The sequence below is a fragment of the Pholcus phalangioides genome, unplaced genomic scaffold (genome assembly GCF_987345545.1).
Source record: "Pholcus phalangioides strain wild (caught in Gottingen) unplaced genomic scaffold, Ppha-v1.0 ptg000024l_1, whole genome shotgun sequence".
Classification (NCBI taxonomy): domain Eukaryota; kingdom Metazoa; phylum Arthropoda; class Arachnida; order Araneae; family Pholcidae; genus Pholcus; species Pholcus phalangioides.
Window position 1 is genome coordinate 16,643,743 of NW_028301616.1, and position 119,121 is coordinate 16,762,863.

At 37.9% G+C, this 119,121-nt stretch overlaps 7 protein-coding genes across 11 annotated transcripts in view; 5 read left to right on the forward strand and 2 right to left on the reverse strand.

Annotated features, from left to right (window-relative positions):
• The window catches only part of LOC149068857 (alcohol dehydrogenase class-3-like), a 17,959-nt gene extending 15,998 nt beyond the window's left edge, over positions 1–1,961 (forward strand). For all 3 annotated transcript variants that reach the window (XM_089250789.1, XM_089250790.1, XM_089250788.1), the window contains exon 11: positions 1,794–1,961. In XM_089250789.1, coding sequence (XP_089106915.1) covers positions 1,794–1,833 — 40 coding nt within the window. In that variant the 3' untranslated portion in view covers positions 1,834–1,961. The remainder of the gene's footprint in view (positions 1–1,793) is intronic.
• An 8,364-nt stretch (positions 1,962–10,325) lies between these two features.
• LOC149068858 (alcohol dehydrogenase class-3-like) lies at positions 10,326–22,710 on the forward strand. Its single transcript, XM_089250447.1, has 11 exons — positions 10,326–10,381; positions 11,482–11,532; positions 12,353–12,454; positions 12,613–12,754; positions 14,873–14,961; positions 17,885–18,007; positions 18,100–18,316; positions 19,743–19,873; positions 20,765–20,900; positions 22,213–22,351; positions 22,585–22,710. The coding sequence occupies exons 2-11, from the start codon at positions 11,515–11,517 to the stop codon at positions 22,622–22,624; spliced, it is 1,137 nt and encodes a 378-aa protein (XP_089106573.1). The 5' UTR covers positions 10,326–10,381; positions 11,482–11,514; the 3' UTR covers positions 22,625–22,710.
• A 14,659-nt stretch (positions 22,711–37,369) lies between these two features.
• On the forward strand, positions 37,370–46,405 carry LOC149068859 (alcohol dehydrogenase class-3-like). Its single transcript, XM_089251227.1, has 7 exons — positions 37,370–37,511; positions 38,026–38,114; positions 39,212–39,328; positions 39,642–39,858; positions 40,891–41,024; positions 43,117–43,252; positions 46,272–46,405. The coding sequence occupies exons 1-7, from the start codon at positions 37,370–37,372 to the stop codon at positions 46,403–46,405; spliced, it is 969 nt and encodes a 322-aa protein (XP_089107353.1).
• Positions 46,406–52,773: 6,368 nt separating this feature from the next.
• Positions 52,774–84,539, reverse strand: Rtel1 (Regulator of telomere elongation helicase 1). Its single transcript, XM_089250838.1, has 20 exons — positions 84,307–84,539; positions 83,060–83,270; positions 82,197–82,281; positions 76,832–77,056; positions 76,075–76,294; positions 75,680–75,877; positions 73,643–73,861; positions 71,065–71,183; positions 70,767–70,973; positions 67,931–68,213; positions 62,569–62,703; positions 61,342–61,457; positions 60,776–60,896; positions 59,245–59,357; positions 58,668–58,726; positions 57,496–57,626; positions 56,772–56,918; positions 55,757–55,904; positions 54,591–54,704; positions 52,774–53,031 (listed from the first exon to the last, which is right to left on the reverse strand). Exons 1-19 carry the CDS (start codon positions 84,406–84,408, stop codon positions 54,628–54,630), a joined length of 2,916 nt encoding a protein of 971 aa, XP_089106964.1. The 5' UTR covers positions 84,409–84,539; the 3' UTR covers positions 52,774–53,031; positions 54,591–54,627.
• A 235-nt stretch (positions 84,540–84,774) lies between these two features.
• LOC149068861 (syntaxin-binding protein 2-like) lies at positions 84,775–88,087 on the forward strand. Its single transcript, XM_089251228.1, has 4 exons — positions 84,775–84,877; positions 85,918–86,049; positions 87,532–87,608; positions 88,031–88,087. Exons 1-4 carry the CDS (start codon positions 84,850–84,852, stop codon positions 88,085–88,087), a joined length of 294 nt encoding a protein of 97 aa, XP_089107354.1. The 5' UTR covers positions 84,775–84,849.
• Positions 87,532–107,881, forward strand: LOC149068862 (protein ROP-like). Of its 3 annotated transcripts, none has more exons than XM_089250868.1 (12): positions 87,532–87,608; positions 88,461–88,564; positions 89,282–89,427; positions 90,960–91,044; positions 91,891–92,135; positions 92,750–92,954; positions 95,345–95,483; positions 98,628–98,734; positions 101,276–101,380; positions 104,171–104,262; positions 105,742–105,881; positions 106,891–107,455. In XM_089250868.1, the coding sequence occupies exons 2-12, from the start codon at positions 88,484–88,486 to the stop codon at positions 106,962–106,964; spliced, it is 1,419 nt and encodes a 472-aa protein (XP_089106994.1). In that variant the 5' UTR covers positions 87,532–87,608; positions 88,461–88,483; the 3' UTR covers positions 106,965–107,455. The 3 variants fall into 3 exon arrangements, 2 of the variants coding, with proteins under 2 accessions (XP_089106994.1, XP_089106993.1); XM_089250867.1 differs by lacking the exon at positions 87,532–87,608 and adding an exon at positions 88,078–88,147 and having other exon boundaries at positions 106,891–107,881; XR_016195128.1 differs by lacking the exons at positions 87,532–87,608; positions 104,171–104,262 and adding an exon at positions 88,078–88,147 and having other exon boundaries at positions 106,891–107,006.
• Positions 107,864–116,435, reverse strand: Su(P) (prostaglandin E synthase Su(P)). Its single transcript, XM_089250869.1, has 6 exons — positions 116,087–116,435; positions 113,169–113,381; positions 111,629–111,831; positions 109,932–110,144; positions 109,599–109,713; positions 107,864–108,055 (listed from the first exon to the last, which is right to left on the reverse strand). The coding sequence occupies exons 1-6, from the start codon at positions 116,384–116,386 to the stop codon at positions 107,894–107,896; spliced, it is 1,206 nt and encodes a 401-aa protein (XP_089106995.1). The 5' UTR covers positions 116,387–116,435; the 3' UTR covers positions 107,864–107,893.
• Positions 116,436–119,121: the final 2,686 nt, after the last annotated feature.

A 119,121-nucleotide genomic window follows, 5' to 3' on the forward strand; every position in this document is an offset into this window, starting at 1 on the left:
ACACCGCCAAACTGAAAGGGCAATTCAGGCATACGATAACAATTCAAAATCACACAGGAACGTAGGTGCGCAAATGCCACCCGGAGCTACAGGGAGTTGTTGCCTCACACACTTTTAAAACTACAGTTGAATCCCGTTTTAACGAATACCGATATAGCGAAAATCCCGTTTTAGCGAACACTTTTCTAACCCCCCTCCCCGCAGATTAGTTTACATAGGCACAATGCAAAAACCTGGAATTCCTTTATAACGAGATTTCGTTATAACGAAGTGATTTCTCCGGTCTGTTGGAGTTCGTTATAACGGGATTCGACTGTATTCCGAACTCAGCAAGCATGAAGTTGCGCAGTTCTTACAACATAAATACGTTAGGGGGGTGAGGTTCACGCATACACTCAGAACGCACATTCCGATATGTACCAATTCATTATAAATTCCACAGAGGAATGTGTACGAGGTGCATGTACGATCAAATAGTAGTAGTAGCAAGCATACAGTCCATAGCGACTCCGGATGACGATTGCGCACCAATGTTCCTATGTGATTTTGGATTGTTATCGTATGCCTGAATTCTCCTTTCAGTTTGGTGATGTTTTTCTGTCATATCCTGTATATGACAATCACCCTGTATATGTAAATAAAAGAACTTAATTTTTATAACTTAAGCTAATTAAGCAACTTGAAAGAACTTATGCCACCGTTACCCTTGTACGTGGGTAACTTTAGCCCACTTCACGTACAAGCGTTTCGCAAAAAAACTTGAATTATCTCTATTTAAAGAATCGGCGATAAATATGGCAACCTTGTCCTAACCTAACCGCACGCTAGAAAAATGAAGAAGGGGAAAGAAGAAATTATAAAAGGAAAAAGTATAATAGATGAGTTTTTTTAAGAGTCCTCTTTTCACCCTCGCAATACGTGTTCTCTTTCGCTCTTACAGGCATATAGTAGAAAGATACATTATATATGTGTAGAAAAAAAAATTTCCCGTAGGTAATAGGGTTGCTGTGAAGCTTCACGATGGTGAAGGGAGAGAGGAAAGAAAACACAGAGAACTTATTTGAATTTATTCTACTGGTAGTAAAAATAACAATACAGCCGGCTTCGCTTTAATCGAATAACGGATAAAGGGAGGATACCCCGCTTAAACGGATAAAATTCTCCGGCATCGAAATTTCTCCCATAGAGTCTATGTTAAAGTTCTCCACTTGATATAATAAATTTCAACGACTTTTCCCCGCTTAAGCGAATACTACGCTTCACACTTTAACTGATAATGCACATCAACCACTATACACATATAGAGAGTATAAAATGAGCAGTATAAAATATATAGCATTCATCTATATATACATAAAATTGATTTTGTGTGTGTGTGTGTGTGTGCGCGCGCGCGTATGTTCTTTATACAAATCCACAATTTTAGATCGATCGTCGTCAAATTTTGCATATTTATACCAAACAGGGCCCGGATTGACCGATAGGCTACTTTAAAAGTTTGTCAGAGCTGAGAAAATGCCCGAAATGGGCGAAAAACTGTCGGGCAACAATGGTTTTGGGGCCTCAACAATCACTTTCGGAACGTTTACTTTGGTTACCGTGGTTCCCTAGCAATGCGTCTCAGACGTGTATATGCCTTTACAATGGTTTGTCACTTCTTAATGCTGCCAGTGTTATGTACAATATATTATTCCTTTATAATGGTTTGTCACTTTCCCAGCAATTTAAGAACCCGGGCAGCGCCGGGTATTATAACTAGTATATATATAATATTATAAATTTTTATTTTACAGGATCAGGACCATCATCGACTTTGACATGCATAAGGTGTGAACCAACCTGTACGAGAGGAAGAAATACCAGAATAATATTGAACAGCGCGTGTGGAACATTGATGTTGAGGGAAATTATAAGAATCGGGAAAATGTTTGTTACTTTCTCAATTAAATCCATGATGCCGATTCCTCTAAATCGTATTCACTTACATTGATAATCTACATACAGGGTATCCCATAAATTCGTAAGTAGTTTAAAAATTCATAGAAATCGGAGGAATCGGTATATTTGAATGCAGTTTGCATGCTCACGAGAGAAGATTTTTTTTTTTTTCTGTACAAAAATAGTTTAAATTTTTGCCGATAGAAGCGCTGCATGAAAGGAAATCACTGGAAATATGTGAATCAGGAACGTGAAGTGCACACGATTAACAGCAGATTTCGAAATTTTCCTATTACTGGCACTTGCGCAAGGTTTTTCATTGTGATGGTGGCATTGGTGGATAAAAAAGGTGGACACACCACTTTATAAACTTTAAGGATCGGATTTTTATGTCCCTAAAGATTAGGGGTGACCATACTTCCCGTATTTCCCGGGACAATCCCGGTTTCTTAATGTCTGGCTGTCCCGACTTTTTTGCAAAAATGCCCCGGTTGTTCGCGTATTTTCAATGAAGCCAACTTGACGTATTTCGAAGCCTAATGTCCCGTATTTTTCTCGAGCAAATATGGTCAGCCTAATAAAGATGAAACGTCGTTGCTGATAAGTAAATTCGGGTTTTTTTTAGCCTATCAGCAACGACGTTCCATCTTTAGAGCATAAAAATCCGGGCCCTCGTGAAGTTGATTTACCTCAACCACTAAGCTTTTATTAATGTTTCAGACACAGAAGATATTGAAGAAAGGTTCAGGTCCAGAATTATGTGATTCGATTTTTGTGCAGCACCATCTATCGATAAAAATTTGAACTAGATATTTTGTTTTTCTGTACCCAAATTCGTGAGAATAATGTTTTCGCAAACCGTCTTCAAATATACCAGTTCTTCGAATTTTTTATGACTTTTTCAACTGTTTATGAATTTATGGGGCACCCTGTATGTAAAATTGATTTCCTGTGTGTTTGCGTATGCGCGTGTTCGTTCTATCCATACAAATATGCAGTTTTAGAGATCGACCGTCGCCAAATTCTATACATATGTACCAAACGTATATCGTTACTGGTCTGGGAATGTGCCGCTTATACTTCATTATTACAGAATTAGATTTTAAGTCGCGGACCGCACACCTCAGATGACTCCGAAGGGCCACATTTGGCCACTGGGCCATAGGTTCAGCAATTGAACAAGGATGCTCAACCTTCAGGAGAGTGCGGGCCACTTCATTGATTCGATACCGTGTCACGGGCCACTTACGTGATCTGGAAATGTGTCACGGGCCACTCAAGTGATTTGTAAATATGTCGCGGGTCACTTTAGTAGAGAGACTTTTTGCAGCAATTGGAGAGAGAGAGGGGGGGGTCTGTAAATGTGCTGCGGTTCACTAAGATCATCTTAAAGTGTATCGCGGGCCTCTTGAGTGATGTGGAACTGTACTACGGGCCGTTTGAGTGATGTGTAAATGTGCTGCGAGTCCCAAATGATCTTCCAATGGGCCCGCAGACAGTGCTTATCAAGTGCTTTCCTGTGGGGGAACTGTACCATGGGTCACTTAAGCGATCTGTAAATGTGCATCAGTTCCATTGAGTGATCTGTTAATGTGCCGCAGGTCACTTGCGTGATCTATAAATGTGCGGCCGGTCAATTAGGTGATCTGGAAATGTGTTGCTGGTCACCTTAGGTGATCTGGCAGTGCGCCACGGGCCGCTTAAACGCTCTGTAAATGTAGCGTGGGTCACTTAAGTGATACGCTAATGTACCGCAGGTAACTTGAGTGATCTCCACACATGTGTCACGGATCACTTAAGTTATCTGTAAATTTGTCTTGGGTCACTAAAATGAGCTGGAAATGTGTTGAGCGTCGCTTAGGTGGCCTGGAAGTTTGTCACGGGATCACTTGAGTGAAGTGGAACTTTACCACGGCCCGCTTAAGGGCTCTGTAAATGTATCGTGGATCACTTAAGTGGCCTGTTAATGTGCCGTGGATCACTTAAGTGGCCTGTTAATGTGCCGTGGATCACTTAAGTGACCTGGAAACGGGTCTCGGGCCGCTCAAGTGATCTGGAGATGCGTAATGGGGTCACTCAAGTGATCTGAGAATGAGCCGTTTAATTAATTTTTACATAATTAGGTTTGAGGGCGCGGGCCTCATCGGATGACTCCAAGGGACGGATTCGGGCCACGGGTATGTATGCAAGCAAGAGAGAAGATTCGTGTCTCGAATCGCATTTCTCAATTACGAACAAAACATCATCCAGTTGCTTTCAATTTCAACTGCCGAGAAAATTCCCATCCGGAAATAAAAACTCATTAATAATTTCGATACGAACGATACGAAATGTATCGTAATCGATATCAGATCAATCTTAATTTTCTCGTTAACGTTGAAGAACCAACATACGACGTCGACGGGACAGGACCACCAGCAGCAGCGCGAAAAGATCGTAAACGCCGGGTGGTACAGGCATCGGTCTCTAAGCAGACAAATACACACTCGCCATTAACCAAATTGCCGGAATCGATAACATTGGATGCGTCTGGAAGAAAAACTTCGAAGAAAACTGTGTGTGTGTGTGTGTGTGTGTATGTCTTATATACATACACGTGTATATTTCTGCCTGGCGTATATTACAGTGTCTATCGCAGGGAAATTGATAAGTGGGTGGATCGCGTGTCTGTCTGGCGAACAATTTCCGCAGCAGGTGTGTGGGTGTGCATGTACGACATCATTGATAATAGCAAGGAAAAGCGAAAAGCGGGGGGGGGGGGAGAACAATATATACACGCACGTAATAAACATATAAGTAAAATCATTACTCTTCGATATATACAGTATATATGACATGAATGTCTGCACGCATTCCCCGCAGGAGTTGCAACCCGGCCCAAATGCAAAGGGAACCCTGTGCTTGATGATACGCGGGGTTGTCCCAGAACGCAACGACCGAATTGAAGAATGGGGGGGGGGGAGTGATAGTACGCGTCACAAGGCAAAAGAGTTTTTTGCGATGGGAATCTAGAGTCGCAAATGACTTTTTTAGTCAGTGCGTATTAGCAATAAATCTCAACCACTGGTGCCAAAAAGGGAGGAGGAGAGGGGAAGGGAGAGTCCTCCCTGGCGAGGACTCGAGGAAACTTATTGAATTACCGTTAGGGCACGGTGAGATTTGGTGTTATAACTTATGAAACACACTGTTCCAGAGAAAATGATCCCAGGGGTGCGGGGTTCCGTGAAATCTAAATAGTACAGAAACTGCAGCCGAGAAAAATATATAAAAGTCGCTACAAAGAAAAAGAGGTCCTATAAAGCAGTCGTTTTTCCATCTTTTGTGGCTTCAAGAGCCCCCCCCCCCCCCCCCCGGAAATGCGTAGGAGACCTCAGAGTCCTTAGTTAGAGGCATGCATTAAGTTAACCCTAGAAAAATGCATTTAAGATGTGCGTTGTCGTCAAAAGGTGCAGGAAGATTACTTGCTCTTAGGGGCCATTCATGCAGATTTTCAGCCGTTTTTTGACACCCCCCCCCTTTGTCAGCAAAATTTCGTCAGTGGCTTAGAATATTTCATATCTTCAAAAAGGGATGGTTGATCACGTAAGCAACCTTCAAACCCCCCCCCCCCCTTGTCATCAAAAGTCAGCAAATGCGAAGCCCCCTCCCCACCTTGATGCTGACGTAATACTTGAATGACCCCTTAGAAACGTGTAGGTATGTGTTGCGTACGCCTAGAAATGCTCTTCAAGCAACACCACCTACAGAACAAGGCCTCCGCACGAAGCCCGTCACGTCACTGAAGAAGGCCATTTCACCTATTGCCATTGGATATAGCAGGCCGACGCATGCGATATCTTTACCCCTTTTTTGCAGTATATCCAATGGCAATAGGAGAAATGGCCTTCTTCATTGACGTCACAAGCTTCCGGCGGAGGCCTTGTTCTATAGGTGGTGTTACCTCAAGGCGGGCGCGCTCGCTGTGTAGGTGGTGTGGTGTGTAGGAAGCTTGTTTCTTTCTTTTTTCTTTCAAAATGAGCACGACTCGGGTCTATCGAAACGGGCAATTCACTACCGATTGAGTTGTGCCGGAAGTGTCAGTGTGCGTACTCAACAGTCTGAGCGCGTATCTGAGTGTTAGTGTAGGAAGCGTACTTAATCTTAGAAACGCGTAGGCGTACATACTCTTCGTGGGAGGCTTCCATTTCTCTGGAAATGCGTAGAAATTTGGCGTATCACCATAAATGCGTAGGAGACTTATGTAACCCTCTCGTATATATTGTGGCAGAGTTAATGTGGCGCACACACTTTATATTCATAATAACTGTTGTGTCCCGTATTTTCGTCGTCGTTTTTTCGACGAAATTTAGCCAGCTCATGTAAAACAAACCGACCATGCTTTAAAGAACACCCATTTGTTATATTCTTTAACCCTTTGAGCGCTGCAGCAAAATTCGCTATACCACCCCCCCCCCCTTTCAAAATGCCATGGCACTTTTTTTTTAAGACGTAGGCTTTCTTCCGATATTCAGGAGGTAGTAACTCGCGATGGGAAGGGGTTGCCCACCATCTTCTAATTCTTCTAACACCGTAAGAGGCGTGCACATTCTCTGCGAAATGTATAAGAAGCTTACCTTTAGCTGGAGATTCGTGAGATTATATTTGAAATGAGTACGAGCCCCTGTGTTCTTAGCCAAGGCCGTCTCAATATCATCATGGGGGCCATCGCGCGAAGTGATTTTTGTTTTAGGGCCTCCCACTTGGGTTAGAAATCCTTTACCAATTTGCATGTTTTTACTGTCGAAGTTTTCAATCAGATCTCATATTCGCGAGCCTCCCCACCTGCGCTTGAGGCTACCGTGCCGTGTCCGAGGTGTTAAGACGGTACAGTGTACGGCTAGAAACACGTATCAAAGAATGACACATGAGGGAGGTCAAACAAAGTCAATCCACAATAATAAGGACATGTCAGCAAGAGATAAACATGACTTTATCACTCCCCGATATAGAAATTTTACACGAGGAATTGGAAAAAAAAAAAATAGAAATTTCATATCGATATCAATTCACTGTCAAAGATAACTATTGTGTTTTCAAAGATAATTTTTCTTAGGCCGGGATTACACTATAAAATTTTGATAAAAGATCTTTTATAAAACTGAAGAAATTCAACCAATAAGCGCATCGGTTGCATTCGAGAAAATTCAACCGTTGATCTTATTGGTTGAATTTCTCGTGTTTTATCAGAGAGCTTTTACAAAACTTTTATAGTGTAATCCCGGCCTCACACAGTCTTCGAACACGCACTTTATCTCTCTGTTCCACGTACTACTGAATAATTTCCGTTGCGACTAAGATGGCAGCTGCCACGTGCTCACTTGATATCAATTTAAATACATGAGCCACTAAGAAAGAGCTAATGATAGATTTTGATAATTAAGCGGCATTGACAAGAGATATCTCGAATCCTTAAAAGCTTAGCGTTGACAAGCCCTGATAATTTAAGTTGATTTCCCAATAGAACACTTTCCCCCCCACAAAGATGTTGGCAGTTTCGAGTCTCTGAAGGTAACCTGGAAATGTGCCACTGGCTGCATACGTGATTTGATCATCTTTCGTGGGCCACTTGAGTGAGTAGTTTGGTTATTTGTCGCGGGGCCACATCTGGTGACTCCGAGGGAACATTTGGCCCACGGGGCCAAATATGGGTTGAACATATATGACTTAGAACACTGGTTCTTAACCTATGGGTCACGACCGCGGGGCTTCCAAGATGAGTGGTTCAATCACTGACGTCGTAGAATCACTGACTACTTACAGTCAGTGATTCTTGAGCTATGGGTCCAAATTCGATTCGCGGGGCCTTCCGAGATGAGTCGTACAAACCTACGTGCAGGCAGGGATTCGTGAGCTACGGGTCACGACCCAAACCTCTGATTCGCAGAGGCTTTATAGATGGGTCGTATGAATCGACTAACAATCAGGGACTATTGATCTATGGTCACGACTGCAACTCGATTCAAGGCGGGCCTCGGAGATAGGTTGTATAAACCCACTTTACAGCCATCGATTCTTAAACTATGGGTCACGACCAAAACCCTGATTCAGAGAAGCTACAAACCAACTAACAAACAGGGGCTCTTGAGCATATGGGTCACGACCCAAACTTGATCCGCAGCGATTTTCCAGATGAGTCGTACGAATCCACTCACAGTCATGTCAGGATTGCACTTATCGCGTCACGGGTTTCACTAATTCTTAAGAGCAAACAGTCGCACGGGTAACGAAGCTGATCTTGTTGATTTTGGGTCTCGGCTGAAAAAGGTTAAGAACCCCCTGCCTTAGAAGAAACTAGAAGAAGGACATATATACTTAGACGCCTTATATACACTGAAGAGCCAAAAAAACTTGTTCACCTGCCTAATATCGTGTAGGGCACCCGCGAGCCCGCAGAAGTGCTGCAACACGACATGGCATGGACTCGACTAATGTCTGAAGTAGTGCTGGAGGTAATTGACACCATGAATCCTGCAGGGCTGTCCATAAATCCGTAGGAGTAAGAGGGGGTGGAGATCTCTTCTGAACAGCACGTTGCAAGACATCCCAGATATATTCAATAATGTTCATGTCTGGGGATTTAGGTGGCCAGCGGAAGTGTCTAAAGTCAGAAGAGTGTTCCTGGAGCCACTTTGTAGCAATTCTGGACGTGTGGGGTGTCGCATTGTCCTGCTGAAATTGTCCAAGTCCGTCGGAATGCACAATGGACATGAATGGGTGCAGGTGATCAGACAGGATGCTTACGTACCTGTCAGAGTCGTATCTAGACGTATCAGGGGTCCCATATCACGCCAACTGCACACGCCCCATACCATCACAGAGCCTCCACCAGCTTGAACAGGCCCCTGTTGACATGTAGGGTCCATGGATTGATGAGGTTGTCTCCATACCCGTACACGTCCATCAGCTCGAAGCAATTGGAACCGAGACTCGTCAGACCAGGCAACGTGTTTCCAGTCCTCAACAGTCCAATGTCGGTGTTGTCGGGCCCAGGCGAAGCGTAAAGCTTTGTGTCGTGCAGTCATCAAGGTACACGAGTGGGCCTTCGGCTCCGAAAGCCCATATCGATGATGTTTCGCACGCTGACACTTGTTGATGACCCAGCATTGAAATCTGCAGCAATTTGCGGAAGGGTTGCATGTCTGTCACGTTTAATGATTCTCGTCAGTCCTGTTCTTGAATGATCTTTTTCCGGCCGCAGCGATGTCGTAGATTTAATTTTTTACAGGATTCCCGATATTCACGGTACACTCGGGAAATGGTCGTAAGTGAAAATCCAAATTTCATCGCTACCCCGGAGATTCCCATCTCTCGTGCGCCGACTATAACACCACGTTCAAACTCACTTAAATCTCGATAACCTGCCATTGTAGCAGCAGTAACCGGTCTAACAACCATGCCAGACACTTGTTATGTTATGTAGGCGTTGCCGACCGCAGCGCTGTACTCTGATTGGTTCCATATCACTTTATTTGCATACGCATGCCTTACCAGTTTTTTTGGCTCTTCAGTTTATATCCCGTACCTAAATGATATCGTCACATAACCCACTGAGTACGCGCAGGGCTGCAACTGGGGAGGGGGGAGCAGGCGGGTCTCGTGCCCCGCTAGACCCGAGGGGGGCGCAAATTTTATTCTGAAACCTCTCCTTCAACACTAAACGCCGTCAAACGGGTGTCAAAATGCGCACTTGCCCCGGATGACCGACCATCTAGTTGCGGCCTGAGTACGCGTATCCGTACTTCCTTGGCCCCGAGCACGCGTATCGCAGGACGGGATCCACCGTTTTAGATGAAAAGTAGCTCAGTGGCTCAGTCAAGGAAAAAAAAAAGACTTCCGTCAGTGAAAACATGACAGAAATTACGATCCTTCCTTTTTCCCGAAAAAACTGGTTTTCCTCGTCAGAAATAATAAGGATAAGTACGAACTAAATTGAGGGGAAATTTATATTTTGTACACATATATATTATCTGCCTGGACGTGGCAGCGTATGAAAATATGCAATGCAATTCAGCAATTATAGCGAATAATTATCTCAAGAATGATTGTCCCCACAAGTCACGAGATGGGTGAACACTTGAGTCGCTCCGAGATAACGAAGATTGTGTGTGTCCTTGGCAGTTATTATCTTATTTTTTTCTTTTCATTTGGAATAAGACTTCTTGAAGCACTTCTAAACACTCTCTCGCTGATATTAGACCTTTTTTTTTTATGTATATATTATGTGTAGATAAAATACCTTGGTTTGACCTCTCTAATCAAACCATTGAAACTGATCGAAATCATTTGAAACTGATATCGAATATACATAAAAATTCATTTCCTCCGAAGATTCGCGGACATCAGTGCGTCGGATTGCGCTTGAAGGACGTTCTCGATTCGTACTCGGCAGGAAATAATTCAAAAGGTATAATTGCGAGATTTTTCTTTAGTTTGTGGATTTCATGTGATATTTTTAATAGTTTGTATAAATGTTGCTGCCAAATTTTTCGTTAAATATTGACCCCGGCAGGTTCGCGGAGTGGCCAGTGATCCCTGGACGAAGTTCGATAACAAAAAAAGACATGATCCGGGATCGTCGTCGAGTTGGCGTATATTTTCGTGATAGCTATGTCTTCGTTAGTTATGGCACCCCATCAAACGGAATCACGATGCGGTGATAATTGTTTTTTCCAAAATTGTCTTTAATAATTATTTTTATAGTTTTTTTCTGTCAAAAATTTAACTTTTTTTTCTTCTCTCGTCACGTGGAGCTAATCCAACACAGCTGCTATATATATATATATAGGCATGTACCACATGTTGGCGATTAAAGGAAACTTATTTGGCTCCTACCGGGCAGTCTTGTATCAGCACATCGATCAGCACACGGCTTTGACCAGGGATCTCGGCCACTTCGCGAAATGGCCTCCCACAGTACTAATTTCCGAAATGATTCGGACGTTGGCAAAGACATTGCAAACGGGTGATAATTGAAAGGTTATTGTAAGTTAAAAGGAAATAAAATGTATCACACGGGGGAAAAAACGGGACATTTCTAGAACTGTCAGGACAGCAAAAATAAGGGAAAGTGTGAGGATGTCCCGTAAAACATAGTAGTGACATATAGTGACCCTGCATAGGACTGAAAATTATGTTCGTAAGGGGAACGGGGGGGTTATCAACTAACACAGAGTGAGTATTCTACATTTATAACGTATTCCACGTTCTTAAGAATTAGCTATTATTGCCCGTAGTTATGGGAAGTTCCATTGCATTGCAGAATACAGAACTGCATTACAGTGATTACAGAAAATTATTCTCAATATCCTCCATTGAATTGACCCCGAGATTTTTTTTTCTCACCGGGCCCCGCGTCTGGTAAGGGTGGCTCCGGGAGTATGTCCTTCTCCAGAGCGTCGAGTTCTTATCAAAGTCATTTTCTTAAGTCACAAGATGGCAGCAAGATGTAGGATGGTTGTTCCAGTTTTCTCAAACGTGTATAACTATATTCTGTTTTCTTTTCAGCTCTTCTTTGGACAAAGATAAGCCTGTACCAAAATGGCAACTGCGGGAAAAGTGAGTTTCATTGTATTTCATAATTTTTTTCATAGTAATTACCATAATCATTATATTTCTTCTCTTCGTTATATTCAACTTCGATAAATGACAGTTTTTGTCGGCAAACGTTATATCCCATGATATTCCCAGGGGTTTCACGTTGTTTTACCTCAATATAACGAGTACTTAATCACAACAAACACAAAAAAATCCATCAATACACATCCAATATATTGCTCATTTTTCCCATTCAAACTTTGAATGTAGATGGCAGCATTTGTTGAATGAACACATAACACTTACTTCCTTGAATAATAACACGCATACACATAGGGCAGCGTTTCTTGAACTTTTTCCACTACGTCTCTATAGAATAGTCTAGAAAAGAATCACATTTCAAACCACTGAATGAGCACATAACTACAGACGAATCCCCCCTTTTAACGAATACCGTTATAGTGAAATCTCGTTGTAACTCTTTTGATCCTTAAATAAGTTTGCGTAGGATCAATATATTTCGAATTCCGCTATTACGAAATGAAAACTCCTTTATAACGAATTGAAGAACAAGTTTCTGAAAATAACGGGCTCTTGGAGTTCGCTATAACGGAATTCGACTGTGTATATAAGAACTCCTGACGAATGCCCTTGGCATAGGTTTGCGACACCCCTAGAAGCCACGACGCACACTTTGAGAACCACTGTTTTAGAGTTGCAAGTTGTCCTAGCTGAAGATACCCGAAAGTGATGGCTTATACTGAGAGAACCGCATGTGCTTGCTTGCATAATTATAAATGGGCTCTCTTCATGATCTTCACTATTTGCCATCTTGTTCCAGGTTGTGACATGCAGAGCGGCCGTGGCCTGGGAGCCAAATAAACCTTTCTCAATAGAGACCGTCGAAGTGGCTGTTCCCAAAGAAGGTGAAGTCAGAATTAAGGTAAGCATACGCAGAAGCGAATTCGACTTCGTGTGAGCAAAGCTTTTGAATGACTTTTCTATGGAATGAAGGTTTTTGTTTCTGTTTAAATACTATGTAAAATTACAAAATTTTCTTGAAGACTGATCACTGTCTTGAATTTCCCTGACGAATTGCAGATGAGATCGACTGGTGTCTGTCACTCTGATCTCCATTTCCTGAAACACATCGACAGTACGTATCCTTTCCCAGCCGTTCTTGGACACGAAGGAGCTGGAACGGTCGAAAGCGTCGGCAAGGGAGTCACAAATGTTAAGCCGGGTGAGTTTGATCATTCTTTTAATATGCCGTGATTTTAGAAACCTCGGTCGGTATCACCATTTATGGATAACGGAACTGGTAATTTACGTACCAGTGTTAATCTCTTAATGATTATGGAGGAGCTCCGTGACCTGGAGCTCGTCCAAACAATCATTCCAGCTCTCACTGTTTTCTCATCATCGCAAAGCCTTATTGTAACCTCAATGAATGGAAGTTGTATTTTTCTTCCCCGTTTAGTGATTCTCTCCCCCACATATAATCTATCTTTCCATTGTATACAGGGTGATTCATAAAAGATGGGAAAAACTTTGAGAGATCGTAGTATATACACATCAATACAAACAATTGTCATCAGAGAATGCATGGTCTAACATGAAACGTGCTATGTTACGTTCGAGCGCGGTTGCATGCTGGAATAACTTCACAGGGCTGGGGTCCGCGCCTTTTATTCGCTGTGACGCAGATTTGCATACGGTTTCTTCTTCCCCTGGTTGTATTTGCATGCATGGTGTTCTTTCCCCCCGATGAATTACAACAGGAATGCCGTTTTGACGTTTGCGGAGAGGCCGTTTCATGTTAGACCATGTGCATTCTTTGGTGATAATTGTTTGTATTGGTGTGTAATCACCTCTTAAAGTTTTTCCCCCCATCTTTTCTGAATCACCCTGTATTTACGAGAGAGAGAACAAATTAAGGGAGGGCGAGGCGGAAGAGAAACTTTTTTCCTACTACTTCCCCTCCCCCTTTCATTTCTAATATGCGAACAAGGAAACCAGTTTTTAAGCAATTATCGCCTATACTTCAAATAAAGATCGTCAGAATTTGTGGCGAAAAGCCTGTACATGAAGGGGTTGGCACAGGAAAGGGCAGAATCGGTGAGTATCACGTTTTGTGTAACAACGGTTACAATAGTAATAACATTTTTATTGGCTAGTTGCCTACTCGAATTAAAACCTCCGAATTTATCTCTTCACCAGCAGAAACGTCGTCTGTGTTTCACTTTTGGCGGAAATCGACTATTGGCATGATCTGGTTATTCCTCTCGGTGCTAAGGGACAATAATCATTTCGCGGATTGTTGTGCTACGGTAATCAGGGGCAATGTAAATTCGATTATCATTCTGCTCTTGGTGATAAGGGACAATTGTAATTTTGCGGCTTAGTCGGTGGTCGTTGATGAGGGATAATCGGGATTTTGCGGATTATTCTGCTCATCGTGGTAAAAGGAAAATAAATTATAGCGGATTATTCTGCTCTGTATGATGAGAAAGGGGGAGGGACAGTCATATAGTTTAGCGGATTGTTCTGCAACGGCGATCAAGGTCAATCATCAATTTGCAGATTATTCTGCTCTTTGTGATAAGGAGCATTAAAAATTCACGGATTATATTTTACTCTTGGTGATAAAAGAGATAATAAATAATCGTGGATGTAATTAATGTGTCTGTTCTTAATAGTAAAAAACGGACACAATAATCATTATTCTGTTCTTGATGATAAGGGACAATAATTTTGCGGAATACTCTGCAACGGTGATGAGGAGCAATACAAATTCATGAGTTATTCTTCTTCTGATGATAAGAGACAGTATTCATTCCACAGATTATTCCACAATATTGATATGGAGAAATCGTCATTTCGTGGATTTATTCTGCAGTGGTGATGAGGAACAGTCAAAATTCGCAGATTATTCTACTTTTGGTGATAAAAGGAACAAAAAAGTGCATTATGATGCTGTTGATGGTGAGAGAGAGGTGGAGGGGGGTGTCAATCATCGTTTAGTGGGTTGTTCTGCAACGGCGATTAAGGACAATTATCATTTTGCGGATTATTCTACAATGGTGATCAGGGACAATAAAAATCCGTGTGGATTATTCTTCTCTTCTTCTTAAAGAACAATAAATATTCGCGGAGCTTTGGTGACAGAAAAAAATGAATAAATGAATAAAAACTTCTAGATTATTGTGTTCATGCTCTCTAATGAGGGTGGAGAACCATTAATTTTTCACTGATTATCATGGAATGGTGACGAAGGACAAATTCACAGATTATTCCTATTCACTGATCAGATTTGCCATGTTCTATAAAATTTGGTAATTTTTTTTTCAAATTTCTTCAGGTGATACAGTCGTTCTTTTGTTCGAGTCGTATTGCGGGGAATGCGATACTTGCAAAAATCCGAAGACGAACATGTGCATGAAACAACCGGTGAGTGCAAAAAATTGACTACTAATACATATGGAAAAACACCGCTGATAAGCGTAGCACCGAGTGTACAATATATCCAATAAAATCGGTAGTTTAAAAATTCACAAAAATGAAAGAAATAGGTATTTTGAATGTGGTTTGCGAAAAAGCTATTCTCACGTAAGTTGTTTTTTGTACAGAAAAAAAAAAATTTCAAAAATTTTTTGTCGATAGATGGCCAAGGAAACCAGTCCGGCAGGAGTGATTGAAACTGAACTTTTCTTCTTCCTCTTCTGCGTTCGCAAACCTTCAGCCGACGATTCATGACTCAGGTTAAAACAACCACAAACCGATTTCAACATCGCAATGCAAACCTTATGAAGCGCCAAAAACAGGAAAATTGAAAAATGAGCAATTAATCGTGCACCCTGTATAACTCTGATTTGCATATTTCCAGTGATTTTGCTTCCAGGCAGTGCCGTCTATCGACGAAAATTTAAGCTATTTTCTCCCTATACTATGAAAATCCTCCTTCGTGAGAACAACTTTTTATGCAAACTCCATTCAAATATACCAATTCATTCAATTCCCATGAATTTTGAAACTGTTTGCGAATTTATGGGACAGCCACTACTTAAATGCCACGAAACTAATTTGCTATCTAAGCAGGTCGTGCTCTGCCCGCTGTAACGGTTGCACCTCCAGGAAAATTTTCTATTTTTTTTTTTTTTTAAGCCATCCTGAGCAGGCCGTGACCTGTTCAAAACACGGCAAAGACTCTTTAAATACCTGAACGCGAAATTATGTCATTACTTGAGGTGTGCGTGCGTGTATCATTATTTCAACAGAATAGAAGGTTCTTGTATTCATGAGCGCGATGAATGTCAAAAGAGAGGAAAATTTTATTGGTAGGGTGGAGCAGGCCCGTAGCCATAAATTTCGTTCGGGTGGGGGGGACCTAAGTGATATAACAATAGGTTTGGCCATCTTTTTTCGGTCATTTTCTCACATTTCGGGACGGGGGGGGGAGGGGGAGCAGATCCTTAAGTCCGCCCCACCGTCGCCACAGTGGTTGTCGGCTGGAGTTGGTTTTCTGTGATTCCCAACTTCAAGGCGCGAATGCGAGCCGATCTCCCCTTTAAAAAGTCTCTCTACAGAAAGCAACAGACCTACAAACAGTACAAATGTAATTCAATCATAGCACATCACTCACTACACTTCTGAAATATAGATAGCAGCACTGAAAAATCAAACACAACACTACATACGCACTCAAAGACTGTTAGGTACACATACACAGTTACACTTCCGGCACAACTCACTAGGTAGTGAATCGCCCATAGATGGTGATAGACCCGAGTTGTGTTCGGTTTGAAAGAAACACCCCTCCCCCCCCCCCCCCGCTACGGCCTTGGGATGGTGGAAAGCTGAACGGGCTTAGTCCAAGGCAGCAAAGTGGGAGTGGGAGGGTGATTATTTAGATTAGATTAGAATAGGACAGCGTTAGAAAAATTTGCATAGCCCTCAAGCGGAAAAATCAAAAATCCTTTCTCTTTGTCAGAATCAAAAAGCCCTTGATGGTTTCATAGTGATTCTAAACATCTGATACATCAAGTACTCCTCTGGAAATGCGTGGGGGGCTTCGCTTGCACCCAGATATGCGTAGCAGGCTTGTGAAGGCCACATATGTCTAAGAGGTATGCGTACTTTCAACGGCCTATTTATAGGAAGGGGCTAAGTGGTCTATAGCCCAGTGTGGGAAATTTGAGAAATGAGTGGCATGAAAATTAGAGTAGAATGGCAAAAGGGTAAACTAGAGAGTGTGCAAGCATGTACGCTACCAAAAGAGTGACCTAGAGAGCGAAGCACCAGGCTGGTGATTGACCAAAACAGTGACCTGGAGATTTTGCAATCATGTGAGTAACCAAAGCAGTGTGTATGCGAGTGTCCAAAAGTGTGGCCTAGAGAGAAAAGGGGACCAAGTCGGTGAGGGACAAAAAAGAATGACCAAGTGCTTGTGAAAACGTATGAGCGATTAGAAGAGTGATTCAGAAACAGTGGTGTATCTACGGAAGCGGGATTAAGCAGACTGGAGAGTGACCAGGTCGGCGAACAACCAAAATAGTGATCCAGAGAGCGAGGCACCAGGTCAAGTGTCAGAAGAAAAGCCTCCAAGTCAAAGAGAGTGCAAAAACATGCGAGTGACCAAAATAACGACTTGGAGACCGAGACGTATGTATTTACGAGGTAGGAAGCTAAGCGGGCTATAACCCTGGGCAGCAAGTTCGGTGGAGCGCCAAATAATTTGAGGAATGAGTACTGAAAAAACAGTTACACTAAACTGGGAGAAAGGCTGCAGAGTTTGAATAGCCCACAGGGCCACAAAACTATAAATCCGCATCTGCGTACTTATATAAATGCGTAAAAAGCTTGCTTACCCAACACCACGTATAAAAGAAGGCCGCACGAAGCTCGTGACGTCACTGAAGGCCATCTCACCTATAGTCATTAGATATACTAGGGAAAAAGAGTAAACATGGCGCATGCGTCGACCTGCTATATCCAATTGGTGTAGGTGAGATTATAGCCACTAGAATAAGGGCTCCTTATCAAGTCGCCTAAGGAGAGATAGCCTTTTTCAGTGACGTCACGAGCTTCGTGTGGAGGCCTTCAGGTAGTGTTGGCTTACCCAAAGAAATGAATGAGAGGAGTGTGCGTACCCCTTAGATATGCGCGACCCAATGACATGAGCAGGAACACCTACTTTGTGTATTTCATACTGTAGGCAACGTAACGCCAACTGGTATGTTGAGTTTTGACGATCCCTACTTCCCAAGCACAGTGACGGGTTGCCACTTTTTAGCTCACAATACAACATTTCGATACACACACTTACATTAATTCATTATTTTCAACCAACATTTTTTCCCTCTTTTCATTGCAGCGTAATCACTTCCAACCAGACGGAACATCGCGGATCTCGTGCAAGTGTAAACCTTTGAGTCAGATGAGCGCCATAAGCACTTTCAGTGAGTACACGGTGGTTCCTCACATTAATGTCACTAAGGTAAGCATGAAGAGTATTTTGTATTCTGGAATTCACCCATTGACTGATGCAATATCATCGCCGAAATAAACACGAAAATCTGCCATAAACAGGTCAATCCAGCAGCACCTGCGAATAGGCTGTGCCTCGCCGGCTGTTGCATTCCTACAGGTTATGGAGCGGCGGACAAGTGTGCCCAAGTAGAACCCGGCAGCAGTTGCGTCATTTGGGGTTTGGGTGGAGTCGGCATGAACGTCGTCATGGGCTGCCGGGACAGGAAAGCTTCCAAGGTCATCGGCGTTGACTTCAATCCAAGGAAATTTCCATTAGGTAACTATTAGCCTCCTAATTTTCGTCAGCTGAATAATCAATCTTAAAGAGGCCTGGTTATAGATGGGGATGAATCACGACCTCTCTCGCAGAAATGCCTCACGAGGAAATTGTCCGAAAGGGGTCATTCAAGTATTACGTCAGAATCGATAGGTGGTTTCGGGTATGCTGTCTTTTGATGACGGGGGGGGGGGGTGTTGAATGATGCTTACGTTATCAACCACCCTTAATGAAGATATGAAATATTCTCAATAGCATCTTACTCGGTGCACACCAAAAAACGAGTAAGACCTTTCGCTAGTTTGTGGGCACCTGAACTACCATTACACCCATTGATAAGTACCCCTGCAGAGCTGCTTTAGTGATCTCTAAATGTTCCGCGGATCTTTCAAGTGATCTGGAGATGTGTCCGAGACGCTTAAGTGCTCTAGGACTGGGTCACGCATCACTCAAGTGATCCGTAATCATGCCGCGGATCACTTAAGTAATCTCGGAATGCACCGCGGATAACTTCAGTGATGTCGAACCGCGCTGGGTGCCGCTTAAGTGCTCTAAAACTGTGCCACATGTCACTCAAGGGATCTCTAAACGTGCCACGGATCGCTTAAGTGTTCTGGAACTGTATTTACGGGTCACTCAAGTTATCTAGATGATGGGGGGCGTGTGTGTTCGTGTGTCCCCCCGAGTACGTCTCTGATCCCACCACTACTCGAAGAGGCAGCGGGCACAGATGATGACGACATTTTGCTGACAAAGTGGGGGTAGGGGGAGTAAAAAAAATGGCTAAAATTTTGCTGACGTAATACTTGAACGGCCCCAAAGTGTGACGTATTCAAAAAGTTTCGAAAAAATTGCCACTGATAACAGTCATTCGAATATGCACAAAAACATAATTTTAAAAAATCCGGCGGAAATATTATGAGTCGCTCAAAAAAAAACATTCAAATATTAATATTTTGAACGCCAAATAGAGGCCAAGAATGAATTTAAAAGTCTCGCAACCTTAAATTCTGAATGACGTCATTCAAACAACACGTGTGATCACTTAGTATTCAACAGAAAAGAAAAATGAGAGCTATGTATGTGTGAGAAAGTGTAGTTTTTTATGAGATATTGTCAAGAAGCGCTAGAGGTGATGAGTAGCCAATTTTTGTCATTTTAAATAATTTTTTGCGACTTTAATATGTTATTGCACTCCACCACTATTTTCCTTTTTTTTATGTGTGTCTGTGTGAGACGAATGTACTTAAATTTTTTCATAATTTTTTTTGGAGCGACACCTTGTGACCTTTCCCTTGTCGGAAAACTGAGTCAAAGATTTCGTTGATTTAGCACATGATTCAACATTTTTCCAGCTCATATTTGCACCGTTTCTGTACTTACATTGAATTTAAGTAACATGCTCCAAAAATGTTTGACGTTTCAGCCAAAGAATTGGGTTGCACGGACGTCATAAATCCAAAAGATCTGTCCAAGCCATTGAAAGACGTTTTATCCGAGATGACTGGTGGCGGACCCGATTACTGCTTCGTATCCGTGGGATCGATACCGGCTATGGTAAGGATAATTTTATGTTCATAAATCTGAGCTGGGACCGTAGGCGGAGATTGACTTGGAAGTCTGGGGGGGGGGGGCAAGGTCATTATTGCTGGGGGGGGGGCGTGATGATGATGACGTCAATTCATATATACATATACATTAAATCAGTCGACTCCACCTTTGACGCTGGGGGCAATGCCCCCACGCTCGTATCTCCGCCCATGGCTGGGACGAACTTGAGATCGTCGAGTATTAGGTCCTCCTTACACAGAGACAGCAAATATCGACCTCGAGTTACCCTGGAGAATAAAAGACCGGTCACTCGAACGACTCCAGATTCCCGTTTTCTCACACACACAATGCTACTGAAAATGTTTCAAAACCCAAGAGACTAAGCAAAAATTACACAGATTTCAATTCCTTACGATCACAAGAAATGCGTGCTACAGATGTCTTGTTGTGGCTATGCTATTACTGTATTAGCACAGTGGTGGTAATATTTCGGTAGTATAGCCATCATAAAAGAGATTAAGAGCAAAACTCGACGTTTCAGTCCACGCGAGTGACGAGCATCTCCAGGAATCAATGATCGAGTCATTGCCTCTTGACGTTGTACAAGATGGCTTATTAATACTGGCTACTTTAACATGTCTTACGGCCGTATTCACCAACACAGTTTAAACTGCGATCGCAAGTTAAAGGATTGAATATCAAAACGGATTGGTTAAACTGAGGATTTTAACCAATCCGTTTCGATCGCCAATCCAGTAGTGGACAATCCTCATTAGCGGACAAAATTTTTGGTCCCATGGGTGTCTGTTATCGAGTAGTTCTTCTATATATACACACCGTTATCTTCATATATTTATATCCCTTAATTTTCATTGCTGAGATCCATTATACTTGCAGGAAGAAGCCTTCGATTGCAGTCACCCCATGTGGGGCGAACTCATCGTCATTGGGTTATCAGACATAGGAGCCCAAATGAAAGTCGGAGTATGGGAACTGCTGTTCGGCAGGAAAGTCAAAGGAACTTTTTACGGATGTAAGATATACTTTCACTCTTAAATAATGAATAATTACAGGATGCACAACCTCCATCCCGTCGAGGGGGTTTCATCTGGACCACGAAAAGTGTTCCGGTAGAAAAATATCAATACACACACCACCATAAATGCCTAGGCTCTGACCATATTTCCTTATGATAAAAACACGAGGAGAAATCGGGATTCATATGGGATATCGCCAATTATCGCAAAAAAAAAAAATTGTCGTAAGCAAGTAAAGCTGTCAATTGCAGCCAAAAAAAGTTGCCAAAGGCAAGTAAAGTAACCATCTAGCGCCAAAATTGATGAAAAATTAATCATGGCGGGAAGTAATGGGGCTACTGCAAGTCGCAATGGGTAAAAAGGTAATTTAAAAAAAAGTATATATGTTTGACAGAGATGTGACATGAATATTTGTATTTATGTGGGACTATAATTTATTAATTATGATAGTCATAATTATAATAACATAATTCATAAGTCGTGAAAACAATCTAAATTCTTGATTTCAAAAATTCAAGTAAGCCTTGTTGGAAATAAGGGAACATTTTTTTTAATTAAAAACTTTGGACGGACAAATTCACGGGAATGCCCGTAAAATATGAGTCATGTGGTCATCCCTTATACAGGGTGATTCAGAAAAGATGGGAAACACTTTAAGAGGTGATAGTACACACCAATACAAACAATTGTCAACAAAGAATGCATGGTCTAACATGAAACGCAAACGCGCTACCGCGTTTCGAAGCGGCCGCTCCGGAAACGTTAAAACGGTATTCCTGCTGAAATTTATCGGGAGAAAAAGAACACCGTGCATGCAAATGTAACCTGGGGAAGAAGGAACCCTATGCAAATCTGTGTCACAGTGAATAAAAGGCGCGGACGCCAGCCCTGCGAAGTTATTCCAGCGTGCAACCGTTCTAACAGTTGTAACGTACGGGATAACTTCACAACTCTGGCGTCCGCGCCTTTTATTCACTGTGACGAAGATTTGCATTGGGTTCCTTCTTCTTCCCCAGTTTACATTTGCATGCACGGTGTTCTTTTTTGAAAATTGCTTGTATTAGTGTGTACTATCACCTCTTAAAGTTTTTCCCATCTTTTCTGAATCACCCTATATACACAAGTTTCTGGCAGCGTATCTGTCCCGCGGACTAAAAAGGTTGTGCATCCTGGGTCCCACCTTCCTGCTCTATCTGAGAAAGGCTATCGCAAATTCTAAGGACTTGAACGACAGAACTTTGCGAAACAATCATCAGCCATGAATTAACAATGACGATTGACGGAACATGCTTTCTTATTATTATGCAGCTTACAAAGCGGGACTGGAAATACCGAAGCTGGTGGATAAAGTGGTCAGTGGACAGATCGCCCTGAACAAGCTCATCTCTCACGTCCTACCCCTGGACCAAATCAATCACGGCTTCGACATGCTCACGACCGGAGATTCGTAAGTATACGAGTACGAACGTAGTTTCACGCTGGTTTCCGATCACGCAAGTCGGCACCGTTGCTGATCGGTTAAAAAAAACCTGCAATCCGTAACGGAGAATCGGAAATCAGCGTGCATTATGTTCGTGCCTTATCACATAAAATACGGCGCTGGCGCGTTTCAATTTCAACAAATGAACTGGCATGTTAATGAATATTTAAAAAAAAAAATTTTTTTTCCTTTCATTTCAGAATAAGGACTGTAATTGATTTTGACTTGAAGCTAACTTGAAGTGGGACTGACTGAAGAACTCGACGTGACTAAAATATACGGTTATTATGTATTAGATCAAATAAACACATGTTTTTTCAGTTCTAGTCATGAAAAATATTTTTATTAGTTAGTTTGGGGTCGGTTATTCTGCTGTCACGTTATTAAATGAAAATTCCGAGTGTTTTTTGGTGTACAGTAGAATTTTTCACTGACTGTCCCGCTGGCCACATTTGGCCCTCAGTGCTTATATACAGTACTAGGAGCTTAGTATTAGAAATGTTTGAAATTTTTAAAAAGTTTATACCCACTACATAGTATCACCTCATTCAATAGACATTCACAAATTTAAGCTATAATTTTGTTTGAAGCCTTCTTATTTGTCACGACAAGATAGAAAAGAAAAGTTCAACAAATTTCCATCAGGGAGCGTTTTCGTTGTCATCATCGTGTAGCGCATGCCCGATTTAGTATTCCTAGAGACACTTCTTCCATCGCTTTGCCTTCATCCATTCAAAAGTTATGACCTCTTATACAGTAACAAATGCGCAGCCTCTTACAATCATTTTCAACCTGTAAGAAGCATTTTGGGATGCCCCGCAACAAAAAAGAATGAATATTTAAAAGAAATTAAGAATATTGGAAGATTAACATATTCTTGAATAACTCCTGAAATACGGAAGATAGAATCATCAGAGTAATATAGTGGTATATCAATACGAGTACGCTCCGAATGATAAGGAAGGTTTGAGCGTCATCTAGTTGAAAACTTAGGAACTTTTTATGCTATTTTAAGATGTAAGCTAGACCAAAAATTCCACAATTATATCGTAGAATGGCATTCAGGAAATGGCAAATATGCTTGATTATGAAAAATGTGTGCAACGACATTGAAAAATTGGTGTACCTAAAAGCCCCGTTCACATGTGCGAGATTGAGGGTCGCTTTGGTGATAATTACCGGCATGATACAACTTTTTTCCCCTCGTAGGGAAAAAAACCGCGAAAACTACTATAAGCTCCTTCGTCAGCCATCTTGAATCAATCACTTCCGTTCAACCCACGTAACCAGTGACGACTTCCGGAAAGAAGAGGAGGATTACCGGCATAAACTAAACGTCATGTGAATGGTTTGTAGTGAAAATCCCCGTTACCGGGAACTTCCCGGGAGGTTTTATTGCACATGTGAACGGGGCTAAAGTGATCATTACTTGGTTTGATTATTTTTGTCGCACCAGGGACATTTTCTGCACAAAAGGGCTAATTAGACCGGGACCTACAATTTATTGCCAATTCCGAACAGCAGCCTTTTTTTTTATACTCACCGAGAAGTTGGTGCGCTAATAATTCGGTGTGGGACTCCCTGAGGTAGCAATCTTTTTCTGTGGTCATGCCACCGTTTTTGTTGTACCCCCCGTCAGAAAATTTCTGACAAGGACGAACCGGGTATCAAACTCGCGACATCTCTAAACATCCTTTGGTATTTTAAGCGAGTATCTTATCGACCTGGGCTACCGCGCCCTCGTTACTTGGTAATTTGCTGCTTATCCAAGAGCTACTCAGCCTTTGTAAGTTGTTGAATATAAGTTTTTCGTAAGAATGTAAGTCCTTGTAAGTTTCATTTAAGTAAAAATGTATCATGTTGAAGGTCTGGCTGCTCTGTGTGGAGAGAGACATTCATGGAAATCGACAACCATACGAAGAAAATTAGTCTGTCCCTAAAAATCTGGGACATTCCAACGAATGGACAATAAATCGCTCTACTTCCAACTTATCACCCTGGATCAACACCTATCCAGGGCCGGAGTTCGGCGAGCTTCTTTTTTTCTGCATGTTCTATGCAGGGCTGTCTCAACATCATGGGTGCCGGGTAAAGTTATGTTCTGTGATCGCATACGCAGCTGGAGAGAAGTAACATTACATAATCTTATATACTCTCGCGGAGATTATGGTACCAATTCTCATCATATAGGCCTTCTATGGGCATGAGATCCCCGAATCATGCCGAGGATCGGTCCATGCTTTCATATGGCTCTGGTTTTATGGGCAGTTCTGCTGAATTCTGAAAGTAGTCAAATTCCCCCCCCCCCCCATGTTTTACTCGAAAGCGTTTTTTCTTCACGACCGAATCTTACTGCAGCTCTCTGTGGGCTCCTCTTAACCTTTTGTCATGGCTTTTTTTTCGCCTGATCTTCACCCGTGCCCTCCGCCCTTTCCCTATAATACCAAATTATCGCAAGGCGGCTATACGGCCCCAGGTTGAGAGTCACTGGTCTAGATGACGAATACCCACGTATAAGTTAATTAGGACGCACAAACATCACGAAACAACCTCTGGATAATTAATCAAGATAAGCAAAACGCATGATGATGAACAGTAATTTTCCCACACTTGTAAATTTACAGAAAAACACAAAAACTCCAGCGAGCACGATTCCCAGAAAGTTAGGGTTTGGTCATCGGTGATCATCGATTTTCCACTCATTTCAGTCCTTGGAAAAAGTAGATAAATGAAAAACTCGGTTCTCTCTGAGAATTTTCTCTCTATCAGAGTTAATAGAAAAACGTTCCGCGTTATGACCTATATATTTTTCGATGTAATGATATCAGAAGCGAGAATATTTCAATGTCCCTTGAGAGCAATAGTCCCATTTTACTAACTTTTCACAAAAAAATCATCAAGGAAGCGTCAGCTTCTCGTGTGACATTTGTCGGCGATTTAATGTTGGTCATTAATGTCTGTAAAGTTGAGTTCATACAGTTTCGAGTCAAGTTTGCACATTTATTGCGATTATTTTAGATTTGTGCCATCGAGAGAGATAATGGTTTTTTTTATTATTAGAACAGGTTTCAGGATTTGAACAAAATATAGATAAATAAAATAAGGGAAGGCCATATGTTAGATCGCCATACACGTAAACTTCTAATTGAAGAATTAATTAAGGAATAAAATAAACATTTGATAAAATGGAATTCAATGATGATGTTTTCGATTTATTAAACGCTGTAATTTCTTATACATAAACATTGAACAGCAGTTTACACGTTTTAGACTTTCAAAGACATGCATGAAAGACATCATTTTGTACAAAAATGAGCGAAGTTTGAGTCTTTGTCTTTTTGAAATATATAATTATGGACCATAGGCGCATCTTTCTCCGTCCCACGGGCTAGTCTAGCCCATCAGAGAATTTTATTTCTGCCCTGTAAAGTAATTTTTAAAATACATTATTGGGTTGAAATCAGCACCTCCTGGAGATAGAAGGCCTCTGCACTCTGTTTGTGACGTCAGTAAGTAATCCATTTTCCCTCAGAATGTTCAGGGAAAAAAATTCCCTGCTCGAGCCAGTATCATCGTTGCGAGGAAAAGAAGTGATCGAGCTCAGAATTGGCGATTTTTATGCCCCACATCCGATCGCTATGAGGTATTTGTGAGCCAATCAGGAAGATTCTACGCCAAAATAAGAAGAACCGAAATAGGATGCTGTGTTTCAAAATGTGGCAAAAATGCTAGGTAGTCTGAATGACGTTTATGGCAAACAGTGCAGAGGCCTTATATCTCTAGGAGGTGCTGTTGGAATACGATATGGTTGAATGTTACACTGTGTGTACAAATGCACGAGATTGAATAATGCAGAGTGGATACTCTATCGACCGACCAATAATTGCCCACGTGAGTCCCCTTCTGGAAAATCTGATATGGGAAAAAAATTTCAGGTTTTTTTTTTATTTAACCAATAATTATGGAGTTATAATGATCTAAATTGATTACGGCACTTCATAATCCTGCCGAATTCACCGAACGGGCACCAAACGTATAACTTGAAGTGTTTGAAGCTGGTGTAACTCTATTAACTTTACGCACTTTTCAAATTTTTACGCGATATTGTTATACATAAAAATAAAAATATTTTCACTTTGATCAAGTTGCACAACGTCTGTGTTCATTTGATTTGCCCCGTTTAAATTAATAAAGTATCTCTAACAATTTTGAGATGAGATTTTTTCCCCCAGTTCTAATTCAAAACATTTTGAAGATTCACGTGTTGCATCACAGCGTTTGATTGTAATTCTGAAAAACGCAATTAACTTGATTAACGCAATAAGCTTGTTGAATGAAATCTATCACAGTTACAAATTGTCATGAATGCAGTCTAATAATCACAATTCAAAAATTTTGCCGCATTTTATTTACGTTATGAGTATGTGTATGAAGTGTATGAAAACAATATTCACACAAAACCACACATTTAGAATAAATAGATATCTTTCATTCTTAAAATTGAGAGCTAACGGGTGGGAGGGACGTGATTTTTCGGGAAAAAATTAAACAAAATATAAGAGTATCTCAAAGGGGTGGAAAAGTCAGTATTGCTTAGGGTGGCGAGGGCTTGAAATCCGTCTGCTAAAAGGAGCCCCGAGAATATATATGGACCCTGAACTTATAAATACGTCCCAGAATGAAAATCCATCTGAAAAAATAACCAAGTTTTGCACTAATCATGTAGGCTGGAATAAATTCGTGTGAAAATATTTCTCACGATTATATATTATTATATATATTTATTAACTTCAGCGAGAAAAAAGTAACCTACCCTTCAACTTTCCTCGTACTAGCAGAGCGAGCGGCGATTTTACTTGCTAACGTTGTTACACAGCAGGGCTGCAACTAGGGAGGGGGGTGCAGGTGGGTCTGGTGTCCCGGGCACCGGACTAGAGAAGACGCAAATTTCACTCTTTAACATCTCCTTCAACTATATGAGGGGGCGCCAAAATGCGCGCTTGTCCCGGCTGACCATGCATCTAGTTGCGGCCCTGTTACACAGAGCGAGTTTAGTAGCAGCGAGTAGCTAGTAAACTCGCCCAATGTAATTGAGCCTTTATTGATTCTTACCGAGTTTGATGGCAGGAACCCGGACACAAAACTCTCCGAAAACAATTCTCTTCGAGTTCAGTTTAAGGAACGCGACGATGGAGTTTATTAAAAAGCTGTAGTAAGTTGTGTCATTTCTAAGACTCTCGTTATTTATTGCACACACACATTCGGTCCACAATTAGACAAGACAACGGCGATCATCGGTCAGTAAGTTTTCTCCCAATACCTTCGAATATAACTTTTTCTTATCTTTTTTAGTTTTCATATGCAAAGTGTCCTGTAAGTGTGCTAATGCGGTCTCAATATCATCAGCCAACCGTCATAGAGGTGTGATTCAAATTTGAAAAAAATGCTTCATAAGTTACCCTGCATCAGGAAAACAAATATTTTCTAGATTTTATGCCGAGTCGAACTCGGAAAGAAAAGTCACCTGGTCTCCGCCGGGACTTGAAACCGGGCCCTCTTGCATTCCGGGCAAAAATGCAATCCATCCTCACGCCACAGTGCGTGAAATAAGGAAGACAGGGTCGTGATTTTGTCAATATACCTCTGTGTCACCCTGCTCTTCTCATGATGTTCAATAAACGAGATAAACAAAAAAAAACCCCATGATTTCGGTTATTCGCGAATTTCCCGTATTCGCGGGCACCCCCGGAACGTAATCTCCGCGAATACGGGGGGGGGGGGGGGAACTATACTCTAACAGGGCTTAGATTATACCTATATATGCTTATACCTATTGGTTTATTGCCGGCTGATCGAATGCCTTCTTAGCTCATCCGAGAAAGATTGAAAAATTATGCGTCAAGTAGCATTTCTAAAGTTGATCAATTTAGTCTTGTTATGGCTTTAAAATGCATTTTAATGAAGAAGAAATTCCGTTATTTATGAATTCTTAGACAGAGGATCCATGGCCGGGATCCTAGGACTACGGAGATTGATTACTACTTCATCGGCTTTGGCCAGAGGTTTCTCGTCGATTTTTGCTCCTCGTCCTTCGCCGAAACAAAATGGTATCTTCCAAAGGAGTCTTCTTCGGCATCGACCGCAACAAGTAAAGTCATTTTCATCTCTTATTGCTTGGTCGTGTGGGTTCTTTTAAAGCAAGGGCCGCACTCATGTCCAGCCTGGTCCAATGTCCCTTGGCGAATACAGTGATACCTCGGCTAACGAAGACGATTCATTCCGGCATCACGTTCGTTAGCAGAAATCTTCGTCAGGTAATGACAAAAAAGTTTTAAAGGTAATATTTTAAAACACCGAGGAACGCTATTAAAATACAAAAACTGACTAAAGACTAAGATGAACAGCTTCGAAATTGGATACATGAGAATTTACAGGAAGATGAGATACTGGTGAGAGAAGATCCCTTAATTTTACGCTATATAGGTGCGCAACTAACACCAGCTTTAGTGGACTAAAGCTGGTGTTGACACAACCTACTACTGAGAGAGTGATTGGGTGACATTGAGCGAGTGGCGTATAAAGTGAGTGAGTGGCCTAGTGAGTGAGTGACAGAGGGAGCAACCCCGTGAGTGAGTGATAGAATGAGCTACCTTGTGCTTGATTGAGTGACCTTGTGAGTGAGTTAGCGAGAGCGAGCTCTAGTGACAAGCCGGTTTTATTCATTCACTCACTCGTTCACTTATTCTCACACGATCATTTATTCACTAATCTATTCCCTATCTTCACAACATCCAGTCTTCCGTATATCTTGTATTAACAAGTGAAGAGCGACATTCATGTCATATTTATTCACTCGTTCATTCACTCACTGAATCGCTCATTCCTCGCGTATTCACTCACTCACTCATTCACTCGCGTATAATATATAATATTCACTCACTCCCTCGGTTATTCACTCGAACTGATGTCGGTGAATTTTCCCAACGATGAATTTTCTATTAGTTGAATTGTTGGTCGGTGAATTTTCCGGACACTATTTACCTCAAATGTTTGGCTCTCTCTCTCCCCCCCCCCCCATCCTGCTGGAATGAAGCACCAGCAGCATAGGCTTTTTAGACACTGGCCCAGCCCGGCTCAATTTTCCTTGGAAGATATTTTGCTTCCAGAACGCTCTCAGTCATAGGCGTACGCAGAATTTTCTCAAGGGGGGGGGGGGGGTTACGTTTTTTCCTGAGAAATAATGCTATAATCTCGGCCTTGAGGGAGGGGGGTTAGAACCCCAACCCACTCCCCCCCCCCCCTTTTGCGTACTCCAATGCTCTCAGTACGTTCATGGGTGTTGTGACTGTTGGCTTTTTCAACCAATGTGTGGTCAAAAAAGATTGGAAGATCGGAAAGAGAGGTGGCCTCCTTTTGACTTGGGGTGGGAGCTGGAAGGTCTTGTTGATTCTTTTCAACCAGCCTTGCAATACTTTTCAGCATCCAGCATTTGACGATCATTGCAGCCACATTATTTGCCCATGGGCAATCTTGGGACGCATTGGGCCAGGCTCGACACGAGTGTGGTCTTAGCTTAGGTAGAATGCATAGAAAGATTATGCATACGTTGGACAGTCAAAAAATTGAGTAATATACCAGCTGAAAATCCCCTGCGTGAAGTAAATGCAGTGCGGTCATTGTTTATGCCAGTGTTTACCATCTTTTTTTATGTCGCGGAGCCCCCCCCCCTTCCGCCTCTTTCATTTCTAAATATCGAAGACGGATGTCAACACCAGTACTACTACTATTATATAGCTTCTTCTCTTTTTTTTTTCTTTTTCTTTCAAACCGAGCACTGCCTAGGCTCTATCGGTTTTAGCCAATTTTAGCCATTGCCCCTGTGAAGGGGCGGGACCGTGTCGGAGAACACTTTATTATACAGGGTGGGCAAAAAGTCCGTTGAAACTTTAAAAATGAATAAAAACCTGAAAAATAACCGAAATATAAAACGGTTTGCAGGGTTAGCATTGCTAGGTCACGGGAATTTTTTGAAGAAAGGAAAAAAATAACTCAAAAGACGGCCGATGGGTCGCGCTGATACGAGTGACTTCGGTGGAAATATGCAAATGAGACGGTTATAAGAACTTGCGCTCCTAATCCACAATCAGTTCACCATTGCCATGTATACATCCGGACCTGTTCTGCCGTTGCTGGATTTGTGACTCGCCTGCAATGTGTTATACCCTGTGGTGGTGGTGGTCATATGGAACACATACTGCTGTAATAAACGATTTGGAGGCATTCAGTTCGTTATTTGCGTATCTTTTCTTTGACTTGTGTACGTCAGCGTCACCTATCGGCTGTTCCCCCACCCCCGGCTTAAAAAAATTCCCGTGACCTAGCTATGCTAACCCTGCAAACCGTTTTTCATTTCGTTTATTTTTCCGGTTTTTATGAATTTTTAAAGTTTTTTACGGACTTTTTGCCACCCTGTACATAATCAAATGATTTTCATAAATTTATATATATATATAATGCTTAAAACATCTAGCATAAATTGAGAAAACACAAAAGAGGGGGAAAAGTACAAAAAAGCCATACATATATACACATAGAAATAGAATTTACCATCGAGAGGGAAGCAAATTTGACAAGGGACGAGACAGCGCTGCAGCCAGGGACGTCTTAAGAGCATCGTGGGCCCCCGGGCCAAGTGGCATTTGTGAGTCCCTACCTTAAGAATTCTAAAAAATTTCAACCGGATCTCATTTTCGTGAGGCCCCTCTTCTCTCGGGGACCTCCGGGATGTGCCCGGGTGGGCCCCATGCGTTAAGACAGCACTGGCTGCAACGACTAATTCCTAAACTGAAGCATCATTCACTCAAGAGGCCCCTCGTCCTCAGACACCTCAACATATGAAAGAACCAATCATCTGATTCGCGAGGTTCTTCGGGGGGCTTATCGTGATAGTGCTTGGTTTTGACTGTTATGGTCGACGGGTCCCTTCGTACCACGGATTTGGATTCGCTTCCGTAAATTCCACCAAGTTTGTGGTTTTCATTATTAGAGTTTGCCTTTCTGGTATCTGTCTCCTCCAATTGTCAATATTTCTAATTGCTGGAGCATGTTGGTGGTATGGTGCAGTTGCTGGACATTTTGGTGTTGTCCACACGGGTAAAAGGCTTATATCCCGGGAAGGACAGAGCCTGGGTCGCGTTTGGTCTGACGGACATTTTGGTGTCGTAATGCAACTCGTTTCCGATTTCTCCGCACCTACGGTCAAGGCTTTTGAGGATTTCAAAGCGGTGGAGGTGCTCTGGAAAAGCACCATGTCCCTGTAAAGTAACATTATGACCTCTCTTTTCCAGTTCGGGCTTTTTGCCCTCACCGTTTTAGCTATATGCGATGAACTTTCCTACCCGATGCTTCTTCATTATCCCATTCATTTTGCCATTCGAGCAAAAGGTTTTTCCAGGTGGCTGCCTTAGCTGATGGTTGCGGTAGGAGTATTGCTGTTTCTTTGTTCCCCGTTTTAGTTGCTTGTTTGGCCAGCCTATCGGCCTGCTCATTGCCCCCATAGGCCAGCTTGTGCTCTAACCCGATAGCTGTATTTTATGATCACCCTGTAAATTATTATTACAGTCGAATCCCGTTTTAACGAATACCGTTATACCGAAAATCTCGTTTTAACGAACACTTTTCTAATCCTCCAAATAAGTTTACATAGGAACAATGCTAGGTAACCTGGAATTCCTTGATAACGAAATTTCGTTTTAGCGAAGTGATTCCTCCGGTCTCTTGGCGTTCGTTATAACGGGGTTCGACTGTATTGTCATTTTCTTTTCTCGCGTAAGAAATTTCATTTAATTTCCACAGGCCGCGTGCGAAAAAATGATTTCAACTCTCTCTGGAGAGGTAAGTACGAGTCTATAGACACTTTTTACCTAGTTTGCCGTTCAAGTATTACGTCAGCAGATTGTTAACCATTTTTGATCCCCTCTCTTCTGTCGGCAAAACTCGGAAAAACTCTGACACCCCCCCCCCTCCCGTCAACAAAATTTCGTCAGCTCTGCCCCCCCCCCCCACCTCTTAAGTCATATTGGGATCAGAGACGTACGCGAATGGGGGGGGGGCATGGGGGAGGGCTCATTTCCATTTCATTCCCCCAGACGATAAAAAATTTATTTTTTATGCAAAAAATATTTAAAAAACTAAAATTTCCGAAGAAAATACCTTCACATGTAATTATAACCAATTTCTGTGTTAATTTAATGCTATTTGAAGGCTAAGAACTCAAAATTTCTTTTTAAGAAATTCATTGCTACCAACCCTCTAAGTCATTGTTTCCCAAACTTCTTGTTCCATCGCCCCCCACTTCAAAAATTTTCTCTTCTCATCGCCCCCAACTCAAGCCAACCCGTAGGATCCTATACAAAACCCAAAACTTCTACCGCCCCCAACTGGGTGCACTTACAGATCGCTTAAGTGATCCGTGGCACAATTCCAAAGCATTTAAGCAGCCCGTGGCTTATTCACAGATCACTTAATTGACCCGCGGTATAGTTCCAGAACACTTGAACGGTCTGTGGCACATTTAGAGAGAGATCCCTGGAGTGGCATACGGCACAGGTTTAGAGCACTTAAGCGGCCCCCATTGCAGTTCTACATCACTCGAGTGCACATTCCCAGATTACTTAAGTGATCCGCGGCATAATTACGGATCACTTGAGTGACGCGCGGCACAGATCCAGAGCACTTAAGCGTCCCGGACACATTTCCAGCTCACTTGAATGATCCGCGGAACATTTAGAGATCACTAAAGCTTAGGGGGACTTATGAACAGGTAGAATTTTAGTTCAGGTGCCCACAAACTGGCGAAAGGTTTTCTCGTTTTTGGAGTACCGAATAAGATGCCATTAAGAAAATTTTGTGTAAAGGGTGGGGTTGATGACGCAAGTGTCATTCAAACGCAGTGCATTTCTACATCACTCAAGTTACCCGCGGGACATTCCCAGATTGTTGAAGTGATCAACGGCATAGTTACAGATCATTTGAGTGACGCACGACACAGCACTTTAAGCGACCCGGACACATTTCCAGCTCACTCGAAGGATCAGCGGAACATTTAGAGATCACTGAAGTGGTTCTATAGAACAGAGGTTCTCAACCTTCGTAAGCCCGAGGTCCGGTTGAGTATTTTTTTCCGAGTGGAAAACCCGGTCTTCCTTAAAACACGACTAATGGGAAATAAATCACTAAGAATTAAAAAATGAATCACTCACACGGCCCGGTATCAGACCGCGGCCCGGCGGTTCAGAAACACTGCTATAGAGGACTCATCAATAGGAAGAATGTTAGTTGAAATGCCCGAAAAAACAAGCGAAAGGTTTTTCCCGTTTTTGGCGCACCGTGAAAGATGCCATTAAGAATACAGTCGAATCCCGTTACAACGAACTCCAAGAGACCGGAGCAATCACTTCGTTACAACGAAAAATTTCGTTATAAATGAATTCCCATTTGCATTGTTTCTATATAAACTTATTTGGGGGAATTGGAAACGTGTTCGTTAAAACGAGATTTTCGCTATAACGGTATCCGTTAAAACGGGATTCGACTGTATTTCATATTTTTTATAAAGGGCGGCTGATGACGTAAGCATCATTCAACCCATTCAACCCCGGGGCCCCCCCAACCCCCGTCATCAAAACCCGAAACCCCCTATCGATGCTGACGTAATACTTGAATCACTCCATACTTGATATTTCCGCTAAACAGAACGCACAGGAATCAAATCCATTACATAGTATCCAAACGAAATTTACTTGATTAAAAATTCCACGCGTAGGAAAGAGACGGGAATTCGATTATCTGAATGCTAACCTCGTGAATATAAAACGAATCCCGCCAGGGAAAATGTGATTACTCATTTTATTTTATTACATTCAGACCATAAAGTGTCGTGCGGCCATCGCGTGGGGCCCCAAGGAACCGTTGACCATCGAAACTGTGGAAGTAGCGCCACCAGAAGAAAATGAAGTTCGTGTCAAAGTAAGGTTTTTCCCCTCTTTCTCTTTTTTTTTATATTTTCGGTAACTTTGGTAACGGTCAAACCACCCTTTTTTCTCGTCTGGACTGGACATTCTTCTCACCGATAAGACACGTCGTTGAACTTGAGGGGGAAAACGTGATCTGAATCGCAGGTGAATCTCCCCGGAGATGTGAATATTTTAATTAATATACATTGACTGCTGTAACAAGCGTCTAGACCAGAGGAATTCCGAAATTTTTTTCCCGAATTCTCACAATAACCTTGGGAATGATTAGAATTTCGAGCACCTTATGCAGTGGTTCACAAATTTTTTTGGCGCTCGTGGCTCACTTCGCTCCTATTCGTGGTTTATCTGCGGCCAGAGGCGCATTTATGGTTTTTGCTGCCCGTGGTATGCACGAATTTTCTCGCCATTTTCCCAATTCTCTTGACCACTCTTTCCTCGAATTCGCCACCCTGTGCTATAACCCGCTTAGCCTCCCCTTTCCCCCACTCTCACAAGTACACCTGTGTTAAACTCACTCTTTTAGTCACTCATATCTTTGCACACTGTTTTCATCACACACATACTTTCACACGCTCTAGGTCACTCGCATATTTTCATACGCTCTAGGTCACTCGCATATTTTCACACGCTCTAGGTCAACTCACTGACCTAGTCCCTAGCGCCACTCCTTTGGTCATTCACATGCTTGCTCACGCTCCAAGTCACTCTTTTGCTCACTCACGTGCTTACAAATTCTCTAGGTTATATGTGCTCAATCCAGATCCTACGGGCCAATTGTGGCCCTCAGTGTTATCTGATGTGGCCCGCGACCTCAATCTTAATTTTGTAAAAACTAAGCGGCACATTATCAGATTACTTGAGTGACCTGTGGTGCATTTACAGATCACTCTCGTGACCTGGGGCGCTGTACCAGATCACTTAAGTGGCCCGCGACACAGTTCCAGACTTAAGGAGCACGCGGAATATTTATAGTTCACCTAAGTGATCCGCGGCACATTTACACATCACTTAGGTGACCTGGGATAGTATAACAAATCACTCAAGCGGCACGCGGTACACTCACTCTTACTTCAATTAAGTTATTCGCGATGCCTTTCAGATCACTTAAGTGGTCCGCGGCACAATTTCAAATACCTCAAGTGCTCGCGACACACTTAAAGATCACTCAAGTGACTCGCAGCATATTTAAAGATTTCTTGAGCAGCCCGTTGCACATTTCCAAATCACATAAGTGATCCACGGCACATTGACGCATCACTTAAGTGATCTGGGGCACTGTACCAGATCACTCAAGTGGGCCGCACTCTCCAAAAGGTCAAACAGCTTTGCTTTACGTCACTCTCTGTCCTATAGTCCCTTGCTGTCTGGGAAGAGGTGAGTTATACGAGGTGAGTTATACGTATATTGAGGGTTATAAAAATTTCACCGCTCTTCTCTCTCATTCTACTAGTTTTCTTGGCGGCTCATTCCTCAAATTTGTCGCCCTGAGCGATAGCCCGCTGAGCCCCCCCCCCCCTCCCTTTTAAAAACGTCAATGTCTGTGGCTCCCCAGAATAGTTTAGTAAATACCGTGTGCATTCTTAAAAGAACCACTTCAAAACATAAATAGGCACGCACGCAGCTCTATATTTCCACCTGGCTGCAACGCCGTTAGGAGCCGCGACGCACACTCTGGGATGAACTGCCTTATTATGGTAACCCTATCCAGACCAGTAGGTACCTAAAAATGCCGCGATACCCTCGTTGGGAATCGTTTTCCCTGATCACTAATATGAATATATCCTCGGAATATTTCGCTGAAACCAATTCGGTAACTTACATTTAGTATTCATTTCATTTATTTCCAGTGCTCCCGTATTTTACGGAACATTCCACATTCCCGTAATTATGGACATCCGGGCTAGAGTGACGATATATGACCCATATCTCCAGATATTCCCATAATTACCTATCCTGACTTTTTCATAGAAACGACCTTTACTTTCAACGACGCTTACTCGAATAATTATTTTCCAAAATCAAAGACTAAAATTATTTTCTTAACTTTATAAATTATATTGTGATAATTATGACTATAAACATGACTATTCATTCAACATATTTGTCATGTTTTAAATGGGATTTTTTTTTTTTTTCTAACATTTTCTCCCAAAAAATTCGAATTTTGCGTACACCAATGCACCTGTTTCTGGCCTGCGAGCTGTAGCAATATCGCATATCTGGCCCGCGGAACGAAAAGGTTGTGTACCCCTGCATTTAAGGGTTATTAACTACACTAGAACCTCTCGATAACGGACACCCCACTGGGACCAAAACTTTTGTCGCTAATGGGGTTACGGGCATGATACACAGCAGGACCACGTTTATATACGACGTTTCACTTCGGTCCCAATTGATTCCTAATGTTAAAATGTTTATGTGTGTTACTGTGAAAGTGATACACCGGTGGTTATGCATAATTACCATTTACATCTCGATATGAAAAAACCTCAATTAAATTTCACTACATTTACCACTTTTTTACCGGCGATTATGCATAATTCCCAAATAAAGGTGGAAAGTCTGATAAATATGGAAGAATTTATGTAACCTTTCTTCTAAGTAATTTTAATTTATTAAATTTATTAACAATTTAATTTATCAAATTTATTGATTCACTTCATTTTCCTCGAGTGGCTGTGGAGCCTCTGGGAAGTGCACATGAAGCCCCAAGGGCTCCGCGGTTCACCGGTTGAAAATCGCTACACCACTGTATATCGACAATTGGATGTAAGAAACCCTTAAATACTGACCTGGGAATAGGACAGAGAGGAATTCCGTAAACCCGTGAAAAGCCGCCTAAAAGCCAATTGTTCGAGATTTTTTTTATAAATGTTCACTGATACGTTACGACGCTGGTCTTCACCGAAAATCAACGTAATTAATTAACTAGGGTCATATTACCTCACAGATGACTTCATCGGGCATATGCCACACGGACGTCCATTTCCTTCAGGGATGCGATCCGCATTACCCCTTCCCGTGTGTCCTCGGACATGAAGGAGCTGGTGTCGTCGAGAGTGCCGGTAAAAAGGTCAAGGACTTGTTTCCGGGTACGAATTTTCATTTTCTTCGTGAAATTAATTACCCTAAAACGTGGACGCCATCAGTGTAAACAACACTTTCCGGCATGCACCGATTCGTTAGAAATTTTCTGAGGACTGTTTGCGAGCAATAATACAACTCATACAGGCTATTATTGTTATTATTACATCGTACGTGCGGCCCGTACACATTCACATTCCTCTGCGGAATTTCTAACGAACCGGTTACGTGTAGGAACGTGTTGTGAGTGTATTCGTGGCGCTAACGCATTTATGTTGTGTTCTTGCTAATGCTCTGACATCTGTATTCCATATTTTGAAAATGGCAAATGCTTGAGTTTTCGTGTTATGTATGCCGTTCAACAGTAGCAGATCTGTTTTTTGAATCAAGTATAGTCAGTTGTGCATTAATTCCATACAGTGATTATTCTTAAAGTAAATATCAGAAGAGAAGAAACACACGCACCTTGTACTTTTCAGGTCAATTAAATAACATGGGTTAATTGAACACTTCTTTGACCAGGTGATCTCGTTGTGCCGTTGTTTCAAGGTAACTGCGGTGAATGCGATTACTGCAAGAGTCCGAAAACGAACCTTTGCCGACGGGAATTGGTAAGAGATATGGAGCCGTTCAAGAGAGTATTACGTCAGCAAAACTCTGGCCCTCCTCCCCCTCACATTCAGCAAAATTTCGTCAGCTCTGCTCCCACTCTCCTAACGCATATTGTGATTAGAGGCCTACGCGGGAGAAGGGCAAACACCTTCTAAATCTGCTTTAGAAATGTGTTGGCATAGAAGACTCGTGCCCCCCCCCCCTTCACCAGAAAACAAAAAAAAAAATTTTATGAAAAATGTTTTTAAGAAAAATTAAAATTTCAGAAGAAAACCTTTTATATGTTATTGTAATTAATTTCTGTTAATTTCAATGCTATTTGAAGGCTAAGAACTGAACTTTTTTTTCTAAGAAATTCATTGCTACCCACCCATATATGCTAAACCTTCGTGGTTATCTGATGTGGCCCGACACCACAAATCTAATTTTGTAAAAACGAACTAAGCGGCACATTTACAGATCGCTTAAGTGACCCGTGGCACTATTTTATTTCAGAGTATTTAAGCAGCCCGTGGCTCATTCACAAATCACTCAAGCGGTCCGTGATACATTTAGAAATCCCTTGAGTGACACGTGGCTCAGTTTTAGAGCACTTAAGCGGCCCCAGTGCAGTTCTACATCACTCAAGTTACCCACGGCACATTACCAGATTACTTGTGATCCGCGGCATAATTATGGAGCACTTGAGCGGCCCGGACGTCTTTTCCAGGTCACTTGAAGGATCCACGAAATATTTAGAGATCACTAACGTGGCTCTATAGAGGACTTATCAATAGGGAGAATGCTAGTTCAGTTGCCCGCAAACTAGCGGAAGGTTTTTCTCCTTTTTTTGGTGCACCGAGTAAGATGTCATTAAGAATGTTTCATATTTTTTTATAAAAGGTGGTTGATGACGTATATAAGCATCATTTAAACCCCCTCCCCATTGAAATCAAAAGTCAGGGAACCCGAAACCCACCCCCTTCCCCCATCGATGCTGACGTAATACTTGAATGACCCCCTATGACTGTTCCAAAGCTAATTATCGTTACAGTGTGTCGAAAACGTGTCTCAGCCGATTCAATAATCACAATTTTAGTGATTGGTTCACTTCCAGGAAAATGGTCATCAGAGACACCGCAGAATAACTTGCAACGACGAAAACCTCACGCAGTTTCTCGGCGTCAGCACGTTCAGCGAGTACACCGTCGTGCCGGATTACAAAATCGTTAAGGTATAAACGGATTTCATTACATTTCTCCACAGTATGCTCTGTACAGTGGTCATAAAATAACTCTGCCTATATACGAGCCCCTAGCGGCCGCAAAAATTAACGAATGTAAATGAAGTTCCAGATATAAGGTTGCTTAAGTCATCAACCACCCCTTTTTGAAGATATGAAAAATTCTAAGCTGCTGACGAAATTTTGCTGACGGGTGGGGGTGGGGTAAACCAAATCCCTTGGTTTATGTACAGATGCTTGAAAGAAATATTGTTTCGGGATGAGGAAAAAAAACTGATATAACACTGTTTTCTTTCCTGCCAAGATCGATCCGAGAGTTTACGCCAGTCGAATATGCCTACTTGGCTGCTGCATACCAACAGGATATGGAGCGGCAGTGCAATGCGCCAAAGTGGAACCAGGCTCGAACTGCGCGATTTGGGGCCTAGGTGGAGTCGGTCTGAACGTGGTTATGGGATGCAGGGACAGCAAGGCGAAGACGATCATAGGCATCGACACGAATCCTAGGAAACTTCCGACCGGCAAGTGCTCGTCATCTCAAACAGTATACGTATTTAGAAAATATATTCGTATCATACCCCCTACATCTCGCAGAAGGACTCTAGTCTGGGATATTCGGCAAGACCCAGGGCCAGACTTTTCAAGGGCTCCTCAACAGTGGATTTATAGCTGTAAAAAACAAATGAGAATCGTCCCTTTTCCCCTAGGGGATGGGATATGATTCTTATAGTCAATGAATGTTATTAATCAGGGCACCACTTCATTTTCCATCTAGGAATGAATTAAATTTCTCTGAGATTCAGAGGAAACTCCTCTTCCTGTAAACTCTATGAAGCACTAAGGGCCCCCAACTGCGATGGAGCACTTTTTTCCGGGTAAGCTAATTCAGCCTGGCCCAACGGTCAATCGCAAATATTTCCTTCCAATATTTGTCCTTCCCCCCACCCCACTGCTGCAATGAAGCACCAGCGGAATGGGCTGGCTACACACTGGCCCAGCTTGGCTCAATGTTCCATGGCGAATATTTCCTCCCATAAACCTCTTCATGTTGCGACTGTTGGCGTTCTTCTACCAATGTATGGCTAAACGAATTGGAAGATCGAGAAAGGTGGCTCTTTTGAATTGGGGTTGGTCGTTCTTTCTTCGACCGCCTTCCAACATATACCTTCCAGCCTCCAACATATGACTACCATTGTCAATAGTAGAGCAGCCACACTAATCGCCAATGACTAACCCTAGAATGTATTGGCCCTAGCTATAGATAAAAGTTAGGACACATTATCTCTATAGTAGTCTTTGGCTTTATTGCTACAATGTTGAAGGCGGATGATGGCAAACGCCAACAGGGTAATTCACCATTATCGCTCAAGGGGCATTCAAATATACTTTCATGGTCCCATACTAACCTCTGAAAAGTATAGTGGACACGTTATAGCACTACGTGCTATTTTCCTCAGAGTCAACTGATGAAAACCTGAAAATGAATGGCGGAACTGTACCTTCTGTTTATATAATCAGTATAATTAATAACAAATTCCTTCACTTCTCACCAGCTTTAGAATTCGGATGTACCGATGTCGTGAATCCTAAGATCCTCGAGATAGATTTAATGAAGCACCTAAATGACCTAAGCCAAGGAGCCGGCATCGACTACTGCTTCGTTTCGGTCGGAGACATAGAAGCCATGGTAGGAACCAATATACAGGGTGAACGTGACACGTTCTGCCAAACGAAAGAGGGGGGGGGGGTGATAGATGAGCCCAAGTGGAACATGAAACACCCTACCAACACTATCTCGGACTGTTTTCGAGTTACGGTGGATAATCGATTATGGAGAAAGAAACGTCGTCTGAATAAATCGAAATTTGTGAAGTTTCTGAGAGACTTACACGCAGATTAAGCACATATTTCGAGAGAAGATAAAAAGGTCTATAAGGTGACACCATTTTCATCGAAATATCTAGATTTAATGGCGAGCTACAAGCGATATAAGATTGGCGAAGTTCAAAACTGTATTGTCACTAAAATTTTTAATCATCTATTCCGCAAACACCCTTATAGCTGCAATTATTACCAAAAAATTACCCTTTGCACCAGCTTTCGAGAGTCTAAATGAACCATATTGGTGTTCTGGTGATTCAAGAGAAATTTTTTCAAAAGCCTATTTTTCACAATACATCACTGAAATCGTTTGTCGGATTAGATATCCGACGAATATTCGGAATTGGCGGGTACAGATTTTGGCGACAATTCGATTTTGCAGAAAAATCCTATGAAGTGACATTGCCTCTATCTACAGGATACCTGTATTTAATGGCGAGCTTCAAGCGCTGAGAGATTGGTGAAATGAAAAATCGAATTGTCGCCAAAACCTACTAAAATTACTTCGACGAACGCAGATTTCAGCGATGTATTGTAATTTCTCCTGAACCACATCACCGATATGGTTAATTGTAGGGTCTTTCAAAAGCTGGTGCAATGGAAAAGTTTTTGGCAAATTTGACCGATTTCAGCTAAAAGGGATCCTATAAGGTGACACCATTTTCATCAAAATATCTTTATGTAATTGGCGATTAGAAATTTTGGAGACAATTCGATTTTAAACTTCGCCAACCTTTCAGCGTTTGTAGTTCGCCATCAAATCCAGATATCTAAATGAAATTGCATTGTTTTCACATCATAAAATGTTTTCTGCTCTTTCCAAGAATGTGCATAGTTTGAATGTAGGTCTCAGAAACCTCACAAATTTGGTTTCTTTTCAGACTACGCAATTTTTTTTTTATACAATCGATTATCCACCATAACTCGAAAACAGTTCGAGATAGGGCCGGTAGGTGTTTAATGTTCCACTTGGGCTCGTCTATCCCCTCCCTCTTGCGTTTGGCAGAACATGTCACGTTCATCCTGTATACTGAATATTTTGAATCATATGCTTTTGTGCAGTTGAATAACATTAATTATGCCTCTATCTAGAGCCACGATATGTAATTCTTATACAACAGTATATACAAGGTGCGTTCAAAAATTCGATGAATGATCTCGGAAAATAAATGAAACACAAGATACAAACAAAATACCTTTATTGGCCTTCAAAGTAATCTCCATTAGCTACAATACACCTTTGACAACGATTGTAAAGCTGATGAAAACTTTCAGCAAAAGCTTTCTTTGGAATCGCCCGAAGCAACGATGTTACTTTTCCTTGGATGTCCGGTACGTCTATAAAGTGTAGGTCTTTCATACTTAGGTCTTTTCTGAGCCGGAGGGAACAAAAAGAAGTCTCAGGGGGCCTTGCCAATCCCCAATTCATCCGCTATCATTATTAAAGTCAAACGCAGGTCATCCGCAAGTATCTGTCGCACTAGTTCGATGATCTGTGATGTTCCGCTTAATGGTTGACCCGAATGTAGCATCATAAAGTTTCCTTTCGGGCACGGGAGCTTTTGAACCACTCATAAACACATATTTTACTCACGCGGCTTCTGTTCCGTACACTTTCATCCGCATTTGATATCTTAATCACAGTCTTCCACATTTTGTAGTAAAACTTTGTTTACACGTCGTTCCATTGCGCTGTGCTTAGTGCTTCTGACACTAGGGGACGATTCTTTACATGCCTCTCAAAGGGAATGCGTGGACGCACGTTTCTAACCCACCTTGTTCTTTAAATATTGGACCATTCACCGAACTTTTTGAGCACACCTTGTATATTTATTGATGAAATTACGAATACGGGTATATGTATATGACGATTTATAAGGGATGATTTAACTCTGTAGGAAGAGGCTTTCAGCTGCAGTCATCCAGCCTGGGGTCAAACTATCATCATTGGCCTGACAGATATCAGAGATAAAATGAAGGTTGGAATCTACGATCTCTTGTATGGTCGGCAACTCAAAGGGACTTTCTGTGGATGTACGTATGGCTATTATCTGCACGTAAGCATATCCAATTACAGTAAAACTTCGATCGATTAACCGTCACCGTCCGGACCAGGGCGGTGACGGATAACCGAATAACAGAAATCTCTTAATACATATGTACAATGACGATTTTACTGCAGGCTTGGAACAAAAATGGAAAATAAAATCCTTTAAAAGTGAATAATACATACAAATTGTATTTATTTTTACAAAACGATCAATATAAACTTACTTACGTATAAACTTAATTACGTATTACTTACGTAAACTTAATACGTATAAGGTCAGCCCAGGCAGTGGAAACATTGAAAATAGCGTCCTTTATGTGTTGTATCTCTGCAAAATTCTTTGACAGTCATGGCATCATCAGATGAAAAGAAAGTAAGCCTTCGATAAAAGCTTTTCTGTAACTTCGCTTCATAATTTCATGCCCTGGTCCATAGGCTGTATAAGTGGAGTTGTATTTGTTGGAAGAAAGAGGCATGTTATTTTGCCATCACTTTTGAGTTCACAAAAGGGTTGTGTCACGGCATTGCCATGGCCGGAGATACGGGAGGGGGGGCACGTGGGAGGCATTGCCCCCCCCCCCCAGCGTCAAAGGTGGAGTCGACTGATCTAACGTATATATGAATAGACATCATCATCATCATGCCCCCAGACTTCCAAGTCTATCTCCGCCTATGGGCATTGCCCATTAACAGCAGTGCTTACTGCAGCAACTGCTTTTCGGCCATAATATGAACTCTAACTTGAGGCACTAAAACGTTCTGCAACCATTCTGAAAAAATTGTTTGGTATATTCAAGCCCTTTTTTTGGGCATAATAGTTCACAAGCAATGCGTTCATATTTAAATTTTTGAAAGTACATGGGTTTTTTTGGATTTACCAATTACAAGCAGGGGTAATCTATGATTGCCGATGGCATTTGCACAGACTATATAGGGGCCGTTCAAGTATTACGTCATCATCGATGGGGGGGGGTTCCGATTTGCTGACTTTTGATGACAAGGGGGGAAGGGGCAGGGTTTGGATAATGCTTACATCATCAACCACCCCTTATGAAAATATGAGTTAGGATTCAGGGGGCAGAGCTGATGAAATTTTGTGGACGGGGGGGGGGGGTCAAAAATGGCTAAAAATTTGCTTACGTAATACTTGAACGGCCCCATAGCAGTGATCCCTCTTTTTGGACCTTATAACCTGAGGCTGCTTTTTCCTCTAATTTTTTTAGACGATGATGGATAACAGAAACTGACGGTTAATCGAAGTTTTACTGTACTCTTAAACGTTAGCTTATACTGTGTAGAACACAGTGACATAGGTGCCACTCAAGCCCCCCCCCCCCTCCCCCGGGGTCAAGCCAGGCCGTGTCGCGAGTGGCGAATTGTGTAAAGCTGTTTGAATCATCACGTATTTTACAGGGCAGACAAATTTTCCCCATATTATTAGGTTCTTAGGAGGGGGGCAATCGTTTCCACAACTGGATCCAGTACCGTCTTAACGCATGGGTCTACCCCGGCACGGCCCGTCATTTGGGTGAGGAGGCAGGGGGAGGGCTACTGTCCCCCGGCTTTAAAAAAACCACACTAGATATACAGGGTGCTCTGTTAATGGACCGACAAACTAAGAGGGTTGTTAGTAGGTATCAAGGGGGACAAAAATTGCAATGGAACATGGTGTCGCAAACTACTTTGGGAGGGTGAAAATCGCGAAAAACGCATGCAGGTTTCGACGTCACGCTGGAAAGACTAAAAGTACAATAACTACAAAAAGATTTATTGGAAGTGACGGCCACTGGCGTCATTGTAGTCTACGATCCGTGCTGGGTGGAAGGTTCCCGTCTCCTGTAGTCGATCGATCGTGGCGATGGTAGTATGGTGCGGACAACGCCTCATCGGATATTGCTGTTGGAACATCCGCTGTGCTAAGCACCCATTGTCATCTGCTCGACCGTAAATCAGATGCATATCAGCGTATTCCTCGTTCGTGTAGTCAGCCATCACGATACTCATTGAAACAGACAACTGCTACACGTGCTTACTACCACAAAAGAGCTAATTTACGTCGTCCGCAGTGCGTGATCCTACCCCAGCGCATGCGTTTCGCAACGTTGCTTACGTCAGATATGGTGAGCGAACGCATTCAGCGATCAACTGACATCCACCTTTCGTCTCCTCTGGAATCAGAGCCTGCATGTGTTTTTCGCGATTTTCACCCTCCCGACGTGGTTTGCAACACCATGTTTCATTGCAATTTTTGTTCCTCTTGATACCTATTAACAACCCTCTGAGTTTGTCGGCCCATTGACAGAGCACCCTGTATGTGTATATATACATACACACATTGAGAATATGTTTTTCGCCCCCCCCCCCGGAAAAAGTTGTAATAACGGGCCTCAAGAGAAGAGGCGGCTTCATAGAAATGAGATCTGATTGAAAATTTTGAGAGTAAGCATGTAAATTTGCTGGGTAGGGCCAGAGACGGAACTAGAGCAGGGGCGGAGGGAATAGAATTATCGGATCTTAAAGTTGTGGGGGGCGGCAAAAATCCTAGTTACGGCTCCGTGTAGGGTCTCAGGAAAATCATTTGGCCCGGGACCTATGACGCTCTTAAGACGGCCGTGACTAGACCCGCACCTGAGCGAAGGCAAACATCTTCAGCTGTGAATAAAGCTGAGGCAGATATCTTTACCACAAAAAGGGCGAAGGCAGGCGTCTTCAGTTGTGAATGAAGCAGAAGGCAGGTATCTTCAGCTGCAAATGGAGCGCTAATATCTCCAGCCTCGATGGAGTGGAAGCAAACGAATTCAAAGCGTGTGTCGGAGAAGTGACTTATTGTGTAGGAGCATTGGATCATCCCGTATTTTAAGGGACAGACAAATTTACCCCATATTATTCGGCTCTTGTGAGGGGCAATCGCCTCCTCTGGATTCGTGCTTGGGTCAAGCACCCAATTCTTGACAACTCTTTCACATTGAAGATAATTTTGTTTTATTTTATATTTGTGTACAGCATACAAGACAAAGACAGGGCTGCCCGTTCTTGTCCATAAAGTGATAAATGGACAGATAGATCTGGAGAAACTTATATCTCACGTACTCCCTCTGGATGACATAAACTTTGGTATATCCGCTCTCCTTAAATGAGAATCGTAAGTACCTATCGTTTTTCCTTTCATATTTAAGCTCATAGGCAAATGCAGGAAGAGGGGGGGGGGGGGCAACGGAAAAATTGAAACATCTCTGTGAATTAAATAAAATGTTGGAAGAAAATGCCTTTATATACTGTTTTAATCTTCTTTAAATTTAAAATGCTTTCCAAAGATTAAAAATTCCTCTGGGGAAGAGATTTCTTGTGTGCCCCCCCCCCCTCCTTCCACAAAAGTAGCTTCCAGGTATGTGCCTGATTGAGATGGATTTTAAAACACAGTGAAACCTCCATACAACAATTCCAATCCACAATAATACTTTTCAAATCTTGTTTCGAATCACGTATAGTGAAATGTTAAATTCTTCTCGATACCACGATATCTCCTTTAAGCCGATAAATCCCCCAAAACAATATTTATTGAGGATATTTCAAAACTACTAAAGCCATTTATATTTATTTATTTATTTTATATTTCACTCAAAATCACCATCAATATATTATTAGTTTTTGTTCTTTTAAGGGTGTCTAATAACATCAATATTTTGCACTATCCCCAAAAGTGTTGCCATAAAGCTACTTTCTTTGTGGTGCATGAAAGTGTTTTTTTGGTAAACTACTTTACAGCTTGAAACAGCTAACTGAATTTTATCCATTAATTAATCAATTAGAATTTTTCGGCACAAATTAATGCCTTTTATGGTGATACTAACAACGCAAATTCAGAAGAGGCAACAACAATAATATAAACATAAACTTGGTGCCGAATGATGATAACCCTCTAAAACAATACCTTTTCCTGCTTCACAGAGTATCGCTATATCAAGGCGCTGTATATTAATAATTATTATAATTATGAAGAATTGTTATATATTACAAATATCATAAAAATATTTACTCTTCATTACAGTTTTCATAGCAGAGACAACAACATTTTCCTTCCAAAGAGAGTGAAATGATTTTTCTCAGTCTACAATACATCAAAGGAAGACACTTTTTCCGAATATTATGCCGAGGTGAACTCAGAAAGAAAGACTTTTCTTTCTGAGTTCACGACCTCTTGCTTAGATTGCAAGAGAACTAGGTTTGATTCCTGGCAGAGACCAGCAGACTTTTCTTTCCAAGTTCACTTTGACATAGTATTCAGAAAGCCTTTTTCCTTCATGCGTTATAGACTGAGGAAAAACATCTCTCTCTTTGTGATTTCAAGATTATGCTTTAGTTAAAAAGTATTAGAGCAGTAACATCATGCACCTGATCTGAGACCATACCCACTGAGCCAAGGCAGCAACTTCAAACGGATAAGATACCTACACCTGCCATGGGTCCCGCACTGTCCCCCATAGGGGATATAAGCTGGATACCAAAAAGAGTGTGAGCCACGGTGGAAAGACCTGAAAAACGGAAGAGACCCCTGAAAGGAGAAACATATTGTCTGTTCAAGTTTTCATCTGATGTGACCACCACCGAGCCGCCAACGTGCAGCTGAAAGGACCATCCCGCACCCTACCATCAAGACGAATGTGAACATCACAGCACAAACAGACCACTTTTAAATTATAGCAAAATCATTTCGTCAAGTTACAAAAATTCTTTGTCTCTGTGAGATCAATTTCAGTCAATTCAGGTTCTGATGCTCCTAGCACGTAGAAATCACCTTTATCATCATCTCAAGGCTCCTGCCTGAGGGTAGTACAAAATTTTATTGCATCTTCTCGAATAGCTGCTTGAGGGTAGTAAACCAAGTCCTTAGATGATTGGAATGACAAGATGAAGTATGTGCTTGGCCCCATAGACACTTACATATATAATGACGAAAAACTATTTCCCAGCACAAACAAATTGGCAAAAGAAAACAAAATAGGATGCAATAATACGACAGCCCTTACTATATATATATATCTGCACAATTACGCCAAATGATTTTTCATTGAAAATGCATTAAAAAAATTGATATTTCTTTCTCCCCCACTCAGCTTGAGAACAGTCATTGATTTTGAATTCAAGGATACCCATCTGATGAATGAATGAACTCCAAATTTTCCAGCGAGCAAGAGAGTGATTATACTTCTTACTTCTCAAAGAGTTCAACTTGATATAATTTTACATCACAAAGTTTTAGAGGAAAAATTATGTGTTACCTTATATTAGATTTTGTGTGATACAGAATATCCGTCTTTGATGAAAGTATTAATTGAACAAGAAATAAAAATTACTTTTCCTACAAACTCAATAATACATTTCATGTTTTTATATACTATCATTCATGATTTTCAGAAATATACACTCATTGCCATAAAAATTTGCGCACCCAGAAGAAGTCGTCAAAATGAAACGAAATTTTACACATGTAAGTACTACGTTGATATAAGTGATTAGAAAATCCAAGAAAAAGGATCATTTATTGCAGAAAAAAGTACAGATGAACAGAAGTTTTAGTACTCTGTTGGACCCCCTCTAGCGCGAATGCACGATGCGATACGAGCGGGCATTGAGGTATACAAGTTCCGTATGATGTCCTGAGACATCTCGTTCCACAGTTGCTGTAAATGCGCCTCTAGTTTGACCAACCTCGTAGGGTGTCCAACTTGCCGTCCCAAATGATCCCAGATATGCTCGATTGGTGACAAATCTGGGGATAGAGCAGGCCAGGGAAGGGTGGTAATGTGGCGGAGGCAGTCTTGGGACATCCTTGCTGTGCGTGGCCTAGCATTGTCTTGTTGAAAAATGGCTCCTGGGAGCCCTGCCAATGAGTGGCAACACATGTGGCTGAAGGATGTTATGGACGTACCGCTGGGCTGTCATTGTGGCATGGATCAATATTAGGTGTGACCGTGTATCGTAAGCAATGGCACCCCATACCATGACACCAGCTGTGGGAGCGGTGTGTCGCTGTAAAGCGAAGGCCGGATTGAAGCGTTCACCACGGGGCCTCCACACATGAACACGATTGTCATCACTGCTCAAGTTGATCTCGATTCGTCGCTGAAGACGACCTGGTTCCATTCCGTTGCAGTCCAATCCCGTAGTGCTCGACACCACTCCAAACGGAGGCGTTGGTGGGTGGGTGTCATTGGCAGCACACGTAATGGGCGCAGCGATACCAGATGTCCTTCAGCCAGGCGCCTTGCGATGGTTCGGGAAGACACAGGGGCCCGTAGTGAAGCTGCTGCCTGTGTCTGGATAGCGGCCAATGAGGCAGTTGGCTCTACGCATACATTTCGGATGATGTGATGGTCTTCTCGACGACTGGTCTGTCGAGGGCGTCCTGAACCTGGTCGCCGTGTAAATGACGTCTCTTCTATCCACTGGTCCCAACACCTCCTCACAGTAAAATCAGAACGGCCTAGTTGACGAGCTACTCGCCGAGCTGACCACCCAGCTTCCATCATCCCGATGATTCTTCCCCTATCGAACTCTGACAACTGCTCATATGGTCTTCGACGGCGGCGTAACGGCATATCTACCTCAGCATTTCCTTTGCAAACGATTAAATACACACAGTAAGCTCTGCTTACCTGTTTTATACTCCAAGGAGAACGAAGTTCAATGCCCTCTAGTGGCATTACGCAATGTGCAATCACGCTGCATTTCTAATCATTTGCATATCTGCCCGACATGTACCTTCAGGCCAACTTTCGTTTCGATCCCACAATTATTTCTTGGTGCACAAATTTTTATGGCAATGAGTGTATATGTTATCACAGTAAATGTGATAAATAAATAATTATGCACCAATCCTAAATTTATCACTTTTACCAATGATTATACATAATACCCAAGTCATTGTGGTAAATCAATGATTTAAAAAATAATAATTGAGTAATTTAAATCATCGTTCCCCCAAGCTACACTGAAGAGCCAAAAAAACTGGTCACCTCCCTAATTTCGTGTAGGGCCCCCGCGAGCCCGCAACACGACATGGCATGGACTCGACTAATGTCTGAAGTAGTGCTGGAGGTAATTGACACCATGAATCCTGCAGGGCTGCCCATAAATCCGTAGGAGTAAGAGGGGGTGGAGATCTCTTCTGAACAGCACGTTGCAAGGCATCCCATATATGTTCAATAATGTTCATGTCTGGGGATTTAGGTGGCCAGCGGAAGTGTCCAAAGTCAGAAGAGTGTTTCTGGAGACACTTTGTAGCAATTCTGGACATGGGTGTCGCATTGTCCTGCTGAAATTGTCCAAGTCGGTCGGAATGCACAATGGACATGAATGGGTGCAGGTGATCAGACAGGATGCTTACGTACCTGTCACCTGTCAGAGTCGTATCTAGACGTATCAGGGGTCCCATATCACGCCAATTGCACACGCCCCATACTATCACAGAGCCTCCACCAGCTTGAACAGTCCCCTGTTGACATGTAGGGTCCATGGATTCATGAGGTTGTCTCCATACCCATACACGTTCATCAGCTCGAAGCAATTGGAACCGAGACTCTTCAGACGAGGCAACGTGTTTCCAGTCCTCAACAGTCCAATGTCGTGTTGCCGGGCCCAGGCGAGACGTAAAGCTTTGTGTCGTGCAGTCATCAAGGGTACACGAGTGGGCCTTCGGCTCCGAAAGCCTATATCGATGATGTTTCGTTGAATAGTTCGCACGCTGACACTTGTTGATGGCCCAGCATTGAAATCTACAGCAATTTGCGGAAGGATTGCACGTCTGTCACGTTTACTGATTCTCGTCAGTCATCGTTGGTCCAGTTCTTGCCTGATCCTTTTTCGGCCGCAGCGATGTCGTAGATTTAATTTTTTACCGGATTCCCGATATTCACGGTACACTCAGGAAATGGTCGTACGTGAAAATCCAAATTTCATCGATACCTCGAAGATGCTATGTCCCATCTCTCGTGCGCGACTATAACACCACGTTCAAACTCACTTAAATCTCGATAACCTGCCATTGTAGCAGCAGTAACCGATCTAACAACTGTCCCAGACACTTGTTGTGTTATATAGGCGTTGCCAACTGCAGCGCCGTACTCTGATTGGTTCCATATCTCTTTATTTGCATACGCATGCCTGTACCAGTTTTTTTGGCTCTTCAGTTTATTTATAGAGGCATGCATAATTAATGAAAAATCTCAAATCCTTTCAAAGTAGTTGAATCATGTAAGTTTCTAATCAAAATTATTACTGAGTCATAACTTAATTTTCTCTTTTGTATCATGTATAACATTAACTAACCCCCCCCCCCCCCCCACTCCCAAAAAAAACATGATTTAGTTGACTGAGATGAATGTTTCACTCAACGAATTTTATCTTGATCAATTATTAATAATCACATTATCATAAACTACACTGTGTAAAACAAAAGCAGCCTCATTTTTGTCATTTAAGACAATAATTTGATAATTGAAGTGGTATAACAGAATCAGCCCATATTAACGTGTTACAGGTAGCAATAATAATCTAAGAATAAAACAGTTATGACACAAATAACATTCTAGAATCAAAACTATTTTTCATTGGATTACTTTTGCTTGCCCATTTCTTTATAGTTTCAGCTTTGACCTGAATTTATGCAAGTGCCATCTGCCATTGAACTGTTAGTTGCGAATATAGTTTAAGTTTGCACAAATTGCCATAAAACTTCAGAAAGACAACGTAATAAAAAATACTTTGGATTTTTCGAGTTCAGAAAATTAATTTGAAGAATATTTCATCTCAATGAAATTTCAATCTACTTGATTTCTCTAAAAACATTAATTATGCAATATTCAAATTTTGGGGACAAGAATTTTCAGTGTGGGGAGGAATAACACTAATACTTTTCCCTGTGAAAAAATTTACAATTTAAACCCGATGTAACCAGCAGTTTTTCCTGAAAATGATGAGCTGCCTCTCTCTAAAGTGAGCTGACAAAAGTGGAATCCTTGAAGTCTGTAGATAAAATAAATAAGCTGAGTTCAAGCTTATTATACTCTTGATTGGAAAAATGGCATGACTATGCCATACCACTCTACAGTGAGGCAACTTCTCTGTTTGGGGGGGGGGGGGGGGGATTCTAAATAATGTGAAATTTTTTTCTGCGGAAAATAAAGATTTAGCCATGAAAAATTATATCATAGTTTAATAATATTATATATAGTTTAATAAGTAATAATTCACATTACTTATACCGATTTATGATGCACTTGTATAGGAAAACTTAAACTGAATGTAAATACAGTGAAACCTGTCTAAGACAGACACTGTATGAGATGGAAACCTGTCTTAAATGGAATCAAAATGTAGTTCGTTCAATGATTAGTGCTTTGATTTGCACCTTTATAAAACGGTATATTATTTCAGTCCCTTAGCATTCCATCTCATACAGGTTTCACTGTATATGCAATAAATGCATTAAATAAAATTCAGTATTAACAAAATAAAATAATTTATTTACATGCAATTAAAGAAATCCCTTTTCAGAGTAAAAAGAAATTCCAAAACTTTAAATACACACAGTGTACATTTATATACAAATTATATTAAAAAATATTTATGTACAAAAAAATTTTTATAAAAATTCTGTGACCCTAAATAAACTTTGCAAATAAGATGACATTTGCAACTATCAAAATTTTACCTAGCAAATGATTTTTGAATCGATGATTGAAATCAGTGAACACTGATGTCCCTGAAAAGTGAAATGAGACGCTAATATTAAAAATATACATAATTGAATATACATATTAATATTGAACATGCATGGGTCATTCTCACAAAATTGGTCAAAAAATGAAAAAAAAAAGTCAACCAAAAAATAAAAAATTCTTAGACACCTTTCCCTGCTAATAAACTAAATATAATCAGCAACAAACTTTGTTAAACATTCATGGTAAAAAAATTAAATTTTACCATGTTGAGATAAGTAAATTCCAACAAGGCATTTTGTCTATTTCAGCACTTAACCAAATATTTATGCTTGACAATCGCAACATGTTCCATCTATTTTGTTTTGGTAGATCATTTTCAACTTAGACAAGCACTGATACTCTGAACAATTTTTTCATCAATTGCATTTTAATTTTTTTTTTAATTTGTGTTTCTAGCTCTTTCTCTTAACAATTTTATGGAGACAACCAATTTCCAATTTGTCTCTGTTTTGCTAGAGCACGAGTTGCATTCTCAAAGCAAAGTCTTCAGAGATTAAATATTACTGTAGTTTGATGTTGCACACTACAGTAATATTTGTAACAACAACCAAGGTTTATAGAACCAAGAAATTTGGATAATTTTTACTTTCCGCCCTCCCCTTAACTTTTTATCAAACCTTTCTTCTCATCCAATGCCAGGAGAATTGTGCAACTAAATGCTGAACTGTCCAACCATTAGGGCCTGCCAGGCCTCTAGCAATGTTGGTAGTGGCATATTTGAGCACTTTTTGTCATTATTAATGTAAATGAAAAGCTTTTTCCATTTCCTGTTTTTTTGCCACACTTTTCATTTCTGAGAGCCCACATTGCTGTACAAAAAATGCTTCCATGTGTATTTTACCACCCCTTAAAGTTTGGTCCATGAGTTCAGAGACACCCTGCATTATATATGATATAAAAAATGATAATATATAAAAAAAATGAATCAGAAATTGAGGACTATCACATGTTCAAGTGACATTCAAAATTTTATAATAATTTTCATCTTCTGAAAACTAATAATGTTACATTGTAAAGATATAATGACACCATACCCTTCACAACATTCTCATTGTGCAGCAATAATTGTTCCAATCAATACTTAATATTAAACTAAAAAAATGTGGAACTAAATATATAGAACTAAAAAAAAACCTAAACTTCGTATGAAACTAACTTTGACTGAAAAGTGGCACTGTGAAACTTTGGCAGCAAAAGGTTGGAAACCTGACGTGACGATACATTGGTGTCCACAAAACAATAGGGAAGAGAACCATTTCTTTCATTTGTTTTCTTTCTTCTTGATTTTAAAGCATTACTTTCATAGTATTATTAAAAAATGGGGATTTAAAATGCATTACAATTACGATTAAAAATTTAACTACAGAAGGGAAGTAAAACAAATCTGACCGTAAAAAACACTAGCAATCAAATTTGGAGATTTTGTTAAAAAGTTTTAGTTCACTTCATATACGTGTAATAAAACCATTTTTTTCTTTTCTAACAATATCAAAATAATCAAAATCAAACAGAAATGATTGAATTAGAAAAGCTAAAATACCTCAGAATAAAAATGTATTATGCAAACACATTGCACGTCAGCTACTCCCTGCATGCTGTTCAGATAATGTTAAAAACAGATTTCTATCTGGATGAGAAACTAATGTTGAGGTTCCTGCAAAAATAAAACAGAAGTGCATTGTAATAGTTGTTTTTTGAGCAAAAGAACTGCATTTTTCAAATGTTTTTGCTATAGATCTATCTCAATTTATCTATAATATGCATCAATCGTAAAATAAAAATACATAGTACTTCTCTGGTTGACAAGCAGATAGAAACCAATGCAAAATTAATTATATATTGATTGGTATATTCAATCTGTTAGGTACTTTCATGGAGGAATACTACATTACATGAAATATTATTCAAAGATTATGAAAAACCTTCAACCAAAAAATAGGGAAATCATATTTTATTATCATGCTAACAGGAACTTGCAGACTAGAAATTACTGTAATAACGAAATCTCTTGTAACGTAAAGTATGAAATTAGATTTTTTTAAGGCTGGTTGAAGAAAAATATCTTGTTTAACCCTTAAAATGTGCAAATAGTCTGAAATGTACACAGTATAGCCAAAAAAATTTATATGAACATCGCCCACCCACCCCCTAAAGCCATCACAAATCATCAGTAAGCAAATTAAATATCACATTAACCTCATCATCTATTTGCGATGGGAGCAGTTTAAGGTTAAGCAAGACCAGATAAGTGTAATTATACTGTCCAAGGCAGGAGTTCTCAAACTGTGTGCGGCCAAACTTTGTCAAGAGTACCACGGAGCGGCAGCCCAACAAGGGTTTTTCGAAGAGATTTTTTTTGTTAAACTGCTCTGGGGAAATGTGGAAAAGTGTTGATTAGGGTAAGGGGCACTGCGGGTGAAAAAAGTTGAGAACCCCTGGTTTAAGAAGTTTAGAAACATTTTTCAATAATAGATTAGTCATGCAGAAGCAATATTAATCTGAATCTCAGTAAAATTAATCAACAAAAATAATTCTTACGGTACAAGAAAAATTCAGCGCAGTGGCCATAAAATGATGGTTTTGATAATTAATCAACGTAACATTGTGTGATGTTGAATCAAATACAAGTAAATAAATTTAACAGTATGAGGTATTTATTCAATTTAACTGATTAAAAAATAATTTTAATGAAAATCTCTTCCTTACGCTGCAAATATTTTTGTCGCTCAGGAACTTGTCTGAATACATCTCCCATTTCCTTGGCAAACTTGACAGTATTTTTTGAATCTCTGTATTCTTTCACTGAAGTGCAAAATTTGCCATACAGACCAGACGAAGAAAGAATGCTTTTAATCTGGGAAAAATATAAAAGAACATGTGACTTGATCTCATGAAAAAGTTTTATTAATTTTTTAAATACTGAATCGCAATGATATAAAAGTTACAATGAAAAATATTCAAAACCTTTTCCCCCAATTTATTCCACCAACACTTCACGAGACAGCAATATGTTTTTCTATCATGTTAGCGGCAACCATACAAGAAAGAAAGCATGAGTATATAATTTTTTTCAGTCTGCTGGTCAGGTATGTGAGGTGACTATCATTTGCAAGCTACAAATTGGTGTAATCATTGTGTTGTTTGGATTAATACTTCTTTTTGGAAACTCTATTATCTATTAAAAAAAAGACGCCTTAATGCATGAGCTCACCTGGATACTGCACAGAGAGCCTGTTGGTGCAGGAGGGGCCTTAAATGCCTTGAATAATAATTATCAATTGTGTTAAACTTTTAAGGTCTGCATTGCTCAACACGAGGACCTGATGGTGCTGCAAAGATGGGTCAGTTGTAATGAGTTGGTTGGAACTCACTTTATGGGCAGGAATCAGTACACCCTTGCAATAGGAAAGGAATGTTGGTAACACTCTCATGTTTTGGATTTTTCTTCTTCTTAAAGACATAAGCTGACCCGCTCCCAACACCCAATATAGGGTGAAAATGTAAGAGTAGATTGGTAATAAGGAAAAACAACTGAAAGAAACCAAGATGTATAATCAATTTCAAGCAGACATATCCTCATTTGATTTTGTTACCATAAAATAAGTTTTTTTCCTAGCCCTTTACATAAAATTCCTGCCATTGCAATAGTTTTTAAATCCCACACTGTAATTTTAAGATGGCTGTATAAAAATACTTTTAGTTTGATGCGAAGATTTCTTACCTCAACAAGAAATTTCATGCATATTTCTTTTTTTGCTTCTTTCTTGTTACTGCCACTACTGTCGCCTTGTTCGTCTTCATAGGCTTGTCGAAATTTTATACTGATTTTCCGCTTCTTGAACTGTTTGCCTGATGAATCAGTGGAAGTCTATCAGCACAAAAACAAATGATTAATTAAAGTTAAACTTTAATAATTTGCTATCATGAAAGTTTCAGTGAATTAATTATAAACTTTGATATCTCTCCATTATTAAAATACGACAAAACCTTTCTTTTGCAGACACCGGTAGGAGGAAAAAAATTTGTGTGTAAAAAAGGGTGGCTATTAATCACGGGCTTGAAATGCACACTTTTATTATATAAGGGAAAATTATTATTTGGCTATAAAAGAGGGGAGACTACATCTGAGGATTTGTTGAGATGGGTTTTACTGTACATGTTAAAAGAAAACAAAAAAAAAACCATGCAAACCAAATAACAGTATGAACTGACTCTACATAATTTCCAGTTAAAAACAGTAAACAAACTTTGTTGTAAATAAATATTAAATTGTTTTTTTTAGTATTCTTCTTTAGTATGCTTATTGTTTTTTTAGTATGCTATTTTCTGCTTTCAGAAGATAAAAATTACTTATGCTACATATACAAACAACACTGTAATGCTGTCAATATTGATTAAAGAAAAAAATTATGCATTTGTGTTACTGAAATGGGAAAAAAACAAACCTCATTTCTGGCATTTTTAGTGGGAAGTGGAAGTGGGAAAGAACATTTATTTCTAGAAACAATGTCAGATGAGCTCTGCTCACAGGCATCCAAAGCATCAAACACACTACTGCTTCCAGCTTGAAACCTGCCTAAGAGTAAATTAGAAAGTCTTACAAGAAATTGAGTTTTTTGAAAAGCTTGGAATTCAAGTTGTTTCAGATAGTATTTTGTTTACCCTCTGGACACTTCTTCATATGGACATGAAACACTTTTAAAATCACCTTGAATTAAAATATTTTGTGTCTTACTGATTACAACTTCAAATCTAAAGAAAATGATCATTTTACATCCAAAAGACTGACAGTAGACTCTTGACTATCCAGCCTAGTTAAAAAATAATAATTCTCCACAATAATATCAGAAATAATTTCCTTGCCAAGGCTTTGCAAGTGGATGACTGCTATGATCCTTTGTGTCATGCCAAGTTGAGACATGCAAAGTGCATATTTCCCCCGTCCTGTTACCTGTTCTTTGTTTTCTCAGGTGTGTATCGGATGTCATCAAGTGTGCAATACATTTGTAACCATTCTTGGTTACATTAACAGAGTGTTGTCTGGTGCTTTTTCTTTTTTTTTTAATTAAAGATTACGAAACTATCGCTAAATGGAAGAATGACAGTGATTGGGGAGAAAAAACTAAACGCTACAAATTGACTGGACTCTGGGCTAATGGCAAAAACCATTGCTTCTGAGTTAGAAGTTGGGAAAACTATAGTTGGAGACTGGAAGAAAAATAGAGCACAAATTGAAAAGTGGTGTGCTGCTCAAACTCATACAAGCAGGTAAATAAGCACAAAATTTGGTATAAAAAGGGTGTATTTTTAATGATATGAGGTGAGCATTCATAGAATTCTAGCCTTTTTGTATTTTAAGCAAGCCTATCCGGCTTGCCCTTCCACCACATTAGGCTAGATAGTTGGGAGTCTATTGAATAAAAAATACAATGTGCAAATAAATGATCATCAATGCGATCAATGATTGTGTGGAGTACCTTCATGCAATATTCCATTATCTAGTTTTTTTTTTAATTTTCTCAAGAGGATGATTGCAATACAGACACAATCACCTTTGTGTAAGAGGGGGAAAAAGTTCAAATATTATATCAAGATATTCCAGTTGGTGTATATTTACCTTCATTTTCGGCACAACTTTCTTTTTTGGCATATATATCAAAAATATTTTCTTCTGTTCTAAAAGAAAATAGACTTGATTTGAGTGGGCAAATATAGTAAATTTGCTAACACCTAAGTATATGAACAGAAATATTCATTGTATGCAAGCAGAACATCAAAATAAGATTTAAATATGAAATATAGATATACAACAGTGTCATCAACAAAACTGTCGTTTAGGGAAATAATATACGGTAGAGACCATGAAGCACTGATAATCTTAAAAACTAGCACCAAAAACTTTTCTTTCAATCTACACATAAAAAAATTTAGTGCATTTGATTTCATTCCCACATAAAAAAAATAAAGTCGGCATAAACACCTAACACAGTATTCTTCACCATTTCTGGTTAGATTCTCCATTGAGTAGCAATATATACAGCCACATGCACATACAATCAGTATCCTAGAATGACAGTTTTCATCTTTTCTCTTTTCTTTTCAATTTAAACTACTGCTCTACAGCAATAAGCAACTGGAAAACCTGTGAATATGAATAACTGCTCAGTTGTGGGACATTTCTGCTATACACTCACCTTTTACTAGTACTAGGCTGGTTAATTGATGCAGGAGCTTTATTGATGGCACATCTAGATGTGGAAGGACTAGAAACAAATCCACCAAGTGTAGGTACCGGCTTGATGGGATTCTGTTTAAAAAATAATGGGTAAATCTGGTAAACATAAAAGCTTGTAAAACATATTACAAATGCATAAGCATAGTAGAACCTGAATGTAATGGAACTTTTTGGTATATGAGGAGCATATTTGTTTGTGGTTTTTTGAACAAACGAACATGCTTGTTATCCAAATGACTAGTGTGTCGAAACAAATTTTTCATAAGAAATAATGGAAACTCAGATGCTTCATTTTACAATTATTCATAAATAATTGATAAAAAATGGCATTTAATCAATAATTACTTGCTATTAATTTTCTGACTCAACTTTTTTTTATTTCGTGAGTGACTTTGAAAAGAAACCTATCCAATGACGCTTGCTTTTGCCTCCTTTTGACGATTTTGTGGAAATGGGAAATTGCATTGTCATTGGAGAGATTCATTACTCACACTGCTATAGCTTCATTTAAGTGGTTCTTTTGTACAAAATTTTGCACAGCTTCCCCCACATTTAACACATTTTTTCCAATCTCATTTGAAATGAGGAATTCCTGCTCTTTCTTCCTCAGATGAGATCTTGTCCACACGCTGTTATGGAGATCCATCAGTTTGTCTATGGTCATAATTTCTGGCTATGTACTTGCACTAATTCTTGAATGTTTTCTTCATTCCCCTTCAGTTCATGGACACAATCTCTTTGACAAATTCAGGCTCATCATCATGAGCTAACCCCTTCAAAGTCAAATTCAATAATGCAATCAGACCACAGTTTTCTCCAAGCAGAATTGAAGGTTCTCTTGTGACATACGTTCCGGGCTTTATGAATCATCATGAAGCAGTGTATGATGCAGAAATTGTTTTTACAAAACTCTAAGAGAGTTTGTGCAGTTTGAGATGTTGACTGCATAGGAGAAGAGATTATCCACAATCCCACAGTACTTGTGCTGGCAAAAGTGAAAACCCAACGGTTCAGTTGTGATCACGTGAAACTGAGCATACAAGGCACAAAATTTTATTTTTTCACATTTTTGCTCATTATGCAAATCACTTGTTAACAGAAGTTCCACTGAATTTCACTATTTCCAGATCAAGAAAAATCATACCTTGTTTATTTGCATATTTTTCGTGAGGTTTTTTTTTTTATCATCGAACACTGATTATTTATTTAAGAGAATTCAGAACACATTCAAAAATATCCTTAACATACATTATAATCTAGCATAATTAAATATCTTGAATACATACAATTTCTTTTAGACTGATAATCAGTTTGATATAATTTAGTTAATTAATGAAAAATAACTTTTCTGAAAATGCTTCTTAATTTTTATTATATTTATGTTACTTTAAAAAAATGGAACATTTTTCCTTTTCAGTGGACAAAAAACTTCAAAAATACACAAGTTCATTTTGTTTTGAAAAATCCTAAGTATGAACAACTTAACTTACTTTGTCAAGTGATTTATAAAATGCTGTAAGCTGTTTTATTGCTGGACCAAATGAATTGAACACACGAATATGATTTCTGACCCACTTTGACAGTTGATTCCGTAGACGATTTTCACCAAATCTAAAATGCACAATACCAAAAAAATATTAAAAATAAAACAAATTTACAAAAACAATATTGATTTTTTCCAAACAGCAAGAATGTTGTTTTTTTTTTCGTTTGTTTTTATAACTGCTTGAAAAAATTGTATTCCCACAGAAGAAATCCATTCACATTACTCATTGACACACCACTGTTATTCAAAGAAACTTTATTCCATATAGGATATGCCAGGGGTTCTCAAACATTTTCCACCCCTGCGGTGCCCCTTACCATGATCAACGCATTTCCACAGCTCCCTAGAGCAGTTGAGTGAAGAATCTCTTTGAGAAAATTTTGTCAGTCTGCAGCTTCACCGTACCCCTGACAAATGTTGATGGCACACCAGGGCACAGTTTGAAAACCCCTGGAATATGCAATTGATATAAATCCTACAATTCAGATAATGAAATCTGAGAAAACAAACCTGTTATCACATAGCAGTATAGCTCCATAATCATCCTTATGACGTATTACTCTGCCTATGGCTTGATTAACAGCTCTTGTTGCTTGAAGAACATACCACTCTTGCCCCGTTAATCCCTATGGAAGTTACTCATTACGATTCTGACAAAAATATATTGTTTAAAAAATGTAAGTACACTCACACAAACGATGATGTAAAGAATCAGATAAAACCAAAATTTTTATTTGTTGATTTAAGGAAACCGTTATATCAGGGTTAAGATCAACACACATATATGCATAGAAACTTTTTAAAAAAAAGCGTTGTTAAATCGAGGAATTCATTAAATCAGAGTTTGTTATATCAGGTTTGACACTATTTTTTTGGGCTATATGCTGCCATGTTTATGTTTTTGAAAATTTAATTGAGTCTTGCAGTGCTTACACTGCTGTCATCCTACAGTTTCAATTCTAATATGGAAGGTGAATAGCAGCACTATTAGAACATGAAACACACAACTCTGATATCAAAAATCTGTTACTGCCCCCCTCCCCCCATATTCACACAAAAAATGTTCTACCATGCACTATTTGTTAGAAATTTTGTTCTTATCTTTTCTTGAATCAAACTAATATGTAGCTTATACAAAGCTGCAGCATGAAAAAAGGTGCTGCTGTTCCAAATTTTTTTCTCTGGCTGTTTATCTGGATGCTGCTTATTTACAAAATACTATAGTAATTGTTTTTATGTTCCACTGTAAATTAAACCGCATATTTGTGGAAAAGTATACTAGTTTCGCACATTATCTCTTACTCAAGTTATTACAATTACCTTTATTTCCAAATTGATAAATATTTCAAAAGCTCCTATTGGAACCTCTCCTTTTACCTTTTTGACTGAGATTAATCAAGCCTTGTTTTAATTTTGGGTGAACAAAAAAAACAGTTGTGTACTCAATATTTCCTCTAATTTTTATTTGACGTGTGTGGACCTGTTTCCTTGGTGTGCAGCATGGCAATCTGTCATATTCACCAATGGTAAATTTCAGAAGAATATAGCTTAACGGAAACATTGGTTGCACCTCAAGTTACAAGTGCCTTGACTTCATTACAAGCATCAATAAACATATCAATGGGAAGCATCCTATAAACTGTATGTGCCATAGTTTTATGACCTAAAAAGCTAATAATTTTGAAGCAGTGGAATAAATAGTATGATATAAACTGACAGGGAAAAAAATTGACAAACCTTTTTTTCTTTCGAACATGAATCCAAATATGCCATTTTCAGTTTGACTCTAGCATCCATAAATGGTGGATATGGCAAACCTGTGATAATGACTGCACGGGCGTTCTTATCAGCAAAATCAAGACCCTCGCTGACCTATAGGGTGATAATAATGACAAAGAAAATATTAATCAATCAAAGAAATAGTATGGTCTATTATTTTTTTATTATTGCTTATCTTAAACTAAAAAAAATTGATAACCCATTAACCAATAAACTAAAATTAACTGTATAAATAACTTATTTATTACAGAATATTCAAGGTGTTTCATTATAATATTGTGCATCTGTATGTTTATATAGTCAAACCTATATATAATTTTGAAATACCAATTGGCTTCCTTATAGCAGGGTTCAGCTGTACATATAGACAAGTATTTTTAAATTTAGTTGGACCCTGATATAACCAACTCTGATTTAATAAATTGCTTGATTAACCACTTGCCTGACATGCCAGTGTCAGACACAGCCAATAAAAATCCGCTTCTTCCCGAAATTTACTTGCACGAGTGCAGCACCAGCATCGTAATCTTTGCTACCCACAGGGCCCTAACAAAAAGTAAATATTTAACTAAATCTGTCAAACCCTATGGCTTCATGCAACCTTCCCAAACTTTAAGGCGCGAATGCGAGCCGATCTACCCGTTAAAAAGTCTCGCCACAGAGAGTACCAGACCTACAAAGAGCACAAATGTAATTTAATCATAACACATCACTCACTTCCATTCTGAAATATAGATGGCAGCACTGAAAAATCAAAACACAACAACACTACATATGCACTCAGACTGTTAGGTACACACACAGTTACACCTCTGGCTCAACTCAATAGGTAGTAAATAGCCCATAAATGATGGTAGACCTGAGTTGTACTCAGTTTGAAAGGAAAGGCTTCATGCAACCGTAATAATGATATCCAGACACATAATCTTACAATCCAATTACACACATACCTAACCTAGTTCTATTAGATAATCAATCTAAAAACTAGATAATTAATATTCTATGCAAAAAAATTCAAATAAGAGATTTTGAAAAAAAAATCTCAAAGTAATAAATGAATCAAAATGTTAATATTTTTAAATGAAAGAATTAATTGTGATTTCCTAAAAATTATCTCTTATTCCTAGTCATATACATATGAATAGAATGAAAAAATACAAAAAAAACTGACATTTTCTGTGCAGAAAAAAATTAAAAACTCATCAGGCAAGTGGTTGAACAAAGTTTTTTGAAGTGTCCGTAACCTCCAGATATAACAATTTTCTTCGATTTAATAAACAAAAATGACAGATTTAACTGATTTGTTAAATAAGGCGTTCAAATGTATTATTATTGAAAGTTCTTAAAACTTTAGAAAAGGTATATTATCTATGTATGAACCTACTACTACTAAACCCCAAATACAACTCATCCATATTCCTGAGCAGAACTCCTAACGAATTGGTACATGTTAGAATGTGTGTGTCCCTGTTGTGAACCTAACATGAAGTTTGTTTCTGTGTAGTGCTGCCATTTGCCATCAATTTTTCCAACTACGAGTGAAGTAAGTAACCATAAGTGATTGAAGATTCTACTTTGTTGGCCTGTTGCTATCTGACTTTTTAACAAGGAAATCACCTCGCATTCATGCTTCTATATATGAACTGCTGAATGCTCAACAGAACTACAGTTGATACACATTATGATGCTCACATCCAACAGCGACCGTTCCATTACAACGACCAGTAGGACAATTCGTAAATGTTTTCATATAATGCAAGAGTTCTTATTCTATGGGTTGTGGCCCAAACTTGGGTCGCAGCAGCTTCCTAGATGGGTCGAACAAATTCACTTACAGCCAGGGACTCTAGAGCAGTGGTTTCTCAACCGCCGGGCCGTGACATCGTTCATACCGGGTCGCAACTGATCTGCTGTTTCCTTTTCCCCCATTCACATTCCGTTAATCATGTGTACGACTGGGTGTTCCACTTACAAAAATAAATGAAACCGGGTTGCGGGCTTTCAAAGGTTGAGAACCACTAGAGCAGTATTTCTCAACTGCCAGGTCCTGACATCAGTCGCAATGGGCAATTCACTGTTTTATTTGTCCTACTTATTTCCTATTAATCGAGTGCATGACCAGGCAGGGCCATAACTAGATACCTTATTAGCCGGGGGGGGGGGGGGACAAGCACTCATTTTAACACCCCATGTAATTTAGGAAGATCAGTTTAAGTAGGGATTCTTATATTATGGGTCGTAACCCAATTTTGGGTCACAGGGGGCTTAAGAGATGGGTAGTATCATGGCCCCCACATCCTAGAGCAGGGCCCCTAGGATGGGACTTTCGGCGGGCCCCCAGACCAGACTTTTCATGGGTCATGGGCCCCTTTATAGTGAATTTATGGCGTGAAAAAACAAAAAAAATGATGAAAATCGTCCCGGGTCCCAGGGCTGGAGCCCTGTCAGCCTCCCCTTTGTGGGGGCCATGGGTAGTATGAATCCATTAACAGAAAGGGATTCATGAGCTATGGGTCTCAAAAATGGATCGTGCAAATCGCCTTACTGTCCTGTTATAAATGCACTTACTGTGTCACTGGTTTCACTAATTATGAAAAACAAAGTTTAATCGTTCGCGAACCTAATCTTGTTACTGATTTTGGGTTGTGGGTGAAAAAGGTTAAGAACCCAGGCCTGTCATTTGGGGGGGGGGGGAGCGTTGCCCCTGGCTTTTGAAAATACACACTAAAAAATGGTATATATATGCGTACACTGAGTACATGCTCTTTGCCCCCCCCCCCCCCCTGGAAAAAGTTGAAATGACAGCCCTGTAAGAACCCCTGATATAACGAGTATGCTATTTGTTTTCCTTCTGATATAACGACCACTCGATATGACGTCTGTTTTCGACAGAATGATGGGGATCATTATAATGACTATCTTGTAATAAAATCCTTCAATGAGAATCAATATGATTCATACTTTTTATGGCTAAAAGATTTACAAGGTTATGCTGTGACAAAATAAATCTTATCGCAATAAATTTACTGTATCCACAGTTCAGAAAATCTTGTCAACTCATAGTGGTCAACAAAAGATCTGAATTGCACATTTGAGCAAATCAATATCATCTTATCCAATTTATTCAGGTTTAGAAAAAGAATATAGAATTATTTTTTAATGAAAACATTTGTCTTTTACTTTCTCTGCATCTATAACCTGCATGTTAGATGAATGCACAAAATTTCTAACATGAGTGTCGTATTTCAGACAAGATTACTTTTGTGTTTGGGCCATACAAAAACTAAACTACTTCTTTGATAAAGCACTATTGATAAAACTAATATAAAAACTATTTGTTTTAACTGTTGCAGAGATTTATATGAATTTCGACCAATGTTGATAATTTACCTCTAATCTTGATTCATTTACAAATGAAATATACATTTTATGTGATATTTTAAAATTATGTACTTTAGAATTATATAAATTTGTTTGATGGGGGAATAAAATTCTTGAATGGATAAGATTAGCTAGTGGAGAAAGAGGATTTGGAACACAAATGCTTTGTATATACCCATTAATTTAGGTCACAAAAGCTTTTCAATATCCACAGAATCTCCCAGATCCAATCAAGGCTGGTTTCACACTGGCGCAATGTAGCAAATGATGCAGCATGCAACTCGAAGCGGATCGGTTAAAAACATGAACTTAACCAATGTGCATCGAGTAGCATGATGTGACGCTTGCCGTATCATGCTAGTGTGAATCCAGCCTAATGGTGAATAGAGGCACCCTACTGTATAGTGCATAATCAATCAATCAATCATTGACTTCTTTTTTGAGGGAATTTCAAAGGCAAGAAATCTCAAATCATTTCTGTTGATTATGAAACTAAATAAGCATTTAAAATTTCCATTATATATTATTTTTAAATTGTGTGAAACTGATGTCAATGTTATGACTAGGGGTCAGATTTCTGTCTTTGCATATATATATATTTTTTGTGTATTGCATATTTCACTATTTTTATGTGATAGAGCATATTTTCAAAATTTTAAGGCATATTCTGCATATTTCACGGATTTTCAATGAAAAATGAATTTTTTCCTCTATTCCAATCCCTCTCCAGACTGGTTTTTGCAGTTCCCGATTTTGACGAAAGCTCTTAGGGCAGTGTTTCCTAACCTTTTTTAGACCATGCCCCACCAAAGCATATCCGAAATTCAGATGCCCCCCCCCCCACTCCCCTGAAACTTCTTAGTTTTGTAACAAAGGGTTTTTTTATGTAGAGCTATTAGTTTTTGCATTGCCTCCTTATGTTTTAAGGACTTTACCCCCTCCCCATTTCTGTCTACTTTTACCTCACACAGGGGGCCTGCGGACCTTATCTTACTGGCACAAGTGTTTTATGGGCCACAAAGAATTAAGAACCCTTAATCAAACCCCCTTCCATCTGAAAGAAAAAACCAAAAAAAGAAGTCACCAAGAAATTGTTAAAAAATTTGAACTGATATAAAAATGAAGGGAGTTTGGAAGGTTTCGGTTTTTCTTCATAGAAAAACTCAAATTACTCCCCTTAAAAATCAAATTGTGCTCCTTGTGGGGCGTGGGCCCCAAGTTGGGAAACAGGGTCTTAGGGCTAGGATTTTTATGCTGATTGGTAAAAATCCTGAAATTCAGGTTTTTCAACTAATCAGCACAGACATTGAATTGTTAGACCATAAAAATACTAGCCCTTTAACGATACTGGTGTGTGGCTGTAAATAGATTAATAATCTGAATCAGTGTCAATGATGGTAGCTCGTGGGAAAAATTGGCAAAATTGGTAAAGTGGGAATTTTTTATCCTTTGCGGGAAATTCAAAGTTAAAAGCGGGAAAATCAAATAAAAAAGAATTACTTATTTTATTTTTTTATTTATATTGAATTTTGTGTTTTTCTAAAGCTAAATACACTACTTGGCTAGGTATTTTCACCTATAGATGGCAGCACATTAATTCTGAATTAGTAGGGAAAAACTTGTTCAAAAGGAAAATTTTGGCTGAATGAGAGTTAGGTAATAAAATGAAGAATTTCTGTCTATACAATAAAAAATGGTTTAGACAGCATCAACACTTCTCATAATATTATTTTGCTAAAACTAATGTTATTTAAGATAGAAATGAGTTTTTTAGGCCTTATTTTTTGTTTTATAGGACATATTTGCAGTTTTTTAAGAGCATAAAAGCATATTTTATTGAGCACTTTTTAGAAGTTTTACAGCATAAAAATCCTAGCCCTACTCATGACATTGATTAAAACTTTATATTTGAATCAAAAATTACAAAATTTTCACATACTTTCCCTCTGCATACAGCCAATAGTGCTGCACCTCTTGATTGCGGATCATTGATTCGATCATAGAACTGCTCGATGCTCTCTTGTAAAGCATCTCTACGCTGGGGTTCTAAAAATAATGGCTTGATTGCACTCAAGTTTTGCCAAATCCCATTGTCTTCCCAGTGATTCACATTTCCTTTTAATAATGAGTATGACGGAAAGAAGATCAAAACACCATCCGGTATGACTTTGCAAAAATTTGAAATTGTCCTTCCCAATGATGATATGTATTTCTCTGAGAATCTGTTATACAAAAGTAGAACAAACAATGCTTTTATGGATTTCAATCAGATTTCAAATCAGAAGGTAAGGTTATGATATCATTTTCACAAAAAAAAAAAAATCCAGCATGGATTCTCAACATGCACACACATTTTATCTATGCACATGTTGGGGTAAATCGAGAAGTTATCCATACTTAGAATAAGACAACCATAAGTATTATTTATGGACATTGCATAATATTTTATCATGTGCATATATTGTTTATAATTTTTGTTAATTGTATTTTTAATTGGGTTGCTCATTTTTGAAATATATGACATCCATATTTTTATGGGCATCTTTTTCTCAGCCACCTCGTTGGGCATTTTGCCTGTTGTGGCGTTGTATTTGTATTTGGTATAAGCATTCTTCTGGGAAATTTCTAACAATGTGACAGAACGTGTGACCCTGACATATTTATATATATTACTATCAGAGCTATTAATATTTTACTGGTGCTGCCATCATAAGTGGATACAGACTCCTTGAACAAGAGGGAGAATCACAGAAAGGGGGGGTATAGCGAACAAGGGTGAATGTCCACCCTGCCCCCATGCCAATAATACAACTTTTTCACTGGGGGAAATCACCCCCTCTCTTTCATTCACCCTTCCCTTCTGTATCCACCCATGGCCGTAATCTGTCTTCCATATTCAAAAATGAAATTGGAATTCTGTCTTGCTCTATGTGAAGAGACTAATGTTGCATATAATCTGCAGATTATACATTAAAAAACACTGGAATTTCTTTGTGTTGCTTACGGATCACTGCATTACCTGCAACTTTTTTCCCAGAGACGTTGGAATAAAAATCAATATTTCTTAACGATAATTCAAAAAAATAATATAGAAAGCAGATGGTGAATAGATGCAAGTGGAAGAATCAATGTTTTTATTAAAAAGCTGATCAACCCCCCGCCTTCTTTTCTTCAAGATTTCATTATCGGTGAAGAAAGCAATAACCAGAAATCAAATTTCAAGAGATTTGACATAATATAATATAATAATATAATATTTCAAGCGATGGTGATATTATATTATAAATAATTATTACCCCCCCCCCCACCACCACCAGCCCATTATCTACACTATAAAAAATGAAATAAAAGAAAATTATATGTGTATCCACACACACGTCGGAAAGGTTATTCATTGTAGACTTTCGCCACAGGGCCGTCATAAGAGCACCATGTCACCCCCTCCCTCCGGGGCAAATTGATTTTTTTGAGGCCCCACCCTACCTGGCCTGAAATTCTTGCCTACAAATTAAAATGCTCACTCTCGAAAATTTTAACCAGATTTCATTTCATTAGGTGCCTGGCTGGGTCCATGCATAAAGACGGCATTGTTTTGGCCACAGAATTGAGTCAATCATATTCCAAATTCATCTGCTTCTACGGAATGAAGAAATAAGTGACACTTATACCTGGAATTAACTCCTGCATTATAACCTACCTACATTATAGAAACATCACAATTTAAAGAATACATGAACCCTGATGAGCGAGTGATTACCTAGTCAAATGCCATTATTTTCAGTAAATATCAATTATTTTGAGTGAGTGGTAGCCCTATAAGAAGCAGCTGCTTTATTTTGATAAGAGCAGAACATATTATGGCACAGAGAAAATATGAGCCCTCTAAGATAGCACACGCTTATCTTAGAGGGGGTAAGAGACTTGCTATAGCCACCCCCATGCGCGTGTGTGCATGACCTATATTTATATTACACACATTCCAATCAAGGAAGATTATGGGGGCTGTATCAGGGAATATTTCTATAGAAAATACAAATTAAATCCAATGTGAAGCCCCTCATCATACAACATAGACAAAAATGTAAAGAAATACTATAGAGTCTAGCTACAAATGTTTCATTCCATAAGCACCCTACATCGCTAGTGACTCTGTTGCTTAAGATACCTCATTGCCAGTATCCTTGCATGAGGATACCATAGCAATATACAGTTGGAAACCTGGATACCAAGTCTCCTATCAGTCGCCAGACTTCAGTATCCCAGTGTGAGGAGGCCTTTAGATGACAATCAAACCCAGACATTGTATAGCCCTTTAAGACCGGGAAATTTTTGAAAGCATGAATGTTTGTTAAGTATTCCACCTGCACGATCATTCAAGCTCGAGCTTAAAGAGATAGATAAAATAGAATCAAAGAAAAATCAGTATACATTACAAGCAAACCTGTCAGAGAATAGACAAAAAAAAAACAGAAAATATACTTGTACACCATCTATACATCATTAAAAAAATTCATTTACAAATAAGAAATTTAAATCACTAGAGGATCATTGAGTAGGCCACTAAAAGTGCCCATACACTAATCTGATATGACGTGGGCGTTGGTTCCATATCAGGTCAATTCTGTGGTGAATTCTGATTCTTGAGAATATCAACAGAATTCCCACAAATCATAATTCACCATGTTGTCCCACGTCATGTCATAGTAGTAAATAGTATGTAACCGCCTTAAGAGGTGAATATGCACCAAAAAAAATTTTCAAATTTTACCTCTTACCTGTTGCTATACGATGAACTAAGAGGTGTATTGTCAGGGCCATTAGTCAAAATTCCAACGAAGACTTGTCCATCGCCTATTATATGTGGGTTTTCAAGCTGAACTGGAAATTCTATACCAAGTTCACAGATCAACTGAGGCAAAGGAGATAGGGTTCCACTAGTTAGGAGGATACTGTGAGTTCCTTGACCAACCAAATCTTGCATGCTACAAGAAGGTTCCAAGCAAGCATTAATATATCAATATCAATATGAGCATGGAATTGTGCAGAAGTTCAAAAGAAACTTTGTTCCCTTACCCAATCCCTGCACTGAAGCACCAGCAGTCAAGTCTCCATGCTTTCTTGGTAGCACTGGTTGGTTTTGACCAAGGATCTGATGCATTTTGAGACTTAGGGGTTTCATATTGCAGATACATCTATAAAACAATGTATTGAATAAACTGAAATTTTATAAAAATTTTGGCATTAAATTTTATTGCTGAATAAAATATCATTAAAGTTTACAGTTCATTTAAATTCATCATTATTACAACAGCAACAAAGAACTGATATTTAAAAAAAAATTGAGGGGTTGTCAACCTTAATACCTAAAACTGGTGTTAGTTCTTTGTTTCAAATTTTTTAAAATAAAAACATATTAAGCTAATACCCCAGAGTAACCCTTATAGACCTGCTGAAAGGACATTCATGTCCCTTGAGGTCAAAGTGTGTGCATTATATGTTTGTATATCGTATAGATGTTGTGTATATGTGCATATTTTGTATTTGTGTAAATTACAAAAATAAATAACATTGGCAAGAGCAGTACCTCGATAACAATGAGTCAAGTATTGTGGCATGCACAATTCAACACTCCACTAAAATAAGCATGGAATTTTTGGATGTCGTTTCTTATCAGACATTTCATGTTGGCCTGAACTGGTGTTTGTTCTTTATTTTGGTGCTAATTTTTTATTCTGAATTTTTCCATTAACTTCAAATATTCTGCTTTCAAAGTCATCTTCTTTTTTTTTCTCTCTCTCTCTTAGAGAAATGTAAGAATTAATCTAAAAAATTAACAGAATAGGAGAATAATTCAGGGACAAAGTACAGAAAGTTAGCTAAACGTGAAAAAATTTGATATATTTTAAGAATATGGTGGTCTTAGGTTCCTTGTGGAAACCATTTTGGCAATAAGGCAAAAATTATAGATGCTTAAGGTATCCACTGGAATGACCAAAATATTAGATGCAATTTCATTTTCTATCAATAAAATAATCTAAAAGGACTCTAGATATCACCATAATTAGGCATATACATAACCAGAGAGATGCGATCACTCAGGCAAATGGCATACATGGGATGCACCCACTGGACATTGCAAATCTTGCCAATAGAGATTGGTAGCGAGAGAGGTGCCACTCTCTAATTTCACTTAGTCTACTTTGTGTATAATACAGATGCACAATGAGGCAAACCCAGGAGAAGGGGAATGTCACACCAAAAGTTTGGTGTCCCAACCAAACTTTTCTTTCTTTCTTTCAAATTCCTGACTCCTATCTATCGCCATGGACAACTACTGAATGAGTTGTGACAGAAGTGTGCATGTATATATAACAGTCTGAGTATATTTAGTGTTGTGCAAAAAAAAATTTAGTGCTAATGTCTATTTCTTTTAAACTATTAGTGAAGCGTGATAATCGAATATTTGTATGCTTGCTGACACTGAAAACAGTCAGAAATCTTCACAGACTCGTGAGAAACAATTTTTTGACATTCAAAAAAAAAATTAAATAGAAATATTTTGCAGACCTGCTGATGGCTAAGTTATGTAAGTATCATGTTGAAGGTCTGCCCTGTTCTCTGCCAAGAGATTTTTTTTCAAATGAGAAAACTGCTTGCTTTTGTCTCTCGAAGTTGAAAAACCACAGAAAAGCAATTTCAGCTAACCACCATCACCAATGCCTACACCAGCACACAGCAGCTGTACAGCCAATTGCTACTGAACTGCAAATGCTCCTTGTCCATATTCCTCTACGGAATTTCTAACGAATGGGCACATGTTGGAATGTGTGTTAACATAATGTGAAGTTTGTATAGAATGCTTATTATGTGTTGCTTGTCAAGTGTTGCCATCTGTCTTCTGAACTTGGAAGCACACTCTCCATAGCAGTTGCTAACCATTAATTATCTGGTACCTGAACATCATTGAGGATCAGTTTCAAGAACTTCATAGAGCTGGAGGCAGATAATCAGAAAAATCTAATCTAAAGTTATTGGGGAAGGAAACTCCAGGATGTACTTCAAATTAAGCAATTCAAATCAATTCAAGACTAGTTTTATGGATTTAGAAGGGGGAGGGATAAAACAGGCATTCATAGTATTCTCGAATGCTGACATTTGCTAGAGCAAATGAAAAGATTGCAGAAAGGTTTTGACAAAATTTGAAGAATAAGAGTTGATATTTGATCAGTTCCTTATCCCTATTCAAGTAGAGAGGAGACAAAAAGTCAAACAGGATGAAGAAAATACCTTCTTACACCCAAGGCTTGTTTGGGAACACAATAGATTATGCAATTTATGATGGAGTACAATAAAGTCAAATACTTAAAGTATGAAAGATAATAGTGCACCTTCTTCCATTATGACAAATAGAATGGGATGATAGGACAACCAATTAATCCATTTTCCATAGATTTACATACAAAATATTGTCATGCAATTCAATGTTTTTGGCAACGAATTAGTGTTATATATTGCAAACCACCCCCTGTATTCTAATTTTGATTATCATCAGATTAAAATACCTATATTTCTATGAAAATGAAACATATATTTCTTATACCGCCATTTAAAAATATGTGATTTCCCTAGAAAATTAGTTACAGATACTCACCCTGTATTTGTGAGCAAATTCTTTGTTCAGATCAAATGACCTGTCATTTTCTGTCGTTCTTGAAAATAGTACTTTGATGATGTCAGAGAATTTCTGTAGCCCTGCACCTTTTGTTGCGAAAGGAGTGTTGATGTTTGTTGAATGATACAGAATTATTTTGTCTAAAACATCTAATATCATATCTCGCCTACGGGGCAAAATTTCCACTTTGGCCAAGATCTGGATTGAAAAGAAAGGGAAAGAACAATGTATAAACATAGTAAATTATATTCTGTTTTACTAAACTTTCATCAAGTAAAGAATGGGCAAATTTTTTAGCCATATACCGTTGACGCTCATTATAACAACAGATAGGATAACATAAGTCTCCAATGTTTTCATATAATGACCACCCTATATGTTTTTCCTTTAGTATCACAACCACCCGATACAACACATAACGTCAGTTTTTGACAAAATGATGGGGTATTGATGAGCGCCACTTTATTACTGAGCATCATTCAACATTTTACAAACTAACACACTAAGTCCAAGCTCTGTTTCATTAGATATAAAAGCCCCTTACCCTGGTTGGTTGGGCATTTCATAAACTGTCATCAATACCAGGAGTTGTCAAACTGTGTGTGATGTGCCCTAGTACATTGCCAACCTTTATCTAGGGTACCCTAGTGCGCCATCAACCTTCATCCGGGGTGCAGTGAAGCATTGGCCATGACAAAGGTTTTTCAAAAAGAGACTCTTTGTTAAATTGCTCTAGGGGCTGCTGATAATCGTTGATTAGGGAAAAAGGCAGCGTGGGTGGAAAGGTTTGAGAATCCATGATCTATACCATAATGTTTTAATATGTTGTGTTGATATAGTGGTTTTTTTTATGATTCCAGATACCAAAATAATACTTCAACCACTTATCTAATTTGACCTTCTTATTGTATCAATTCATTCACATGATGGACAATAAAAAGCAAAGTTCAAAACTGATGCATATGATTGCTCAAACAATTTTAATAAAGGCTACTTGAACAGGAACTCAGAACACTAACCACACAACTTTACTACCCGAACCCCACTTTCAATTGACTGACTTTCCTTAAAGACTAGGACTTTTAAGGAAAGTCAATTGAGAACATCTATTTTTCTTTTTCAAATCATTCACAGGAATTCAAACCCAGGCCTGTCAAACTGCAGGTTGGTGCACTAATCTTTTGGCTTTCTGGTGAATTTATTATGATATGATACATATAATAAAATTACTCAGTATGATGCAGATAAATAAAACTACAGAGATATTTTGGCAAACGAGTGGCTCGTCTTACGAATTTTTCAGCTTTCAAAGGTTTTTTCGCGATATTTCTACCTTGGCTGACAAACATTTTAACTGACATGGATGCACACTCATATAATACAGCAGCATTGCGAGCCAAATTTTAACCCAGTCATTATCAGAATTGTAGTCACTCCAGCCCATTTAGTTATGTCTACCTCGGAAGCTCTCTACTGAGGCATATCTTCACTTTCTTTTCAGAACAATTTTGAACCATTTCAAGTAAAATAAGATATTGAGCTAAAAGAATAACCAAAAAAAAATGTGTCTAGAATTACATGTTTCAGTGCACACATGCTTTTGGCGCAAGACTTTTAGCAACAAACTAACAGGTTGACAATCTAGGAGAAACTGTTGTATACATAGAGTAAAATAAAAAGATCTTGTATCTCAACTTCCTGTAAATTCTCATTTATCCCATTGCAAAGATGTTCATTTCAACCTTTGGTCAGTTTTCATCTTTTTCTATAGTGCTTCTTGGTGTTTTATGAAACTTATCTTTAAATTTTGGGCAGTGCCCGGAATGAATTAAACTACTTCCCATAGAAACCTATGAGAAATTGTATTCTGGCTAGCAAATGTGATTCTGGAATAATTATCTTCATTGGCCGAGATACTACTGTAATAAATGAACATCATGTTATACAATTTCAGTATTTTGTAGGTATAATACATTGAATTACAAATAAACAGAGCTTCAACAAGCATGAGCTTACACCTATCATATAATCTCCTGGCTTAGAAGCTCCACTATCAGGATTTTCAGCAACTGCTTTGTCAAGAAGTTCTTCCAGCTCACAAAACATAACTTTCAAAACTGCGAGATCATGCATGGTAAAATCTGGCACTCCACTATCAGAACTTGTAAGATCTTTGCTTTCAGAATCTTTGATCAGATCCATTGTCTGTGTAACCTAATATTGTATGGAATAACATAAAAAAAAGTATGTCAAATCAAAAATTATTATCTTAATGCATGACTATGAGATATACTATTCTATACAATACCATCAGATATTTAAAACATTATAAATGTTTTTTTTATAAACAAACTACTATATATACATATGATTACACTTTAATTAAAATTTTGTGAGGTTCGAACCCATACCTCATTGATACACATCGCCAGATCAAGTGAACGCAACTGAAAAGACATGCTCTCTTCACAGACGCTTTCAATATTATGGGCTTCATCAAAGATGATAATATTATTTGACAACTCTATCCCTTGTGCTCTTCTGGTTTTTGGATCAATTACATAATTATAAGGAGCAAATACAATATCAGCTTTTGATCTTAAAGAACGAGCTGCAAAATAAGGACAGCATCTACAAAAGGAAAAAAATATTCATAAAAGCATACAAAATAACTTAAAAATGACTTATATTAAGCAATGCATTGGAACGTTTGTTTATTTCAACCCTAAGTTAAATGCAACATGAATCGGAACACCATCAAGTACAACTAATCTCTCAGATTAACACACAAAAATCTTTTTTGGGGGTTGAGAGCAAGCTAAAATATTTATATTTACTTCAATTTTTAAATAAATATTGTAATGGAACAATTGAAACTATACGATCTGAATTATTATTTAAGTCTTATGTAATTCTAGAAAAACTTTCAGCATAAAAAAAATGTGTTTTATATAACAGGTGATATACGACTGAGATGGAGAATTAATTGAAATGTATCAATTTATGAAAATCATAGCTTTCCAGGTGTGTTTACAATTTCTTAACCAGTATTTATTAACAACCTTAATACTCCTTGCTGTTTAAAAAAAACCATAAATAAAGTCATGCAAATAAAAAATCAAAAGGAAGAAGAAAAAAAGAAGAAAACGTCAAATTAAAAATATTTACACAGTCTTTTTTCCAGATGAAACAAGATCTTCAATGTCAAAAACTGAAGAGTCTACATATTCTTTCTGCGAGAGAATCTTCTCCTCATAATTCAAGTAAAATGGACATGATTTACTAGCAATTTTTGCTCGGCAAGCATAAATTTTTGAAGCATTGTTTTGAATCTTCGAAACTTCTGGATGAATGCATAGTTGATCTCGAGAGCCTAAAACAACAGATTTGACACTGCAAAAATGCATTGAGAAAGACCATATTTAAATGACATATCTTTAAAAAATATTTCAATTTCAAACATGCAATTACAAAACAGAGACAATTTTAAAAGCTATTTGAATACCTGGATATATAATGAATACTTTATAGTTTCCCCCCCCCCCACCCCCATAAAAATTGCTTCTATTTTGGGATGCTGAAGTTGTAAATATATTTCACAACGATTTCTTATGGGCATATTTTTTTAAAGCCAGTTCATCAAATGCCCGAGTGGTGTAGTGATAAGATGCTCGCCGCTGTGGTGGTCAAGTGGTCATATTGATGGACTCAGATTCAAACCCTAGCGTCACCACAATGGTGGTCAGCTTAAGTTGGTTTTCTCTGGTTCCCAATTTTGAGGCATAAATACAGGCCAATCTCCCCATTAAAGAGAGCCACAGAGAGGAATCAGCCTACAATGATACAGTAATTCAATCATTACACTTCATAGTTAGAAAAACTGATCAGGGTTCATACAAAAATTTCAAAATGAAAAGTAAGGAGTTTTTAAGGACTTTTTAAGGAGTTTCAAGCAGTTTTTAAGGAGTCATGACAAACTTCATAACTTACAAGTTTTACAGCAAAAAAAGGGGCGGGGCACATATGCAAATTTATTTTGAATTTGCAAACAAACTTTCCCTCTTCTCAAAAATATAGATGTAGAAGTGGTTCAAAAATTACAAGTTTTGATTTGTTACCCGACATCATAAGAATTCATAAAATAATCAATCCACGTACATGCTTTCTGTCATCACCAAAGTGTTCTAAAACCTTCAAGTGTTAGTCAAAAATATAACTCATAATAGCATCACATAAATTATAAAAATTCTAAAAGTGATATTCATTCCCCCTCCAATTATTCAAAATAAAAACCACAGCCAACAAAGATTTTTCTTACAAAATTATTTATATTTGCAGCAACTCTTCAGGGCTCATATAAAATTTTCAAAATGAAAAGTAAGGAGTTTTTAAGGTGTCATGGGGCCACGCCCCCTCCGAAAAAAAAATTGCACCACTAGACAATAAAAGAAGCCCACAGAAAAACAAAAGAAGCCCACATGTGAATTGATTTTCATTTAATATCTTTTTCAATGTTTCCAAGACTTCAACTTTCAGAATAAAGGGTATGATGGGTAGCAATTTCAGCTGAAAAGAAAGAGATATGCCGTGACTGTACGCACGAGTAACAAGCGACAAGAGAACACAAATTTGAACAGTAACAGAGCATGATGATCAAGATTAGGTATTGAGAAATGTAGTAAGAAAGAAGAGAGAGTATATAGTATTAAAATGATTTAAAGAAATCGGAAGTGATGTATTGAGTTTGCAATAAATTTTGTTTTTATCTTGCTTGAGTTGTGGCCACTTCTGCCAGAGAGAGATACAAATACAACGCCACAACAGGCAAAATGTCCAACGAGGTGGCTAAGAAAAAGATGCCCATAAAAATATGGATGTCACATTTCAAAAATACAGCAACCCAATTAAAAATGCAATGATCTGCGGCATAATCACGGATCACTTATATGACGCGCGGCACAGCTCCAGAGCATTTGGATCCGCTCAGTATTTGAAGATCACTAGAGTGGCTCTGTAGGGGACTCAATAGGGAGAATGTTAGTTCAGGTGCCCACAAACTAGTGAAAAGTTTTACTCGTTATTCGCGCACCGAGTAAGGCACCATTAAGAATATTTCATATTTTTTATAAAGGGTGGTTGATGACGTAAGAATCATCCAACCCCACCCCCCCCCTCCACGTCATCAAGTCAGCAAATCGAAAATCCCCCATCCATGCTGACGTAATATTTGAATGACCCCTAAAATAAAGATACCCGAAAGTTATTTTCAGAAGGTTAAGGTTAAAAGGTTAAAAAAAGTGGGTTCAGCTATAGCGGCTGATCGGCTCGTCCTCCCCCCTCCCCTCCTGTAAAACCAGACGTGGCTCGGGCTGTCACTTTTAAAAGCCGGGTTTTACTAGCAGGTTTTCTATGCCACGCGCAACGTGAATCACCCAGCGCTACACGGCGTCTATTCATCAATATGAAAAGCAGTACGACTGTTTTCCTATAGAGCGCGATACGGCTCACGACAGCGCTTTACATCGGGCGTGATTGGCAGACTGCTTCTAGTGAGTTAAGCGTCGTGTGCCGCGCGTTTCAGCGATCTTCCCTTCATTTTCGTGTTGTGTCTCTTCCCTTTAAACCAGAGCATGCAGCCGATAGAGTAGATGACGCCAGGGTCATATACTATATAGCCATCCTGAGCCGATGCGCCACGCTTGGAAAACGCAAATGCGTAACGCCATTATGTAACTCATTTCTGCCGACACGAAATGATCCAGTTAGGTTCACGCGGCGCAAAAAGCCTACTCCTAGGAAAACCTGGCTTCAGGGATGAAAGCTCGTTACGGGATCCCAGGAGAGATAAACCCATTCTCTCTCATGGAATCTTGTGTGTGGATAGAGCCTGTACCTCTTTTTTTTTTTTTTTTTTGCCTTTTTATTTACGGCAACCAATCTGCGAAACAGATTCGCTTTCCCCACTGGACTTCAGTTTTTAGCATTTTAAGGCGCGGCGGCGAAAAGATACGCTTGTCGTCGTCCCTTACTCGAAATTTTTTTTCCTTTCTTTTTCAGTAGCGAGTTGTAATGTGAATAAAACACGTCAAAAAAACTGCGGAAAGCAGTGACATTTTGCGGTTTCTCGGAATTTTCGTAGTGAGATATTGGCTGTAAGCAAATAGGAAGGAGGGATAAAATAGGAACAGTAGGAGAGAACTGTGGTAAAAAAGAAGACGATTGCGGCGAAAGTAGGAAAATAGTAGGATAAATAGGAAAGCTGCGAGGTCTGCACTCAGTATACTGCGTAATATAGGAGGTTCGAGACATCGTTTCGCCACATAAGTAAAAACTTTCTCACCACTGGGCATGGGGGAATTTTCGGCTACTGGTTCAGCGGAGTGATGTCGTTCTACGGACCATCGATTTCCAACGCTGACCAGTTTGCGACATAGGCAGGAAAACACGTCAAAACTAGCGATTCGGTAAAAAATCACATTTTTAGAAGCAAAAGCGTATAATCGTATTAATTTACTAAATACGACAAAATCGTAACGGTTGGCAGGTATGCACAACCATTGGATGTTCCAATCCCATCCCCTGCTTTCACATTTCCTATTATAAAGGGAGAGCGCGTTTTTTTTAAATCTTTTCTTCCTCTTTATATTGGGGGGAAGCTTCCTCTTATTTTTTTTAGGCAATGCTATTCATCACCGTGGGGAACGCCTATTCTAAAAAAGATCATCCTTTCAGAGAAAAAAAAAAAAAAAAAGACTTTTTCAGGCGTGGCTGCAAAAAGTAAGGAGTTATAAGGGCCCTTCCAGAGGGAAATGAAAAGTAAGGAGTTTTTAAGGAGTTTGTAAGGATGTGCGAACCCTGCTGATGGCAGATGGCAGCACCACACACAACAAACATTACACAGAAACAAACTTAATGTCACGTTCATAACACATACATTCCAGCAAGTACGAATTCATTAGAGGTTCTGCAGAGGAATATGGATGAGGTGCATGTGTGATTTAATAGTGGTATATTTATTCCACTCGTCTTCCACTATGAAGGTTTCTGTCAAGCTCCACACATTCAAATCCAGCTAAAAAACACCAGAATCAAGTTCTTCACGTACAGAGCATGGGGTGACGACCTGGTTGATGGCACTTTCATTTCCCACCCAAATGCCGATATATGACCAGAGTTGGCATGCTGTAAAATAGCCACCTCATCGAGCAGTTTGCCTGTAGTGGTATTTGTATAATAATAGGAATTACTAGCTATCACAATATGGAGGCAAACCGATTATAACAGCTAAGTGGCAGTGAACCTGTGTGCGTAAATTTTTCCATCACTTAATATCTTTCACCTCCTTTTCTATTCATCACTTTGAATTCAGAAGCAACAGATTAAGAACCCATTAAGAATTCACTTTAACACACTGTGAGTTGCAGTAGCTCTCCATTTCCCACTATTGATTTTTAGCAATACTTGGCTCACTTCTGGTATCATATTTGGCTATAATTGCGAATTTCCTGTACTTGAAGTCCTAATTTCCCATATTTTCCACAGAAAACATGGTCAGCCTGGGATTTTCAAGGGCTGAAAGAGTATTTTCTTTAGATATTTTTTATTCAAACGAAACACAATAGAGGATTTTTCTATAAAGAGATGAAAAATTCTGAAGAATCTGGTTTCTGACCAGAAGATTTTAATAAAGCTTAAGAAATCTGAAGCATTGGCACCTATATGAGAAGTTATAGCCAAGGCATAGCTACCAACTTTGGAGAATGAGAATTACAGAATGAGGTTTACATGCTGATCCAAATTGCGTACAAAATTTCATGTAAAAGGGATCTTTTAAAACATTTTAAGGATTTTTCCTTAATAAAAGGGAAATATTAAGGATATTTTCCCTTTACAAAAACCGTGAAACCAAACAAACCATCGCTAATCATGGCCAAACAGTAGGTTAAAGTCCTTGGCTTAAATTACCTCTCACAAACCAAATCTTGCAAACCAAAAAACCTCCATCGGGTCCAAAACAGGACATATGGATAAAGCAGATACACGTGATCATACCAATTTTGGATTTTGAAAGGCCGGATTGATGCTCTCTGATCGGCAAATTTTGTGTTTTCTCCCCAAAAATGAAATATTTTTTTTGTAATTTGAAGAAATGGTGACAATTTACACAACGCTTATGTGAAGCAAGGATTTTTTAAGTAAATTCTTGGGGAATAATTTTCTCCCTAAACATAGGGATTTTTTTACAATCATGGGCAAAATTTCGAGAGATAAAAGAATTTTTTGGGAGTCCGGGAGATAAGAGCAGAAAATCTGGGAGACTTGGCAGCTATACCAAGGTGTCGTTATAACTGAGTTTGACTGTTACGTGTCCATTATAGGTGGGTAGAAATGTTATTGCAAAAAATAAAAATGCATGAAAAAAATATCGATGGAAATAAAAAGCCATCACATTGTTTTCACAAACTGAAAAGCTAAAGAATAAATCTAAAAGATTGGTGGCAAAAGGAAAGAAGCTGAAATATAAACCACTCACTGTTTGTAGCTGCTTCTTTTCAGCTCTTGCACGGCTTGCGATAGCTGAGTATGAGTTCTAGAACTGTAAACTATTTGTGGCACCACTAAAAAAATCAGGAAAATACAATAAAATATTGGTCTACAACATGAATACCAGAACTTTGCCACTGGACTTATCCCGTTGCCGAGATCACTTCCAGCCCAGCTTCGTGACTGAGTCCGGAACAGTTATATTGGTCTACAGCAGGGCTTCACAGATCACGAAAAAAAAGTCTAAGAGCCAGAAAAAGCAGACCAAAAATAATATTTCTTTCAACTTTTTTCCAGGAAAGAGCAAACTCCTCCCCCTTCCATGTTTATACATATGCTGATATAAAGTCCAGAAATTTTGTATTGTCTTGACTCTGATTCAGTAACCACATATATAGAAAATAGTAGAGATGCCTATCAAAATTTTTGTAGTTGCCACAGCGCCTGGGATTTGTCAAACCCTGGCTTACAGGGAACTACTTACTATTCGATACCATACTAGTGCATGGCATGACAAATCTCAAGTGCCAGGCTGACTATAAGATTGGTACTGGCACCTAAATTTCTCTCTATGTGATTGCTAAATTAGTTTAACTGGAGTCTACAAAAAGTTCTCTGATTTCATAACAGTGTAGCTTTCAACATAGGAAAAAAGATGTTAAGTCCCAAAATAAGTTGAAAAAAAAATTATTTACGACCATTCCCTTTGAGATTAAAATCTCATTCTTGACTCCCAAGAAATTTTGCTCGCACCTAAAATTTTTTTTCGATTTATCGAGCCCTTTACTAATGTCTCATTTTTAAATATCTCATAGGCCTATTTTCTTTACTAATGTATATATATATATTTACTTAGATTAGGTCCAGATTTCCAAAGACCAGCAACGTTGTCCAGCTGGGAGCGAAGACTGGTAAAGATTGGTTCAGAACCTGTACTGGTAGAAAAATTGCTCACTAACAGCTGTTGCTGGGCTTTCTTATCTTCCAACCATGCTAAAACAGAGCACAAAAGACTCAGGGTTTTACCAGTTCCTGTCGGACTTTCCAGCATCCCATTGACACCCTAAATAAAGAGAGATACAGTGAGGAATAAATTCATTTTTCTATCACCATTGATTCATATTTCTTTCTTTTAAAATTTACTTTAAATATCCGATCCAATGATACTACAGAACCCATACTTAAAAAAAACATATTATTTCAAGATATATTTATAAACGTACCAGTAATTAATATTCATAAAGATAAATTGTTACTAATGTTATACCGAAATGGTTTTATTTTTACACTGGAGCAGGGTTCGCTATTGCACCAAATCACAAGATATTTCATTTTGCGAATAAATAAAAGATCTAATTCACAAAATCATGAGTGTCCATTCTGTCTCTTAATGGTAAAATCTGCTATTTAACTCATGCAAAATCTGAAAGTGAACTTTTTGTTAGTCAATCGCGAGCAATGTTCAGCGACTTTTTGTACCCCAGAAAACCCAACTTCAGCCGACCACCACTGTGATGCCAGTTGGGTTCACACCCCTTCCCTTGTAAATATAACTCTGTCCATGAAATATGAAACATCAAGAACTCATGTTATGACTTCCAAATACTGCGGCAAGCCCCACTTACCTTACAGTGAATTCATAGTGTGGAAAACAAAAAGGTGATGAAAATCACTCCAAGCCGAAACCCTGTCCAGAGCCGCAACTAGAAGGGAGTAGATGGGTTTGTGGACAAGGAATGGGGGTGGAAATTTTACACTTTCACAGTTCTTTTAACATCTCAAGGAAAGTGCGAAAATGCATGCTGGCCACGGCTGACCAAGCGTCTAGTTGTGGCCCTGGCAGTCCTGCATTTGTGTGGGGCCATGCCCCTGGATTAGCATGAATCACACATTGGGAATTTACACTAGTGATCCCATTGAAACACAATGGCCACGATATTTTGTGAGTGGATGAAATACATATTGTTTGAGTGGGCCCTCTGTTGAACGCCCCACTGAATCATTTGGAAATGAGGTTTCCCCTAGTTGATCATGTGGAAATGAGGGCTCCTAACAGTTAAATAGCATTTATCATGCTATGTAAAAAAACAACAACAAACCATTTGTAAACATTGTATGACTTTGTCCATATAGTCCTCTTGAAGTTTGTAAGGTGTGTACGGAAAATTTATCACGACTCCTCGCAAGCTACACTGGGCCATGTTTTCTTTCAACCAAAAATATAAAAGTGACGCTAAATTTTAAATAAATTTATCCCATTCAATAGTATCATCTGACCAAAGTATCGCGCGAAGTTAGCGGGACGGATGTGATTTAAAAACTTCTGACAAGTAATAAATAGACATTGGCTTGATTCCATAACTTTTCAGATAGGAAAGCTCAAAAGTCAAGTCAAACTTCCGGAGATAGAGTGCAAAATACTTTGCTATCCAAAAGAATTGAATATGCAAAAAAATAAAACTCATATTAAAAACTTCGAAACAAATCCAATCTGAATAAATAGTGTTTCTTAGTAAATAATTTCCTTATAATAATTTTGTATCCCATCATCACCACCATCAACATCCAGTTTGTTGCTATGGTGACTTCAGTAATTAACGCGGGTACCTTTGAAAAAAAGACGTGGTTTTATTTTTCTCAGCATGAGTATTCGAGAAATTTGTCGCCGAAGTTAGTAATGTTGTCACTTTTACGTTGCTTATCTTTTTTTATCATGTTGTTTTCATGTTAATTTCAGAGCTGGCATGTAAGGAGTATTGAACCTAGTGATCAATCAATAATTTTCTTTCTTGGAATAGAAATGACTCCATTTGTAATCATTATCACTAGGATTTATATGATTTGTATCATTGGTAAGAAATGCTCTGTAAAAAATGCATTCATGCCCTTAAAAAAAAGTAGAAAATATGCCTTTGAAAAATGAGCCCCCAAAAACAAAAATAAAAAAATTGCCTTTATTAAGTAAAAAAAACGTTTTCGTTTCCTATTTACAGTAATTATAATTAATATTAGCAAAATAATGTAAGGACGGGTAATATGTATTGATGTAATTAATAATATTAGTAAAAATAGTTGTTGCTTGGACTGGAATTCTTTTAGTTTACTATTATCTACGTGCATGGCCCCCACAAAGGGGGGGGGCTGACAGGGCTCTAGCCCTGGGGCCCAGGCAGTTCTCATCATTTTTTGCTTTTTCACGCTATAAATTAACTACAGAAGTGGCCCGTGACAAGTATGACCGGGGGCCCTCAAAAGATTCCAGCCTGGGGGTCCCTCTCCAGGATGTGGGGGCCATGTCTACATGTACAGTGGAACCCTGGTTTAAACCTCTATGGTCCACCCCTATAAAAACATACTAAAAAAATCGATAAAAGCAAATGGAAATTGATACTATTAGTGTAAAGGAACCGCTGTAGTATAATCTTTATTTTGGCAAAAAAGATGTCGGAAAACATATAACAAGAAGGCGTCAAGAATGAAACTGAGTCATGCTTTTGGATGTCTTTCTTGCCAAAGAAAAAAAATCTCCAACACATTGCTTAAAAAAGATAATACTATAGCTGTTAAATGGAGAAATGATGAGTGATAGTAGTTTAATATGTACGTTGGTGTTCTGAACACAAATTTGGCCATAGGTACATCATAATTGCATGAAATTTCAGTATGTGATGAGGTCATTTGTTCGATCAATCAATTTTTTTCCCTTACAGTTTTGCTTGATCAGATATTCAAGTCAATGAAGAGTAAATCTAGTTGGAAAATTCTGCTGCTTGACACCATGGGTCTCAAGGTCTTGTCATCTTGCTGTAGTTCATTGGAAGTGTTGCAAGAAAATATTGCATGTATGATTTGATTATTCTTTTTTATAAATATAGATATAGAAATTCGGTTTGCTACCTGGCAGTCGAGTGGCTAGGGAGCTAGCCTCTCACTGTGCGGGTCTAGGTTCGAATCCTGGATCCGGCATGGATGTCTACTAACTTAACACTAACCAATTCCCTGGACAGATTATGCTGATCCCCTTTGGAATACATGAAGATCACATTATTATTATTAAAAGAAACGTGCAAGCCTATCATCTTTTATACTTATAATGAATAATTCAAGAGAAGATGGTTATCTGGGTAATTTCTAGCACTTGCAGTTACTATAGGTGTCCATTCTGAGGGCACATGCACATTAACAACAAATAGATGTTTGAGAATTGATATGTTTATTCAGGATTTAGGACTCCAGCTAGAAGCAGTTGGTATGATGTAAAATTGAAGGCAATCAAGAGGTTGATGGTTCGAATCCCATATATTCCTAACTCTAGTCCCACCCCCACTTACATCTTTGACTTTTTGTATGATTATTGATTTTATTTTTTTTAAACATCCCAGTATTTCCAGTAGACTTGCTTCGCTTGCTGATCCACCACCTCTGCTCTACAAAAAGTGCTGCAAGCTATCATGACAAATAAAATGATAGTTTGATTCATTTTTATTTCTTATGATCCTAAGTGGTCATGATGTGCTTGCTGCGTGGGGTGGAAGATATAGTAATCCCAAGCTCTCTCAGAGAGAAGGGAAGTTTTGGTACCTGCTCTGTGAACAATTTTGCTCCACGTGTGCTTACGAAATGCAAGGAGTTGAGGGAACCACTCACTATGATTTGGATTACGTTATTTTGCACTTGCAATGCTGTTTGTGAAAAATTCATTTTTTTAAATAATTGCAATATAACACAAAAACATTAAATACTTTCATTTTATTGTACGAACAGTAACAAAATGTGCATGAGGTAGTATAGGCTTCCTTTCTTTTAACAGAACCCTGGAACAACTTTAAACCACATCTCATTTGCTATCATAGCAAAAATCTGTTAATCACTACAGTTTTCAATGTCCAGGGTAATATATTGTTATACTTTGGTATGTTTGTATGTTTTTGTATAATATACACGTTTGTATTTATTTTTTTTCTTTTTGGCTTAATAATAAAATGTTTCAGACTCTGCCACAAAGCTGTGCTGGAAGAGATCTCAGCAATAGTGGCAGAGTTCTGATGTTCATTCATTCATTCAAGCATTTTGTCACGATTTGGTGCAATGACGATCAGCAGTGTAAACCCTAATTATAAGTCCACCAATGGACTAGAGGTCAAGGGTTTTGCTTGGACTCAACTCGTTTTTGTGTTTAATGGCATTGGTTGCTTATGAGCTGTTTTTTTAGGATGTAAATTCCATTAAAGACATAATAAGATTATTTTTTCCTTGTAAAGGTGCTCTAAGTCTAGTATTTTTCGACAGTTGTGCCTCACACATTATCTTATTATTATTTTTAGTGATTGAGGATATTTATGCACGTCGAGAACAGTTCAAAGAGTATGAAGCTATTTATCTGATACAGCCTACGTATACTGTAAGAACATTATTATTTTTTTTGCATTGATGATTTTTCAAGGTTATTTTCTTCTCAAAATTTTATGTTTCAAACTGAACCTTCACTCGTTTCTGTTTATTCATTACTTGTGACCAGGGTTGGCAGGTTTTTGACAGTTTAAACTGCACATCAAAACCTCAAATATTGCTTTTGAATGTAAAAATTCCCATTGGTGATACACGCGTTAATTGCATGTAATGTTCAATGCAGAATCTTAAAATCACTTGTGTGAGGGAGTAACAGTGAAATAAGTTGTCTTCCTCTTTATTTATTTGCTGCTAGATCATACTTAAATTTATGGTGAAATTAGTTTAAGGACATCAAATGTAGCTTTTCACTTGTACAACCATCTACAACTTTATTCAAGCTCAATTGCGCAACAATAATTTTCCAATTTCTAGATAACTGTACTTGAAACTGATCTGGTTTTTGTTTTCTCCAGGCAGTACACGCATTAATGTCAGATTTTGAAGAAAAAAGCTGTCTTTATTTGTGTGCTCATGTCTTCTTTCTTTACCGTGAGTTATAGTTGATTTTATTTTTCGTTACCCATTGCATTCAGTTTATTGTCAATTCTATTTTTTCATCACAAAGAAAGAGAAATATTTGTTCTGGTTCTTCTTAACTGCAGAACTAGCAGCCTGAGATCAATGAGAGGAGCACATATCAAAATATTTTAGTCTTAAGTGATTTTTATTTATCTAATCTTTAATGTGTTTTAAGCATATTATGAAGCTTGTGCTGCAATTGATAGAATTAATATAAAGCATTTCATATTTTTTCACTTTTGAGACTTATTTGATTTAATTTTGATTCGTCTGTGTTTTGCAGGTGTTTCTTGTGGAGTGTTGGACATGTTGTGCAAATCAAGATGTGCACAATTTATTAGAACCTTGAAGGAAGTTAATATTGCTTTCTTACCTTTAGAATCTCAGGTAATTTTCGTTTATCTTTCGTCCAGTATCTTCCTCGTTTATCTTTTCTTTTTGTTATGAACTGTTAATTGTTGTTTGTTTATTTTAGGATATTTACTGTATCTGAATAAATCAAAATAATTTTTTTTCATGTAAATGCTCAAAGATCCATGTGAGGTGAAAGGTTCTGCACAAGTTTGGGTCCCGATGAGTTGGTGAAAATAATTTGCACATTAAATTTGATGAATATGTATAACATTTTTTAAATAAAATAAATTTCTATAATTAAATAAAAACCTTAGGTTGTGGCTTTAAATTTCCCTTATTTCAGTTTTTTTTACAACTCTGTAGAGATACTGTATTCACCTGTATCCTAAATGAAAATAAAGAAAGATCTACTGATGTTAGATATCCCACTAAACATTAGATAGATGTTAGAAAGGTCTAATATTTCCAGAAATAAACAAAAACATAGGGGAACATTTTTTATTTAGTTAGATCTGTGTTCTTTAAAAAATACTCCCCCCCCCCCCATTTTCAATTTAGTTTTCTCTATAACACAGTTTGCCTCAATAAAAATTATAGTCATAGTGCAACTGTTTATATTGTTTTATACCAGTTGTTAAATAAGCAGTGGATACATTTGGAAAAATTATTCTGTGTGCTGTTCATTATATGCTTGTTGATGTTTATCATGTTCATCACATTCAATTATTTTTGTTCTTCAATAAAAAACAGATTTTCTCATTGGATGACCAAGAAACATTTCACATTCTGTATGGGCAAAATGATCTGCAATTTGACGAGCATTGTGATGTTCTTGCTGAAAAGATAGCCACATTGTGTTGTTCATTGGAAGTGTATCCATCCATAAGGTTCAAAAGGTGTAATAAAATTATTAAAACAAATTGCTTTTTATGAATAGTAGTAGGTTATTGTAGGGATGAAATTTCTCTCAAACAAAAATCAATCATCTACCTAAGAAAGGAAATGAAAATATCATGGTTTTAATGATTCACAAGTAACATGCATATTTAGAAATAAATTAGAAGAGGATAGCTTCATATGTTTTTTTTTTTTTTTTAGGATATCCTCTTAAGAGTTATGAAAGTTTTCTTCTGTTATGGTTTGAAATGTTTGAGAGTCTTGCACTCAACATTTGAACATGAATAATGAAAATTCAACCATAAATGTTTTGTTTCTATGTACATCATTGAGGAGCTTCTTTTTTGTTGAAAAAATGTGCTCATAGATTCAGATATCATTTAACTGTAGATACCAAAGTGCAAAGAAAATATCCCAAAACATTCGAGCCTAATCAAGTTGCATCATTGGAATAAAAAAATACTTTTATTACTATAAGAAAAAGGCTGAATGTGCAATTATAAAGTGTTTTTTTTTTGCAAGTCAGTTTATATAAAAAATCTTCCTCCCACTCCATATTAAGAACAACCAAAAAAAAAAATTTTTTTTGCATGTGAATATTCAAAGATGTACGTGTGGGCTGGAAGGGTTAACACGAGCCATTAATGAGTAAATACAAATACAACGCCACAACAGGCAAATTGCCCAACGAGGTGGCTGACTTAAGAACATCATGGATCCCCTACCTACTACTGCTACCCCACACATGCACCCCCCCCCCGCGGAACCCCCCAACGAATCGGTAAATGCGGGAGTGTACGTGTAGTGCAACCTGACGTATAGTTTGTTTCTGTGTAATGCTTGTTATGTGTAATGCTGTCATCTGCCCCCAGTTTTACTAACTATGAGTGAAGTGTTATGGTTGAATGATTTACCGTTGTAGGACTGTTGCTCTCTGTGGCGAGACTTTTTAACGGGGAGATCGGCTCGCATTTGCGCCTTGAAGTTGGGAACCACAGAAAACCAACTTCAGCCGACCACCACTGTGGGGTTCGAACCCGGATCCTCGCATCACGAGTCCGGCACTATAACCACTCGACCACCACAGCGGCCTGTGGTGGCACCTGATTACACCTGATTATATTAGATGTAAGTCAAATTGTGTAACTAAAACAGGAATGATGCTCAATTTTATGCAATGCTCAGTCCTTTATTGGCTTTAAATTCAGCTCTTTTATAGATCTACAGAGTTATTCACTAATATCCAGGATCATCTTAACAGCATCATGCCCATCTAGGGTGGTATGCTCTATATCGTTTGTTTACTGTATTTTTTTTTTTAAATTATTTGTGTCATTAATTTGAGCCTCTTGGGACCTGCCAGTTAAGATGACCTTGTTAATATCTGAAATTTTTTCTCATAGTTGGTTCAGCTCACTTTATTTTGAATTATTTTTGGATACTTTTATCTCCTGTATTTTGGAATTATGTATATTTATATTGAAATTAATTTTTGTGCTTTAGATGACTTCATATAGTATTTGTGTTTCAGGGGCTTGATGGCCAGTCACGTGTTAGCAGTTAGATTACAAGAAAAGTTGAAACAGTATTTTTTAAAGTTTCCTGATAAGATGAAAGTAAGGTTTCAATTTTTACACAAATAAATTAACTTGGAAAATGCTATTAATTCCATGCTTAACTCCTGATTTTGAGCTTCCAGTGGGCATCTATCGTATGGTTCGCCTTTTTCTGAGGTTGTAATTATCAAGCTAAGCCCCCCAATAATTAATGAATATACGATGCCATACCCTTCCTCTTCTTGAGTATGCGTTATATATACAGAACGACTGGCAACTTCCAGAGGTGCCCCCCCCCCCTCTCCAGTGTTTTCTTCATGTAGGTAGACACCTCTGTTAGGAGACACTAGATAAAAATTTAGAAAAAATTCCACCTACCTAAATGAAATGTTCACATAGATCTCAGTTAGTTCTAGATGTTCTGAACATTTGATAGTAAATTATTCATACTTATCTGTCGACAGAAACTAATTTTAGGCAGTCCCACAGTAAAAAATAAAGTAAAAAACAAAATTCAAAGTTTTCTTTTGGATTGAGGAGGATAATATGAATTTTTTTGCACAGCAGAAACTCTGTGTGCATGAAAATATTTTATGTCATGGGTCACACACACCCTCAGACGAGGGAGCATTAATTATATCAGGAAATGAAAAGCAGAGATCCTATGTTAAAATACACATAAAAAATAGAGCTGGAAATAAACAGACAAAGGTGTTAAACTTAATATTAATGTGACATTATAAATTTATCATTGTTAATGAAACATTATTGAAAAACTATATCATAATTGATTATTTCAAACTAACTAGTTAATGAAACATCATTCATTTATTTTTATGATTATACAGCATTTGTAGTACATATGCTTTGGCTTCAGAAATTGCAAAATCCTATTCTTATATCCAGATGGATAACAAAGGAAGCTGCCAACTATTCATAATCGACAGAGGCACTGATTGCATCTCGCCTCTACTTCATGAGCTTACACTCCAGGCCATGGTCTACGAATTCCTTCCCATCATTGATAATATTTATCAAGTGGAGCACAAGATACCAGATAAGAAAGAAACTATTAGAAAGGATGTGGCACTTGATGAAAGTGACCAGTTTTGGACAGAGAACAGACACCAGCACATATCTTCTGTTTTTGAGTAAGTTTATCTGCTATTATTTGCTTCTCTTTTTTCTGTCATAAATTTAAATTTTCTGACAAGCTTTTCTTACATTGCTGGTTTTTTCAAGGGTTTTTTTTTTTTTTGCACTTAAAATTAACATGTTATTGAACTATATCAGCATATACCCAAAAATTTCTAAAAACATAAGTTCTCAGTAAAAATCCAAGAAATTTGGTTTTTCCCCCCTATTGTATGCTAGTCAGTCTTATCAGATTTTTTTTTTCTTTAACATACTTTGCATTTCTTGGGAAATTACAAGAAACTCGTGTGTCATGCGTCAAGCATTTAGGTCACATTGAAGTTTAATCTTTTATGTTTCTATAGTTTCTTTTTTCACTGCATTATGGATGGTATGCTGCAAACCAAATATATTCTTGGTTCCCAAACACTTGTGGTGTATTATAAAAACTCTATAATTTAAAATCAAATGTATTACATCCCCCAAGTCCCTCATTTTTATGACCAATATCCATTCGTTCAAGAGTGAATGTTTTTGTATGTTTCTGTTACTTTTACAATTTCAAAATATCTTATTCATTTCTCGTTTTGTCATTTAATTTTCTGTTGTTGTTTTTTCCTATATCTGCTAGAAAAATAAAAACTGAAATGGAGAAATACACAGAGAGTTTCACCGAAGGGCCACTAAACGTTGAAAATCTCAGGCGACTTAGCTCAGATATCAGGAACATCAACAAGCTCAGACTAAATAGAAAATACAAAGATTATAGAAACATGGTTATCCATTGCTTGAATTTCAACACAAGCGAGCTGAAAAAACTATGCTTGCTTGAGCAGGTCTGATTTCAATTAACAGTTCAATTTAGTTTTATTATATGAATTACTGGGATATCTAAAAGGTAAAAGGGCCCAAAGCAGGGAATGTTATGCATCATTCCCCAACAAGCCCTTGACTGATTGAAAGTTTTCTGCAGTAAAAATTCCCATATGATTTTCTACACTGATCTTTTTTTTTTTCTTAAAAATATTACCAAGATTGTACTGTAGCAGCACTGATTGTCTGTTACATATCAGTTTGTTTTTTTTCTGGTATATTCTGTTTTGGGAGGGTACACGTGAGATGCAGTGACTTTCCGCTTTTTCCCATTCATACTGTACAACTGAACTCATAGAATCTGAAATTCTGAGGCATATTTGAAATATAATTAGATTTTTACATGATTCAAGTATTTTGTTAATATAACGAAACCTTGCTACAACAGTACTATATATAACGTTAAATCCCTCTAAAAGGATAATTTTGCCAAGCCTTGTTTGGAAATGCCTGTATTCGAATGTTAAATTGGTGTCTTTCAATATAATGATAATCCCTCTACAACGATAATTTTTCTTGTTTCCCAGAGTATCATTATAGAGATTTCACTGTATTAAAATTGTGTTACGCAAGTATGTTCATGATTTTCATGTGGCATACGAGTTAAAAATTGATGTGGTGGGGAAAAGCATAGTTCTGGATGATCTTTAAGTTTAAACATTTTGATGCTTATTTATATACACTGGGTGCATAGGTAACAGGGTGTATGGCATTTTACTGGCAAACCGTTGATCTCGGAGGCATGCTTTTAATTAGAAAAAGTTTCCAAATATGGTGTAGTACTCAGATATGTCATTCATGTTGCAAGGGATTGTATAGTTATTAAAATAAAATCAACTTTTTATATACCGCCTTATCCATCCAATTAGAAAATTGTTGCACTGTCTCTCCCGATACCAGCAAAAAGATTCAATGTTTCCAAGTGCAATATTCACTCAGATATTTGAAAAACAGAGGAAAATTAGGAAAAAACAGCATTAAATGGAGGAAACCGTCTTATGCTCATTTAATGTTTTTCTCCCCTTCTTTTTTCAATTTTTCTTAGTTTTTTGAATTGAATATCTCAGCAAAAATTGCAGTTAGAAATGCATACTTTTTTTATATACTATAACATTTTATTTATTGACTTTATAGTTATACTGCTTCTATCAGCTGTTAGCGATTGGTGTAGTTAATTTCTCTGGTAATCTATTGGTAATTTAAAATATCAGGCTGTGTATAGAGATAAGTCACCTATGTTAGTAAATACTTTAAGTGTCAGCAGGGCTGCAACTAGGGGAGGACAGGAGGGCTCTGGTACCCTGGGTGCTGGATCAGGAATGGCACTGAGTTTGCGGTTTTTCCTGTTCGAAATTATGGGGAGGCGGACGCTCAAAAGGGCACTGGCCTCAGGCAACAGAGTAAATTTCTTTTTCTAGTTGTGGCCCTGAGAGTCACAAGTGTGTATTGACTGGTACAATGAAATTGAAATGACAAAAATAGTGTGTGTGCGCATGTGTGTGTCTTTGTGAAGATGCTGGACTTTAGACATTGACTTAACATACAGGGTGTTCATAAATTGTTTTGGAGAAAATGGAGGCTTGGTAGTACCCATCAAGACTAACAATATTTACAACAGAACTTATGATTGCAATCCATTCAGTGTGTTAGAAAAGCGTAAAGTAAATTGTCCATGTTGAAGTTTCAATAATAGAAAAAAAATAGACAACAAAATCATAAGTTGCAGAATCCCAGTGCAGATCAGCAAAAGATGCTGTAAGTCCAAGGGTGTCGTTGCAAAGTTCAAATTGGCAAATGAAAGATTGGCACACCCTCTGGTAGACCACTGGTGTCATATTGATCTTGTCCACTGTAGCAAAGATTCTTGCAACAAGATCTTTCACAGAGTTTGCAGGTGTCTCGTACACCAATGTGTGCGTTCGCAAGAAAATGTTCCACAAAAAACACGTCCAGTGAATTTAAGTCTGAAAGGGCATCAGAAGTGAAGGCTTGTGCTTGTTGGACGTGTTTCTAAGTTTTGCTTTTCTGATACTCTGAGTGGATTGCAGCCAACGGTTCCATTGTAAAAATTGTTTGTCTTGATAGGTACTATCCTCCCTTCAGTTTTTCTAAATAGTGTATGAACACCCTATATATACACAGCCCATATATTCAACACCAATATAAAAATCAGAAGTTTTGGAATGGATATTGGAAATCTCTAAACCCACACTTTTCTATATAGAGTAGATACATATGCAACTAATACTGTATGTAAGTACATTGTATTATTATATATATACTTCAGTGTAATTGTTGAAATGATTTGAAATCAAAATATATCACCTATTTGTTATTGTTTTTCTTTTGCAAGGACTTGGCAATGGCAATAACAAAAGAAGAAGAAAAATTACATGATCTGCCTTCTCGTGTTCACAATATACTCTTAGATCAGAGTTTTTCGAATATCAATAAAGTCAGGATCCTTCTGTTATACATCATGTACTGCAATGGTATGACTTTGTTTCTTCCAAATTTTTCTTAACTTTTTACCCACTACATGTGCGTTAATGGCCCTTGTGCCAAAATATCAAAATCTACTCCAATCTTCGCCCATTTCACTATTCTCAAAGCTATCAACAGTAATACAGTTGATGCCCATTATATAGCCCTCCCCATTGTGCTGCTGAAATCAGGCATTATATATTGGGAGGTAGTTACCATACCCCCCCCCCCCCACATTAGCTGACATGTCAGAAAACAGTGAGGAAGACCAGCATGCTGAGAAATTCAAAAATCAAATCGATTGTTTGAGTAGAGAATCTCTAATCAAAAATCAATTCAAATGGCTAATTTGAACTGCATCTGTTCTCTGTGTTTTATGATTATTTGTGTTTTACGACATACGCTGGAGATAGTTAGTATTTCATGTTTGCTTTTTGCTACCATCTTTATTGCAAATGTTGGATACTAGGTATACTTGTCCTTGTAAGATGAGTTAAACAGAAGAATTGGGAGACATGAAGTATTTTTGTATTCCTTGACCATGTGTTTAAGATCTGAATATTCAGAGCAAAAAATTACGGAATCGCTCTGCAAAACATGATATTGTAATACTAAAAGCGAAAGCATATTTCTTCAATCTATGAACATGCAGGAAAAAACAGTGTAAAATACAATACCTAATTGGTATTGGAAATAATTATTTCACAAAGCAATAAGTGAATGCTGGATTTTTTCATTATTGTTATCAAATTTCTGGCTTAAACATGTTTGCTACGGTGAAAATTATCATTTTATTCACATATTTGTTCAGTATTCAATATATGATAGATTAATATATCAATCTTCTGAATACATAATGTGATCCTCATTAAACCTTGCATGCCATGCCTGAAATGAACCAGACTCGAACATTCACAAATTTGGTGGCCCTGATTTTCATGTCATGCCGGCTAATGCAGGGGTATACAGTATATTGAAATTGCTTTTTGAGGGAATTACGGACAGAATAAAACAGTATTATTATTATTCATTGTATTATAATGTAAGCAGTTCGAGAATGAAAATACATCAGGTTAGGAAATTACAAAATTGTAATAATTAATTACATGCACATGCTTATGTATCAAATTTTCCAATGCCATGGGGTAAAACACACTGACAGATTTTGTTAATTTATTTGCAAATAAAGAGTCAAGAGTCACAGGTGACTTCAAACATTGTATTGGATTTAATAGCTTTTGTAGGTCATTATATTGGATGTAAAATAGCATGATATAAATAGGGAAAACATTTGGGACTTATTGTTCTTGTTATTATGATTGAACAGTCACAACAACGTATGGTCATTATAACAAGCAAAGACTGCACAAATATGCTCTTTAACACAGTTTTTGTTCCTAGATAACCAACCTCATTTCCCAATGATTTACGGCTAAAAAAGCATAAAATAGCAGTTTTAGCAGTTTTATGTTTCAGACTTTGCTTTTGAACTTGAGAAAGAATGAATTTTTATTAGTCAAATATCTGGAAAGCTGGATTATATTAATTGTAACAAAGAATTACAAATATTAGCCGCCTGGCAGTCGAGTGGTTAGGGAACTAGCTTCTCACTGTGCAGGTCTGGGTTCGAATCCCTGTTCGAGCATGGATGTCTACTAACATTAACAAAATCCCTGGATGGATTATGCTGATCCCTTGGGAATACATGAAGATCACGTTATTATTATAAATATTATGCAATAAATGATAACTTATCCCTAGAATTGCCATTTATTGATGTCACAAATCATGGATACCTAAGGGTAACTATATTTCATTGAAACTAAAGCAAGACATATAGATATAATCATCGCCCAATCAATCATCAAAAAGGTCAAATTGCCTCCCATCACCAAAACCAAAATTAATCAAAGAAAAAACGGCCTCAAAAAAGATATATGACTTCAAAAAAAACTGCATATATATATATATATCCAATAATATGATCGCAGTCACAGCCTCTCCTTATTCAGCATTGTGTCATGCACAATGTTACAATTTTTAAAAATTACCAACATTTTGGTTATTCCACATGACTGATCTCCAAAAAGTACTAATGCCATTATTATACATGAAAATTGGCCTCATGAAATCGTTTGTTACAGTCCTAAAAACTAGCAGCATCTGGGTCCCAACCAGATGCTTGGTCAGCTGGGGAAAGCACCCATTTTGGCACTCCCTTGTAATGTTGAAGGAGAGCTTAAAGGATGAAATTTGCTTTCCTTCTTGTCCGGTGCACCAGACCTGCCCCAGTAGCTATCCTGATGAAAACACCTACAACATGTTTCCTACATTCTCCATGACAGAGATTAAAAGAAGTTTTATCAGGTTACATTAAAAAATGGGGAACGGAAGAAATTTCCAGAAAAACTCAGACTGAAAAAAAACTTCTGTTCGCACACTTAACGGCTTCCTGGGTAATCGCTGGACCAAAAACTATATTGAGCTTGTTGAAGAACATAAAAATGTATATGAAAATGAGATGCCCAATGTCTCTGCAACTGGCATATCACATCCTCCATGCTCATCTCAACAAATTTAAAAAGGGCATGAGTGCTTACTCAAAAGAGCAAGTTCACCACAAGTAAATCTCGACTTCTATATCAGGGCGAACACATTGAAAATGTCATGGAGATTGCTTTTGGACACTAAAATGTGAAAATTAAGTGTATATGGGAATATAAATATGGACAGTTTTTAAATAAGTTCCATTATTTTTTCAAAATTTTTATTTTCTCTAATTGTTTTTTTTTTCTGTGGAACAAAGAAAAGGTTTTTTTGTTAGTTAGTCAATAATTATTTTGGATGTTTAAAAGTTTAAAACTAAAAAAGTTGAAAATGGGCCCTGATATAATTTGCGGTTTTGCTGCCAAGCATCTATTAATCAGTCACAACAGACTTCAGAGCTTCTCTTAAAATAATTTTTTTTTGATATTTTAGGAAATGAAATAAGCTTAATTATTGAAATGGAAAATTAATTTAATTAACCTCTTCAGTTATGTGACAACCATCTTAATTTTATGATCTATAAAGAACATCATTGAAATCTTCAGCATTCAGTCCGTCATTGAACAACAGGATTCATTCTATTTAATGATTAAATTTCTTTCTAGGTATAGATGCACATCAGTTGAATTTCTGTATGAACGAGGCTGATTTGTCACAAACGGAACAGCAGATGGTGTGGAACTTCAATAAACTTAGACCAGCAGAGAAAAAGGTTATGTATATATACAGTTGATTCCCGTTTTAACAAATACTGTAATAGTAAAAAAAAATCTTATTTTAACAAAAACTTTTCTAATCCCCCAGATAAGTCAACATAATCTATAGCAGTGATTCCCAACTTGGGCGTTGATGGAATGTTCCAGGGGGAAGGCGGTAGAAGCTACGGGTATAGCATAGAATTCTATGGGTTAGATTCTGTGGGGGGGAGGGGGGGCACTGGGAGAAAAACATTTTTGAAGAAGGGGGAGATGGGACAAAAAAGGTTGGGAAACTATGATCTATAGCAACGCCCGCTACATCCCATGGGTATACGTGAGATGACCTTCTTCAGTGACATCATGAGCTTTGCATGGAAGCCTTCTGCTATAGATGGTGTTGGATAAGTTCACATTGGAACAATGTAAAAATCTGGAATTCCTTTATAACGAAATTTCATTTTAATGAAGTGATTTCTCCGGTCTGTTGGAGTTTATTATAATAGGGTTCGACTCTATATATATATTTATATATACTTGATTTTATATTTTTTAAATAACTGAAGATTAGTTTCATTTTTGTAATGCAGGGTAGGCTAAAAATCCTGGACACATTTTAAAAATTAGTAAAAAATCAACCAATTGGCATAAAAAGGTGCCATTTGCATTAAAATACTAGTCATAGCCTAGGGTTTTTGTTTTGATAAATTAAAACAAATAGTTCAAAATTTGTCTTATAGATGACACTGTTTCACAAAAAACTAACTATCAAATATAAAATGTGACACAAACTGCATTGTTATAATTAGTGTCACATGAAACTACCAAATTTCAGTATGAGCAAACTGTTTGTAGCCCTGGCTGCATCCAAACAACACTCCTTCCAACCCACATGTCTGCTAACATCGATCATAGAAGAATCTCAATCACTTCTGTTATTCTTATTTTCAGTTCCTTGATGTTGGTAACAGGTGTTGCTAAACTATGTCTTTGACATGCATCTCCACAACAAGAAATCAAAGGCAGTTAAATCCGGAGACAGAAATGGACATAATATGTTGAGTTTTTCATGACACATCGCCATTTGTGAGTGAAATTTCGAACCAACAATTTTTCTAATTTATCAAAAAAAAAAAACTCAGCCTGAATGATAAGTATTTTAGTGAAACCACACCTTTCTATGTCTATTGGGGGATTTTTTAATTAATTTTTAAAATCTGTCCCTTTTTCGGGGGTTTCTGGAATTTTTTTTTCACTCTGAAACATATATCTCCCCATTGATATTACCTTTTTTTCCCACACATGCTCATACACTTTGACCAATCGACCATGAAATTCCCAGAATACAAGAACCCAAGTTGCTGCCTCCTAGCAGGGCAGATGCTATTTCAACCACGGCCCAGCTAGGATAATATGAAAAAGTTAGTCCAAAAAACAACTCTGAAGGAGGAAAATCACAACATCCATTTTGAGAATACCATTGTTTGTTCACCATGGCGCAAGAACCTGGAGTGACTACTACTATTACTAAACTATACATGCACCTCATCCATATTCCTCTGCAGAACGTTTATCGAATTGGTACATGTTGGAATGTGTGTGTGTAGTGAACCTTCCGTGAAGTTTGTTATGTGTAGTGCTGCCATCAGTTTTTCTAACTATGCATGAAGTGTAATGATTGAATAGTATACTGTTGTAGGCATGTTGCCCTCTGCGACAAGACTTTTTAATGAGGTGATCAGCTCACATTTGTACCTTAAAGTTTGGAACCACAGAAAACCAACTTTAGCCGACCACCACTGAGGCTACGGTTGGGTTTGAACATAGGTCCTTGCGATGCAAGTCTCTCACTATGACCACTCGACCACCACAATGGCAACCTGGACTGACTATGTAACCAAGAGTGAAATATGAAGAGATGGTATTTTTTGGTCTGAAATATACTGAGAAATTGAATTTTCTGGATGTTATGCGGAAACTGATAATTGGAAAGAAAAGTGATTTGTCCCCTTCGGGAATCGAACCCGAATCCCCTCGCATACCGGGCAAGTGCGCTAACCAATACACCAGAGACACACTTTTCAATTCCTCAAAACACGCAGAACCTACAACACGATACTTACATAAAATAAAAATTCATGCATTTATTATCTACCTTTACTTCAAATTATGAAAAACAGATGGCAGCACCAACAGAACACGAAACAAGCACAACTCTGAGACACAACATAAATACCTTAGGGCCACACATTCCAGCATATACCAATTCGTTAAAAATTCCATAGAGAAATAAGAACGAGGTGTGTGCATGGTTGAGTAGTAGTAATCTATGCCTACTGGCTGTTGATTTTCATCGACATCATCATCACACTTAATTGCTATTCTCATGCTGTAAATGAAATTAATTTCCTATATTAGGGCTGAATATTGTTAATGAGTGAAAAATTAATTTTATTAGAAGAGTGAGAACTCTGAATTAAAGAATACAGAGATTCTTTGATATGCTTGCTCATAAATATTTAGTTTGTTAAAAGTAATTTATTTATGAATAATTTCAGCTAGAGAAAGGCAAGCAAGCATCATTACTTGCGAGAAGAAAACATAGAGATCAAGCAAAATTTGTCGCATCTCGTTGGACACCGATCGTCAGAGATATAATGGAGGTTTGTCAGTTTCATTTGATTATCTGAATAACATTTTTTTTTTCAAATCTCGTAATGCACATGCTGTTAAAAAAAAAAAAAATTCACAGAATCTTTACAGAAATTAATAAAATATTTATGTGCACAGAGTTGTAAGAGGTTTTTATTGAAGGTCTCCTGGTCAAAAAAATAATGCACCAAGGAGAAATCTTTGGATTTGAATGAAACTTAGCGTGTTATTGTCATAGTAAAATGTTTGCAATATCGCAGAATGAAATTATCATTTATAGTGGAGAACAGCACAGTGACAACTAAAACGAATTGTAGCTCGCTGAGCCACCTTTAGGGCGAACACAAAAAAAAAAGATAAGGTCTGGCATTAGTGTATATAAGTTCTCTGGGTTAGGGGCCATTCAAGTATTATGTCATCATTGATGGGGTTTCCGATTTGCTGACTTTTGATGACAAGGGGGAGGGGGGTTTAGATAATGCTTACGTCATCAACCACCCTTTATGAAAATATTAAATATTTTTAATGGCATCTTACTCGATGCGCCAAAAACGAGAAAAACCTTTTGATAGCTTGTGGGCACTTGAAATAACATTCCCCTCTCCTCCCCCCCTATTGATAAGTGCCCTACAGAGCCACTTTAGTGATCTCTAAATGTTTCGCGGATCAAAGTGATCTGGAAATGTGTCCGGGCCACTTAAGTGCTCTGGAACTGTGCCACGCATCACTCAAGTGATCCGTAATTATATGCTGCAGATCACACAATTTAATAATCTGAGAATGTGCCGCGGGTAACTTGAGTGATGTAGAACCGCACTGGGGGGCGGGGCACTTAAGTGATCTAAAACTACGTGCAGTCACTCAAGGGATCTCTAAATGTGTCACGGATCACTTAAGTGTTCTGGAACTGTGTCCTGGGTCATTTAAGTGATCTGAAAATGTGCCACAGGCCACTTAAATGTTCTGGAATTGTACCAGGAGACACTTAAGCGATCTGTAAATGTGCTGCTTAGTTCATTTTTACAAAATTATGTTTGAGGAGGGCAGGACGCATGAGATAACCCTCCAAGGCCGTATTTGGTTCGCGGGCCAAGGGCCATTATGCGATTTATCATTATATGGCTTAGAGGGTGGGTCGCAATGAATTTATTAAAGATAAATTTTGAGTTTGTAGCCTTCAAATAACATCCCCATCCCACCCTCCCCCGTGTACGTCTCTGATCCCACCAATATGCGTTAGGATTCAGAGGGGGTAGAGCTGATGACAAAATTTTGCTGACAATGGGAGAAGGGGTCAAAGATGGCTAAAAAATTGCTTATGTAATACTTGAACGGCCCCTTAGTCCAAGGTAGATTTGTTGCAACTGTGCCTCTAGTTTCTGCACACTCACAGGTTGATGAAATCTTTGTCCCCTCAATTGGCAGCAAGGCCAGTGTAAGGCCATGAGTAAGCCAGCCACGCAAGGGTTTCAACTTGATGCAAATATTCTTAAGAAACTTTTCTTATGTGGGGTCAAGCATTACCATGCAGATAAATAGCTGCTGGAAGCACTGTTATGGGTGGCAAAACTTGTGACTACAGGATTTCCTTAGCATGTTGTTGAGCAGTTGGGGTTCCCGGTATCACTACTAGGGATGACTGTCTTTCATAAGTGATGGCTTCCCAGATTATCAGACTTGCAGTTGGTGATGGCACACTTTTCCAAAGAATAAGCGCTATTCGTCTGCTGACCACAAGGTGGAAATTGAACACGAACGTCATTGGATGTCAAACAGAATCACAATTCATCGCTTAAGTCCCATAGTTGCGTAACAGTCCTTAAATGAGCCTAAGAGGCATTTCCAGCAATCAACAATAGTTTATCAAGCAAAAACAGAGGTGTAGTTCCTGCAAGCAGTTTCTGAGGGTGTTTTAAAGGGGGGAAGAGACACTTTCATGCTTTCTGGTGGCAGGACTATTTACATAATTCTTCCGTAACAATTCTTTTTTTTTCATTCTTCATTTGCATAATTCATTGTGTAATCACTTGCCAATTTTTCAGTGATTGGAGTATTTTTTCTTGGTGCATTGTTTTTTTTTGACACGGTTACAACACGTTCACCAAAATTACGTCTGTTGACGCAGAGCTGCAACGAAAGGAATTGAAACTTATTACCTAATAGAACTGCCATGATATTGATTTTGACATTTACTTAGATATGCTGAAACTTTCACCAGTATTCCAAATGCAATATTCACACAGCCCAATGCTGTCTTCCACTAAACAGTGCATACACATTTAAAATATTCCTCTAAGTAACTTGAATTGGTGCATGTTAGAAAGTGCCAAGCACGTGTTCTGTACATAACAAGAAGTTTGTTTGTGAGAAATGCTTGTTATGTAGTTTAAGAAGCTTCCATCCATTGTCTGAATTAAGAAGTAAACAATTCAACAGGTTATTTTTGCCTGTTATATTATTCATGAATTTTAAATGTCAAAGTCCTTTGCCATTGGGACACAGATGTTCGATCATTTTTGGAAATAATTTTTCCAAACCGATGGATCAGAGCTGGTGTACCTATAGCCTGGGCATCCAAATCTTCATGTTATCACTCCACTATATTTCTTTCAAAAATATAGAAAAATAAAGGTTAAAATTACTGGCATGTTTTGATTTTGTTGTGATATGAAATAGCGAAGTCATAGTATATAAGCTCATTTTGAAAATACAGTTTTGTTTGCATACATTGAACATAAATGCAAAAACAACTGTGTTTCTCTAATCTCTACACATAAAATATAAATTTTATATTCTTTCAGCAAATCATTGAAGATGATATAGACAAAGTGGAGTTTCCATTACTGGACGACAATCTTCGCATAAGTGCCCAATCTCGTTATTTCAAACAAAGGTAGATCAATTCAACAGCAGTGATGCTATTTGAAGCTACTTATGTTGTGCGCACAAATATTTTCTTGACAAATTTGTTGTCACATATTTCTTCCTTTGAAAAATACTAGTTGCATTCTAGTGAGATAACAATCATATTTTATGGGAATTCATTAAGATTAGCATGTTGGCTTACTACTCGTACAATGTCATTGCCATTACATAATGTTTTTCCTCTGAGTTGTTATGCAATGATCCAGAATTTAGGATCCATGAAGCACTTGGCCATACCCAGATGTTTTATCTTTTACTAACAGCAGAACGTCATCAGTAGATATTCTGATCACAAACTGAATGTAGACAAATAGAGGAATTTTTATCCATTTACTCTGAGAGAGAGAGAGATTAGAGCTCCTCAACTATTTTTCTTTTGATTTTGTGCAGAGCAAGCTATCAGGTTTTATGACCTGCATAATTTTTTTAAATTTTTCTGAGTGTGGTTTTCATTTCAAAAGCTTATTTACCAGAAATTATAAAGATTTTAATTAAAGGGTACAGCCGAATAATGGTCTATGTCATTTTTTTAACGGTTAGAGGAGACAATAAAAGTCACACACACATCCCTGAATTATTTGGATGTTTTTGCCGGGATCACAGCTGTGTAAAGTGGTATAACGATTACATCCATTGGTTTCTGCAGAACCTACTTATACTTAAGTATAACAGAAACTATATAGAATGGTATTCGGCCAAAAACCTTGATTTTGTAAAAATATAACAAACCATTATCCAGCCAAACCATTCAGTTTAGGAATAATTATAAAATCCAAAAACGCTATCATATAATATTAACATATGTAGTGGTAGAGATGTCATTTTTCTTGGCAATTATCATTACAGCACATCAAAGAAAAAGACTTCCTGGATATTAATGCTCAGATGGAAAGAAAATTCGTTTCCTCCACAGTGGGAAAAAGTTTCTTTGAAAATTTGTTCTAAATAACCTTGGCCATCTAGTGCAGTTTCCCAACCACTGGGCACTGACATTAGTCAAATCGGGCTGAGTGATTCTGTTTCATTTTTGTCCATTAATAGCATGTATGGCAGGACCTTTCATTCACAAAAGGAATCAACCAGGCCATGGGCTTTCAAAGGTTAAGAACCAGCATCGATCTAGAGCGTTTGCCCATATTACAAGAGGACTGGGGTTTAATTCTCTACGGAGACAAAAACTTTTTTTTCAAAGTTCATCTCAGCATCAATATCCAGTCTCCTTGTTTGATGTGCTGTAATATGTGGTGGTGTTTTGATAATTTCAAATTGCTTTTAATAGAAATTTGTAGTTGCGTACAATGTTTCTATTTTTAATCACTTGAACAAAATTGGCTCGTTCTTTTGATTGGTTCAAATTCCAAGTAACAATTTTGATGCTTTTCTCTGTTATTTTTTCTTGAAAAACAAGATTTTTTCCATTAAAATAATTTTTAAATCTTTATATTAGAAAAGCATTATGGCACCAAGATGAAGATTCACAAGACATCAACTGCCTTATTATTTTTATCTTGGGAGGTGCAATGTATTCGGAAGTCAGGTGTGCATATGAAGTCACCAACAGCAAAATCGGCTGGAAAGTTATTTTAGGTGTGTTTCTATATTTATATCTTTCTGTTTGATGCAATTTTCTTTTTTAGTCAATACATTACGCTGACTATAAATACAGCCTGGTGAAAATATTTCATATGGTGTATCCATTTAATAGCATTCCAAAGCAGAATGTTTTGCAACGAGCCTTCAGCTAGAATATAATAGTTTTTCTACACAGAAGAGTTCTTTTTCTTCTTTCATTGAAAGTTTTTGCAGCAGCACTGTTTGTTCCGCTGCATACATCCCAGTGTCTTTGGGGTAATAGGTTATAACAATCAATATTAAGTTAAAGAATGTATTTGAAAGGCTTACAGCAAAAACAGGTTAGCTCTATTTTTCTTCCATTAAGCCAAGAAGGAGCCAGCTTGGAGTGCTGGAGGTACCCCTTTCTTGTGCTGCCAATACTATGATGATGTTAGAGCTGTCTATTGAGAAACACGAACTAAATGCTGGAGTTACTTTCGTCTTGCACCAAATGATTTTTGTTTAAACATGAAAGTGGACTCAACTCAAAAATGCAAAAAATAGAGCTAACCCATTTCTGCTGAAAAAAGCCCTTCAATTATGTTTTATTATAATATTTTTTATGACAAATTGTTGGCACTAAAGCCGTCAGCCTGAGTGGAAGCAGACACACTGTGGTAAATTTATTTATAAAAAAGTGCTCTATGAGATGCCTAAATCTTATTAATCATTGAATTAAAAAGCGCAACAGCGTATGTCTAACGTCAGTCATGCTATGTGAGACTATTTTTTGAATAAAAGATGAGACTGTGCATTTTGTACTTTCAAGTAAAAAAACCAATTTAGCTAATCAACTAATGTTTGATGTCTCTATAACCCATATCTATTGAATTAAGGGTTTAACAAATAGCATAAATTGTTTTCTTTTCGTATTGAATAAATTTTTTGTGGATTTAATAATTACTTGCTACAAATTTAATTCTGCCTTCTATATTTCATGTATCAGTCAATTATTTCTTTTTTTTTTTTCTTCTCCTATTAGGCAGTGATGTTATTATGACACCGAATATTTTCTTGCAGAAGCTAGCAAATATGGATTCCAATAAATTGTCATGAAGCATGCATGGTAAAGGGAACTAGAGAAACTTACATTTGAACTTGAAAGTGTTGTGAGAAACTTACATGTTTTTTAGATCCTTTGTTATATTCAGTGTTTGTATTATAGTATCAAATAGCTTTTTTTTTGCTTTTATTTGCACAGTTATGTTCTTTATTCGAGTAATTTATGGTCAGTGCATATTTTCATGGGATTCTATTCCAACTGTTTGTTTAACTAGTAAATATACTGTATGTAACATAACTTATGATTTAAAATGTCTAAAAGAAGAGCTGCTAACTTTTTATTCTATTGATCCCTTCTTCGAAAACATTTATTTCTAATCTCTCTTAACTCAAGCTCCACCCATAGCTTCTACCACCCACCTGGGTGATATTGGGAAACACTCCTTCCATTATGTGTGTGTGTATATATATGCTATTGAACTTGGAGAAGTGACTTGAGGAATTTTTGGATTTATGTTTAGATAAAGTGGTTATCCGGATTATGATAATTTCATTGTTTTTTATCCGATACTACTTCATCATACACTAACTCTGGTCACATCGCCATACACAATGTACTGCCATTAATGAGTTTGGTTGGAAATGAAGGTGGCCACATCTATCATTGGTCACCTCAAGCTCCTTAGGGAAAATATCTTATCTATATCCTTCCCCAGGATTAAACCTGGGACCTTATGGCAACCTTCACAGTGTTAAATGAGCATCTTACCACCACACCATTTGGGTGCATCCAATACTGGAAGAGTTTACAAAAAGCAATAGCAAATGCTAGATGGACATATATAAACATGTTTTTAAATATATCATTTAACATGCATGAATTTACAGGTTTTCTAACTGAAAATCAGTCGCACAATAATGATATTCTATCGTACAATATACATGTATAATAAAGTGAACGTGCTATGGTCAATATAATGTGTTTATGCTTGAGCATTGTAACTTTTGTAATTGGTAAGTTCATAACCCTGGTGGTTAACTACAGCATTCTTCATGTTGTTATACCACAGGCCAATATTTGTATGAGACAAGAGATCATCGAAAGCTTCACATCCTTCAATTGAACTTAGCACTCCATAAACAGACTAAAATCATGAGATAAAACCAATATTAATCATATTTTAAACATACCATAATTTATTATTTTTTATTCTATGGATTAGACCAACGCATATTATCTACAACTTTTTTCTGAAAATAAGTATTTAAAAAAAAAGTATGTAAGTGCACAAGTAGAAGAATTGACATTTTATTTTTAAAATGAATGCACTCAGTCAGGCACAGATACAGGACTACTGTATATGTTGCTGTGTATTACTGGGAGTAAAGGGCTTACATTGAAAAAAAGTCTAATTTTTTTTTTTTTACAGAATGGAACTATTATCTTCCATTTTATTTCTGAATCTGGAGGGGGAGGAAGCTGAATTTGTAACTTGCAGTTATCAACTTTTGATTCCTAAATAAGCAATTAGTAAAAATTGGCAAAGAAATTTTGGAAAAAAAATTGGGGTAGGCTATGCCATAGGCACGGCTGCAAGTTTTGCTGTGAATAAGTTTTTTTGTGCCTGAATCACATGGTAAGTACTGACATAATGAAATTATGTCATTATCATCAGCTTTGTCTTTGGAATGGATAACAAATGATACTAATATCGTCTATTTTCATTGTGAACCTCGAGATCAAATGGAAAACAATGTTATGAATCAGGGCAGCAAGCCTGGTGCTTAGACGGGAAAAGATTAAAACCTGTGTGATATTATTCAATTTGTCTTTTCAACGTGCATCTGACGATACCATTGCTTTTGACTTGCCTTCCATACTTTTTGAGATATAATGGAAAACAATGTTATGAATCAGGGCAATGGGACTGGTATACAGAAAGGAAGAGATATTGAAATCAGAAGAAATATCAAAACCAGAGATATCATTGAATACACCATTGCAATTTGTATCTGATGACACCATTGCTTTTGAATTGCATTGGGTACTTCCTGAGATATGAGCATTTAAAGAATTTCATCGTGCAACTTTTTGTGAATGCTCCCAGTTTCGTCAGATGATTTAAAAGAATACTTTTAAATCATCTGAGAAGTATTTGTGTCAAAAAAAACCCGGAAAGTCAAAGAAAATGTCAAATACTTGGCAAAACTCAAAGAAATATGCAAACACAATCAACGCTCGTTATAACAACCCTTCTATTGAAAAATGAATGTTTTATTGGGTAGTCACTATATTAAATATCCCAAATGTTTTCCTCTTGATATATAAAAACATTTGACTTACCCTACTGGTCATTGTAATATAATAACCGCTAGAACTTGGAGTTGTTATAATGAATGTCAACTGTATTTGATAAAAATTCAGGAAAAAATTCATTGAAGGGAAAAAAACAAACTAAAAACATTTGGAAGGTTAAAATTTTGAATTGAATTTCTCTCTTCAGGAGTTTTGGTTGGGGAAATTATCACGTAAATTTTACTGTTATTAAAAAAATTTAAATTTCATTTTTATGTCAATGGAAACCACAATTCATCAACTGCTAACCTTATGACATTCTGAAAACATTATTACAGAGATTTCCAAACTTTTCCTACTCACATTTGTGCATTATATTAGCTCATACTCACTAAATCAGCTAAATTAGGATATTCTCCTCCCATGAACTTGGATTTTCCTACATTTTTCATCCATGTTCGAGAATAATCATAAAGAGATTCTCTGACATCTTCTTTTAATCCATACCTAACAAAAGACAGAATTGAATTTTTAAAACTGAAATAAATTATCACTACTATAGATTTTAAATTGATGCAATTACGAAATGTCAAGATTTTGATTCATATTTTGATGAAAGGTTGACAATGCGTAATTACAATAAATTGCATTGCGCTTGCATCAGTGAATTAAACTCTATATTAAGTTTTAAAGTGTTTTTCCAAAAAAAAAGAAAGAAAACATACTTTTTCTTCAATCTTTTTCCGATCAAATACATAGCTGCAGCTCCAACATATATCACAGTTAATCGTTCAAACTTTGAGAAATGCTTATCCCATTCCCCAACTTCAGAGAAATGCCTAAAAGCTTGAAGTGCTTCGTTCGAGGAACGGTAGATGTTTGGTGACAGCACATGAACAAACTCCTGGTCTACCCAACGCCGCCATTTTCTTTCTTTACTAAAAAGATATGTATTTAATTTCAAAGTCTTAGCTTGCTTTAATTACTTAAGCACATTGTACCAGTTTTATTGACATTTCAATTCAGTTTTTATAAAGCAATAATGATTACCATAGTTGTGAGATATTCAAATTCTTAACATGTAATTGAGACATGTAATGGGTTGAGAATTTAAGAGATTCCTTCTGAAAGAGGATTTTTAAAAGTGCTGTTTACTGGTTCTAGTCGTCGCTGGATTTCAGGAACAATATGTCAAGAATTGAATGTCTTTCCCATTTGCTAACTAAATTCTGAGTTCATACAAATGTGCGTCAGCTGTTTGAAGTTGAAGTGCAAACAGAGATAGTTAGGAAGGTTCAAGAAAGTCCCTTATATTATATTGGAATGAGATCGATTAATGATATTATACACATTATAACATATAGTTGGTGATGATAGCCACTTTGAATGCCTACAATGACTCCAAAATTCAAGGATGCCTCTCAGGTAAATATTCAGTAGTCATGATGTGTTAAAGTAGTTTTTGATAAACACATTCATGTATAACATTCGCAAGTCCAAAATATAGATAGATTAGGAAAACTATAAATGTTTACAAAGCTTAAGAGTTTTGAGGGGAAAAAATTTCATGTAGTTTTTTGGGCTTATGAGAATTACAGGGTCTATCTTGTGTTTATTTCATTGCCAAAAAGGTGACCATCAGTTATTTTGTGTGAGCGTGAACTCTCATCAATTTGTTTATCAACTTTTTCTTCACCCTTTTTGATAGGGTTTTTGCCCGTCAAGTCTACAGTAATGAACAAGGCTTGACAAATGGAAATAATAATAAGGCATCAGCCATTTTCTTAGAAATCAAGCATGTATTTTTTTGTAAAATATTTTTTTCTCTACTTTTCTACGGCAGGGCTGTCTCAAGAGCATCATAGGCTCCCAGGCCAAGAGATTTCTCTGAGGCCCTATTAGGCAAATTCTCGAAAATTCAACTAGATCGCATTTGTTTCATTTGTGTCAGGCCCCAGGCTGTGCCCATGCCTTAAGATGGCACTGCTCTATGGCTCAGTAGCTCCTTTGCATATTGTAGACAGAGAGATAATTTCTGAATATTTAATGTTCTTAAACTCCACTTTAGTCATCGCAAACAGAAAATCTTAGGTAACAACACCAATTTTCTGGTTGCAATAGGGGTGACAATGATAATAATGTGGCATGCAACTCAACATACTAAAATATTTTAACGCCAATAACTACAGTGGATCCTCTCGATAACATACCTTTGAGACAAAAAAAGTTTTCAACTAACAGGGAGCACCCGTAAATGGGTAGTAAAATACATTTGAATCCATGTTCGTTAACTGGAGGCGTCCACCTGCTATCTGGGAGTTTCGTTATGGGAGGTTCCATTGTATCATTGATCATATACTAATATCTACTATATGGGGGGGGGGGATATGTCGAACACATTCTTATAATACATAATTTTCACCTGATCTCTTCCGTCTTTCTGTTAGAATCATTTTCTCCATACATCAGAAAATACTGGTTCATTATTTCTGTTACTTCCTTGCCATCTTCATTTAAATACTTTATCGGTATATAGTAATTCAGGACATCCTGTAATTTTCTTGTCGAATCCAATAAGTATGTGCCGAGGATGCTGATGATAGCAGATGAATCATTAAGCTGATGCTAACAAGTGAGGATGAATAACTTTGATAAGTAAAAAAATGAAAATGGCAGAATTTCAATAAATCACGTTTATGCATAGGTGCCATTTATAAGACCTGAAAACTGCAGTTTATCACGTGATTAACTATTTTGTACCGATGAAAACATTTCGTACTAATGAAAGGAAAAACTGGAATTTTTGAGATTGCATAGGGTGACCACATGACCTGTTTTTCCAGGATGTTCTGTACTTTTTACCACCCCATCCCGATTTTGTTTTATAAAAATGTCCCATTTTTGTTTGTTTTCAATGAAGCCTCTTGAATTGTTTATCTTTCACTGAAATCGAGGATTTAAAATTATTTTGCCAACTTATAAACAATAATTTATGACTATAAATATGGATATTATCTCTCATATTTTTTTTTTGTAGAATTCATTTTCATCTACTGATATTTGTAATAGTGGTTACTTCATTTTGCACCATTAATGATTTATTTTGGCAATTAGCAATAATTGATAACTTTCAAGGAATTAGACATTTTCTGTATTATTATGCTGAGGTGAACTTGAAAAGAAAAGTCACCTGGCCTCACGCCACAGTACGCTAAATAAGAAAGGCAGTATTGTGTCTCCAGTGGTGTGCCTGGTAGTGCACTTGTCCAGTTTGCAAGAAGACCAGGATTCGATTCATGGCAAATAAGACTCAGACGACCAGGTGACATTTCTTTCTGAGTTTACCTTGGCATAATATTCAGTAAATGTCTAATTCCTTGGTGTATAAAAGATTGACAACTTTGTTTACTTTTGCCCTTGTATCTGGTGACAATTGCTGATTTCTCATACTTGAAATCATAGCTGCTGGGAGCTGAGGCTGTTTGAGTCCTTCCCCCTCCAATAAATTTCTGGAGGGGCTGAACCCCTCAATAATTAACAAATATACAATGTAATGTGCCACTCCCCATCTCCAGCATAGGGGTTTGAGTCCTGTATATAAAAAGGGACAACTAAGAACTTTCACCCCCAACCATTTTTTTTTTCATTTCGTCACCTCTGCTTGAAATTCTAATTTCCTCATATTTTTTCAGAGAAAAAGTGAAAAACTAAATCTTGAATTCTTCCCTAAAGGAAAATATTCTTCATGGAAGCAAAGCACAATTGAGGATTTATATATAAAGATATGAAAAATTTAAAGAATCTAGTTTCTGGCAATCAGATTTCGATAAAGCTGAAAAATCTAAAATCTTCTGGGTAAATCTGAAGCATTGCACCTACGTGTGTACACATAAGCTCTATTTGTGATTTTCATTATAAATCCCATTTTCACAGACACTTATGTAATTTTTAAAAAAACTTACCCTTGTATTAGTTTTTTCTTCATGAGTAACGAGAATAGGGACCTTCTTATAATGTGAGAACTTGATCTGCTGTCTTTTCACAGGATTCACTTCAATGATGTCATAGGGTATTCCGTAGTAATCCAGATAGACTCTGACTTTACAGCAAAATGGGCACGTCTGGTACTGATACAGGATGAATTTGAGCCCCAGATCTTTTGCGGGTCCAGTAACCTTCAGAAAATATGTAAAATATATATTTTTTTAAAACCGCACATAAAGTGATGACTTTTTGATTGTCACTCTTAATTGGCGCAACCATTTTGTGAAGCCATACTGAAGGCTTTGGCTTGGTATACGCCAGTGCTTGACAAAAAGTTTAGAGGTGATCTAAACTGAAAGTTTTGAGGCCTACCTTTGCCTGGTAGGTAGACATAATGAAATTGGTACCATCGGATTTGTCTTTGGGATAGCTATAGGTGACACCATTGGCTTATATTTGTGTTGCAAACTTCACCAGATATAGCATAAAACAATTTTGTTTTGAAAGTGGACCGCAAGCCTAGTGCTCAGACAGGAGGAGGTATTAAAGCATCATTCGATTTGTCTCAAAAATGACCATTGGCTTTTATTTGCATTGCGAACCTCTTGAGATATAACGTAAAACTATTCTGTTGGAAAAGTAGACAGTGAGCTCAGTGCCCACCCACACCAGATGAGGTATTAAAACCAGAGCAGCATCGTTGGATTTGTTTAAACAAGACCTACCTGCAATCATCAAAAACACAGACATATTCTGAATACTTGCTGAGATATGTGGTTTTAAATTATTTTGTAACTCAACTATTTTGTGAATGCACTCAGTTTGAGGACCCCTGCTATAGCCGTTACACAATGACAATTGATTAAATCACTGTGTACCTTTCTGTCACCAAGTTTATGACCGCACCAAAACAGTGATATATTGCCAACACAGTCATTCCCAGCACTAAAACATAGATCTTAACAAGTCACAAGATAGCGCAGAATCCTGTCTGGTGATAAAAAAATGGCAGAGGATACGCATATGGAGCCAGACATTTATTCAGTGCATAGCAGAAAATTTGTAGCGACATTACGCTCCTTGCCAGATCTTTTTAAAGGCACGTGACACCGGACACTTATTTGATGTACGGCAGATTTCATCAAGTCCCAGGCTTAGTTTATCAACACTGGTTTGCAGAACCCTTTGAAAATAAGCGAAACAAATAATTATTTCACCTTTATTATTTAACACGATGCGATTTAGTTTTGGGAACAGGTGCTGTATAATCCAGACCGCCAAATCCAATATAATCCAGATTGCCAACGCCGGCGCTCTCAGTTATGCCGATCGGGCTCTCACTTGCTTTGCCGGGTTGTCATTGTTCTAGATTGTTCCTCGGTAGCTTCCATTACCCATCCATTATAGATGGCGCTTAAAGCGCGGGCGATTCAAACGGATAACACCGTTTTTTCCCTTTGTGCAGTAGTGTCGTTGTCTTGGATTACTCCCGATGCGATTACCTTTCGTTAGTTGTTTTTAGCATGTCTTTTCAAATTTTTGAATAGTCATTTAGTGTTTTTCGTTCCGAGCATTAGGATTACATTTTTGTCGACCGGTAGGGCTGTATCCTTTTTATTTATTTTTCTTATTAATATTCGTTATTTTATTTAATTTCCGTTATTTATTTAAAAGAATCTGGATACCCGGAAATAGTCCGGGTTTTAAATTTTTTTATACGTAGAATATGCAAATATATATTTTTACAACATGCATGACCGTTGTTTATTTAAATATACTATTATATTTCATTTGTGTTTCATGATATTTTTCATATTTGAATGGGTTTTTATTATTGTTTTCCATGCTGGCAATTTTTTTTTCGGCGTCCGCAGTGTCTAACGGCTTGGCGACTTTTGGTCGGGTCGTCGGGACATGTTTGGCGCCGAAAAAAAAGTCGCCAGAAATCGCCAATCGCTGGATTATACAGCACCTGTTCCGCAAGCACATCCTGACCCTTCACAGCGAAATATGTCATTTAAAATGAATCTCTCAGTTGTCTTGAAAACTCACTGTTACCCATTTGCCTATAATTAAGTTGTGTGACCAGCTGCCTCTTTTTAAGGAAACGCTGACCAGGGGTCCCTCCAGTCCTGGGGACCCGATGTGTTTTGTTTTCACTCTATAAACTTCCTATGATATGGTCTTTGACAATTCTGTTCTAGGGATCAGCCAAAGACCTTGAATAGGGATCAAGACAGCTTAAAACTGAAATTACTCTCATCCTTGACTGTTTTTGAAGGAGAATTTTCAAAAATTTCAACACCTCGGATTATCCGGAATCACGAACTTTCGAGACTGGAATTACCAGGACTCTACTGTTATTCAATTTGTTAATTCTGAAACATCCACTTGGCAGTAATGCGTTCCGTAATGCACATGCACTACCTGATTGGACATTGAACAAAAGGTCCGGCTCAGAGCAGTACCTCCTAGAGATAGAAGGCCTCCGCACTCAGTCTGTGATGTGAGCAAGTAGTCCATTTTCCCTCAGAATATTCAGGGAAAAAAAAATTCCCTGCTTGTGCCAGTATCATCGTTGTGAGGAAAAGAAATGATCGGGTTCAGAATTGGTGATTTTTATGCCCCACATCCAATCACATTGCGGTATTTGTGAGCCAATCAGAAAGATTCTACGCCAAAATAAGAAAAAACGAAATAGGATGCTGTGTTTCAAAATGTGGCAAACTTGCTAGGTAGTCTGAATGACGTCTATGGCAAACAGTGCAGAGACCTTCTATCTCTAGGAGGCGCTGCTCAGAGCCCACAGCGAAAAAAAAGAAATAGTCGCCAAACAGCGTTATACCGTACGTACCTACATTGGAAACTCATTCGATGTGGAAATGAAAATTCTCACCTGGCGAGAAGGGTTCGTGACTTCAGGGGCTTTCGTCTCGTAATAATCTCTCACTTCAACAGAACTCGAACCGATGAGGCGAGCTTTTTTCTTCTCTTGCATAGCAGTCCAATAACCATAGCTGCCTCCGCCGACACCGAGCAAACAAACCGCGACGGCCAGTCTCTTGAAGCGACCTCCGCCGGAACCGAAAGTCGACCGCGAACCGAATTTGGCGAACTGTTCCGCGACGCAACGGTTCCGGCTGCCCAATAAATTCGCCGGTTTCAACAGGAAATTCACAAACAACCGATAGGCCATTGTATGTGCGGCGCGGAAACAAAATTTTTCACACACCGCTACAGAAGTACAAGAATAGTAAACACACTTGTACCTTTCGCCTCATCTTTTCTTTTTTAATTATACAGGACTTTATGCTCTCGCCTCTTTAGATTGAAATTTCTTGACTTTATTCGATTTAATTATTCAGGGCTTTCAGCTACTAAGACTGTTTCCTGTAGCGATAATGGCAGTTCACGGAATTTCTGAAATTTCAAAACTGAAAATTTTAATTAGTGATGTGATACTGGTACTTTTGCTGTCATCTATCCAAAAATGTGAAAAATTCGTAAATGGATCCAAACAAGAATAATAGGACTCTTTACTTCATCTATTATTTTGAAAACAAATGAGAAACTGTCAACCAGTATTATTTCTCAACCATAGAGGGCAGTGAATGCATATTATTTTCATATTTTTGTATCACTGGTCAAAGCCGTATAAATTTTATATGTCAATAAGCACGGTGGTCCGCATGTTGAATCATCAGCCAGGCCATGATGCAAGCTACCTTAGATGCAAGGAACTCCCCCTAAAAAGGGTGCCAGTAGTTGTCGAGAGCGACAACCGACAAGCAAAATAATAAAAAGAAAACATCCATTTAAAAAAATGACAGGTGTTAATGTGGTCGGTCTTGACTTACTCTACTGGATTTGATTTAAGGTTTCCAGCATCGAGCTTATATTACTGTAGGGAGCATCCTGCCACCGCGACGTCGTCCACATCTAATGCAAGGATACCATGTGATTCGGCGCAAACAAACACTATCTCCCATAGCGATCAATGTTAAAATTGCCGATTTTAACATAGAATTGCGGAAATTTAGTAAGGTTTTCCGCCGCATCAATAATTTTAAAAATTGAATCGAATTCTTGATTTTCGAAATATTGAGTTCGCTTAGAGATACGAAGTCCAGAAAATTAAATATAAATTAATTAGCCAGACCCACTTTTGAGGTTGATATTCATGCAATAACATTGATTTCAACTTTTTATTTATATCTCAAGCACGAAAATGAAAATTAATGTCTCCGTATCGTCTTATAATGTACAACTGCATCAATCCATATAGTTTAGGATGTTTTGAAATCAATTATGGAATTATTTTTTTATTAATTATTATTTCTTTCATTACTTCTGGAGTAATTGCTTTAATCAATTCTGGATTTGTTTCTTTCATTATTGTGCTGAAATTATTTTTCATTAACGCTATTAGTTCTTTTACTAATGCTGGAATTATTTCTTTCATTGATTCTGAAATTATATCTCATTAATTCTGGCATTATCTCTTCAATTAATTTTGGAATTATATCTCTAATTTTGGAAGTATCACTTTTTCATTAATGCTGGAATTATTTCTTTCATTAATTCTAGAATTTGTCTTTCATTAATTTTGGAACTATTTTTTACTTTCATTCTGGAATTACCGCTTTCATTAATTTTGGAATTATCACTTCATTACTGCTGAAATTTCTTTCATCGATTTTGGAATTATCTCTTCCATTAATTCTATAATTTGTCTTTCATTCATTTTGGAATTATCCCTTTTTCATAATTCTGGAATTATTTCTTTCATTATTAATGCTGAAATTATCGCTTTCATTTATTTTGGAACTGAAATGATCTGTTTCATTAAAACGAATTTTTCTTTAATTTATTCTGGAATCATCTTTCATTAATTCCGAATTATCTTTCATTTATGCTGGAATTATCTTTAATTTACCATTAATTTGGAACTGAAATTATCACTTTCATTAATTCTGGAATTATTACTTCCATTAATTTTGAAATTATCAATTTCGACAATGCTGAAAGTATCTCTTTCATTAATTCTGGAATTATCTTTAATTACTCTCATGAAAGGAATGCCACATTAAAGGAATAAATCTAAATGAAAGAAACAGAAATTAATGGATCTGCCTGTTTTTGCTTCAAAAAATGCTTGATTAAAGCTGCGGAATTTAATTTATATGGGCCCATAATTAATTTCAAAACATCCTAAACTATATGTATTGATGCAGTTGTATATTATAAGACAATACGGAGACATTAATTTTCATTTTCGTGCTTGAGAACACATAAATAAAAAGCTGAAATTAATGTCATTGCATGGATATTAACCTCAAAAGTGGGTCTGGCTAATTATTTTATATTTAATTTTCTGGGCTTCGTATCTCCCCAAGTTATCGCCTGACGCTAATAGAAACGTTTTTTGGAAGTCATAAAATGTCTCAAACATGACGTGATAAAATGGTCATTATGTCCATTTTGAAAACGTCAAAAATGACGTCAAAAAAATGACCATTTGCAAATAGTTAGACTTTCAGAAGATAGATGGCGCTATTCGAAGAGACGGGGAAAAAAAATATCACCTTCTAGCGCAGGTCGGAGTCGAACCCGGTTTCTCTCCGGGTTGTCCCTATGTATCTAATTCGTTGCATCTTTTTGAATTTTTGACAGATTTCACAGATCTTCTGATCGTCCGTAAAAAACATGATATGGATGCAATTATAATTTATATAACGTACGTTGATAAATTTATATGAACAATTACTCATTGAAAAATTTTGCATTTCCATTCAAAACAAAATCGCAATTAAAAGTACTTCATTTATCTTGTGACAACCAGTAACGAATAGGCCTAAGGTAATTTTGAAACACCCTCTGAAGGTTCATTAACAAACATTTTGGATAATTTTGATATTTTCATCCGGAACA

Bases quoted from the DNA above. Each gene is read 5' to 3' on its own strand.
- LOC149068859 (XM_089251227.1), top strand. From the start codon at position 37,370: ATGACTTCATCGGGCATATGCCACACGGACGTCCATTTCCTTCAGGGA. The intron at 39,859-40,890 runs GCAAGTGCTCGT...ACTTCTCACCAG, and splicing joins TCCTAGGAAACTTCCGACCG to CTTTAGAATTCGGATGTACC. The intron at 43,253-46,271 runs GTACGTATGGCT...ATTTGTGTACAG, and splicing joins CAAAGGGACTTTCTGTGGAT to CATACAAGACAAAGACAGGG.
- LOC149068858 (XM_089250447.1), top strand. The intron at 12,755-14,872 runs GTGAGTTTGATC...AAATTTCTTCAG, and splicing joins AGTCACAAATGTTAAGCCGG to GTGATACAGTCGTTCTTTTG. The intron at 14,962-17,884 runs GTGAGTGCAAAA...TTTTCATTGCAG, and splicing joins ACATGTGCATGAAACAACCG to CGTAATCACTTCCAACCAGA.
- Rtel1 (XM_089250838.1), bottom strand. From the start codon at position 84,408: ATGGCCCAGTGTAGCTTGCGAGGAGTCGTGATAAATTTTCCGTACACA. The intron at 56,919-57,495 runs GTTTGTTTTTTT...TTGTGCTGATAG, and splicing joins CTAAAAATGCCAGAAATGAG to ACTTCCACTGATTCATCAGG. The intron at 55,905-56,771 runs GTAAGAAATCTT...TATTTTTCCCAG, and splicing joins GCATGAAATTTCTTGTTGAG to ATTAAAAGCATTCTTTCTTC.
- LOC149068862 (XM_089250867.1), top strand. From the start codon at position 88,087: ATGTCAGATTTTGAAGAAAAAAGCTGTCTTTATTTGTGTGCTCATGTC. The intron at 92,136-92,749 runs GTAAGTTTATCT...TATATCTGCTAG, and splicing joins CACATATCTTCTGTTTTTGA to AAAAATAAAAACTGAAATGG. The intron at 101,381-104,170 runs GTTTGTCAGTTT...ATATTCTTTCAG, and splicing joins TCGTCAGAGATATAATGGAG to CAAATCATTGAAGATGATAT.
- LOC149068861 (XM_089251228.1), top strand. From the start codon at position 84,850: ATGAGTATTCGAGAAATTTGTCGCCGAA. The intron at 86,050-87,531 runs GTATGATTTGAT...TATTATTTTTAG, and splicing joins GTTGCAAGAAAATATTGCAT to TGATTGAGGATATTTATGCA. The intron at 87,609-88,030 runs GTAAGAACATTA...TCCAATTTCTAG, and splicing joins TGATACAGCCTACGTATACT to ATAACTGTACTTGAAACTGA.